Source organism: Rissa tridactyla, chromosome 11 (genome assembly GCF_028500815.1).
Source record: "Rissa tridactyla isolate bRisTri1 chromosome 11, bRisTri1.patW.cur.20221130, whole genome shotgun sequence".
Classification (NCBI taxonomy): Eukaryota; Metazoa; Chordata; class Aves; order Charadriiformes; family Laridae; genus Rissa; species Rissa tridactyla.
Window position 1 is genome coordinate 6,590,365 of NC_071476.1, and position 121,507 is coordinate 6,711,871.

A 121,507-nucleotide genomic window follows, 5' to 3' on the forward strand; every position below is an offset into this window, starting at 1 on the left:
ATCATTTCCACATTTTTCTTCCTGCAGAGAAATGTGTGTTTATTTTGTTTTGGTAACATGCAACAGTTACTATGAGTTTTGTTTAGTTTTAAAGATACAGGTGAGATGAAGCAAATAACAGCTCTGTTTTTTCATACAAGAGTTGTTCTTGCCCCCAATGAGGTAAGGACATTTTTGGTACAGTGTACAACAGTGCAAACACTTGATGATGTGCAGGGAAAAAACCCCAAGTTTTCTGTAATTCTTCAGTTAATAAGACTTTATTCAGAAGGGTTCTGTATAATATTAGAAATAGATTTCTCAGCACACTCTTTTCATGTGAAGCTGTTGCAATAGCAAAATGCAAATCTAATCAAGATGAAAAGCAACTTGTAGAAGTTCAGAACTTTGTGACAAATGCCTTTTAAGAGACCCAGGTGCAAGATTTCTTGGTTCTGTAGCTGTGGGTTTCCACTAATTCTGAAATATGCCTTACCAGAAACCTACAACGGTAATTTGAAAACTTTTGATGTGCACTGATAATAAGAGACTATAGAATTACTTAGTCCCCTTTTTCCCTCCCACTTTTTTGCTTCATGTGTGTTAATCTGTCATAATTAATTGCAATTGGGAGTACTGTCAGTATTTTATCAGTTGCAGATTTATGGAGTGGGTAAGTTGTTGATTATTAAGAAACTCTGAGTGGTAGACATTGCTGGGGCTTGAGTATTTTTTTTAGAAAAAAAGATGTGCATGAAAATGTAAGTGGTGAATATTTTCCAGTGGGGTTAGAACTGAGAAGGATCAGGAGACATAGTTGCAGCTGCACAGACACATGGAGCAGTAACTCAGTACGTTGATTCCATACCTGATTTTTTTTTCAAGATATATATATATGAGAGAAAGATTACCTATGTTTAGTCAAATCAACCACATTTTCAAACCTAAAAAGAATATTTTTCCTGTCAATACTGTCTACGAATAAAATTAATGAAAAAATGCTGGTTTTGTCTAATCTCCACTTCCCATCAGCCCAATTAAAAACCCAAGTGAATAAATTGACCTTTTGCAAGTATTCCCAAGCCTTAGAAAGGAAATGTAAATAAATACTTTTAATGCAAGGGCCTGTAAACATACTTGGTTCCTAATTAGTTTGTTATGGTGACAGGCAAGTATTGAACAGCAGAAAATAAAAACCTGAAGGGGAAAGAGCAGGGCAAATACCAAGATACTTTGAGGGTTATTTTTTTGCTTAGAGAAAAAGTTGTCCAAAAGCAAAAGGGAGGGGTTGCTCTTATCCCCAAGCTGTGTTAGCTACCTAAAGCAGAGATTTGTGTCTGTGCATTGTGTCTGTGCGGCAATATAACATTTCAAGTTTATTTCAACAGCATAAGTGAGCATGTAGCTGTGGAGTCTCTTCTCTTTTTTTTTTTTTTTCTTTCTTCTTTTCTTTCCACAGGATATCTTTCCCCACAGAATACTGTTCTCCCATGAGCCACATCCACATCTTTCTCACATGTTTACCTATCTGGGCCCTCCTGACACTTTCTCAGTGAATCCCTAAATGGGGTCAAGAACAAAGCAGTCAGCGCATTTTAGAGGGCGGGAGGTATCAGCACAGGAAGACAGCGTCAAAACAGAGTGCGGTGAATCCTGCAGGTATGTGTGCCTCCCATAACAGTTAGAGGTTAATACATTTTCTCTCTTATTCAAGGTATAAAACCTCTTCGTAGGACAGGGCTCACCCGCCTAACTATTGTGAGTACAGCTCAGGCTGGTGAAGGGAACTTAGCTGCCTGGGGATGTGGAATGAAAGCCCTGCATTAGCTGTCTTTAAAGGTTTCTGAAAGGCATGGTCAGGGATGCTCTTGTAGTGCTGCTAGAGAAGGCACACCAAGCTTTCAGTGTCCCTGATAAAATGGTCAGTGCTTGCGCCCATCATTTCCCTCAGGTGTTTCTAGCAAATAATGTTGTCAGCCAAGTTGATTTCACATATTTGAGACTGAAAGTTAGTGAAAAATCTTCTCTTAATCAATGTCCTCACTTCACCCAGTATTGTGAGGGGGTGGGACAGGAAGAACTTGGGGGCAAATCAACATCCTGCTCAGGGAGGAGCCCTGCACTGCCTCCCACCGTCACCTGTCCAAGCAGAGGGTTTCCTCCAGGCTTAAATTCCAGAGACACGCCAGGTGAGGAGGGATGGTGTTATTTGGTAATTGCAGTGGGATGCGTGATGTGGTTGGGATCTCTGCATCAAGGTGAGGAGGAATGGATGGGGAGAGGAGTTGCAGAGACAGGGAAGGTCATGGGCTTGGAGAGCACTGTGCGGCTGGAGCTGTGTGGGAGGCAGCAGGGTGGGGAGGGTGTGTGGTGTCCGAGGAAGAACAACCTGGTCTATTTGCTCGGGATAGAGTGCAGAAGGTGCACCAGCACTCCCAGGTGCAGTCTGAAGTTGGTATTTTAGTGGCTTTCCTCTGCCAAGCAAGAGAGGGGATTGATTACATTGATTGATTATTTTGCAGTTTGGTTTCATTTCCCCCTACCTCCACTCCCGCCAAACCCATATACACACCTTTCCTCGGCCACCCTCTAAGAGACAAGCTCTCCTAGGGAAGACCGAGAACGATCTCAACCTGGGCACGGCAAACGGGGTGAAGCGGCGCTAACCACTCCCAGCGGAGGGGCGGCACAGCCGGATGAGGCGTGTTGAGGGTGAGAGCCCCCGACGGAGCCCCCCGCCCCGCCGGGCAGCCTGCAGGTAGCCCTGCCCTCTCCAGGAAGGCTCTCGCGTGACTCCTGCTCTGGGGCAGCCCTTGGGAGGGCGCAGGGGCACTCGCCCATCTCCGGCCGGGAAGGGGGCGCGCCAAAAAACCCCACCAAATCCACACCTATAGGAGGACAGCGGCGTGGGAAGAAGGGGAGGGAACACGGGGAGGACAAAGCAACTCACATGCCAACCTCGCAGCAGCCTCTTCCTCCAGGAAGCGAATCCCCGGCGCTCCCGGGCAGCTCTGCCCCAGCGCCGCCGCGGAGGGGATAAGGATGAGACGCCGCCTCGACCGCGCCGGCGGCGGCTGCAGCACCGCGGACAACGCCCGTCCTGTCCGGCCGTGCTGAGCACCGCTGACAGAGACACTTCAGCACCGGGGACAGCGCCCGTGGCAGCCCCATGGCGGGCCGCGCCCGCGCCGCGCCTCTGGAGTGAAGCGGAGCCGGCCCCGACGCGCACATGTAAGCTGCTGCCCCTGCGGGGAGCGGCGGGCAGCCGCGGGGCTCTGCCTCTCCCAGAGCCGAGTCTCCTTTCAGCTCCTCTGAGAAGTGCCCCGGCTCTAATGCCGGTCCCTATTTATGCACTGGGAAGTTTTGTTGGGGTTAGAGGTGTGTCGGTGTGACTTAGTCCCCTGCAAGCCTGAGTATGCGCTGGTGTGAGTGAGGTGGGTGGCTGTGCGTGTAATTGGTTTGGCTTTCTACCCTTGGAATTTGTGTAAACATGCTTGGTCTCAGTGTGCATTGAAGGGCTTGTTGCTCATTACTGACCACATGGTTTGGAGCCACGCTGTTGTCTTCTCTTGTAGCTGGGTGAATTTTTTAAGGGTTTGTTTTTCCTGGAAACAGTGTGGTGAAGGTGAAATGAGGAAAAATAAGAGGTGTATATACGGGATTCTCTATCATGCCTGTTGCAGCTTATCGGGTCTAATGGTTGTCTGGAGTTGTTCTCTCTACGTTTTTTCTTGTCTTGAAATAACTATGAAGTGAGCAATGAAAAGGGTGCAGCACCAGGGAAAAATGAAATACAGCCAGAACCGAGATTACCAGTTCTTTTCAGAGCTTTTTCTTTCTCTTTTTAATAGAACTGTTTGTTGAAAATCAGCGTTACACTGCCCCCTGCTTGCACAATTAGAAATATTTTTCATTGTTCTCGTCAGTAGTAAAAATTTATGAATGAACAGGTATTCCTATGTTGTGTTCTTGGTATGATTTGAGCCTGAGTTTTGAAGTGCTTCAATATTGAGGATGAATTATTCCTAGTTCCCAAAGCGAGATTAAAAAAAAAAAAAAAAAAAAGTAGGACTCATTCTTGTCATGGCAATTCATTTGGTGATCAAACTTGTTAATGAATGGACAATGGGAGACAATGTAAAAATAGTCTTGATTTTGGTATATCTATCTCACATGAGTTCTATGATACCATTGTGACAACAAATCATCTTCACAACCATATATTAAGGGGAAGCAAGAAAGGAAGGAAGGGAAAAAAAAAAACAGTACACATATTCTAAACCAAGAAGAAACTGAATACAAGAACCAAGGTGATTTATAGTCTCTCCTGCTGTAAAAGTCTTGTATCAGTGCATGACATTTCTTTGGAATGGGAAAGAAAATGCTGATGCTTAGTTTATAAGAAGGGGAGGGTGAGACAGCTGAGAAGCAGTGGATGAGTTTTTGTGAAAATTACCTGGTAGAAAGCCAAATTCCGTTTCCTTTTTTTTTCAGACCACTGGGCAGAGCTGCCTCCTTTCTAACAGAGATCAGGGAGGACATGAAAATGTAGATGCTACTAAAGATTTGGTGCTCTGTCCTTAATGTTTCTAGGCTAATGGCCTCAGACCTTTTGCTTCCTGACAAGAAGATAATCAGAGTGTTAGTGCATATCATTCATCAGCATCCTTTAATGACATGCGAGGCCTGTTTTGTCTTCCTCAATGTACCTCATCCTGCCATTTCTGAAAGGGATTTGAAAAGGTGTGGTTTTGCTGACTGCACCTGTACTTCCGCAAGGAGAGAGGCCTGTTTTAAAATTTTGACGTTGAAATATGATTTTCTTTTGTCTATATGAACAGTGGGAATGGTGGGGAGGGGATATTACTTCCTGCAACTGCTTTGTAGAACTACTTTGCAAGTTAATTAATATCTGCCTGAATAGAGCTAGAAAAACCTATTAATTGTCCCTAGATACGTATGCAACTTTTCATGTAGGAGAAGGACCATGTTACTAATAGTACTGAATTACTGTGTTGGACATCCCAAGATTAAATGAAATGGTACTTAAGCATTTCAAAGGACAGAAAGCTTTGGAATAAGCTGTTGTTAATCAAAAGCAACCAACCAAAATCATACTGAATTTGTATACATAGTAAGTCAGCAATACGCGAAAAATGATACTGAAAACTTTCATCTTAAAGGATAACATCTTGACTTAAAGTAAGATTTAGAAGGCTATTTAAGATGTCAGAGCACAAGAGGGTATTAGAGAGCTCTGGTAATATATGCCTATGCAGTATTTGGAGCACTAGAGTACCCTATTGCACATAGTAAAATAAATGTGTGCAGTTTGTGTTGAGTTTGTGCTCCTGACCTGAAGTCTGGAGTCTGCTACAAAATATGTTGCAAATTTTTATTAAAAGATGCAACATCCTACTACTTTTGCTCTAAACATTTTGACTTACTCTTTTGAAAGGATTCATTTCTATATCAATTTGTGTCTGCTTGTAGAACTTAATTTATTTAATTTTAATTCATGTTTATAGCATGTGTTGAAGTTTTCTGTGGTTCAATAGAGGAAAATGGTCCATTCGATGTATAAAAGCTGTGGCAATTCCAAAGAGGCCCCAGGGAGTCTGCAGCCTTTGTGTGCCCTGATTCTTTTCAGAAATATTGGTGTAAGTAGACAGAAAAATAATAAGTAAAGTGTCAATCTGACAGTTTCTGAAGCTCTGCAGGAACCAAGGGTAACGCTTTCAAAAGGGCTTTCAGAAACTTAAATTTTCTTTTCAGCAAGACAGTCAATGTCTCATCAAAGCCTACTCTGATGGTTACTTTAGCCGATGTGGGGCATAGTAATAGTTACTTATCCGAAGTTTCTTCTGTAGTTTCTGGACAAAGGGGCCATTGAAAGGGCACAGAGAGACTCCTGCCAACCTCTCTCCACTAAGTGAAAGCAAACCCAAAGAGTAGTCAGAGACCATAAGTTCTTAAAGCTGCCTTTGTAAATGCCCTGCTCAATTTTTAGGCTTTAAGACCAGTAAAAGTTGACATCAACTGAGAATTCAAGAATTGTTGCAGTACCTTATACCCATTGATTTCAATGCCTATTCAGACTTCAGATGTTTTAAAAACTCAAGCAGATACCATTCAGCCTGTCCTACATGCTTTTAAATTTCTGGTTCAAAGCCATGTGTAAAAACTCCAATTTAGCCTCTTAAGGACTTTGAACATTTTCTCCAAGCCTTAGCTCTAGGTGGTAGCCCTGCCCCTCTGTAGGTTCTTGTGTGGAACTAGAGAGGCAGCAGAAGGTCCTGTGTGGCAGAGTCTGGAGCACTGTGGAACAGAGGATCAAGGAGAAGAGACGTTTGCTGGGGTAAGCTCAATAGGAATCAGGCCAGTTTCCTTCCTGTGTCTACTTTGTCCTACATGTCTGGCACTCAGATCAGCTAAGGGAGTTTCAGCTTCATCGATGTTTTCAGTGACACCACGTTAAGAACAGATCTCATGTTACTCCATGTTCCCTTTTCAGATGTTGAGTGTCTCAGTGCCTAGTACTGTCAGTGCAAGCTGCAAGGACCTACTCTAAGCCACTTTAATTAGAAGCCAAAAGCTCCCAGAGGATGATTTGTTAAGAGCTAAATCACCTTTCAGAAATTGCTATTCTTCTCCACTCACCCCAGGAGTCCAGACATCTTATGGCTCTCTCAGCTGTGTAAAGCTGGATGCGCTTTGCAGCAAGCAGCACTTAGGCCCTGAAATTTTTGGTTTCCTTTTCCCAGAACATTTTCTCCAACAACACTGCATACATTGGCATTCTTTCCTAGAAAAACGCAATATTTAATTGCAGTGCCTGATGAGTTTGATCACTAGCTGTCTCAATAAAATATGCAAATACAGAGTCATTTCGATGCAAAGCACCTTTAAACAAAAATGGTAAGATAAATGCAATCAAGTTTCAATTACTTTTTTTTAAGAGGGCACATTACACACACTCAGTAAATATGATTAGTTCTAAAACTGCCTGCACATAACTGAAAAGCAGAATAAAAAAAGGTGCCAAGTACAGTCGTGGCATTACAGTAAGGTTCGGACTCCAAGATCTTTAGGTACTGCATATAATACTCTTTATGCTACCACTTCTCTATCACAATTCAGTGCTCAGGTCAAACATAATTATAACTTTCTTTTCAGAACAGGAGTTCATAACTGAGTATTTCTCATGAAATTATTCCAAGTTAAAGGTATAATTTTTTATTCATCTCCTGTTCTCTATAAAGATGATAAAGTGCGATAGCTGAGATATTGATCTTCTCTGCTCACGAGCAAGACTGGGGGTCATAATTCATCTGAGGTGAAGCCCTCTCAATTATGGTGTTCTTGCCCTTACCTGCAGGCAGTGATCAACTCTGCGCTGTAGGGGCATCCCTGCAGAACATAGATTGTAAGATAAATGTTTTATAGTAATTATCTTTTCAGAGGGCTGGTATGCTTTTCTGTTTCCTCTTTTTCTGATGCAATTTCTGTTGCTAGAAACAATGTGTGAAGCCACTGCTCTCTCTGAACTGAAGAAAGTGAAATGAAGGTCGTTTTTTTGGCATGTTATTGCATATACAACAAACCGGTAGCAATTAGCTCTAGGCCAAACGCTAACCTCCTTTCTTGCACAAAAACCTTAGAACTGGGCCAATGGTAATATTTTATGTAGTATTATGTTTACTTTGGGTATAATTGTAAGGTTATCTGTCCCACCTATCTGAATTCTCATTTAGAGGTAATGATAGCATATCAGCAGAGAAAAGTTTTCTAAGAAAAAAAGAATTATACTTGGACATCAGGAAAATGTCTAATTCCTCAGTGCTGGAAACGTTCCACATTTCTGGGCTGCTGCCAGTACTGACCATTAAATATAACAACAAATATAAGGTTTCCAAATATCTTACCATACAACATTTTTAGAACGTAAAAAACCATGGTTTCTGAACATTGGAAATGCCCAGTGGAATTCCTCCTGCTTGAAGCAGCTATTGAAATTATCTGCCCTAAAATTTTTAGGCATGTGCAATCCTGCCACACTCATGGGTCATCACTGAGCAGCTACTGGAGGTGGATCAGTTTCCACTTGATCCCAGCAACAGTTGCTTAAGCCATCAGCATCCCATCCTGTCGAGTTGTTTAACATTTTAAGAGGTTTAATTTAACATCCAGGAAATCCAAATACTGCAAATGTGTAAAGTTCTTTCTGGCACTATAAGTCTCATTTAACAAAGTCACAGTTCAGAAGTGTTTATTTGTGTACAGTCCTTACTTGAACTCAGTAAGACTTCAGTGCAGGTGTAAAACGTAGATGCTGTCCCAAATAGCTAAGACATGGGCTTCAGTTTAGATAAGCACTTTTGCATATGGTTAAATACTTAATTTTAAGCACATGTCAGTCCTTTTGGCCTCACTGGGACTGCTTCTGAAATGAAAGCTAACTTCTGGGGACATCGTGTGTGTGTCTGCATGCGTGTGCGTATGTGTTTGCAAAATTTGGACTCCACTAAAATCAATGGAACTTGTACTGTTGACTTCAAAGGGGCCCCAATTTTACCCCAGGCATTTTGCTGCTTAGAGACTTGTGTCTCACTCTTAGTGTTAGACATGCGGATGGTATATTTGTTTAGCTGTTATTGTTTTCTCTTATAGAAACAGTGACTCAGTTTCAGGAATTAATTTATTTAACCATCCCTCCTTCATTATTGTTATGTCCCTCATCTCTCTGTACTTCTTCAACTTTCAACTGTACTGGAAGGGATTAGTTTTAAGATTCATATAGCACTTTACCTCTCAGGGGAGCATGGGATGATATGTTCAGTTTCTTCTGGCTTTTATTAAGTTGCTATACTGATGCACTGAAGCTGAGAGGGAGAGGCTCGCTTTCAACTTTGTATAGGCACAAAATTGCTTTTTTAGGATTTATTTGAATTTTAATGTAGCTGCTAAAAATTTGCTGTAAAATTTGTTTGAAACTCTTCAGTACTAGCTTTCTGGTTTAGACCAGTAGAAAAGTGATGAACTAAAATGATAGATACATATGTACATGTTAGTTCCCTAAGAACAGCTACCTTGAGAATTTCTGTCTCCTGATACGTTAGGTATTTTTCCCACTTTTTTGCTTGATTGCCTTACTCTTTTCTTCTCTTCAAGAACATATTATTGAAGGCAATGTATCTCCTCCACTTTGTCTCCAGCACCTTTCCGTCTTGTCATTCACAACAACTCTTTCAAACTCCAGTAATATTTTTTCAGAGCAGCACATGAACTTTTCATTGACTGAAGGTCAAAACTGACTTGGAGAACAGATGGAGCATGGAAAGATGAACCTTTGCCACCCACTGAGCATTAACACCTGCTTATTTGTTACATCTGCCCACTGCAGCTTAGAGGCTCCTGAAAATTTTACCCAAGTGATTTAGGACTTGCTATTGGACTGAGTGCAAATGCTTTTTGTGAAAGAGGTGTTGTTTTTACCTTTTTACTCAGGCTGCACATTCTGTGGGTTTAGGATGACAATTAACTCCACGTGCTTAGACTCTAAAAGACAGACTATGATTTTGTCGAGATGCTACCGCAATAAAATGAAAATAGAAGAGCAACATCAAGATGACACCGAATGCAAAGTGTGAATATTTCAGAGACAGATAGATTTAGGTTTTCAGTTAATTTCATACAGCGGGGTGTTTACTCCCCCATGAGTTGCACATAGCATAGTTTTCTTTGGGGGTTCCAGAGAAGGTAGAATAAGAACAGTTTGTCTCCATCCCACCAACTCCAAGTGAAGTCATTTCAGCCACATAATCAGTGGGGAAACTAATGACCCTTTCGGATCTGCCCTCTGTTTGTGGTCAGATACCTGTGTTTATGTCTTTCTGCAGGAGCTCTCTGAAAGATGCTTACTGGGGAGCGATGTGACACTAAATCAGGAGTTATCCCTTTGTTTTACAAAACTGGCCCCTGGATTTCAGTGCTTGTATTTAGAGTAGCTGCCAACTGCATTTCAGTGAGAAAATTATACAGTCATTTATTAAACTGCTCTAGAGGAGGAAACAAAAAAAATGGTATTATGTAGCATGAAAAAAACAGTGAATGAATAGGTGATTTGCTTGTACCAGCTGAATTTTAGCAGCATACGCAATATATTTATCCTTGTTACTGTGTGTTTAAAATTAGAAGCATGCTTTTTAACTTTATGGAACATAGTTTATTGACATGGGGAGTCCTGCTAACTTTTTTCAGCTTGCCTTGTGCCCTCAAGGATAAAGCTCAAGAAGAGCAATTGGGAGAACAATTAAGTTGTGGATATCACTCCTAAATACTGTGTAATGAAGTTCTAAACAATGAAAACGGAACACAATGTGCTAAGACTTTTTTTTTTGCTATTTCTCAAGTTAAGAATGTGCTGTGTATCCTTGCTAAAATCCAGAAGGGTGTACAAGTCAGAAGAGAATTGTCTGTTGTTCAGAAAACTAATTTTCTTTATTCCACATGTATCCCAAATAATTTTAAACAAGTGAACCAAATCATAAAAAGCTAGCAAGATCTGATCATAACAGACATTTCTAACCTTATTTCAGGTTATGTGAGATTATGAATCTCCAAGAATATAACCAACTTTCCTTTCCGGTTTTCTGCAGGTTGAGAAACAGCAATTATAAAAACATGCATCGAAGGCACACAACCCTTCGGGAGAAGGGCCGGAGGCAGGCCATCCGGGGCCCTGCCTACATGTTCAATGAGAAAGGCACCAGCCTGACTGCAGAAGAGGAACGCTTTCTCGATTCTGCAGAATATGGCAACATTCCCGTTGTGCGAAAAATGCTGGAGGAATCCAAAACTTTGAACTTTAATTGTGTTGATTATATGGGACAAAATGCCCTACAGTTAGCTGTAGGGAATGAGCATCTGGAAGTGACGGAGCTCCTCCTCAAAAAGGAGAATCTCGCTCGAGTTGGAGATGCACTTTTGTTAGCGATCAGTAAAGGATACGTGCGCATTGTTGAAGCAATATTGAACCATCCAGCCTTTGCACAAGGACAGCGTCTCACACTCAGTCCCCTTGAGCAGGAACTGAGAGATGATGACTTTTATGCCTACGATGAAGATGGTACTCGTTTCTCCCATGACATTACCCCTATCATACTTGCTGCCCACTGCCAGGAGTATGAAATTGTTCACATCTTACTTCTAAAAGGCGCGCGGATTGAAAGGCCGCATGACTATTTTTGCAAGTGCAATGAATGTATTGAGAAGCAGAGGAAAGATTCCTTTAGTCACTCTCGATCGAGAATGAATGCCTACAAAGGATTAGCCAGTGCCGCTTATTTGTCTCTTTCCAGTGAAGACCCTGTCCTTACTGCTTTAGAGCTAAGCAATGAATTGGCCAGACTAGCCAACATTGAAACTGAATTTAAGGTAATTTACCACTGTGCCTTTTTCCTTGGGCTGAATATTCAGGGTACTGTATGTTGCACATGTTTGATCAAGTCTTGGTTTGCCATTGGGGGTTGGGGGAGGAAACAGAAGCTACAGAAACTGGCAGATGCGTTAGCTACATACACGTAGATTCAGATCATTGTGCGTTCTCCAGTTAATAAATATTTGAAACTGAATATTGCATATTATAGCAGAGCCACCCTTACTCAGAGTTTTTATGTTGCACGATGTGATTGCTTAAAATCTCTAGTTTGCAGCAGGAATAAAAATTAGATTATCATCAAAATGGAGATGCATTTTTTGTAAAAAAGGTAAGTCCTTTTAATTAAGCAATCTATTTTAGAGGCAGAGCTCTAGAGGTTGGTTCAATGGATTAAGAATCCAGTACATCTAGTTCTGTTACAATGATAAAAGGTGTAAATTAAGCAATTTTGGTTCTCTGTAAAATAATTTAAAATACATTGCATCTTAATGGTTTAGTACTGCAACTGTACTGCAACATGATTAATTTCATGAAAAAGGAGGGGGAGAATGATCAAGAGATTGCTATGAAGTTTATCATCATGCCAAACATAACAGTGGAACTTGCAGAACTCTCTTACAAGTTAGTCAAGATTTTCATTATCATAATGAGTTTGTAAATGCCCAATATCATTTGCATTATTTTCCTAATTCATTTACATGACATAAATAGCATTGTCTCCATTTCTAAAATAAATTAGTCATGAAAAAACTCATTTTCAGTGGCTCAGTCATCAACATAAGACTCTTTTCTGACTTATGACTATTGTGCAGCTACAGTGACACTGGGGTAATAAAATCACAAATAAAATTTTGTGAGTAAACTGGGGTAGGATGCCTGCCAGGAATCTATTGTTTTTAATTTAGAAAACTATTCAAGTGTTAAAGCATCTATTTCAGGGTTTGTAGCTGTACTCTCTCCAATTTAAAAGTGGCAAGAAGGCACGTTCTCAAGCTGTTGCCTTTGAAACTCTGTAGTAAGTCTCTAACAGGAAAAAATACCCAAACCACTAAGCTCTTTTGGCAATAAAATTAGGGAAAAAAACTTGCAACCTCTTTTTAACTGTGCATATCAGATTTGGAAGGACACAACAGTTTAAAAGGGAGTTTTGACTTGCATGGCGTTCAGTCCTAGTAAAGCAACCTCATTGGGTTGAGTGAATCTGGCTGCTTGAGTGAGATTACTCCAGTGTGAAAGCGCTGTGGGGTCACACCCATAATTAACAACATTAATATCTCATTAATGTTCCAGCTTCTTTTCAGTAGAAAACCACACATTAGTTGGAGCATGAGCCACCTCAGGTATTGCATACCTGTCAGTTAGAAGTGTCTTGCTGCAGAAAAGTAAGCCTATTTCTACCAGAATCCCTCCTTTTGCTCATAGAGCTCCCACCACGGTCTAGACTGGCGCTGGCAAGTACATGAACCCTCCAGGAGCAAACAAGCAATCAAATGTTAAATAGTCTCATGGTGTTTATATCTCCCCAGCATTGGCAAATGGCTGTGGATGAATCAATACAGTAAATCAATACAGGAAAATCGTTAGAAACCCTTTGCCAAATTACTGTATTTTCAGGAAGGCTTTCCAATTTCATTGCCTTATTGTAAGGTTCAGTGCAACATGTATCTACGTATGTTAGTGAAGTACCTCAGAAGTACCCAACTTCAAAGTTGTCATATTCCTTTAGTATATTAATGCTTCCAGAAAAAAGAAACATCTCAATATTATGATGTATCCTCTTGGTAGAAAAAAAATCAGATATATGTATTTATGCAAAAATATTTATTCTTATTAACATAATCAGTGTGATGTGGAATAGGGTATTAATAAAACAGTAGGCTTTTTTCACAGAACAAGAAATTCTGAGAATTTATTTCTAGAAAAGAATGTGGTTATTGAATATGTATTTAAGAAGCCCACAAATGATGAAAATTTATGGAATCAGACAAGCTCCAGAGGACACTTTTTTGTGACCTAAAATAACACTTTCCTAGACTTTTTAATATTTACTGCTAGAGTTCTGTAATTACATTTGGTGCTCAACAGATTTATAAAATTATCACTTGGGATTATTTCAGAGTAGTTAGTTATTTATATGCAATTTTAGCAATACAGTTTTCAGGAGGTACAAAAAGTCCTTGAAAGGGAAGGACTCGAGTAACATTTTAATGAAGTAGGTGGACAAAGAGTAATTAAGGGTTAGATAACCTACCTCTGAAGAAACTCCTAGCATGAACTAATTAAAATATAAATGCAATACCTCTCACCTGCTGCTTGCTGCCCTAAATCTATTACGCAGCAGCGCCATTCAGCACATCAAACTGAGAAGTCAGTACATACACTATGTTTTTAGAGAACACAAAATTTTTTAGGCAAGTTGCATCTTTGTACAGATATGAAAGGTGAAACAAAACAGCCACCTGAACCACCTTAAAGGAGAAAAGTTGCATTAGCTGTGGTTGGCCACAGTTTGGGAGAGACTCCATTGAAGATTACTAGGTGAAAATAATTTTATCAAATCTTTTTTACAGCGGCAGAAGCTTGAGTAGATTGTTCTCACCCTAAATTGCTAAGATACAGTCATACACTGCAGTTCTTACAAAATGTCTTTGCACAAGCATTGCACATCACAAAGTAATACAGGAGTGCTACAAATGTGAAAATGGGAGTCTGGACATATACTAGATCACACCGCTGGCCTGAAGCAGACTTTCTGTTGACTGACCGATAGGTCTTTAATAGCAAGAGTAGATGTTCTGGCTATCAGTCTGGAGTGGATACGCTGCCCTATTGAACTCCTTTCCTGATGTGTTGATTTTGGCTCAAATGCAAGGTCAAGATGGTCAGCTACTATGTGGCTCCCTACATGCTGCAAAGAATACTAACAGTGGAGGCTGGGAGCTGGAAGAAAGAAGGAAGGTGTCAGAGCTGATCAATGCTGATATTTTTATTGGAGTAGATACTCTATTGGAGTAAATCAGTGCTTTTTCACTGAGGTTTAGATGAGACTACAGAAGATGAGGATCTGTCCCAGTATTTAGAACAAATGTATAGTTTGGATCAATGTTGCTGTGACATTATTTCAAAAAGATGTCAGCTTTTCTAATGTTTATTGAAGAGAAGGTTAAAAAAAAGTGGAATGATGTTACATTCACATGGAAGTAATTTGGGTTTTTCCCTTAAATTCTCTAGTGTCAAAGTCTTGCTAAAGTTTTCTTACTAATGGGAGAAAACAAATTGCTTTGAAAGATTTAGTCGATGAGTCTAGAAACAAATAATCTCCCTTCCCCAAAATAAGATGAAAAATATTGAACTGGTTGTTTCTACTGAAAATACTGGCAATGGGATTGCATTAAATGTCCTGGCAATTAGTCTAGAAACTGGGTGGGTAGGAAATCCCTCAGAGGTGGATTCTTGAAATTTCAGAAAAGAGAGAAGTAAATGGCAGTCACTGTGCGTGTTTTCAGGTTTTTATGCAATAATACCCTTCCACAGTGGAGGTAGTTCAAGTTAAGGTTCAACAACCTTAATTCAGTGTTTTGTCGCTTTTGTATATCCCATTTGAGAGCTCAAAATTAAGAACCAGTTCACAACTTTCTTATTCTTTCCCCTTTTTGTTTTGTGTTTAAAAAAAAGAAAAAACCAAACATCCATTGGAGCAAGGGCAATACATATCAGGGGTCTGATATAGTCCACTGGATGAGGCCCTTGGTCTGTATTGCTGTTGGAAAGAGAGAGAAAGAGAAGGGAGCCTTCCTCCCCTTGGCGACTAGAGGGATCCCAGTTCTGCTAGACTGAAGTTATTTGTTTTCTCCCTCAAAACAGCTTCATATTTTAATCAAAGGACTAATGGTTGTTTTCTACCCTACAAATCATATTAAAGTTGCCATATAATTCTGTTTAAATTTTACTTTTGATTTTTAATTGAAATAAACCCCTCAGTTTCCCACACAGTTGTGCCCACTGTCTGCAGAAGCATGGTCACTAATGAAATGCCATCTTGGAATTAAAGCAAATTATAGTTTAATACCTCCCAACCAGTTTGTCTATATTTCATACTGTGTCAAGATATTTTGCAACTTTTAAGTAAAGCTGGGTGTTAAACACAGCTGACTTCAAAAGGAGATGTTGCACATCTGAAGCTACTGGACCATGCTGTGCTTTTACTTAAATTGAAAAAAATCTGTGTACATTCCCATTTCTTTCAAAGTTGGCAGACCTCGTTCCCGAGTTGTAAGGCAAGTAATCCTTCTCTCATCTACCAGTGTATTCTGGGTTTTTTTGCTCATGCAAGAAAGGTTGGTGTCACTTCCAATGTTAATAACACAGCCAGGATTTGTCTGTATGAACTAGTCATCACCCATGAGCCAGACTGATGAGAATTGCTTGCCTCTTTGGTCCAGAGAAATCGATCTTCCCTGTGTCACCTTGGTGTGAAACCATATGCAGATGTCTTCACAGTTACCAGCTGTCCACAGCCAGCTGACTCATTTCCAAGACTGGAATATTAAAAGAACAGTCAACAGAATCATTTTTGTATGTCCAATGAATCCCTTAGGAGATTACATTTCTAGCAAACAGTCTGCAGGAAATGTCCTTGCATCTGTCTTTAACAGCAGTATTAGGCTTAATATTACTAACCCTGTCCTGGACACAGTGAGTGAAACACCGAACAATAGCACTGTTTACTTTTTTTAAAAAGCTGTGACTGTGCACTGCTGTTTCAGGTGAGATCCCACTCTACACCCAGGTCTGTTTTACAGCTTTGCACACTCTTAAATTAGACTACATGCTTGTCAGGAAATGTCCTTGTGATGGAGACAATCAGCCAATTCATTCCATTTAGCAATCCAGACAGACTAAATTATAGAATCGCAAAGGAGGCTATCAAAAAATGCCACCAACCATAAGTGGCAAATAAGATCTCATCTCCTGTTGATTAAAATGTTACTGAAGGCATGATCAAAACCAACACCTGGAAGGCATATGGTGTGTGGTCTCTGTTTATCGGTCCTACCAACATTGTCAGTTCATTTACTAAAGCATAAAATGTTTTATTTCTAAATTATATGCCTCTTGCTTTCACTTTTCTTTTAACTGCTGTTCTTTCCCTAAAACATGTTGGGAACCAAAAGCAGACTATAGCTGTGAGCCCGCTCTTCTGTGCTGGTGAGCATCATGTCCAGGCTCAGCTGGCTGATGGACTGCAAGTGGCTGCTGCGCTATTTGTGGGGAATGATGGCTTGTGTGGCAGCAAGTCAACTGTGTAGATGCCTACAGAGATATGCCTGCTAGGAACAGCTTGTTGTTTCAATGGGGCTGCAATAATGTAAAACAGCTGAAGCTCAAGTCCCTAAATTCTTGTGATGCTGAAAGAGTGGCAAAAGAGCCCTGGAGGCTCAATGACTTCTATCTGTTAAGGATGATCTGTCATTGCTCCAGCACAGCTCTTGCTCCAGTAAGTCAACCCCACTTTTTTTTCTACCTAAATATAAATTAACTTCACAGGGTGTGCTTGGCCTAAAGTTTTTAACAGAAATGATCTTGTAAATTTTCTCAGTGTTTCTGGCTTTATCTCTGCAAATGAGAAATGGGGAAATCATTCACTTTGAGGATGATACCGTACTCCTGTTCCAAAGTAATGAGCACTGGCATACCTGGCTATGTCTTGAAGAGAAGTTGCAGCTTTTTAGGGTTTGTGGCTCTGCAGCCTTGAAGGTGACCTCCTAACCTCTCATTTCTTAGGCCATCTGCAAATCATGGGCATTGCTGAGGATAAATACATCAGAGATTGTTAAACTTTCCCCATATTGGTTGCTAACCTTGGTGAAATTTTATTTAGTGAAAGAAGTCTAACCACTCAAACACAAAATAAATAATTTGTTGGGGTTTTTTTTAAAAATTGTAAGAAAAGAAGAAGGGATGATAATAAATCTGAAGAAGATAAGATATAAAAATTACGTGAAGGCCTAAGAAAACTTGGAAAGATGAGCTGACTGCAGAAGTTGAGCTCTGTGGTCTTTACCAGGAAATATTTTGGCATGAAAAATACATGCTCCATGGAGTTAAAAAATACATTATTAGACTATTGCTTTTGGAAATGAGTGATAATAAAAATAGGAAAGGGCAGAAAACATTGGGAAGCAAAATAGCAGGCAGGGGAAATATTTTGTGAGAATGGAGGACAGCAGTGAACTTGAAAAGAGAAAAATTCTTGAAAGCTATCAGGCTGTGAACCACTAAGACTGTACTAGGAAACTCTGCTTCCTACCAAACTGAACAAACTGAGGCTTGTTTGCTCTCAGGACTGACTGATTGGAGATAACCCCTGAAACTCATCTCCCATTAAAAAAAGAGATTGTCGCGGGAACCTCTCTAATTAGCCTCATGAACACTCTTGTAAATCAATCACTTAATTTTTCCACTCTGACCCATTCTTCCTTGAGTGATCCTTTTATCCTTTCATAATCTCTTGCCTCAGCATGCTCTCTGGCAGACATCTCCTGATATGTTTGGGAACAACTTTTATGAGTCATATTTATTATTTCAGCAAGGTGCTCTTTGAGGCTTTAGTGTTTTTATCTGGCCTTACTTTAGGTTGTCATTTCTTTTTCCAGAATTTCCGTTCTTTTCTATTTATTTCTTCCAGACAGGACGTGTGTTTTGTAAATAGATGTCTTTTTACTTGTGCAACTTCCCCTTTTTCTGCTGTTTCACCTTGCTGGGTTTTAGGAAGAGAAGACAGAAGGGAACTGCAGAAACCTGGCCTGGTAGGCAGAATATATTCACTCCCTTTTACTACTGTTTATATTTTCTCCTGCATGAGTATCATCAATCTTACCTAATTCCTCTTTTGAAAATTAAGCATCGCCATTATACTAGATTTGAATATACGAATGATCGCTATTCCGAAGTGATCATCTCTTGCACCAGGTCCTGTATACATCAGTGAAGAAACTGCTGTTTCTCCTCCTGTGTGTTTTCTGACAACCAGTCCAAAAAGCAGCTGCTTGGGAGTGAAAACCTCCTCTTCCCATTGCATCCCTTTCCTCTGCTACCTCTTGTGATTCTCATTGCTAAATTTCTAATTGAGAGCAGAGGCCACTGGGTTATTCAGCTTTATCCCAAATTAATGCCTGATGACACTAAGCTTTGATGTGGCTGGGCCAGAACATCCCCTTCAGACCCTTTTTGTGTTGCAATTTATGTTCTAATTAGCTTGTACTCTGCTTCTCCTCTTGGATCTACTCTACTTCAGCACCTTGGGCTTTTCTAAGGGAGATCCCTGCTGACTTTGAAGCCATCTTGGACTCAAAGTCAAGGGGATGACTCACTTTTTGATTATTTTTTTTTTTATGTAAATACGCATGATACCTGAGAAAGAACAAAAATTTATACATTGCTAAATACATTTACACTGCTAGTGCACTTCTGTAGAAATAATGAAAACTGCTGTTTCTAAAGCTACGCTAGTAATCTATAATATTTTTTTCAAGTTTTTTGGAAATTAACTTTCTCAGGTCAGTCTTTAATGAGAACATTGTGTGGTTCAGGTTTTTTTTAGCCTTAAAAAAGAACTGCTTGTTCTTTTTTTTTCCCCTCTCACCTAAAAGTTACTTTTCTCTACTGCCTCAAAAACACATGCATTTAAAAGCTACGATTCTTTTTCCAATTTTCACTCATGCAAAGCAAACGCATAAGCAGGTACAACCAATTACCGAACTCATAATACAGGAAAGAACCAATTTTAACTTTTTGTTGGAACAAATCTGGTAGTAAAATAAGAGAGGAAATTAAAAATGATCATGGAAAAACACGGGAGAAGGAGAATATATTTGAGCCTTGTAGTGAAATTTGTGTTTGGCTTACTGTACATGAAGAACCTGAAGAACTCATTCCCCATGCTGTTCTTTTGCGGAGACAAATCCACTAATAATAGATGCTACATTGGGTTTGTCTCTAGAGCTAAATTATTTACTTGCAGATATGTTTTGGATGGATGTGTAGCAGAGACTGTGAAAAACAGATGTAGAGAACCCTCCTGACCTTAAAAAAACACCCAAATTTGTGACTCTTTTATTGTTCTCTTTAAATATTTATAAATTAAGAAATATCTTCTATATTTTGAGAGCTGTTATTGCAAGTGCTCTTTCTATGTCTGTTCTGTGATTAAATCATTTTCTGCCTGGCACATCGCCCAAGCAAAATGGTTTTGAAATGTTGCATGAGAAGAAAATCTCCAAAGCTTTTCAGAGTGGTTTAGAACCGATGCCAAAGCTGTGATGCCTGGAGCTATCTTGGAAAAAATGTATTTGTATCTGTGAATGTGAAGGTATGTTAACATCTGTCTATGTCTATTCACAGTAAAACAGAGTAGTAGATGCTGTGGTTCATAGTGAAGGGTATAACTCAGCCATTTACAACCCACATCTGCACCTGGAAAAAATAAGACCATTATTCATGAAAGTTGTAACTCTAGCGACAGACTGAGTAGTCGCATAAAATTGGATCCTGGCCACTGCCTACAAGGTCATTTAACCTACTTTATGGATGATTCGGTGACATTGTTGTTAAAATCTCCCAGCTGACTTTGGTCAAAAAGGAAAAGAAGAAGAAAACCTCTTTAAAAGTTGACAAAATACTTTCTGCAGGAAAATATTCACTTCACTTCCCCAGTGAACAAGCCCATGCCTCTCTTTTGAAAGAGTTGGGGGGGAACGATTCTCTCAACATATCAAATCAGACACAACGCATCAGTGTAAGAAAATCTAGTGTTTTAATTAATGTTTAAAAGGTTTTGTTTCCTTAAGAAAATTGCTTGGAGGAAACTTTTGGCATTTGGAGATGGCAAAGCAGAAGCAACCCTGGAAATATTTGAATCTCCCAGAGAGCACAGCTGGGATGCTTTTGCTTCACTTGGTGCTACTACAAGTGAGACTTTTGGCAATGCCAGTTTGCACACCGTCAGCACAACCATTATTACCCTTTACAGCTCCTTGGGAAGTAATTTCTAGTCCTGCTTAGTTAAGTATGAACAACATTGCGACTGCAGCACCTACAGCTTACAGTTTCCAGTTTGATTTCACATAACAGCCCCAATACTAGAGCAGGATTCCAGTTTTGGTGAGCAACAGCCATGATCATAAAAATATAAAATAACATGGAATCCCCTTATAATCATTAATGGGAGACAACAGGAAGATTCATGACCTGGGTGGGAAGGGGAGAGCAATGGAAATGGTTCACATAACAAAGCAGCACAGCAGCTGTCTTCCCACTGTCATCATTTCAGAAGCATTTTCATGAAGATAAATTTTAAGCTGAACAGTGCGATATTTTAGCCAGGTAGAGAGAGATGTGCAAAATCTGGAACCAGTTGGAATTGAGCGTCTTTCAGTTGCTTTAAGGTCATTTTGCTTCTGGGATTTCAGTGTTTCCTTACAAATAAGCAGCCCACCCTCTGTCAAGAGTGTATTTCTTTCAAGCTGAAAAATTCCTATTAACGGGCACAATTTAAGGGACCTGAAGGGTAGGAGTTGGTAAGGGTGGTGAGCAGAGTTAACTCCCTTACACATAAATAATGCTGTGAGGAATCTGTAGCAAAAGGGGGGAAAACTCAGAAATATTAGTGTATTTGTTCCCCCCCTGCCAGAAACATCTGATATTAAATTTCTGAATCTGAAACTTCAAAACTCTGGTAACTGGGTTGCACTGGGGCTGTCATTGTGTTTTCTCTCTGCATAAATGGCTGGTGACTTTTGTTTGTCTTCCTCTTGTGGTCTGCTGTGGTGATTATATTGAGTCCAGATTTTCCATATAGTTCTTAAATCCTGGGTATGATGGAGGAAGTTAGAAATTATTTTTTTGCTATGTAAAGTGACTTTTATAATCCATTCTGAACTGCCAAGGCTTAGTGGCAACTAATTTTACTGAGCCATCATTTTCAGGAAATACTTTTTTATGTGTGACATCTTACATAGAGTAACATGGAGCATATAGAATATATTTAGAAGACAGGGATTTAGAGTTGAGACATCTTTTCATCCTTCTTGGATCTGAACTTTTGATAGTGAATACAAGGGGAGAGTCATTTACCTTTGATACAGACAATCTCTTGTAGTCAGTCAAGCATAATAAAGCTTGTAACATGTTAACATGGAATAGAAAATGTCTTGACTAAGCAGAAGGAAAAACAGCTGACATTTTGAGATAATTTGTTGTGTCTGAAGGAATACGTATGAGGGCAAGGTTAAATACAGGGTTATATTAAGTTAAAGTTAATGTGAAATAAAAGCAAGTGAAATAAGGTTAAATTGAATTAATATAGTGCCCATGTGTGTTGTAGAGTCATAGACGCTACACACAGCTGAGTAAAGGTCAGTAGTTATCTGGTGTGAAGATGTAAGTGGCATTTAACTGGCTTTTGGGAGCCCTTCTAGTGAAAGTGATGCTGTGATACCTGTTCCTCATCCTGTTTCTGCTTCTCAGAGATGAGGAGTTAAGAAAGTTGTTTGGTTTGAGAGATGACTTTGATTTTAGGAATGAAGATGGTTTGCCTGCATTGTATTTAGTCCTTTGCGTGCAAGCACTACTCCTCTACAGCAGCTTTTTGAGTACAGAGGCTTAGAAGGATGAACATAACAGCTATAACGACTGTCACAAACCCAGCCGACAGGCAACAAATGGTTTAGAAATACTTTCAAAATGTACTTAAACATAAAAACTTCAGCTTACCACAGTGTCATTTATTTCACCTTCTGTATTTTATAACAGCTTTAACATGGAAGAAAAACCCCAGTAGGTGGCAAAATTATGGCTCATTTGACCATCATATCATTTTAGGATTTCGTGAAACCATGTTTTCATCCTCACCCTTTGAAAGAAATACATAAAGTGAAGCTGGTGGACTAACCGGTGTGTCTGATCTGAGGCTGACCATTGCTCATAGGTTCCTCCCTTGGTACAAATGAGAAATAACAGACGGCATCTTAGATTAAGAGAGCCATCACAGGAGACTAATCAATCAGCTGTTGATTTACTAGTAAGTAGGTAGGATTTATGTTCTACCACAACCTTTCCCAATGATCTCGGCTATTCCACAGAAATTTACCTTTGTCTCTCCAGTCTCTAAGCAAAATACAAGGGAGACAAACTCCTCTGTGCTGCCTCTCTGTGCTCTGCCGGCTGCCCAGCCCAGGTGCCAGGGGACTTTCTGTTCGTGCAGGCAGATGGCGGCTGCTGTGGCAGAGCCGAACCACCCGGGACTGCGCTCAGCCATGGCCCTCGCTGCCGCTCCGGAGAGGAGCAGCTCGCGTTTCTCTGCCAGGTTTGCTGCCAGCTGTTCGTAGCACTGTGATAAATAGGGGGAATGATTTGGCCGGTTGCCTGTGTTTAGTTAAGAGTGGCAGAGTGTTTTCCTTTCTTACCCACTGAGCGTGCAAGACAAAATGAGTCCTGGTATTCAGACTGGTGCACCTACTCGATGGTCATGCAGAGAGGGCTCCTGCCACCTGCAGCTGGCTGTTTTGAAAGGAAAGACAAGTTGGCCTTGTCCATCCTAGTCACTGGGTCCTCTGCAGTGAGTACAGAGCTTGTATGACTTTGAGCTTGTCCTTACTAGCACACTTGCCATTCATCTTAGAGCATTTTCTCAGAGCACTTTTACTGGTATAAAATTACTTAGTAATACAACCACCCTTCCTCCTCCCCCTGGGACCAAGAGGGGGCATACTTTGGAGAGCCAAAGACAAAGACTTTTTTCACCAAGATGGAATCAAATTATTGGTGAGGATAACCGATGGAAAATGATGCTATCACTATTGCCATATCAGTCCAATACAATATTGGTAAGCTTTGTGTTTTATTGGTAACACCAAATGCCCAAGCATTCAGCTAATACCAGCACTGGTTTTTAGGGAATAGTTAGGAGCGGGGTGGTTTATTATGAGCAAGATGACTGGTTTCCAAAGACTGCTGCTCATTATTCATGTTAGGCAAGGATATCCACTGGAACTACAAATGAACATAATTAGGACTATTTCTCTGAATAGAATAATAATACTAGATCAGCAGATGGGAGAATGGAGTCAGGTACATTTATCCAAGGCACTGTAGGGAATTAGTATCATATTAATGAATGTAAACGAAGTAACACGTTCTGAGGATCTCAAGTCCAACATTAAAGAGGATGCAGATGGGAAGTGATTTAGTTTATCCCTCATTGTGTTGTTAATTGTTGTTATTGTAGATAATTATAATGAACCCATCCTCACTGCCTCTAGGCAGACTATCCACTGGATTGTGGATAAACAGGAATGGTATACAAACAATTTTACATTGCCACAAAATGGTGCTAGGTACTTTAGTGTCTATGCTTTTTTGGCATTTACATCATCAAAAATTGCAGTTTCCTGAATTATAATTTCTTGCAGGCAATTTTACACCGGTCCACGTGGAAATTGCTCATTGCCAAGTGTGTCATTTCATTGTCACTGTCCAAGCCTCAGGATCTGTACTCATTTCAGAACAGAAAAAAGTAATTATACACTTCTTATGTTCATATTTCTGCTTAAGAGAGTGCTGCAGCATCACTTCTAAATCTGCTCTTCTTAGAGAGAGGATGATGTCCATATGGTCAAGAGTCCTCAGTGCCAGGACTCTACACCTGGGGCCACGTTTTTCCGAAGTGCTCAGTTGCTATTCGGGTGCTGTGGGGACCAGAATTTCATCCACTCTGATGCTTGTGACTAGTTTTCCAAGGAGCTGCTGTTGCTGGATGTTGGTAACTGTGGTAGTTGGCTGTTTGAGATCTGGAAGACATATGGTTATCTGAGTTATCCATGTAGTTGCATCATGGCTCTCGGTTAAGCCAGGATTCATTGCAGGCTGGATTTAGGGGGAGTCTTTCTCCTGATATGCAGGTGCAGTCTGTAGCGAAAATTCCCATGAGAGATGGAACTCACAGTGCCTTAGAACATATAAATGTGTTCCTTAAGCAAGCTGAAAGTGCCAAATTTAGCTCAGCTTAGAGGGTAAACGTAGCTGTGTTAAGCAAACAATTGCTTTAAATTTAAATCCATTAACTTCTCCCTGTTTTTCAGGAAACATAGAGGCTTCAAGCAGCTGAGCTGAAAAGAGCTTGGGATGCAGCTAATGCATTTAGCACAAGGAAACTATTTGTTCAGTCTCAAGCTGTATAGGAAATGTGGATCTTCCCTAGTGGAGTTTGTGACAGACAAATCAGGAATGTAACAAAAATGCAAAAATGCCAGAGAGAAAAAGTATGGGTGGCACGTGAAATGAGGAGCTTGGCCCAGAGGTAATTTTTGTGCTTTGACACATCTGGCACATCAGAGCTGCAGATTTGCTGCCCCTTGTCTAGTGCGAAAGTGCTCTGTTGAAAACAGAAGAGGTGACAAACAAAAGAAGTTAACCCCAACGTGGCATTGGACTCCTGCCCTTGTGAAATGCATCTGGGGGTAAAAGAGAAATTCTTTCTGCGTGATGATAAAAGTAACGTTGAGATAAAGATTCCTCTAAAGCAATGGGCATTTTTAAAAATAAGAAAAGCCATTTTTCAGTGTCATGTTCTCACACAAGGAGCAATCAAGTATTTGAAAATAATGGAAAGTGATTGGGAATCTGGGACTGCATCATCCTGAGCTTGCTTTTGCCGCTGACGCTAACAGATCCTTAACTCTTCTTCACTAAGAGAATTAGCGGAGTATTATTTTTAATTGAGCAGTTTGCATTTAATAAAGAGAAGCAATTGACAAGACACAGGGAGACAAACCCTCTTCTTCACTGAATGTGTGTTTTCCCTGCATTTTGCATGCCAAAGCACTTAGTTAATACCTCTGTATAGCCTGTCCTGTTTATTTGACATTCAGGGACTCGATAGTTTATCTTCTGAAAACAGGTGTTTCAGCATAAACATTCAAATGAGCTGGGAAAATCTGCAAGAAGTTAAAAAAACCACCTTTTAAGTAGTGGAAGAATCAAAAACATGTGGCTTATTTTTGACGTGGGTTTGAAAACCATCTGAGACAATATGAAAGGGAAGTACATCAAGCATCAAATGCCATCTTATGCTGAAAAGCTGCTATGCCAACCTTGAGATTTTAAATACTCTAATTTTAAAAAATTATTGTCAACCAACGTAATTTCTCTTCTAAGTATATTTAAATATCTTCAGCGACTTGGAATAGAGTGTTAGTTCTACTCTGAATAGCGCTGATGTTTCTGCACACATGCGTGCTACGGAGATGCTCCCTAATGGTACTTGTCAGGAAGAAGGTGACATTGTGGGAAAGGAGTGGAGGAGATGGAGGTGTACTTTAGGCAACTTCTTAGGCACGAATTAAAAAAAAAAAGATTGTACTCTGTTCAGGGTGAGAAATTAAATAAGTCAGGTAATCACTAATTTCAGTGTAGAGAGAGTTCACATGTACAGGAAACTTATTTTAAGTTTCAAATAGAAAAAATTCAACATAATAAAAAAAGTTGAGTGGACTGATTCTGAAATTTCGTGTGCTAAGGAATCTAAAACTTTGGCTAAAGAGTCAGGAATGGTGCTCAGTCTCAGTCTTTAGCACTAACATAATTCTAGGATTATGTTAATGGATTCCTGGCTTTACTTCCCCAAGTAATCCATGCATTAATTTTAGATTAAAACGAAACAAAACAGAACTCACCATTTTAAAGAGTTTTGTTGTTTGCTTGGGTTTCTTTTAAATGTTTCAAGGGGATATCAAATTGAAGTATTTTGCATTTTCCAATGCTTTTATTGATGGAAAGGGCTTGCAAAATTTATTCATTGGTTTTGGTCCCACAGAAGCTGTGTTTGTCACAAAAATGAACAATTTCCCAGAAGCAATTATTGTTAGAGTTGGTAGATACACAGCAGCTAGAGCGCAAAAGAGTAGAAACAAAACTGGGAGGTGGAAATCTATCTTTTCTGCTGCTTTTGGCAGTTGGAGTGTTATTGCTGAAGGTTACACATATGCCTGGACCCATGAAGGATGCTGTAAAAGCACAGTAACAAATTTTAAGAGATTTGCTAGCTCCACCACCGAAATGATTAGCACCGTCTTCTTTAATGATTTGATACATCTACCAGAGAATAATTATAAAGTGAAATCCGAAGTCAGTGGTCTGGCTGATTTCTAACTGCTTTATCCCCTTGTTAAGGGGATACGCTGTCTCAGAGATCAGCTTCTGCAGTGCATATGAAGAGATGAATTGCAGTTAGAAAGCCTAACCTTTTCAAGAGAGAAGAAGCACACAAAAAATATTCTTATGGTAAATCAGTCATTGCAACTGCCGTTGAAATCCTTGTAATGAGGCAAGGGATGTTATTTTCATGGCTCATTGGAAGCCACACAATTTTTGGTTCTCAGTCAAAGCGTGCCGTTGTTTTCTGGACTTCTTTGGCCAAAAATAATGTCAACAGCGCTGTCTGCTTTGTCCTTGGGCTCTTTCATTGGACACATCTCTTGGTGTCTCCTGACACTGCTCATAGGATTTAAAAACACCCTCTGCCTGGAGGCACTGCCCCTCTGCTCCACCACGCTGGAGCCTGGCACTCTTCAGAGAGCAAACAGTTGCCGTGTTTACCTTGGCTCCATTTATAAAGGTCGAAATTGCTTGGAAAGCAATAGAGACACACTTTTGAAATATCAAACTCTTGTATTTGAACAGATTGCTTATTATATTATGCTCGATGGGGGTGAAGAAGTCAAGGCCTGGATCACTGAAAAAACGAACCAGCAGCATCTGTTGCTACCTCCAGACATACTTAGCAACATGCACCTGAGCAGGGGAATGTTTTAAATGAGTACTTGGCTTTATTTTCAGAGACTTGCCCCCTGAATATGACACAACACACCCAAAGCTCCAAAAAGTCACTGATGTGCTGCCACTTAAGGAGCAAGAGAACATAAACCAGCTGGATGTTGTGCTTCCTGGAAAATTAACTGTACAGCCTTGGCGTAGTCTGTGCATGCAGGCATTTAGTCTGGAAACAATAGAAATGCACTCAGCTGTATTCAAACGTGTCAGCAGTTACGTGAACAGTTGACAGAGCTCTTTGGAAGTGGGTGCTCAGTGCACTTGAGATGATAACGTGGTTACACGAGCAGGATCAGTGCAGAACCCTTTCTTAGTGTCTCTTCTCATCGCCTTCCCTCCCACACGCCCTGTGCTTTTTTGCATTCCTAAACATATGGCCAGTCACAGGCAGTGTAAATACCAAGAAGGAAATTTGTCCAACAACTTCTAAACTGGCTTGTGCATATTTCATGTGGTGTCTAATTGGTAAATATTTATAAGCACTTTGAATATTTGACATGATGGTTTATTTAAAAATTTCATTTCAAATCCAGCATGTAATTTTACTGGCTTTCTGCTCCCTCCTCCTTCCCCCTTTCTCTTATCTTTATTTTCTTTCTACAGCCGCTTTTATTCGGGGGAGTTTTCTTTTCATTTTTATAGAATTATGTTTTATTTCTTTTCTGCTGCTTCTCCTCAATATGATAATCTAAGCAATGAAGTATTTCTCTCCATTATATATGTATAGGTGTGATGTAGGTTAAATACAAAAAGCAAAGAGCTTCCAGGAAACAGAAAGAGAGGCTCTGTGCAGCGTACCTACAGCTTTCATTTGCACAGCATGTTTAATGCTATCCCGAAATGTCAGATTTACTGCCAAGTACTCAGCTCCTGCATTGCTCACAGACAGGAGGTGGGATTCAGCAGATTTGTGCCGTGCAGTCGATCTGTGAATGCGAGCACACAGAGGCTTTCTGGTGCTACGATAGCCCCAGTCACAGTTGCCGGACGTTCATGCCCATTGGTTCCAGAAATCTTGGATTTGTGTGGAAGCCCTCAAATTCCAGTGGAGCAGATTTATAAGACAGATAATATACCATGGGTAGAGCCCTTGAGAAATGGTGACTTTAATATGTAGCCATCATCCTCTGTCTGCGCCCCTTTTCCTCCTTTTATTTGACCAAAAAAAAAAGTGTATTGCTAAGCAGCATTACGCTCTGTTTTTTTTCTAGAAAAACTTCTGTAGATTAAATCATTCTGAGATAAATATGTGGTTAGATATTCAAAGGGAAACTCTTCTGTGATACTAGTTTTTTTGATCACAACTCTGACCCTGAAGCTTTAGTATAGGCTAATAGAACAATTAGTTGTATGCAAGACAGCAGTAAAAACGGTGAATTTTGGAATTATCTCTGGTTGGAATATCTAGTGATGGGTTGTGATTCCTGCCCTGCTGTTTATGGATGTTTTTTGGAAGCACTTATTAGAGTGGATTTAATTAGATGTCCTCAATGGTGACATATGGAGTGATTCATGAACAGTGTACTTCTGTATTTGTGTGTCATGTGCTATCCTGTGAGTTTGTGGCCCCATTTCCAGTAACAACAGAGCAGTGAATAATCTACAACGATTGCAACCAAAAAAAATGGCAGGTTGATTGACAAACTTATCCCCCTTTGAAATTACCAAAGCTGAAAAGAAGATTGCTTCAGTGCTTCACTGAAACACATCCTTGCACGTATTTTATTGGCATCAGCAGGACTTGAACATAAGCTCAAGTGTGTTTCTGAATCTGGGACTGGGAAGGCAGAAGGCTCAGAAGCAACCTTGAGCTGGAAGATATTTGTAATTGCATATAAAATGGTCTGATCCTCTTATTTTCTGAACCATTGGCCCCACTTCAGTTTCTGGTGAAAGCTCATCTGCACCGAGGGGTTCAGCAAATCTCAGTTTTGCTCACTCTATGTTGCAGCATCGAGGCCAGACTTCTCTATGTGCCATCCAAAGTGCACCTGTAATGCTGGCATTTCAGAGGTAGGCTCCCATGGATGAAGAAGTTTCTTTTGAATCCTTGACTGTGATTGCTTTTGAAATAGTTTTGGGGTTTTTTTTCATTAACTAAATAGCCAAGATAGTTTGCTGGTCTTACTTTTTCTCATTTCTTTTAACTTTTTACTCAGACTGTATCCCTCTGATATGAAACAGCTCTTTTCTGAAGAAATCTGGGTGGTTTTGAACAGATGTGGAGACATGACAGAGTTCATTTAGAACATAATCAACGGATAATAATAGGGTACTCAGAGATATCGCAGTGAATGACAAGTACCATCAGCCTTTTTAAAAGAGCAAAATTAGACATTTTTAACTCCACATGCACAACAGTGTTAGAAGAAGCAGGAAATGACTGATTTGGAATCCTTTTATTATGTTCTAGTTTTTAAAAAATGATATTGTAACATTCTCAAGCATTAACCTGATCCTTCTCTGCTCGCTGTCTCGATAGCAAATAAAATACTGTTCCGTGTGTTACTTGAAGCAGACTGGCTCTCTTGTGTACTTAGGTGTATCCTTCACCTTCCTCCCTGAGGCTTGAGAGCGCTCAGCTTGCCAGGATGAGGCCCCAGCATCCCTCATGTGTGATTTGCGGTTTTCATTACTGTAAAGATCCATCTGTTTTATGAAACTCGTATTCCTCAAACTTCTATAATGTGGTTGCTAATCGGAGCACTTGGGAAGGTTTTGGTTATTGTCGTTGCCTGTGTCTGGTTTTGCAATGCTGCCGAGAGGACTGAGCTGGATTTCATGTCTCCAGCTGTGAGTTGTTTCTTGTGATGGGAGGGAGGATCACCCGCTTGCAGCCCACTGCCTGGGTCCCCCCTGAAATCTATTTGGACGGGAAGGACCATGCAGGCCTGGCCTGGGGGTTGAACCCAGCTGGTGGAGGCAGCAGTGGAACGGGGACTGGCTCTTTGCACCCCAAGACACAGTGGCAGTCTGCTCCTCTGTCTCCTGGTAGAGTCACCAGGCGTCCTCAGGGCTCTGATCTTCAAAAATATTGGTGTAACAAAAAATAACTGGAAATGCGTTCTGGTTCTCCTGCACTTCTTCCTCCTGACTCTTCCAGCCCAGGCTATCCCTTGCCCTGGGGCTGCAGCCTCCTGTCCTATGCAAAAGCGAGCCCCGCCACTGTCCCAGCACTCTTTCGTGCAGGGTATGCAGCATCGCAGATGATGCCAAATGTGTGAAATACAGACAGTTTATACAGCACTGGCACATGCACCAATATATCTTGCATGCTGCTTGTAAATCTTCTTGGCTTCCTGGAGTTTTTACCGTGCGTCATGACTTGCAATTCATTATTTTATATGCAGGTAGGTCATCTCTGCTTGCGTCATCAAAGCTACACTATGCTAGCCAGGGTCAGGAGAAGCTTGGCTGTCAGTCTCCCGCTAATCTCAGTTTTTAGTAAAGATACCTTCGATAACTTGTTCTCACAAAGGGAAAGTCACTGACATTAGGAGAGTCACTGAATGGCTGTGTCCTCACCGTCAGACTGAACAGGATTTTCTGTGCTGACTGTGAGCATTAAGGAAGCCAGAACAAAGGTGACAAATGCTTTTGTAAAAGGGATCATCAGAAGCCACAGTAGGTTCAGTGATCATTGAGACTTGTCTTGACACGTGAGCAGTGTCTCCTGAGAGCAGTAAGCTGCTCTCCTGCCTGGCTGCAGATTAGTTGGAAAGCTATTTTATTTTATTTTATTTTATTTTATTTTATTTTATTTTATTTTATTTTATTTTATTTTATTTATACCGCCTATATTTTGGGTAGATTGTGTTGCTGCTTGTGTCTACTTAAAAATTGGAGTAAATAATTTTGAACAGAAAAATCATTCATAGTCTCTGCAAATGTAGAGAACAAGTGAAAACATTAGGCTCAGCGATGTGAATAAAGTTGTGTCTTGATGGCATTTTCCAGCTGGGAGCCCGCCATTTACTGTTGCTTTAGAAGAACTTTTCTAGTTGCTAACTAAACTGCTTTCCTTAAGGAAAAGAAAGCAAAAGAGGAAAAATAATCTCAGCTAATACATCCTAGATGTTCAGATGATGTGGAAATGGTGATCAGAATTACCTAAGGTGTGCTGGCTAAGGGATAAGCTTGTAAACTTTGCACACAGTGCATATAGAATGGTATTAAAGCTAAGCAGAGTTTTCACCCTTTTTTTTTTAGGCCTGCTGGGCCAATGGTGTGCCTCCATCACCTGTGGCAGCTGGGCGTTTCATTCTCAGACCACGGCTATTTTCAGATCTATCTCTATTTGCTGTCCTTCACAATTCCTGCAGCTATTTCAAAGCTGGTATTTGTGTTTGGGCATCTACTCTCTTAGTGAACAGAAAAGCTTTCTATTTATTGAAATTCATCTCGGTATGGTGAAGATTAAAGCACGGAATTGATTAGAGAGGAGTGCTTTGATTCCATAAAGTACAATCTGTCCTTCGTTTACATTTCAGACCTTACTTCACCCCATATTTGATAACATTCGCTCCACAAGCCCTATCTCCACAAAACACTTAGCTACTAGATTTAGATGCAAATGTACAATTATTTTCTGCCTGAACCTTGAGGACATCTTGAATCTTAGTGCACTAAATTGGCACATGTATAGAAACCTCAGTGCCCCACTTTCTGCGATGGGGCACGCGCCTGCTCTACCAGAGATAAATGCTTACTTGTTATATTATGTATCCTTTTAATGGAGAATTGAAGTTCTTGCTGAAAAATTAGAACATGCGGTCTGACTACAGCACTCGAGGAGGAAACGGGAAACCCAGATTTCAACCTTTTTGGTAGCTAAGGGGATGTAAACATACAAGCTCCACCTTGCAGAAGGTCTCGCCACTAAAATACAGACTAGTCCCCATCTCTCCTCCTCAGGCCCTTCTCCTAAACACCTATCAGAAATGGCATCTTCTTGTTTCTGCGAGGATGCTCTAATCCCAGCACTGAAGGGCTTTCTGCTCCCCTGCGACTGTTGAATTTTTCTGCATTGAGTGAAGCAGCTCTTCATAGCCTTCAGTGTACAGGAGAGCATAGTAAGCAAAGCTGGGACACAAAGACACATTAAAAGCAACCTCAGACCTCTGACAAAGTCATTAAAACAACTTATTTAAAAAATACTCATTATCAAGGGCATCTCAGTTCTGAAGGGGAAAAACTGTCTGAGGAAATGTAGCCACCTCTAGTAACACAGGGTTTTAGACAGTGCAGCTCTCCCTAACTAATGAATGTTTGCACAGTGCTTTGAGATCTTTGCCTAACAAGGAAGACTAATATGTTGCTATGTGTAAATGTTAGAATTAATAATTTAGAAAATATAGGAGTACAAAGCCAGGTTACTCTTATCATTTCATCAAAGCCAGGTTTAACTATCTTCTTTTTTTGGCTGCTGGCTTAATTAGATAAGCTGCTGAATTTAATTAACTCATCAAACCTAATTTGAAAAGATCTCTCAAGTCAGTAAGAGCTTGTCTTCTGCTTATTATTTCTATTTGTTGCATCGAGTCTTTAATATCACCATTTTGTTAGGATATTAATGGTAGCCTTAATTGTGTTCTAATTTACTGCATTTACTCAGGTGGTGTCAGTTTCCTCATTTTTTAAGTGTCAGCTTGTGAAAATCAATCACAATTTAATTCAAGGCTGTGAAATTACTCTTCTAGCCCTCTGTCAAGTCAGCTACATACTATCTCTTTTCCCGTAAGTGTAATTTGGGTTTGCAAGGTGAAATTATTTCAGAGGAAATCAAGTTGAGTTTCTGAAGTCCCATTTCCAGAAGAAGTGTTATGACAAAAATTATTCTCTGGATGCTCTTTTGGGACTATTTAACCAAATTGTTGGGTAATAAATTTGAAACTTAAATTTGTATTACAACTATATGATTCATTTGAAGACATCTGCGTGTGACGCTGCAACTTGTTGTACTGGCCTGAAACTCCTTGGAAGTTACTGAAGAAAGAATTACTAGTGAAGAATTTAAATTGTAAAATTTGTTGTAAATTCCAACCCATTAGAAGGACTTTCATTTGTCCCTCTTTTCACATTCCTAGAAGATATGCCACACAGAGAGGAGAGGTCAAGCAATTGCTTACAATCAAAATTTCTCTATAAATTATTTACTTGTTCATCTGTAAGGCATGCACTGTTGTAGTGTAAACTATGTTGTTGATAGAAACATTTCCAATTAAATTTGGAGGAGTTCACGTATATTTGTGAAAAGCTAGGTATATCCTGGGCAAAATCAAATGCTTTCTTACTACTCCAGCCAGGAGTTTTGCAGAAGTAACCTTGCCCACAATTGCGTTCTCTTGGTTTTATTTGTTTGAGGTGTACTTTCAAATGCACAATTAAATAACTTCTGTTTCTCTGTTTTCCCTTAGAACGACTATAGGAAGCTATCTATGCAATGCAAGGACTTCGTCGTGGGGGTGCTGGACCTTTGCAGAGACACTGAAGAAGTAGAGGCGATTCTCAACGGAGATGTGAACATACATCTGTGCCCCGAGCACCACCGGCCAAGTCTAAGCAGGATTAAACTTGCTATTAAATACGAGGTCAAAAAGGTAAGCTGCTTTTTGGGTCCTTGGTGGATACATCTCCACATCTAAATTATGCTTCCTTGATGTCACCTGGAAAATAATAAATGAAAGATACATTTCAGTGGGACCAGGACTATGCCTAAAAATTTAATATCTTATGGCCTGATGTGCATTTTCTCACATACTTTAATGTGGAGAAGGGTATTTGCAAAGGACACATTACAGCAGGTATGGCATTTATTTTAAAGTGATAGACATGAATGTATAGATGGCCGAAGGGACTGCCCATAGTGCACAGTGCTTCTTGTGCACATCATGACTATGAATCTCTGAAGACTTCAGCAGGGACCAAAATTTGTTACCATGCCAAACTGATTGCCTTTCTTCCTGCACTGTGATCTACATGAAGGTAGGGGATGAACCTAGCAGATGCTGTGGCATCTTTGGCCACAAATTATAAAAGCAGAGAATTTAGTCCAGATCCTCACCATTCCCAAACCATCTGTCTTTCCTTCAAACTAAATCTTCTGCTTAGACCAAGGATATATCTGGACTCTGCAGTTTGACTGAAGTCAGTAGACCGAAGTCTCCAGTCTCGCCTCTTCTCAAATGCTCCCTGACCACTCCGCTCTGATTCACATCTGCTTTTAGTCTCCAAATCCACTTGTAACCATCAAAAATGTTACCTTTTCTGTAATCTTATGGAAAAAACATATACAAAAAGTAACAATTTTGTCATAGTCAAGATCCTTTACGGCAGTGTGGTGGAAAGTGGAATTTAAATTTTAAAAAAATAAGTTTTGTATTTTTGGAATTTGTAAATTTAATGGTTGGACTCTATGATCTCAAAGGTCTTTTCCAACCTAAATGATTCTATGATCTTATTGTTTTATTCAGAATTAGATCAAAACTTCAAAAATCAATTTATTATTAACTTAGAATTTTGATTTTTTTGAAAGCTTGTGAATGTAGATAAAAAGCAATAAAAAGTGATAGATTCTCAGCTTCCACTCTCCTAGAGCTCCAGATCCATATTCTAAGAGTTCAGATTTCCACCAAGTCTACGAAATAGAAGGAAGTTGTATATTTTAAGGAAAAACATACTGATGGACCTTTAGAAGTATTTTAAACAAACATTTAGCTTTATGGAAGTATGTTGTGTGAATGGAAAATTTGATTCTGGCAAATCCTAGGTCTGGGTGGTCCCAATTAATTGCTCCTACAATATGCATTGATGGAAACTGGGCTCCTGCTACGGGACTCAGAAAGCGTTCCAAATTTTCAAGCTAACATCTGCTCTCTCTTTCCCCTCCCAAACTCGCCACCTGCTTCAGTTTGCCTCTTGACTGCGTTACTGTGCTGGCCAGAGAAGGTCTTTTCCTGTTATGAAAGCCATTAATTAAAAAGAATCTTAAAACTCTCATTTGAAATGAATGGCTTTCATGCAGAAGCACATGGTATGGAGCCAAGTGTTTCCTCCTAGGATTTTGTGTCTCTGCATCGTTCCATCACCAGAGCTGAGCATAACATCTCAGTTCATTGTTAGTTAGATGCCTCTCAACAAGCTGGGTCAAGTTTAGTTATTGAAACCGTTGCTTTGGTAACAGGAGGCCAGACTTGCTCTGGTACTTGTTCAGAAAATGAACTCATCCAAAATACACTGATAGTACGTCATCAAGAAATAGTTCCCCATGACCTATGGTCTGAGAATTATCACGAAGTTGATCAGAACCTCAAGCCTTTTCAATGCATGGAGTCTTCTGCACTATTTTACTTGTTTATTCTTCTAAATATTTCTGTCATCCTTTAGATACCAAGACCATTAGCCCGAGCTGAATTGCTGTTAGTTATTGTGCTCCTTTGAGCACATTCATGCTAGCTTAGTCGGTGTCAGGGGAACATTTCCTCTATTTCTTACATGTTATATGTGTGCACCTTTTCCTAATACATGAACACTGACCTAAAGCATCTGTGGTGGGTCATATACAGTTAGTCTTTTTACTTATAAATATTTTCCTCTGCCCAGGAAAGCTGAGCATCCTCTAGATCACAGCAACCTGTTACTACCTGATAATAACTGTTAAACTAATTACAGAACATAACCATGAACATTTGTCAACATCATGTTGACTCTCAGGTTAGCGCTTTTCAGAATATTCTTTTCAGCAGGTGGTGTATGTTTACATGTAAGATAAGCATTTAACTGCTACCTCGAAATAAGATAGTTTCATTTGTGGGAGGCAGAGACACATTCAGATAAATGGCTTTGGTTATTGGCAGTGACTTATGATAATAGACTGATATTTATCACACTTGCTGGAAAAAGTGATTGTGTTATGGTAACACAGTAACAATTTCCTTAAGAGGCAATGGATTGAGGTATGTTTTTTATCCGGCTGAGAGATATTTAGGTTTATGTATAAAAACTCTGTGCTTTGAAACACATTTAATTTTAAGAAAAATCCTATAACAGAGATGGGTGAGATGGAGGGTGAATTCTTATACGTGTTTGATAAATCAATTCTTGGGCAGATTCTGTAAATTTCAAGTCACTTTTTCAAAGCTAATGCAGTGACTCATAGGCATAAGCGACATCGCATGTGGCCCTCCAAGTGTGAAAGGCAGACGGAGGCAGGCGCACCAAGTGACTTCCCACCCCGAGCACCCAACCCCCTGAGCCCCATCACTTGGTCTGACGGTGCTGCCTGCCCAGGCCAAGTCCGGGAGCTGGGACGTGGGTGGCTCTAACTCACCCAGAAACAGTCCCAGGGTTGTGGAGACCTTTCCAGTGTTTTAACTGTACCCTAGAACTGGAATGACACAGAAATAGTTGTGTTTGTCTTCCCGCCCCCCCCCGGAAGTTTAGTTGGCAGGGTGGGACTAGTGAAGGGACTACAGCTGTGCCTGCCACCCCTGCTACCAAAACCTCCTCACCTTTATCATTAGCGTCAATATTCAGATGGTGGGTTTTGTATTATCCAGCTCAGCAAGCTCTAGGTGAGCCAAAGAAATAAATTACTTAAATGAGTATAGAGCACCTGAAACATTTTATATTCATTCTTTCCCATGAACAGCAAGAAGAGTCTTAGACAAGACAACTTCAGGGACTCCATAATGGTCAGAGAAAATAAAGTAAAAGAGGTGTTGGTTGTGTTTCTTTTTTTAAGTTAGTATGCAGACTAAGTACTTGCGTTCACATTCAAAATTTTAAGAAATATTTGATTTTAAAAAAAAAAAAATCTATTTTTTCCATTAGCTTCTTAATTCACTTTTCTGTATTAGTACTCTAAGTGCCTACAGTAGGCTTTCTTTGATGAAAATTCACAGAGAACAATTTATATTGAAAATTATTATTTCGTATCCATGATTTTACTTTTACAGCTGCTGATGTGCTCTGCATTTTATCACACTTTTATTTCCAGAGTCTAAGGAAGATGTCAAGGGCTCCCATCCTCAGGCAGGAGAGCAATTGCATCTGTAGAGCTTCATCAGGCCTTAGCACAAACTTTTAAAATCTTCCTTGTTCTTTTAATTGTCTCTGTTACTTCATCGTCCTCACACAGTGCAGTCACCACAGCTACCGTGTCTAAGAATGCTATTTTTCTTTAATAGTAGCAGCTGGTCTACCAGATTCTCCCATCCCCTGCCCAACCCACAGCCCTCATAGGGTTGTCCTCCCTCTCAAAGGCCAGGAGGAGGCAGAGATAACAGAATTTCGAAACGGAGAACCATCACACTGCATTTTATGGATTTAAATTGACTCTGACATCTTTTGTCTTTTTCTTCCTATGTGCCCATTTGAAAATTTGAGGGGTGCAATTGATGCTACACATGCAGTTTAAACTGTAGGTGCAAATTTTGGTTCCAACATAGTATCTTCTTAATCCTGATTTCAGCAATTGCGTTCCCCAATAAGCCACACTTGGAGGTAGAGGCTGCCCCTCCCTCACACGTACAGTGCATGTCATGCCTGCACAGCAGGGAACTCAGCCATCAACTTTGAAGTACCTTTTAGCCCAAAACACTGCGCTGCTCATGCCTCTGTGCTTGAAGGGCAAATTCCTGCTTGAAAATTCCCCAAGTCCACAGGTAACCTGGCCTTGAGCTGAATGGGACGTCTGTTTGCTGACCTGTTCATGGACCACACTCTCAGTGCAGGAAAACCTTGTCTGCACACCAGGGCTAAAAAGGGGACTGAAGCCTTCTTACCTTCTCTACTCAATAAACCTGCAACTGGTACCTACAACAGGTCCAGGACCTAAGTGAACTTTCTCTGCGCTTTTTCCTTTGTGCTTCCCATTAGAGTTCCCTGTTGCCTCACCCCTTTGCTACTCCAAAAAAAAGCAGTTCACATTCAACAGTTTTATTGATCGTTGTCTTTTTTCCTAATTTACAAAATTTGAGATGAATTTTGGAAAGTCAGTCAAGAAAGCATGAGAAGTTCCAGAATTCACTTGTTGGGTTTTTTTTATTTTTTCCTTTTGTTTCTGCAAAGCATGCTACTAGCATATATGAGACGCTGGCAAGAAAGCAAGTTTAAGGCTCTTATATAATTGGAGGACTTTACATAGAAGGTCATTGAAGAATTAAGAAACTCTGCTTGTACATATTTCGCAGCAAGGAGAAAGCTAAAATTACAGTGTTTTACAAAGTGGTCTTTAAAAATTCTGTATTACTTTTATTCTCTACCCTTCCTGAAAGAACTAAATAATCGATCTGTACCGCTGGATTCTTGGAAAACTGCACTGAAATGCCCTCCATTCAAGTTTTCCTGAGTCATTTCTCCCTTCAAATTAGCTGTCTTAATGATTCGTGATTCCTTGAAAATTATTACAATGGGAACAGTTTGTCAAGTGCAAAACAAACCATTTGCAAACATTTGAGCATTTACTGAGTCCTGGCTGCTTTCCAAGAAATGGACTTTTAGCCCATGTTATGGGATTGTTGCAAATTTACTATTGTCTCCCCTGATATTAGTTAGCTATGCTTCACATTTGCATAGTCCAGTCAAAAGCTGATATCTTTCTCCTTCAGATGTGCAGGGCCTCAGGCAAAGGGAGAGGAAAGGTTGGGTGCAGGAGGAGCAACAGAGGACGCTGCTGATGCTTCAGCAAGGCTGTTCAGGTGTTTTCTTTGGATGTGGTAGGAGAGGGCTGGGGAACCATCACAGCATGAGAGCAAACACCGTCACAGAGTCCAGCAGCTACTCATGGGAATGGCAAAATTAAAAGCAGCGTTAAGGTGAAACAGGAATCATTTAGGTTGGGTTTTTCTGCTGGATTATATCCAAAAGTGGCTTGAGTTGCTAAATTGGAGTTCTGGTCCCAAGGAAGGAAAATAAAACTGATCTCAGCTTCTTGAGCCAGGGATACTCTCAGCTGTTCCTGCGGGCTTACAACATCGAAGCGAGAGTTTGCTTCATGTTCTTGACTGAAAATTGCAGAATAACATTTTTTCTTTCTTGAAACAATTAAAAAATTTTGATTCCAATCAGATACTGGAAATAAGAGGGTAGCACGCGTTTTCCCTGTGTGTGAACTATTTTCTAATTAAGCCAGGGTGTGATTTCTACCCGTGAGAGGCACAGGTACAGAGGCTGGGACGACTCTGTCTTGGACTCTTCCCTTGGAGAGCCAATAGTGAGAAAATGCAGTTTTTGATGTACCACAACAAAGCAATTTTACTGATGTATATTAGTTTTACAGAGCCCTTCATATCTTCTGTTCTCATTTTTGTCTGTACTGTAATGCTCCTTTCTTGTCATCCTTTAATGTTGGCAGGGGGCTTATGTGTTGACATTTACCTTTAGGTCTAAAGCTGTTGCTTCGCTGTAGGAGGTGACATTCATTCTCCTTCTTTCCCAACGTCGGAATTGTCATTGCTGTGTTCTTTTAATTGCAAATGTTGAGTGCCCACCTCTGTTTTCTCAGCAGCTCAGTTCTTAGCCATCACAAAGCCAGAGCACCTTTCTCTTTCACAACTTTTAATTTAATTAACAGTAAGACACAAAAATTGGATTTGAAAAAAAAAAACCTAATAAGAATTAAACAGAACACCAGATGGCTGTGTAAATCCTATTTAATAGAGAGCTGGAACAGGAACTTTTCTCATAACCGTATTACTAATAATTAACATATGGAGGATGCTCCGAACAGAATACTCATGCTTGCATTAGGTTATAATTTTTCACTGCGATGGTCATGTGACTCAGATACTCAAGGGCAGGAGAAGTCCCAGTTCTCGTCAACTGCTGCAGCAACCTGTTCTCCCCATTCATTTGCTCAGAGGATGCGGTTTTAACCTGCACAATAACTTGTGCACAAAATACCTTCCAGGGACCTTCTCACCATTGAATGCAGCCCCACCTGCAGCATTTCCACCCGGCACGGGACCTAGAGAAGGTTAGTCCCTGAATGGGCAAAAAAACCCTGCTGAGGAGACAGCTCTGCCCCTCAAAATGTGCAGTAACGGACACTGCCCCAAACACAGGCTGGGGCAGAGCTCAGCTAGCACACCCTTAGGAAGGTTAACTGGAGAAGTTTGGTGTTTGCAAGAGAAGCGCAAGAGAATAAGGTGGAGAACAGAGGGCAGAAGCAGCCCAGCAGTGACAAGAAGTTGTGAAGCTCTTCTCTTTGGAAAGCGAGGAGTCTATCTGTGTCATGCGCCATGGTGGGTAGCTATGGCTCCGCGAGTTCTATGTGCTCTCAATTTGCAATTATCCCACAAATTCCTGCAATGCCGTGCCCTGGTGAGGGACCGCTGCAGGGGAAAGGTGGAGAGGGCGCACTGGGGCACACCGCCCACCGCCTCACACACAGCCTGTGCCTGAGCCTTAACACAAATGGAAAACTACGTTTCGGTAACCTAAATTAAATATTTCAGCTCCATAGCTTTCAGAGCTGTCTAGGTCACAGAAAATATCTCTTGCTGCTGTTTGTCCTTCTTTGGAGCCAAATTAAGTTTAGGAATTTCCCACAGGATGAGTGTTGGTCTTTCTGTACCCCAAGGGCTGTAACGTGCACAGATATGGCTTGAAGCAGGACAGGAATATATTTTACCATCTAAATGTGAAGCCTCGAGGAGGAGAATTCATCAAGAAAAAAAGCTTTTGGGAAGTTGGCTTTTTGCTTTTTTTTTTTCCTGTAATCCCTAGTGAATTTTTTCCCACTCTTTAGTTTCAGGAATGTTTAACTGATGCCTTGTGAGTCATTGATGGCTTGGACTGTGGTGGCAGGATGAAAAGTGTCTCTTCATCACTGGAGAGCCAGTTGATACTGTAAAAATGTAGTTTAATTTCTAAGTGAATAGTAGAAACACTGTGGTCATTCTCTTAAACATATCCATGTAATTTTCCTTTTTACATTTTTAATTGCATATTACAGACATTTTGTCAGAGATTGGAAAGGAAAGGAGTTACTTCCCTTCCTCACAGAAAGTGTTTCTATGTCTCTGAGTATTTCGTTAGCAAGGTTCCTTCCTCCCCCTAAAATCTGTGGTTCTGATGATTTCCTTTTGCCCAGATGTTTTAATTTCTTTTCTTTTCCAAGATGAATCTCATTTTGTTATTTCCTGCCCATACATCAATCCTCTCAAGGCTTGAATGAATCATTTCTCCGTCCTGAGTGGTGTTTGCAATATTCCCAATTTACTGTAATATGCAGACTTAATTATTTTCATTTGCAAAGTGCCAGAGGGCCTTAGATGTCCATCAAGACATTGACAAGAGAGCACAGGAACATATCAAATCCATTGCATAGATGCCCATCCCAGACGAAAGGATTTAAAATTACCTTTATTAATAATAAAATTCTCTTAGAAAAGAGCAATTAATATGACCTGCTATAAAGCTGACCTTAGTTGCCCCCAATTTTGGCTTCATCTATCTCCCCATAGGCAGCAGACCTGCTAAAGTGCATTTTGGATGGTAAGTCAGGTGGGGATGAGTACAGCCCCTCAAAAAATAATAAGAGTCAGTGTTTCGAGTTACTGAGGGAATTTTCCTAAGTGGTGTTCAAATTCGGGTATCCTCATGGGTACTGACCCAGTGTGCAGCTCTCCTACACGGAGTTCTTGTCATGCACCTGTAGGTGTCTACATTTCAGTACGTTGTGGGGATTCTATACCTCATGGTGAGAGGAGTCTCATCCTGTGAGTGAGTCTCTCTCTCCATCATCTCTGCTGCGAGTGAAGCTGTCTACACTGGAGGCATCTGAGTTTGAGCACCAGGCCAAACTCAGATGTCTCTCCTGGGGGAGGAAGAGGCTATAGCACCTTAAATCTCTCCTTCTGTGCCCACTGTAGTTGGTTTTTTTTATGGATACCAAAGGGAACTTGTTGATTCCTAGCTTTTTATTGTGGCTTATTTTCAGATGAATAATTAAATAATAAGGTTTTCCAAATGGTTTTGATTCTGCACAGATATGAAAACCCTGCTGTGTTAGAGGCTGGGACTTCCAATTCATTTACTTGTTTTCAGATAAATGATTCAGTGATAAGTTTTATTCATACGTGTAAAAAAAAGAAGAGAAACCAGACATTAGCAATAAATCTCTTCAGAGAACACGCAGCCCACTAGAATATGAAACAGAAGTTGGCTCAAGAGCCAACCACCTTATCCGCTCCCCTACAGAAGAGCACTTAGCACAGAGAAGAGCCTCTATCCTGTCTCATGGAAGTGAAATTGTAAATAAATTTTAGGCAGAACAAGGATTAAACTGAACCAATTAAAGAATTTTTGTAAAGTCTATATTTTCTAGTTATACACCTCAAATATATCAGACTTAATTTAATGTCATGTGAATTGAAAATGTAACAGAATAACAGAAAAAATCCCCCTCCATTCCCTCCACTACTAAGAGGATTATTAATTTTGTGTTTTCACTCAGCACTGGAGAGCATTTCCATCAACAGGCGAATTGCATTTGAAATGGTCCTGGCAGTTTCATTTACCCCATTATTTTTGTTTTCTATTAGACTAATTTGTTTTTATTGGGTTTTATTTTGTGTCTGTTCACCATTCCGGTGCCTGGTCAAATCCTGTTTCTCTCCATGTTGCTCATTCTAATGGGACCACGCCGTCTCCTTTACAGAGCTGCGCCGCACGGGTCGTTTGGGGCAATTACACAAGCGCTGGGATGACCTTCACTGCCTTGGTTCTGTCTTCTTCTCACCTTTGCAAAGTGAGATCCTGCTCCTGTTAATGTACTCACTGATTTAGCCGAGAGCAAAAGATCTATCCCAAACAACACACTTGCTTTTATAGAGCAGACTGAGGTGCAGCAAAGAGATGTGGTTGTAAACTGTAGCTATGCTAAGGTTTTAAGTGATGAAAAACAGAATTTTGGATTAGATAACTCAGGTCAACCAGCAAGTGGATCCAGATATTCGATTTCCATAAAACTGGGGAATATGTGGCTATCTCGGGATATGAGACAAATAACTATTTCCCCATGGTGAAGTGGCTCTAATAAGAAAGATTTTTTGGTTAAGAAAGGTGCATGTGAAAGGTTTTACAAAGGTGTAATTTATTACTAAAACCATAATAAATACTTCTAGTTCTGTGCCTTAGAATTAAATCAGAGACCGAGGTTGCATGATTTGTTTTTATTTTGTCCTGATAATTCCAGCTCATCGGGCCTCCGCCTACAAATACAAACCTTTTCCCTTCGCTACCGGGTTTGTAAATGCTTCAGATATCAGGTCTGAATATTCACCAAGACTGTCATAAGGATCACCTACAGGATGAGCAAGAATCTCATGAATATGTGTGTGATGCCATTAGACAGTCAGATGAACCCCAGGGACAGAGGGAAAGCTGCAGAAATCCTCAGGGCAGGGACGTTTCTTTGCTTCACGTTCTCTGTGTGTCTGCAGCGATGGCAAAATCTCAGAGGACCTTTTCTCATGTTGTGTTTCTTTTCATGCTACGGTCAGATCCCATTGAAAGTCGTCTTCATCGGTTGAGTTGTCTTTCATCCAAGTTGAACAGGGTTCCATGAAATTCTTTTTTTGCTTCTGGATGAAGGAATTTGGACCTGCTGATTTACTCTCCTTTGTAAGGTTACTTTTGTGCAAAGTGTTTTAAAAACTGGGCCTGTGGCCATGGATAGAATTTAACTATAATTAGAGCAGGTCTCTTTTGTGAAAAGGTCACAGTCTCACAGCATGGATATTTGGATTGGAACTTATTATTTTTCATTCGTAAATAATAGGGCAAGTAGTTTTCTATTTCTTTCTTAAACTTTCTACAATTTTACTTGCACCCGTTATCAGGCACAGCAGCAGTGAGCGAAGTTCCAGCCATGTTTACGCTCTGACAACCTCATTTGTCATAGTTTAATAGCACAACCTCTTGCTAAAGGCAGATTTTTTTCTGCACTCTGGATAACGAAATAAGTGTATTATATCCCATCTGCGTCTGCTAAAGTGTCTCAGAATAGTTTCTTCAAAACAAAGGTGTCTTTGTTCGCTTGGAGGCTCACAGAACAGAGTACAAGGTGAAGATAAGAAAAGGCATATGCATATATTGGCCTTTTCCTGGGCTGTGTATTTCCTAGCAAGCTTCAGTAATTTCCACTGAGCTTTTTTCCATCTCCTGCTCTGCTTCGGGTGAAATGACTCTGCAAGTAGGTGGGTTTTTTACGGGATCAAAAAACTGTTTTTCAAGGTTTGGTTTTGTTTTGTTATTCAACAACAGTAAGTTTCAGTTCAGGCAAATTATTTTTTTTTCAGTATAAATCCAGATTCTTTGTTTAAGCTTTGAGACTTAAAAATGCCTAAAATGTTGTAGGAATCTTCAAAAATGAGAAGAGGTTTAAAAGCAGAGTTGTTATGTTTTGTTTTAATATTTTCATTGCCTTTTTCTTCTGTTGTGGGCGTGTGTTTACCCTTTAATTTATCTGATCCTCTTTGGTGAAATGGCAGGACAGCTTTTACCCTTCAGGGGACAGCAGTAATATCCTGCTTCCATCTTTCCCTGAGTTTCTTCCACACCTGCCCATGTTTGCTGGTCCTCCCAGAGCATCTTCAGCATCCCAGTGAAAAGGGATGATTTCATATCTCCTTTGATGAGGGTTTCAGGGGGAGAAACGCAGCGTTGCCTACCAGCAGAGAGGGGTAAGCCCGGCTTTCCATCCCTTCCCACCTCTGGTTTTGCTCAAGCACAAGCACTGCTGCCGAGCAAAAGCCAACTCACCTTCCACATCAGGGCTGGCGTCAGTCCTGCTGGCAACACCAGCACGGAGAGCTCAGCTCAGCCTGCCTTTGTCTGCCAGGTGCCTCATTAACTCTTCTTAATACTACGTAGGCACCCCCATCTTTTCAGAGCACACAAATGTGTGTGGCTCAGATCCCACCTGGTTTTTCCTACGTGTGGATCCCCGCAGGAGCGCAGCTCCTGTGCTCCCTGGCGACGTCCCCCGCAAAATGGGAAAAGCCACGCATACAATCCGCTTGATGCCCCCCTCAATTTCCCTTGTAATTCAGCGGCACAGCGTGACGATCAACTCAAATGAGTCATCAAAACAGTTTTGGCTTTTTCGCTAGGATCTCCGGCATTTGAAGCATTACGCACCCAACCAGGGGTTCCTGTGAGCAGGTGCTGCAGCTTAAAATGTGTTAATCAGTGTAGGCTTGCAGAAACGATGAGATACATCAAAAGGCAAATGTTTAATAATGAACCCAAAAAGGTTGTTCGAAGGGCATGGACGCAGCTACATGATGGAAAGAAAAATGGCTTGTCCCTGCCCCTGCCAGTGTCTCTTGACATTACCAAAGTTCTCCTGAAAATCTATTCATACAGCTCCTTTTCTAGCTCTACTCACTGATGAAACACATCGCTGCTCATCTGAATTGCAGCTTTTGTTTGCTGAGGTTTGCCAGCGTTTGTTATAAGGCTTACAGCGAAGGGGCGAGCGGGAGAGGACACGACAGGAGTATCTCTGTGAAAGCAGGAAAGTTAAAGTCACAAGTTTGAGTTGTTACTTCTGACGTGCAGGTTTTTAAAGAGTTTTCACCGGTTCACTGATGAGTTTTTCCTTCCTACCTCAGCCCCTGGCTATTCAGTGCAGGGCACATTAGCAAAGCAAGATGATCTTGTCTGAGTGGTTCATTCTTTTGCCTCAATGGTAGATTTCTGCACTCATAATAGAATTAGAGTTATTTCAGTAATAGAAAAAGATACTGGTTTTTTTCTGCATGATTAATTCTAATCATCTGAGGCTGACGTCTGCCTTATACCTGTCTTGCCATTAGTTTCCTTATTTCTGCTGACAGCATTTTGCTGTCCAAGATAGCTATCTTTTTTTTTTTTTTTCTTTTTTTTCTCCTCCCCTCTTCTGTTTGATGTGAGAGCACGGTCTGCTACTCCCAAGAATTTCCTGGATTTTTTTTCACCTGGCTGTAGCTTATCTGTTATGTGCCACAGGATAAGAGAGGTGCTCTTCGGGTAGGGACCATGGGATGTTTTGTACAGGGGGTTTAAGCAGTGCTTAAGTGCTGAGAGCTCAGGCAACCCCAGTGCTAACACTGAACAGCACCAGTAACCAGAGTCCTCATCACAGACCTCTTCTCTGTCCAATCTAATAGAAAATAAAAAAATAAATTCTCTCTGTTACAGTGTTTTCTATCAGAAGTAACTTCCTATACAGTTATAGAGCTATAAAGGTACTTTATTGTCTGCGTAGTGAAACTCATGCATTTTTGAACAAGTATACTGAGGAAAAAATCTCAGTCTGTCATGAGAGTCGTAAAGTGCTTTCCCACAATGCATCTACATGATAAGCTACGAGAAAGAGCTGTCATACATCAAATTAGACAGCAATGTAGAAAAGTTATCGTTCAATGTGGTATCCACAGTGGTCTCTAAAACATTCTCTTTATTTCTATGTGTAAAACAGTTCCTTTGGGCCCTTTGAATTCCCACTGAAGGCTTTGAGAGATTCTTTCCTTATTCTAGACAATATTCATTTCACTCATTTAATCCCTTGTAGCACAGAACAGCAGCTTTCGGAGCTGTCAATACTTTCCTGTGTCTTTCAGTGGCTCTCAAAACCACCACTTTGGCAGCTTCATTATTTGAGCTGGTACTTCAGATTGATGTGTGACTTTATTTTAATTTTTTTTTTTTTTGACTTTTTTTAACTTAAAAAAATGTGCAACTGATAGGCTGGAGGGAAGCACAGTTTTCTTCCTAAATCGTAGAGGTATGCACGCTATAAGGAAAAACCACCGCCATCTATTGGGGTCCCCATGCCATGGGGCCAGAAAGCTGCCACTGCGGTTTCCGAATGCAGAAGCATTGGAAAGCATTTTGCTTGAGCTCCCAGATCCTGATGCATTACCTTTATCAGCTTGGAGGGTACTCGCTTTGCCCATGAGATAAAGCACTTAGTGCTTTTAAATGGCTCTTTTTGGACTCACGCAATCCCCTCCGCTGCCAGTGCTTCCATTTCAATCAGCGATATCTTGCCCTTCTGCACAGTCCCGGCCACATCGGTCTTGTTGCAATGCTTTCTGCCCTTCTCTCCGTCTGTGCAGCCACAGTTTCCCCCTAAAAGCCCCCTAGCCTCATTTTCCAGTACTGAAGAAAGGGAAATAGCATTCACTGGGAACTTTGAAAAAGCAATGCACCATTTAGGCCTCTGAAATTCAATATACCGCATCACCGTTTTTCATTACACTTTGAAATATTCTGCCTTGAAGCTTTGGTCTCAAACTCTTTTTTTTTTTTTTTTTTCCTGTGCCTATGACACTAAGCAAAGCATTAGTGTAATCTTTAACTTGGTGTCAGTGCCCATTCCCAGAGAAGAGAGAATGTTAAATGGCTCTGTAACTTCTCCGATGAGATCTAAGATCAATTTCTGAAATTTTGGTAGAGAGGGGGTTGGCATTGTCTAAGGGTCACTGCATATTTCATTAATATCTGATGCAGCCAACCTAATGAAAAACTCTACTGCTTTCTGTAAGCAAATGACAGATCAAAACTCATTCATGCTCTTGTCTTTCTTATCCTGATCTTACTTTTTCCCTCATTTTTGTAATAATCGAACTAAGATGAGCACCATCAAGGCTCTATGGCGTGCTGCCAATCTTCATTGCCTTGTAAAAAATAAATTGTTCCAATGAACTGGGCTTTATGGCAATTCCTTCTCCATTTTCCTATATTTGTATTTTTGTTGTAACTGTTCCCAGACAGAGTGAAACAACGAACAGATTAAAATGTCTGATGGATTCTCTGAAATGCCAACCAGCAAAAGTCTTTGACTGTCTCATTGCCAAGGACAACTGAATTTCTTTGTCTGAATCAATTCTCATAATGCGGTGAGCAATTACAAGAGCAGGAGGAAGCCTGGCTGTTGCTTTGGCCCTTCATCTCAGAAGTCTGCACATCTACCAATGTAATTTTCCTTTCCACAAGTTGCTACAATTGCTGTTGAATTCATCATATCTGAAAATAAAATTTACAAAGGGAATCAATTCTCCGTCTAGCTTCCTTCCACTTCCTCTTTCTGTCCACTTGCCAGAAAGATAATAACCCCTAGCAGCATTAGCACAAACACTGGGCGTTAGGAAATGCCTCCTTGCAATGCTGCTGTCATCACCTCAAACTTAAACTTCAAATGCTCAGAAAGGCTGGGACTGATGGCTTATAGTTTATCTTTTCTGAAAGCTTTGGCTTTTTTGAAAGCAGCTTAAAATAAAACATATTAAAAAAGTTAATATTTCCAGGAAAAATTCTAAAGACAAAGGCGGTTAAAAGTACCTATCAAATTTCTTCACTCTGATTGATTTATTCAGTGGAAGGGGTAAAGTCTTATTTTCTATTTTTTAATTTTTGAGAAAAGCAGGCCCCAAAGCCTGATTCATCTGAAGTGCTTTTTAAATAGCTGCTAATGTGCTGTTAAAGAAGAAAATGCGTTATTCCACGGCAATCCTAATTACTGTGCAACTGTATTTCATTCTGCACTAGCAATGAACTGATCATTTAAACTCCCAGTAACGGGTTTTTTTATTATGCAAACGTCTAGAAAAGAGTCCATTAAATTCCTGATTTGATCATCATTTCACAGATAGTGAAGATGAAAGCGCAGTCAGAATTTTCTCTACTTTTCAGTCCCAATGAAACTACAGACTGAAATCCCTGCAGGTGGTTGCAGCTGGAAGGGCTGAAGCAGGGCAATGGGGCAGGTGCCAGACATGGTCCACGGCCACCCAGCCAAGTAGGGGCAACAGCAGCAACAAACCCCCCAGTAGCCTCTGCTTTCCTTCTCTCTTTCTCTCTCTACCTGCTTCACCCTCCCCCTCGCCTCCAGAAATTTCTGCTTTTTGAAGTCGTGGAAGGTTTTACACTGCCCTCCTAAGAACATCTATTCACCCACAAAAGTCATAAACGAACCACTCAGTTCTGCTAATGCAATCAGCTGCATTAGCAACATGTTTATTTTTCCTCTTTCCTTTCAATTATTTTTCCTTTTAATTATCTTTCTTTGTGATTAAAGATAGTCACATTCTAAATTCAATCACCCTGAAGAACAATATAAAATAAAGAAGTTTAATCTTTGATTATAAAACTCTTCTGTGGGATCCAGTGGTGCTGTAATTTTACCATTAAGAAATTGCCCTTTTCAGTTGTCTGCTGCTCCCCTTTTCTTTTTCCTCTGAACAATAAACCGAAGAAGAGTCTCGGTTACAGGATACAAAACATGTACTTTCTGTACCAGAGCACCATAGCTTTTCCTTCTGCTTTTAAATTTGTCTTTTTGTCCAATCAGTAAAGAATAAGCTGTCATTTTTTCGAAAGGTAATCAGAGATAAAGCATTTAAAGCAGCAAAATACCAGCCAGACCTCTTCTAGTTTACAGGAGAAGGAGAACCGTGCAGAATGGTTCGCTTTGGGTCCATGTGCAGTGAACAGAGCAATGTCATATTAGTGCTGTGTTAAGCTGCTATTTCAACGTCTTTAGCAAGTTATCAGAGGTGTTTTTCAGCTTGATATCAAACTGCTTCTCTATCTTTTCTGAATCTCGATGTAGACTGTCTCAGATGTAAACGCTGACCCCACAGAGGCACTTTGTCAGTGCTGGCCACTGACGGATGTTGAGTTTTGGCCTAGACGGTCTGCTGTCTAAGAAAACTTTTATCTAGAGAAGACAAGAAGCAGAAGTGAAACGCGTTCTGCCAGTACCTGGGGATTTTGGGTGCCTGGTTTGCGGTTTCCTGTCTGTGACACCGTAAACTTTGTTGGACCACAAAGACATGCCCTCTCTCATTCCACTGGCAAGTTCAGCAGGTTATTCACTGAAAACTCCTCCTCTTCAGACAATGCTGCTGATACTTCTATTTCTGTTTCTTTCACAGTTTGTTGCTCACCCCAACTGCCAGCAGCAATTGCTCACCATGTGGTATGAAAACCTCTCAGGCTTACGGCAGCAATCTATAGCTGTGAAGTTCTTGGCTGTCTTTGGGGTCTCCATTGGCCTGCCGTTCCTCGCCATAGCCTACTGGATCGCTCCCTGCAGCAAGGTACAAACTTATTAAGGTGCATGTTTTTTATGGTCATTTTTATCCAGGGCCTGGAATGAAGTCCCGTATTTTTCTGTAACGCCATTGGAAAGTGATTCATGCTGTCCTCTACGATTGCCCCAGATTTGCCCTCTCCCAGAGGAGAGCAAACCTGAAGTGTTGCTCGGTAGACACAAATGGAGATATTAGGCAGGGTTTGAGGTTCCTCTTTGTAGGTAATGAAGGTGGAGTGGGGGGAAAAGAGGGTGAGTCAGTGGATGATGAGAAAAGAATAGGAAAAACAAGGAATGGATAGGAGATAACATTGTGGGAGTGGGGTGAAGAAAGAATAGAAGAACCACCAAACTGGTGAACAAGTAAAGGAGAAGAGCTTTGCTGCCCTAAAAAGCACCTCTGATGTTTAAACTCTTATTCCTGTTAAGTACTTTCTGTTGCAGGTTTCTTCCTTCTTCAGGGCTCCTTTCTTCCCTTTCCTTTTTCTTTTTCATCTTAAATTTTTTTGTTAATGGAGCATTTTTATGGCACATGTGCCTGAAACTCTGGCAAGCCCCAGGGGACTGCTTAGTGCTGCAGGGAAGACTAGACTCAATCATACAATCTTTATGGTTTTGAGGGAAAAGCTGATGAAACTTGGAAAGCTGCTGTACCTAAATATGGCTGTGGTGTGTCTCACAGCATCAGATGGAGCAGGAGAGTTTTGGTCAAAGAACCAGAGCCAACCATTAGCTTGGGTAAAAGCTTAAGCTGTTGCCGATATGAAATCTGTAGTGAGATTTCCATCCTGAAAGAGTCTGCTCAAGCAAGTGGAGATAAATAGGTGTGTGGCTGAGTGATAAATAGCTTTTTCACTACTCTTGCCACAGAATAAAGGGGTGTCAGGGAAGAAGATCATTTCACATTCAGGAATAGCCAGCAATATCATCCATTACAAGGTAGAGGTTTTCAGCAAGAGGCTTATCAGAGGTACTTAAATTTGATCAAAATTACCCCTGGTGCTGGTAATTTATTCCGTCTTGAAAGCATCTTTTCTCATTTCCTTTAAAAGCCAGTGACGAATCCTTTCTAAATTTGTCAAGCCCAAAAAAATTATAGATCCACGGATGGGTATTAAGGACAAACTACAATTTGAAAAGATTTATGTTAGTGCAATCAGACAAACCTTTTGAAAACAGTCTTCCAGAACATCTGAGATAATAAAACATGTTTAAGCCTTGGTGTCCTCCAAAACGTTTCCAAGAAAAGTACTTTCTCTTAGAGTAATTGGGAGTGTAACTTCATTTTCTCAAGGTTTGTATCAACACAAAACCTCACAGCTTTTATGAATACTGGACCGGACTCTGGAGTTGCACACAGCAAAGTGAAAGATGGGCTGTGTTGTGGGTGATTTTGGTAAGGTCATAGAGGGACTTCAGGTGTGGAATTACCACGTCGATTCGGTTCTGTCAGAGCTCAGTCTAGCGGGGATTTATGAAGCTGTCTCGTTTCCTTCACCTCTGTTGAATGTGCCAGGGGTTGGCACACCAGCCAACAGCAACATTTGCGGTGCATTCTCAGAATCGCAGAGGCTGTATTGGAATATAGCAATAGGTGGGGAGGACAGTTGGACTAGAAATAAGTGGAGAATTTAAATGAAAAGCATAAAAACTAAGGAAAAAAGTGAGGCAACAGATTCAAAATAAATCAGTCTTACGGCAGAAATAAAAAAATATTGAGAAAGTTACTTGGTTTTAATTTCTTGAGGTAGGTGTATTAAAATAAAAAAAAAATGGAGGGAGGGGGACTTAACTTTTCATTGACTGTGATTTCATTACACTAAAACTTTTGTGCATTCTTATTTTTCAGTGTCCCTTTCTATTCACTCCACTTTAGACTGTGAAAAACCATACTTAGCCTTCTGTCATAAAGTCAAATTGAAAGTTCTTTCAGGCAGGAATTGTCTTTTAATGCATGGGTTTGCATTGATCAGAACAATGTAGTCTTGATTTTTGATTGGGGCCTGTGATAGAAATAACTGAATAATGAATGCGTTTTTCCCCCATGAACTGGTACCTCACCCAAAATCGTCATTATTTGGTTCAAGAGCGGAGGGTTGATGCATGAGCCTCGTATCCTCTCACCGTGTTATTGCAGACAATTTTACACAGGCAGCATATCCGCTGAAAGGACAGTGATGTTAACAGAAGATTTGCGTGTGATGCTCTGAGCAGCCCCATTTTGTTTCGGTTAATTTTACAAGCATTTTGTTTGCTTTTAAGTCATGGAAACAATCTTGATGTTATACAACCGGGTAATTAAATAATTTTTCCGTATTAACAATCAGCTAAGATATTTAACATAAATCAAATCAGGTCTGACTTAAAAGACACACACATGGCCAGGCATGAGTCAGGGGCTCATTTCTGGGCTAAGACAGTGAGAAAAATGAAGGAAATTTCTGTAGTTTGGAATACTGGTTATAGGAACTGTCCTGGCCAATACTATTGTGTGTCACTTTCTTAAGATGTATTGGTCAAATTCTGCATTTTCACATAGGGTAGTAGAGTAATTCATGTCTCAAAATAATTCCTTCATTGATTTATCTTAGCAAGAAATATGTTTTCAATCCTTTACTCTCAAACAGAAATTTTTCTTTAATAAAGCTCTGTGGAGTTAGAATATACCGCAACAAATACCACCTTTGAAAATTTAGTACATGGTATTAACCGGAGTTTGCAACTAAACTCTTAAGTGTTCTTTTGTGTTCAGTTGCACAGAGCTGTCTTTACTAAAACCAATTTTAGTGTAGGTTGGTCATTCATTTCTGGATGCACAAGCTGTTGACAGGACCCACAGAGCATAAGCCCATCCTGTCCTGGAATATCTGTGTTGACTCATCCATGTCACAGAGGCCATGACCCTGAAATGCACCGTTGCTTTACATGTTGGTGTCCAAAACTTGTTTCACTGTTGATCAAAAGAGAAGATAAGAGATAGAATGGAAAAATTGCACAGTCTGCTGCCCAAAAAGACAATGACAAGAGCAAGCAGGGCTGTTTGGACTGTCTGCAGAACTTCAAGAAGTATTTTCATTCTGCTCTGGGTGGTCGAAGTGCTCATTCAGATATTACAACAACAGAGACCATTTATACACAGCCTTCATTGCCTGGGCTGTTCGCTGGCTTTCACGTAGCCATGCTGGGGATTTATGGACTGTAGGTCCCGCTGGGATGGAGCCAGCATCATCTAAGCACTGGAACTTTAATGGTTCACTCCACCTAAAGCTGTACCCGTACCTTTTTACTCTGGGTATTTTCCTCCCCCGCTAAGCTGCATACAATTTCTACAACAATATTTTTCATGCTTCTACTATGAACATAGTACTGAAAACAGTCATGGCTTTTTTCTTTATGATGTTTCTATCTGTATTTGTTCTGGTCTCTTGGACCTGAAATATATTTCCATTTGGAAACTTTTTTTCACTATCACATTTTATATATTTTCTTTTTGACATGTCTGTATGCTTCATTATTTTCTTATAATACAGACAGGGTCCTAAGTCATGAAATGAGCTGTTCTCTTAAAAACGAACCTTTGTATCCACACGCTGTCAGTGTTTCTGTCTTAACAGTGACAGTCAGGCACTTCCCCACAAGCCTGGTTTGATGAAGGACGATATTTTGATTTTAAAAAAGTAATTGAAAAATTGATACATCCAAGTAGTTACACACCTTGAGTTTAACTGTATCGTGTTGCTTGAAAAATATATCTTATTGTCATGAAGCATTAGGCTGACTGGAGGAATTGATGCTTCATTATTTTTTGTTACAGAATATTCTAGTCAACACTTTCGCCTCCTGTAGATTTTAACTAAAAATCAGATTTCTGAGAAGATGTGAAAAACATCAGCTCAAGAAAAAAAATTGTAAGGTTTGCACAGTAATAAAAGGGATAAAATGCTGAAGTAATGCTGACTAAAAGTAGACTTCTGTTAAATCAGTAGAGAACTAAGTGAAATTACCCAGAGAATTCATTTGGTTCTGTAATACATGGGATTATTTCTCTGATAACCAAGGCTATGTTGTTTTAATCTCAGGTCTCCAGTATTTTTTAAGTTTCTATAGAGACCAGAAAAAGTCTGGAGTGGAAAAAAAATGTTTGGAGAGGATTCATGGTTCAACCAAAATTGCTTTTTTTCTCTTTTAGTGAAGTCAGGGTAGAAATGAGTCCTGCACAGACTGGAAATGCACCTTCTTAAAACTTTGTTGGTAAGGCCCCATGTGCCCATAGTTGTTATGCTTTACTCATGCTTTTTGAGATAGATTATATGAGGAAAACATCTGGGATTATTTCTGTATGGGATGTTGTTTAAACATATCCCATCACCACATCAGCTCTGTACTAGAAATACAAGTTCTGCTACAAAATGTAAATCCAACCCAATGCCAGCCGTAAAAAGCTATTGAGAACATTACACCAAGGTTTACAGCAGAGGAGTGAACTAGCAGCACAAGGGTTGTGATTGGGTTTAACACACTTCATTTACTCCTACTTCTGCCATAATCCTAGACAAGATTGAGGAAACTTGGGCTTTGATCCAGTGCAACATCTACCCACTTAAAGACATCCTTATTGACCTCAGAAAAAAGCAAGCATGTTAATAAGGGCTCGGGGATAGAGCAGATTTCTTTCATTTTCTTTATTGGAAAGTCTTTCCGGTATTTAGAAACATGCAAATTTTCCAATAGGATTTACTATTCTGTCCACTTCATGAAAGATTTAGCTGGCATTTTAACAATTCAGAGAAGAAAAAGAAATTAGAACTAGAATCATAAGACTTCCCTTAAATTTCTGCTAGACCTAAAGAGCCCAGCTTTCAAAATATTTCCTGCCCTGCAATAACCAGAGACCTGGGCTCCTTTGAACAAAGCTGCTATTGGAGATAAGAAAACAGAGAATTTCCATTTTCAGTTCTTTTTCATAATTCTCATGAAATTTTATGATCAAGTCAGTAGATATTAAGAAAAATTTGAGGATACCTTGTAATCAAGGGAAGTTAATCAGCAAGTAATATACTGCCAAAAAAATCCCCTTTGCTTTGAGGTTGTTTTGTAAAGGGCACATAGAGGATGACACTTCCATTGCTGCCTATTGAGTCAACACCACAGGCATCGGTCCTTGCACTCCTAAAAATGCTTCTACTCTAACATCTTCCTGGTTTTCTTACATCACAGAAAATGTAAGATGAAAAGCGTGTTATTTAAATGAATTAGCAAACAAAGCTTTTCAAGAAGAACGGAAAAAATATTAGCTATAGTGAAGAGACCTGCTGCTCTGAGTCTAGGCTTAATGTATTGCAATAAATCCTTGTGTTCTGGGGGGTGAATCTCCAGCTTTTGTAGTAATTATGAGAGAAGACTATCATATCAAAGCATATTAAAAGCATTACTAAAGTATCTTTAAACGGAAGGCTATTTCCTACACATCGTTAATGAACCAAGAATTCAGCATTAATAAAAGATATTAACATGTAATGATGATGTAAGGATGAGAAGTGGGCCCATCATTAGGATTTATGTTGGCTCACATGATTACATTCATATAACACGTATACGCACAAACTTGTCTCATATAAATGTCCTGTCTGTTCATTTTCCACTTGCCATATGGCCAGGACAATTAAGTATTATATGTGACTATAAAGGAGAAATATAAGATACTTCCATGCATAGAAAAATTATCCAAAGGGCATAATTTGAACTGCAATGCATAACGTCTAGAATTAGCAAAGAAAAACGTGAATAAATCTAAACTCCATTTAGTTCATGATTTAGAATTCATTTCTGAATCTTTTTCACTTTGGACAAATGGTTCAAAATTTTACAGGAAAAAAACTTCCAGAAGGTTGATGAGCGAAAAAAGTCTTATGTCTTGTGTATGTTTCTTTGCAGTTGGGACGGACCCTCCGAAGTCCTTTCATGAAGTTTGTGGCACATGCAGTTTCTTTCACAATCTTCCTTGGACTGTTAGTAGTGAATGCTTCAGATCGGTTTGAAGGAGTGAAAAATCTACCCAACGAGACCATCACGGATCATCCAAAACAAATATTTAGAGTCAAAACAACTCAGTTCTCATGGACAGAATTGCTGATCATGAAGTGGGTATTGGGTAAGCAAAACCAAAATGTCTACAAGTCCTCCAGGGAAATTCAACGTGACTAGAAATAATTTGATAGACAGTGACAAGACAAAAGAAAAAAAAAAAAAAACCAAACAAAAAAACCCAAAAAACCCCCACAAACCCAAAAACAAAACTAAAAACAAACAACCATGAGGTTAAATTAGAAGCTGATGGAAGTGTTTTGATTAAAACAGGATCAAAGAAGACTTTGATCTTGGTCACTGCTTTTGAAAATATTGAATGGTGCTTAGCAAATTCTCACTCTCCTGATTTTCCACTTTCCGTGGTGAATGCTACAGAGGTTGTCTGTTGGGCTCTGTTGGTTTAATCATTGCATCTAAGGAAGGTAATATAGTCATAGGACCTTATAACTTCACTATAGGACATTGCTCTATTTAAAGTGAGCAGTAAGAATTGTGTCTATTGGGATGTGGGTTATCACCAGCCTTTTTTATTACCCTGCCATGAGATCCTACTACAATTCACTGAACCTCAGTTTCTTCATCTGCAAAATAGGAATATTGTTATTTATTTTTTTTTAATGCACTCTGAGATCTAGTGATGAAAACTGCTAGGTAAATAAGAGTTGGTTATTATGAAATTCACAGTATGAAATTGTTACTGGTGAGAGGACAGCACAGCACTCCTATATTTTAAAAGGAAATTAAGTTATCCCACAACTGTAAAGTAGGGACTCAAGTGGATGAAGCCTTCAAGTGCAGAAGTATGCCACATGCAAAAGTAAAACTTCCAGGGAGTTTTAGGCAAATTCAGATGTATTGCTTTTCCTATAGGTCTAATTAATTCCTGGCAGGTCAGCTACCTTGAACCACTAATCTAAACAGGCTCAGAAGGATTTATTGGGAAATTGAGCTCATCATCTCTGCAGAATCTTTGTCTACCTTTTCTGTATCTATTTTTACTCATCACCATGATTTTGATTCTTTTCTCGCAGCAAATTATTTCAAGGTTCCATAAATACTGATGGCGTTAAACCTCCCTGAAAAATAGGATAGGGCTGCTCTATCTGCTGACTTCCTGGCCACCATTTCTTTGTTCCCTGTCCCTGCAATAATCACAACCCCATACAGGATATTAGGCCAGAAAAAACTGAATAGATGCCAGACTGGATAGAGTAAGTCTGTAAGATATATTTTTAAAATGATATTAAAGCAGTTGGACAAGATGATTAGATTTTAGACTAGGTATTCTTTTCTCACAGGCAGTAGGTTTCTGTCTGCCTGGTGAGTTCCTGAGAGATGAAGAAGAAAACATTTCATTTAAAGAGAAGGTTTTCACTTTTCTGGGAGAAGAAAGGTGATTCATTGTACAGAGTTCTGAATATAATGAGATTTTCTAATGACTGCCTACATCAGCACTGACAGTCTTCTCTGGCCATTTTACCTGTCTGCCTACATGAAACTTCAAATAATATTTCAGCAATACTAAGGTGAAAGTTTGGTGCACGTGGCCTGCAGACAGCTGGCACGGGGACTTGGCACTTGCTGAGCCCTGTATGTGACCCTAAAAGCACTAACGGTGGCTGACAGCCCAGCCATTTGGCGCAAAAATCTTATAGGTATTATAAGTATGTATATGTAAGTATAAATATAATTAAATAAAGCAAATGTTATAGATAAATATCACTGTTAAAGTTGCCAAGACATGCTTTTCTACAGTGGCAAATGTAAGGAGACAGTAAGTATATGTTGAAGTGTAATAAATCCAACTCTTGTATACTAAATATACGGCCATATTTAATCCTGCTTGGCAACACCTGCAATTGCTGTCTTCAGACTCAACAGCGTAGGAGTGTTACCTACATTTCGATTCATGGTACAATCAAAAAGTGTAATTTTATTTATTCTCAGCTTGAAAATCCCTTCCTTCTGTTTCTGTTCCTTCTTTTTTCTCCTTCGTACTGTGGCAGCAATGATGAATGCTGATGACACATTACTTGTTCCAACCATAGCAGACTATTTTTGAGAAATCAGTTTACAGGTCCCTGATCTTGGTTCTTTTTTGGGGAGAAAATTGGCTGTCTGAGTTATCTGGCTGCCAACCGTAAAATTATGACGCATGTTCAGAATAGTCTTATTCAAGGATAATCTGGTACATTAGCATAGCATAGTGTGGCCACGAGTGAGCACAACCTGTAATAGCACTCCCTGCAATTAATCTTGCTGGAGATATGAAAATTGACCCACGTGTGCATATTTTAAGAGAAAACTACCAGTAGGAGATTTTCAGACTGGAGTTATGCAAAAATATACCATTGCCATCTCCTGCTCCCAACTATTTGTAACGCAAGCGAGCAATGGACTAAACCACGCAAAAGCAGTGACTTGCTGCCAAGCAAGCACTTCATCCTGCTCCAAAAATCCATATCAGAGGCTTTAATCTCCATTAGACTGCATCTCTGAAATGGCTGTTGGCCGTCACTGGATCAGCCGGGTAGTGTTAGTAGCCCATTTAACATCCCCATAAACATTCAGATAAACAACAGCGTTTTAGGTGGGAGAATGACTTTTTGGTCTCACTCCTCTTTGTTATGAACAAGCATTCAAGGGCTGCAGATGATAAACCAGTTTGCGCAGAGAAATCCCACGATGCTCTGAGAGGAGAACTTGCCACTTCGTACATGGGGCACGGCAATTTTGGCTCATGCATCCGTGACTCATTGTAAGCCTTGGCCACCTCTCCCCCTACGGCCAGGTCCTCCCATCTCTTGCCTTCAAGTGAGGAAGGTTGGGATGAGCAATACGGACAAAAGGGTGCGCTGAAAGCAGGGAGGTTTCATTTAGAGAGACAATCCCCACTGCGAAAGCAGCCAAGGTAACAGTTAAGCTCTGAGTAGACTCAGTCTGAGCACAACTCTATTTCTTAATCCAACAGCCTTTGGCAGATCCAGGAAGGCTCAAAAGCGGCTCTCCAACAACAGCTGCTCGTGATTTATGTACCAGGCCAGTGGATATAAAAATCTGACAAACTGTTCCTTTTTGTGCACAGGTGGTGAACAGCACTTCTTGTACACTTCCATTTTTCTTCCAGATGGGTTGTGCCTGTAGCTTGACTCTCCTTCCCCTGCTGAAACCAGAAATGCCCACCAAGGTGATATTTCTGATTATCCCCGCTGTGGGAGAACAGGCACAAGAGACCTGCAGAAGCTGGAGACCAGAAGCTGCTCATATCCCACCTCTCTGTGCATCAAACTCAGGGAAACGACCTCTGCCAGAGCCACAAGGGGCCTCAGAAACACCGTATTAAAATGCAATCACGTCCTGGCAAATTTGCTTTGCCTAGTTGCTTTCCCTTATTTCTCTTCTTACATCCCATCTTACGTCCCATCCCCTAAATTTTAGCTGCTTTTCCTCTTTTCAGTATTTTTGCTTAAGGAGAAGCTTTGAATTACTCCCTCACAATGTATATATACAATTACCCAGCAGCACTGACTGAATAATTACTGCAACTTTTCTACTTGTCCTGGATAGACATTTTTCCATATGTATAGATAAAAAATGATTGCCACACAGCTGGCAAGAAGAATGATGTAAATTATAGGCCAATAGTGTGATACTTTCACAGAATGATTCTAATTTTAGTCAGTCTACTCAGTTTTAGACGTTCCTTACTTCATTAATCTGTGACTTAGGTATATTAAGTAACCAAGATTAGAAATCAATTTGGATGGGAGAGTTAATATTTAAACCAGAAAAGACATTTCTGGGTGTCGGTGGACAAGTACTGTGGTCGGCAGCGTTACTATGCCTGTGATATTTCCTGAAGTGCTTTAGTACTTTTGTACAGCATGCACGTGTAATGCGTAGGTCTAATGTCTCCTGTCTATCACTTCTGGGATACCTTTTTTTGTTTTTAGCTAGAAATATTTCTTTAATATTTCATCCTCACTCTGGGACCGTTCCTGAGGAACCAATTCTTCCACCTTCTCCATTAGACAATTTATTATTAAGAATATTATTAAGAATATTATTATTCATGGTGAATGACGGCTTGGGATGAAGCTCCTGCCAAGCACCTGTGGACTCAAAGAGAAGAGCTGGTAGTCTCCTCTCCTGCCCTCCTCTGGCTCTGCTCAGCACTCAGCAGACCTCAGGCTCCCTCCCAAAACAGATCTATATGAGGCATGACCTATATCAGGGTACAGCTTCAAGGACCTGCCTGGAGATTCCAGGGCTATGGAGGTCACAGGCTAGCTGTGCCTTGGCCACCGATGAGATTGATAGCTTAGCTTCCCTTTTTGTCTCAAATCCTTCCCTGTGCACAAGGACTGACAGTGGCAGTTCTTCATTCTCCCTCCAGCTAGATTCACGCCGATTTGTTTCCTTCCCTATAACCCAGCTTTTGCCTCTTGGGACACCATGTGCTTCCAGGAGTCTCTGAAGTAGCTGAGCAAACGCATTGACATGCCACACCACGAGAGCTTCCAGCAAAGAGAATGAAGAAGAGTTCACAAAAAGGACAGGGTTGCAGGAGGCCATATACAAACTGGCAGGCACTGCTCCTGCTTGATTGCACGTGAATTTTGCTGCTGCTGTAGAAACAGAATTTGGTAGAGTGCAGGAAATATTTACCAGTGGGTTAAATATTCCAATATTTTAACTATTCAGAAGCATGATTTTGGGCCTGGACCCTTGCTGTGATTGAAAGTTGGTGAATTTGACCTGAGCTCTTGGCTTCAGTTTGCCCTTTGAACTCACTTGTCCTCCCCAGCACTTCCAGTAGAACATGGATGTCAAAACGTTTGAATTTTCTGGGTTTGGCATTTAGGTTTGTCTGTAAGTCTACTGTCAGAAGGATCCTAAATTCAGGCTAAACTCAGCGTTTTCAAAGTGGTAGATCAGACTTTAATGTATGGAAATTCATTATTATTTTATATATAAAACTTTATGAAAAGTACTGGAAGGGCAGAACTTCTGTCTTACCTTTGATCATATTATACTTACTTCTGGATCAGATTTTCTCTCACGAAGATCTGTTTCTGTTCTCAAAATGGACCCATCCACTGTTTTTGGGAAAACCAGCAGAGCAAGCCATACCATCTGCAGTCGCTCTGTTTAGCAAGGAGATTTTGGGCACAAGAGAGGAAATCTACATTTTTTACAAATAGTTCAGCAGTAGAATTTTCTAATGCCTTCAGTATTTCTGAACTGTGCTTTCTCTGACATCACCAGAAATCTACTTTACCATTGAATTATATAGTGAAATTTTGAAATTTCTACCTCATCTGCACAAAATGACATATAAGCTTAAAGTTTTTAATAATCTTTAAGAAAAGATGATATGAACTCTTCTCAAGAAATTCAGCTCAATTGAAGAGTTATTTGCTTTGGTCTTAGAAGCCACTGTTAGCCAGGAAAAAGGGTCTGTCAATACAAAAAGCACCTTCTGTGTTTGCCAATTAAACATGCTCTGGCCTTTCCACAGGCATGATATGGTCAGAGTGCAAGGAGATCTGGGAAGAGGGTCCACGCGAATATGTGGTGCATCTCTGGAACCTGCTGGATTTTGGGATGCTGTCCATCTTCGTGGCATCATTCACCGCCAGGTTCATGGCTTTTCTCAAAGCAACTGAAGCACAACAGTACGTAGATCAGTACGTTCAAGATGATGACCTCAATAATGTCACCCTTCCCCCTGAAGTTGCTTACTTTACTTATGGTAAGATGCTTTTTGCTATCTAATGCTTCCTCTTCTTTTAGGCTAACGTGTGACAATGCTGAAAGCAGCTTTCTGTTTGTGATATTTATGTAGGTTTTTTTCTAATTAAACCAAATTATTCTTCTCAGATCTACCCATTCCAGCCATCTTCCTAAATAGTCAGAAAGGAATTGAGACATGAGCCTTATTCAGTCTCTGATCTTGTGCTAAGGTTACATTCAGGTCAATCACATCCCGACAAAATGGCTCGAGCAACAGATAATCAGGAACTGGGAATGCGCAGAATATAATTTAAATTACAGGTGAATGAACCTGCTTAGTTTTCCAGATGTGAGAGGGGGGAGATGTATGAACAAACGTATGATCTGGAGCTGCGCTTCTAATGGTTGTTGCACTCTGCACCTGTTACATCCAACACCTGTATACATATATATATATATATGTATATATACAAACACTAATTACACCCATAAGCTGCTGCTCCTACAGCAGAAAAACTTTATTTTTTGGAGAGCCTGTATCATCTATAAGCGCTAACATTTGGAAATGCAAGCAGTCAACATTATTGACAACATTATTTTTGATGGCTGAAATGGTTTTTCTTTGATATCCACAAATGACTAGAACTTTGCACCCCAGCGTGGGGACTGGATTCATTGCATGCCTCTGCAACACTTAAATGCAATCCATGGAGATTTTTGCTCGCAGAGGTTCTGCAGGAGCTAGAGGGCTGGGCACGAAGGAGCGCCATTTGCTCCCTAGGGTTGTAAAGTAGTTATTCTAGTGATGTGCTTGGGCTGGAGAGGAAGATCTGGGACAGCAGGCTTCATCCGCTGTAGACGTGCACCATGTGGCACCAGAGACACGTGCCCTGACCCCACAGGCTCGCTGGCGGGTCCGTGAGCTGGTCCCACCAGCTCAGCCTCTTGCTTGGTGTGTCCCCTCTGAAGATGAGCTTCTCTCTCCCTGCCCAGACAAGCAAGAGGCCTCCGAGGTGATGTTGAGGTTTTCCTCTCTCTGGTTTGACTCATTTAAAGTGAGTTCATGATACAAAGGTGCAAAAGGTCCAGAACAGTATGTCACAACAAGGTTCTGTGAATTCCTCCATCTGCTACTTTTCCTTTGGGTCAGATTACTGAAAATAATGCCTCGGTTTACTGCTGTGTCCTTAAAAATGTGACATGTTTTATCTCTGAGTCACAATCTTTTCATCAGGAAGCTCACTTGATGCAAGGACACTTATAAGCTATATTAATATAAATGTTCGAATTTTCAGTAGATTAAATAAAGAATGCATTTCTGGTATCAACATGAAGTTTTTTAAAGTAAAACTGTTAGAGTGACTAGACTGCAAGGATTGGTTTTAATTTAAATATAACATGAAAATGACACACTTGATGGATATATCTGCATAATCCAAACAAATCCTAACTTTCTTATCTAATGGTAGGGACAGAGATCTCAGTCTCCCTAATGCTTCCTTTCCAAATATTGGCACCGTGCCACATATCCAAATCTACAGCCAAACTCCATTGTGTTGTGGTTTTGGTTCTCATCTCAAGAGCTTCAGATAGAAAAATCACAGCACAGTTGATGTTCAACTAGAAAACGGAAAATATCAAATTCGTTAAAAGCCAAGCTATTTATTTGCTGTGTGACTTTGGTAAATCCCAGCGACTTGCTCCTTTCTCATTTTAACCATGTGAAAAATACAACTGATTCTTCTCACCCATATGTGTACAGCATACTGAGGACTTCAGTGACCAGTTGCTCCAAACCTTTTTTTACTTTAACTCCAGGCCAAAACCAAGATTCAGTCTTGAAAAGGGGTCATTTATCATCATAACTTCCATCTAACACTTTTTGTTACTAATACCTAATGTACGTGTATTGTTTTAGCCAGGAACAAGTGGCTTCCCTCGGATCCTCAGATCATTTCAGAAGGACTGTATGCAATAGCTGTGGTACTCAGCTTCTCCCGCATTGCTTACATTCTTCCAGCCAACGAAAGCTTCGGCCCCCTGCAGATCTCTCTGGGGAGGACTGTGAAGGATATCTTCAAGTTCATGGTCATCTTCATCATGGTGTTCCTGGCCTTCATGATTGGAATGTTCAACCTTTACTCTTACTACCTTGGTGCAAAATACAACCCCGCGTTTACAACGTGAGTACCTATGGAAAAGCAGTTTCTCTTGCAGGGATCAATCCGTTCTGGTCCATTGCTGCTGCAAGGTCCACTCAGGCAGTTTCTATTCCAGCTATGTGGGGAAGGCACATCCAGATTTTGCCAAGGAATCTTGTACCACAGCCTCCAGCCCTGGCAGCCAGCTCAGAGCCTGAGTGTAGGGAGATGTGTAGTTCAGAAATGGTTATTTTTGGAAATCAAAATAACAGATCTGGAAAATGTTATGTGAGATGTTCAGTTTAATGAGTCAAGAGAAGCAGTGGAGAAGAGCTTAGAACTAGGATTATTGTTTTCAGAACTGCAAGCCGAATGTATGTAAAATAAGGGAGAATTTTGCTTATGTGAGGTCTGTTTTAGGATACCACCTGAGCACAGCAGTGATTATTAGGCGCACATCTGCGAACCCAGCTGCTAGTTGTGATGCTCAAAATAGCAAAACGAACCAGGACGCCTAGGCTGTGTTTCTTAAATCTTGGCTGGGTACTTTTCAGCAAAGGCCATGTGAAAGCTGCACAGAGCATCATGCCATGGTAGACAGTGGGTCTGCCTGGGTCACACCAGCTCGCTGGGTGGCCGCACAGCCCCGTGGAGGTGGCTGTGCCAGAGGCCCTATCTCCACCTTGTCAGGGATGTCAGGAGCAGAAAGAGGTTGGCAAATGGTTCTGGAATGACGTTCAGACTGAAGCTGCTTTTGAAAAGGGAAAGCCTACAACTTGCAACCTTGAGGTTTGCAACCAAGGTTGCAAAAATGCAACCTTGATTCTCTGGGACCCCGGAAACCCAAGTCCCAACCCTGGAGGGGGCTGCTGAGGTCTTGAAGGAGCTTTCAGAGGAGGGGACATCCTGGTGCCGTGCTGTGTCTGAGGGACGTGTCCCATGCATCCATGGGAAAGTCTCCTTCCTTGCACTGCGATGTGGTATGAGCATAGCACTGTGGCAGTGAGCTTTGTGTCTCTCAAAACCACCACGACTTGCCTTAGGGACACTGTGGGGACTTTTCCTTCCCACACACCCATCTCTGAGGGAAAAGGAAAGCTTGGCATAATGTTTTCCCCTTACTGTGATCTGACTTTCAGGCAACCACACCACGCTTCTAGTGCCTAAGCCCATGGTGTTTACCAGATGCAGAGCAGACAGCAACTGACATTTGATGTGCCATTTCTCTGACATGCCACGCGGCGAGCTGGGGGCTTAGCTTGTAGCTTCTCTAAGAAAAATGACCTTTTCAGCATTGCTTCTGTCCAGTGAGTGGCTGTTGTCTTCTAAAAGCGCAGGAGACAGATTTACCACACCACCCCCTTGTGCGACCTGTATCTTGTAACATAATGTTTACTTTCTCTAATAGAGCCAAATATGCCTTCTGCACCTCTCCTTTAACCTCAGGATACATTTTAATGGAAGAATTCATGAAGCCAGATGCAATTACATTTATCTGTACTTGGTAGAAAGGTAGAAGAAAATTAAGTGTGTGGGATGTGCCTTGCTTCTTATTTGAAGAGGAGATGCCCTTGAAGCACAAGACTTAATGAGAAGTTGAGTCGATACCATCCTTGATTGCTTGGTGGCACAGTGACCCTCAGTTATGGTGTCCCCCAGGCACGTCACTAGAGCACAAATTCGTCTCTTATGCAATGCCATGCAGTAACTCTCTCATTAGCACTCATTACCTAAGTGGATCTTCCAATATTTGCTACCTTTTGATGGAAATAATGAGCAAACATTGACTAAAATGATGACTATTCACTGGAGTCAAGATTGTTTAAATGCCTGAGGGATGTCTGGATTGGGGAGAGTCTTGTCAAAAGGCAGTGCTCTTCCTCCCTAACTTCAGCCTGCTGGCTACTCATCCCGGAGGGACTTCATGTTGTTGGGAAGCAAATTTTCCATGAGCATAAATTTTCCTTCTGTTTAGAAGAGAATTAAAATAGACTTACTTTATTCTCATTATTTAAACACACAGGAGTGTCAAATCATGATCAATGAAAATGAACCCTTTCATCATATGAAACAAAGAGAATAGATTAACGTTGATCCTGCAAATCCTTCTCAGACATCTCATTCAACAAGCTAGAAACCCTGAGGTATACTGTCTCAAACAATTTTAATAAGCTAATGATAAGGTTATATTGGCAGATGGGCAGCTACCAATTCTAGCAATGTTTCCTTCTCCCTTTTTCGTGAGGTGCCTGTGGGCCTCGCTGAAGGTGACAGGCACCTGCTGCCATTAACTTATTCGGGAAAAGAAGGAAAATTTCAGTATTAGAGCTGAATAAGGAACTCAAATGTTCATTCACTGGAAATTCACAGGGGCAAAGAAGAATAACGCTTATTTTTGTGTCCTCATAACTGTTCTGTGACTTCAGAGATGTCACTGAATGCATTTCCTGGTAGGCATGCTTGTGAATTCTAATGAGAATGCGTGAAATTTTATAGAAAGCAGGTGTTATGCTCAGAAATGTGACTATCCAACTATGGGACCAGATTCTCAGAGTTTACTTGGCTAGTCATGACAGAAAAAGACCCATTAGATTTGTGTGCTAATTGATTGTGGCCAGTTTCAAAGAGCATTGAGTTGTCATCTCACTGGATAGCCTCAGTGAGAAACCTTAGACAAACAGCTACTCACTGAAATAACTTCGAATTACACATTTAAGAAAACCACAGCTTCCCAGGAAGTACATAGGCAGAAGAAAGAGTGTCCAGATAACACCTAGAGGGAACTGCTTGCTTACTTCTAATGATAATAATCAGTGAATGTTTGGTGTAACTTAGCTTTCACCTTCCCTTCCTATTGCACTTTCGAAACCAGGTGCTCCGTTTCGCTCGTGTTGCCATCTAACAGAGCAAGCACATAGCATTCCAGTGGCCCCTGAAGAGAGTTGTTATGCAAAGTTTCTGTCATTTTTTCCATTTTAATGTTCTGGTTGCAAAGGAAATAAAGATGCAGTGGATTTTTCTTCACAAAGTTAAATACACAGATTATTTAGCTAACTATGGTATACTTTCAAATTTTCTTTGAACTTCTTTGGTGCTGAAAAGTAGACCATTTCCACGGCAGTTGCAGCCAACCCCAGCTATGTTTATCTGTTTATTGTATGCTGTGTACAGAACACAGCTCTTGAAACAGCCTGTAATTAAGAACATGCTATGCAAACAAAGTCGAAATGGAGGCAAGACTGATTGCGTTCATCTTGCTTCCCGCATCACAAATCAGGCTGAAGGCTACAACGCGAGGTTTTCTGTCTCCCTCTCCCCAAAGGGAAATATGACTCACTGTTCAGTGCCAATGTTACTGCGAGGCTTGACGGCCTTTTTCTTCTCATTTTGCTTTGTCAAAACGTGATATTTTTCTAGATTATATTGACTGCATTGCTTTTTTGGCAGTGTTAAACCTCAACCAATCAATTTAAGGAAATAACTCAGTCTGAAAGGATTCCTTAAGCTTTCTTAAAGAGGACACAAGACTGACATGAAATCATAGCCTTGCCGTGATGTTTTTTGATGAACAACACAGTGCTGTTTACAAAAGCAAGGAACATCTACAAGTAGACGATTGCCTGTGGTCTGTTTTCTTCCTTGATGCAAAATCCTTGTTTAACTTTTACAGGATTATGTGTATTGAAACAAAAAAAAAAATATCTCTGTTCTCTCCCCACTACAACAGTTGGCTCTACCACAGTAGAGGGAGAGGTTACAATGTACCCGTCTCCACAAGGAGCATCAGTCAATCTGCCACTGCCAGATCCTCCTGCTGCCAGGAGCTGTCAGTCTGGGCAGGACTCCTGACTCCCTCCGTTCCTTCATTGAGAAGGAGAAAACACCTGCTGACCTTGCAGGAAGGGGGTAAATTGCTTAGCTGGCAATGATGAGACACATCAGCATCTTGGTATCTTTGAGAACTTGGCTCCAAACATCCTCATCTCATGTTTTAGTGAGATGTTCTCACAAAAAAGAAACCCAACTATTGTTCCCTGTGACCTGTGCCAAATCTTGTGCAATATGGCCGTAATCTAAAAGGGAGAAGGAAAGAGCCATCCAGACTTTCGGGGATGGACTAGTACAAGATCTCCTTCGAAATTATTCCTCTACAAGCGGGAGACCTGCATCTTCTTGGGGGCATTGCTAAATGCTGTTCTGGGGTGTTACGGGACAGTTCCAGCTTCCCAGTCCCACCACCATGGGCACTGGTCCCTTACCTGACACTGGGAATAAGGACTATGGATATTTGGACCAGAGCCCAGCACCTTGGCCCTTGCCCACCTCCTCTGCCGTGCTTGGGGGTGTCAGGGCCACTCGCAGTCCTCAATTAAGTTTTCAAGAAGAACCTGTCACAGCTCCAGAACAAAGGTTAATGCTCAAGTTCTGGAAAAGGAGCAGAGTTGGCATGTAGTATTAAAATCTGCCGGTAGGATGGAAAACTAAGGGAACCTTTCCAAATTAAAAAAGGAAGGTTAATAGCAGGGAGCAGCTGGGATCAAGGCTGTGGGTTATGTTTTTTATTAGTTTGATAAGTGACTTAGGTGGTGGATTTGCAAGCCAGAGATTTTTGGTGTTATATGTGTTCTTTGACTGGAAAGTACAGCATTTCTAGACTAAGCACTGGCCAGATCACTACTATAAAAGTGAAGGGTATGTGACACATTAATGCCAGCCACCCTTTGCTGCAGATGAAGGCAGGAGGCAAGAGCAGAGTGTTACAGAAGAGGAAATGTCCGGCAAGTGGAAAAGTGATGGCACTTGTTTGCAGCAGGATCACAGCTCATCCCACAAGCGTGTCTTTGCATGGTGTCCCAGCCTCATGCAAAGCAGCAAAGGGGGAGGGAACGTGGTATCAGAGTCTCTGGGTATCACGGAGACTGAAGACAAAGCCACATTTTAAATGAAGTTTTGCAACAACTATTTGGAACACCACTCAAGTTTACTCCCCACAAGTCAATGCAGTTATATTAGCTGAGAATGATAAATATTTACTGCAGTCTTACTACTACTTGTAAATGGAATATGGAATACCGTAAATTATGATGGGCGATAAATACCAATTTGCTTTGGCAGAAAGGAACTGCCCAATGCTCTGCACTAGCCTGTCAAAGGGTGAAATTAATTTCTCTTGCTTTTATGTGTGGTATAATTGATACTGGAGTTGATGTAAAGCTTATCGTTCCCTTAGGATATGCTGTAGTTTGTGTCTATAATCTGTTTTTATAAACAGATTTAGCAGGATTAGGCTGCCACCATAGTAAAAAACATTTCATCAAAATAATTTGTCAATGGCATTATTTTCTTAGAAGGCATTTACCTCCTGGCAGTTAGGGGGAGAGAGGACATAATTAACTGTTAACATGCCAAGGATTGTTCAGTGAAGGCAAAATTGCTTCTAAATTAAAAATTGAGCAAAGTGCTTCCAAAATGTACCAGCATCCCTCCTCCTCCTTCCTTCCTTCCTTCCTTCCTTTTCAGACATGACTGCTCCCCTTCTGCCTGTTGCGTCTTTGACTCCTCTGTATCAGACTCTCCTTTTGACCTCTCCATCCAGCCACATCCTTTCCAGCCCCACTTCTCTTTATCATTGGCTTAGGCCCCTCTTTTTTTCCTGTCTTTCAACCTTTTTGTTTTCCTCTGGTTCCTTTCTACTTTCAAGCAAGGGTAATAATCAAATCAAAATGCCTCTCTGCAACATCTCCTACCTCTCCTTAATTTCAAATTTTTGCTACGAATGCTTGGGCATCTGACTTGTTTGCAGTTCCGAAGCAGGATGGGAAGAAAACCAGACTGTGGTCTGGGTATATTTGCACTCGATGTTCTTTATATTAATGCCGCAAATCAGAACTTGTCAGTCACTTCTCCTGGGTTAAAAGTAATGTTTCTCTTCTGCCCTAAAAACCATATAGAAGGAGGTCAAACTAGGTTCCTCCTTCCTGTTCCCGGATAATCTCTGCCTATCTTCTCTGGATGAAAAAGGGTGAGTGGAGGGAAAATGCAAGTTGCCCATGGAGAAGTCGTCCTTAATAGGGACACAAAATCCAAGTGACAAAAAATACACCTGAGAAGAACAGATGGAGCAAATAAGGGAACACTGTAACTCTATAGTGTTAATCAGAAATCATATTTCTTTATCAAATCAGGAAATAGGATTTGGCACATCCCTGGGTGATGGATAATGGCTTATAATCAGTGTGCCAAGGCATCTTATTTATATTGGTGGGTTGCCACTTTTATTATCAGCGTGTGGCTTGGCTAACTTGGTGTCAACTCTACAAAGTGATTGTTTGCTTTATTTTTAGGGTAGAAGAAAGTTTTAAAACCTTATTCTGGTCAATATTTGGCTTATCCGAAGTGATATCTGTGGTGCTGAAGTACGATCATAAATTCATTGAGAATATTGGATACGTACTCTATGGAGTATATAACGTGACTATGGTGGTGGTGCTGCTCAATATGCTAATAGCCATGATCAACAACTCCTATCAGGAAATTGAGGTAAGATAAGAAATTAGATTACAATATCATTGATCGTGAAGATGTTAAAAAAACAAGGAAGCTGTAGCTTGTTCCACATGCAAGATTAGAGTGCTGTTGAAACGCAGATCTTACACCGTGTAAGAGTTAAGGCTGCGTCTGTCTGCAAATTACAATTGAATTAATAATTAACAATAAATCATGTCTAGAACAACTTCAACTTCCTTGTTTGTAATGACCGTCTGTGAGTAAACCCAATTTCCTTTACATGTATTTAATGAAAGTGGTTATTGATACTTTTTACTCCCTGTGTTGGTTAGGATAATTTATCCGTATGTGTTACCTTAGATGCATTGTTTGCTTATGATAGAATAATATTTCATCTGGCTTTTTGCCCTGTTTTCTACTGCTTAAACACTCACCCCAAGTAGGTCTGAAGCTCGTGTATGCATGTCGCGGCCGGAGTGAATAACTTCACTTGTAAGAGAGTAGTGAAATGTTTAGTAACATAAAACAGTGATTTAACAAAGTTAGTAGTGAATGCGACAGATTCACTACTAATCTCTCATTACGAGATTCAATGCCAGGGTACACTTGATTATTTACTGCATAGAGGCCAGGGTCAGACAAGTTCTCAGGGAGACCCTCCCATTGGGTCACGAGGTTCAGAAAGGACCCCCTTGCTTTCTAAACTCCTTCTCAGAGAGGAGTCTAGGTGCGGCTGGATCCAGTCCTAGTCCCAGACCTGGTCAACAGTTTATGTCTAAAGGATTATATATGCGCAATCAATCCTTAGATCACTTAGCTAAGATTTCAAAGTTTAGCATGCTATTAGTCACTTATCGAGAATCTGTTGCGGCAAGGAATCTCTCAACCTTGAGGAGAAGAACCTTAAGCGAGAGACCCCACTCAAGGGGAGATCTTGTCGTGCAGCCCGCTGCCGTGCAGGAGAGCTCAAAGGGCTCTTGGGCTGTCCACTATTTATGGAGTAAGATAATTGACCTATAGTCATATTCTCGCGGGGAACAAGATACCTAGGTTCCCACTCCAGACAGTGTTTTGGTTATGTTGCCAGCCATCTCCCACAGTTCAAGTGCAACTCATAACAACTCCCGCTGATGGCCATGGCTTGAGCAGGAGCCGGGGGGGGAAAAGGGGGAGAGCACACCGCCGCAACGCATATTTAAAAATTTCATATTTTCCAAATACCAGGCAATACAACCTTGAGACAGATTTTTTTTGAGGTGTCCAGGTCTTCAAAACATTACTGCAGGAACATTCATAAAAAGCAACTTTTAAAGGAATGTGGATAGGTTTCTGCAGAAAGACAGTTGCAGGGTTTACCCGCCCTTGTTCAGTAGCATGGCTGTTAGCAGACTGAATTTGCTAAATGCTTTGGATATAAACAACTCCCTGCTCATGTAAATAAAGACAGAAGAAAACTATTATTTGGATAATGTTAATGCTGAGTCACTTCTTTCTTCTGATTTGTTAAATGTCAAGCTTCTGTAGTTAGGTTTGTATTAATTATTTGTCCTAATCCCCCTCAGAACCTGACACTGCAAAAGGCCAGAGCTGAAAATATTTTCTCACTGTAATAACTGATTCATCCACGTACTGTAGTGCGAATATAACTCTATCTTGTGCATGCTGTAACTACGTCTAAATGTCAGAGGGACCTTACATATGTTCTCTGCCCTAGAAGCTTTCCTGCATGCAGAAAGCAGAGTCATTTCCCCAAAGGCTTCTAATCACTTAAGATCAAGTGTCTTCCTGAATCCTCTTCTACTGAAACAAGATTTACTTCTGAAGGGGTCTCAGCCTCTTACCTCATTTTCTAGTTTACTGTAGTAGGTAGAGATGTTCTTGAAAGAAAAATATCTAAAACCACCTGAATAGGTGGCCTATATTAACTTTCTAGTCTAAATTTTGTGATGACCATTTTCCTGGAAAAATGCTTTATCATCCTTCTTGATTGTGTGGAAATATTCAAAACTTTGTTAAAGATTACTTGTAACTATCAGTAAGCAAAACAGGTGTGAGCTATTTGGCGCAGATCCTCATACTTGAAGACTGGCAAAAACTAATAAATCTCATTAATTTCAGTCCTCAGTAGCAGGGAGATTAAAGACAGAGTCACAGAATCATAAAATTGTTTAGGTTGGAAAAGACCTTTAAGATCGAGTCCAACCATTAACCCAGCACTGCCAAGTCCACCACTAAACCATGTCCCTAAGTGTCACATCTACACGCCTTTTCAATACCTCCAGGGATGGTGACTCAGTCCTACTGACTGCAGAGAAAGTCCCTTTTGCCAATGCATTTATCTGATGACAGCAATGTCAATAAGGACAGAGGATGGTCATTACTCAGGAATTAAATTCCATTACGGTCAGTGGGGACATGCTTTACTGTTAGCTGGAGTGAGAAGACCATATCCTCATGCTTTCCATCGAACATCTCTCTTCAGCTACTTCTGTTTTTCTTCTGTTTATGCCTCAAGTATTAGTGCTTCCTGCCAACTTTGCAGGAAGTCTTTCTAACTCTATGGAAAGAAAAAATCCTTTGGCCAGGCAGAAACCAGAACTACTTCCATCAGTAGATTCTTAACTGCTTAACAGAAAAGCGTTAGAACTGTTCACAAGTGATTTCTGCTGTACTTCAGCTTAAGTCTTCTGTGAGGTGCAACCCCAAACAATGAGAAGACCAAATGGCAGAAGTGAACGCTTGCTCCGTTGGTGAAGACATATCGCTGTAACTGGGACAGAATTGATCTCGGTTGTGTTGTGCCATTTTTTCATGGAGTTTCAGAGGTACAGGGTAATCAGAGGTTATTAATTTCAGCAGAACACAGATGTACGTGCGTACGGGGTGCTGGCAGAGCCATGCTTCTATTGATGCTGTTGGCTTCCATGTAAACCACAATGAAAACAGCCATAGAGCAGCTGTATCTCGTCCTTTCTTTCACCTGATAAATGGCCCTGATACATGACCCTGACCATTCTCCTACACAAATGCCAAACAGATCCATAAAGCATGTGCTACCCTTGACCTTGTACTTGGAAGTTATCCTGGCCCACCTTGATAGTTCATAAAGGAGATTCACAGGCACTGAGTGATGGATTTTTTTCTCCACCTTCACGACTGGCAGGAGGTGAATAGGAAGAGAATGAAGATGCATTGGTCTAGGGATACATGATGGTGAATACAAACAGGATCTATAAGGAAATCAGCTAATGATAGAAGAAATAAGGGATCTAACCTCTTCTATGAGGGATTCCTGGCCCATGCAGTGATAACAGTTAGCTGGCAGCTAGACAGTGTCACAGTTAATCAGATACAGTCTTTGTTGTTGTTGTGCACTAACAGTTTCTTCTGCTTTCCGTGAATCTGTATATGCTCTGACGCATTCATTTATCAGCATAGCACAAGCATCAGATTATTACTGAAAGGCAACCCCTTTGATATCCAAGGAAATAGTCTAGTATTTGAAGGACTTATACTCTGTTTATCCAACACTTTGTTCAAATTTTCCTTGTTTTGAGTTCACCACAGAGGAGCCTACAAAGACACATTGTGTGCAAGGGTCTTGGCTTGTCAAAGAGAAATCTGATTCTCGTTAAATCCTACCTGTTTGTTTGTCCTTGTCATAGCTAACTTCCTTGCTATTTACTAATTATGTATTTGGGTGTTGTTTTTTTTCTCTTCCCTTCCCAAGGAGGATGCAGATGTGGAGTGGAAGTTCGCACGTGCCAAGCTCTGGCTATCCTACTTTGATGAAGGAAGGACTTTACCTGCTCCTTTTAATCTAGTGCCAAGCCCTAAATCATTTTATTATCTCATACTGAGAATAAAAATGTGCCTCATAAAACTCTGCAAATCTAAGGCCAAAAACTGTGAAAATGATCTTGAGATGGGGATGCTGAACTCCAAACAACGGGTATGTTGTATCTTTACTTTTCTCTTTCTTTGTAGAAAGGGTTCATGCCAGGGACCTTCGGGAGGGCGTTGCATGGTACGCAGGTAGATCAGGGACAGCACAGCCTCTTATTCAGCCTCATCACCGTGAGATATTTGTATTACGTTGCATCTGGAGGGTCCTCCCAGACTTGTGGCCTTATTGTACTAGGCACTGTCTGGACACCAGGAAAAGAGCAACTTTCATAAAAGCAGGCACTTTTATAAGGGGGTTTCCAAAGACCAAATAAGCAAGGTCAAAGACGAAGGGCAGAAGCAGAGGAACTATTAGGTTCCCAGCTTGTCTGACTCCTCATCTACCCAGCAGGCCTTTATGCCTCTTCAAAACACCCACCTTCCTTTAAGTGATTTCCAAATTAATTTTACTGTCATTACAACATTTACTGCCTTTCCAGGTTTGGGAACAAGTTTCCAAGCAGAGATTAGTAACACCTGCTAAATAACTAAAGCTGTAATTAACAGCCTCTCTGCTTACATCTGCCTAGTGATGTGCAGCCACTAATGGGTAGATCCTGCCTCAGCCACTGCCCCTTTGGTCATTTGAAATAGAAATTTGCTTTGGAAATTCTGGCTCCACAGCAGCACGCTTTCCTCAGCACTAGTGAGTGTCCACATGGCAAAGCCAGAGAGATGCAGGAGTCTGCTTAGCATCCAGCCCCTTCCCAACAGCATCACCTTTGTGCCTCCATGAGGAAATGTCAGAGAAATTACAGAAAATTATGTTGCCCGTGGAAATTATTACCTGCAACACTGTGCAGAGCATCACTGGGAGGAAAGGTTATATATATATATATTTATAACAAACACAGTCGCACTCACGGGGCAAGTCCCCTTGCTTTACATTGGAGAAGAAAACATCCAAAACATTCACAGGAACTCAGCTACAGCTGCTCGGCTGTTGTCATTCAATTCAGTGGATTCAAAGATGTGAAGAGGCAGCTTTGCTTAAAAGTATCCTGGCCTTTATTTAATTTTCTTAGCTCAAACTGGGTTTGAAACAAGAGAACAACACCGGGAATCCCTTCCTGGGGGAAAAGCAAAGCCCTCCAAAACGGGTTGTCTCCTATTTCTTCCAGTCAGTTCATGCAGGAGGTCAGTGTGGCTCCTTGACAGGCTGGCCAGCCTTTCTAGGACATGTTGCTATTCCCTCAGCCCGCTCTCAGACCCATCCATCCAGGCTTTAAAACCCTGGCTGTGCGTGGCACTGCACAGGAGGGGGAAGAAGTAGGTGACATTGGGACTCTCCAACTGGGATATAGGCAGCCTACCCTCAGTTTTAACCTTGCAAAAGGTGTAATAAGAGAGACCGAGAAGAAAGAAAGGAAGGTTGCAGGAGGCTTTGCAGAGTTTGCCTCTGTAACATGCAATCTGCTTTTGGGCTTTGTCTGGATCTCTTGCCTGTCCTTGAAGGTGCGAAGAGCTGAGCAATACAACTCATGGTGAGCCATCCGGCTCCAGGCAAAGCCCATGGCCTTGGAGGAGATCATGCTCCCATAAATTTAAGGTGTCAGGTCTGGTGTTCATTCAGTCTCTGCCAGAGCCTAAATTGAAGGGAAAAGTATATCCATGGGGTCTACCCCATGTTATCAGATAATTTAACTACCCAACATGGTGAGCACTGCCAAGACAGACAAGCATTTGGGGGAATTTTATTCTATAAATTCATTTAACACTACTATTTATTACTGAAAGACCCACTAGAACAGTGGAGTCTTGAAATGAAGGAAATTGTTGTCTTTTATCTCAAATAATGATTTAAGAAGATAATAATTTTAAAGAGTTATTTGAATCTAACCACACAGAGCTCGCTTTGTTTGAAATTTAATTTCTGCTTCAAAGCATAAAACAAAGTAATAAAATTTTCTCTAAGCTCTTCCTTCCCCAAACGACATAAATGATAGTGTCTGGCTTGCCCTTTTTCATGGAACGCATGCAAAATTCATAGTTTCCATAGCTTTAACATAAACAATTAAGAGTACCAGTCATTTCTTGCTTGCCTGTTGATTGTGTTCACAGATCATCTTCAAAACAGTCTCTGTAAGACCATGGCACACCTGATGAGGAAGAAATCAAAAATAAATTATATAATTACTTCAGACTTTTAGTCTAATCATTATCAGCATCCTGATTTTAAAAAAAATAACAATAAAAAAAAAAAGTCACCTGTTTCTCAGATCTTTAGTCCAGTTATAGAGGAAAAACCCTACACTTGCATATAGGTGCAGAAGTCTATATTTATTGGCTCCTCTGGGTCTACGATATGAATTAATTCCTTTGAATATGTGATTTTTTTGTTGTTACCATTTGGACCAAAAAGTTCAGAGGTGAATAACAGAGTCAAAGAAACCTCTTACAAATATTGTGTGTAGTCTCCAGAAAAGTCTCCTTGGAAGCTTCTTAAGTACAAAGCTAGTAGCTGTAATGTCCTCTGATAAAAAAATACTACTAGTATATAAAAGTACATATTTTTATTGAACCAAAAAATGTAGCAAATGGTACTGCTGTTTTAAAAGGACCAGAGAAAATCAATTCTGTTTCAGAATTTGTTTTCATACCACATTGACTTATTCTCTCTAAACATAAGTATTTTTCTTCCTTTCTTATGTTCTAAATTGATAATCAACAATCACCAATAATTCAGAATCCATTTTTTTTCCAGTAATTTGTGTTTTTCAACCCTTTTCTGTGTTTCAAAAGTTTACTTCTTAGGCCTAAATGTGCTGGCTTTTCTTCTACTCATACATTGAACCATTTCCTACTGGTTTTATAAAGCTCTGTTTAGTTTGAGGCTGTCTGGGTATGGGAAGCTGTCATTGATTTAATTATATCATGATGTTTTATAATTTCAGAAAGTTCGTTTTCACTCTAGCACTCGAAATACAGAAAATTTTTCTGGGAAGAACGCTTATAACAAGCCCACAAGATATCAGGTAATCACAGTATGAAAACAAGAGCCAGGGAAGAGATCTGTCAGTGAACCTGCAAGGGTCACGTTTGCCTCCTCCAGTCGATGCCATCCTGTGACGTGCCAGCCTCTGGCTTAGCACGGGCATGGGGCTGGGCTGGGGCACTTCACCTTCACGGTACACTGAGAGTACACTGAGACAAACGCAGCCTATCACCCATGGAAATACACATGGTGTTAGCGTTTGTCATGATAATTAATTCCACTCAAAGGTATTTCATTTGCTCCAAGAAATATCGTTCCAGCTTTAACCCTCCAGTCTTGCATTGACAGCATTTCATTTGTCATGACACAGCGACATCTCTCCAGCCTTTGCATTAACATTTGCATGTGCTTTCTCTGGCAATCACCTGTCCTACTGAACTAAACCTGCAATGTGGTACAGTTCAAAAATACCTGTGGCTGTAGCAACGGCAGGGGGTACCCCAGCCATCGCAGGAACTAACACAACCGTCTGTCGAGGCTGGAGTGTCCGTGCCAGCAGATGTATTATTTCTTGTGCAAATACGTGTAGTAGGGTAACACAATAAGCAAAATGTGCCCCACAGGATTTTTTCCTTATTTTTCAACATAAAGTGAAAAGGAATCTGACAGCAAGTGATGTGTCTGAAGGAACCGACATTAAAGAGAGTTGAGGAAAGTAAAAGTTAAGTTGGATGAAATGTGCAATGGCAATTCTAGAAGTGGTTTGTCTTGTGTTGGTAAAGCATCCAGCACAATGAGATCCTGAGCTGTACAGAAGACCGGTAATAAATTTCTACTGGTTTCAAAAGTTGTTCAGGCTATTTTGCCAGGATAGGAGGAGTATCTAAACATCTAAGTTAGAAATGGGGTTAATTCACACCGGCATCTGGAGTCAGTAGGCTTGATACCACCAAGGGCAAAGAGAGGAGATGATCACGTCCCACTCAAAATGGCATTTCAGCATTTCTGACATTTTCTCGTCCGTTCAAACCCACAGGTAACAGAAAGATGTGACAGCATCTGCTGGACTTGTTCTCTCCCTGTAGCTATTATTTCTAAATGAGGCCGCCTAATGTTTGTGGTAAATTAGGCCCTTATTTCCAGTGCTGAAAAAGCCAAAGGCAGCTGTTAAAAATAGACAGAAAAAGATAACTACGTGTTATTTTGCTTTAATAATGCTCCTACTAGGTTTGCCTTCAAACAATCTTAGAAAGTTTCAGTTGCTGCAGGAAGAATTTGCCCAAATAATATAAGAAGAGTTTAATAGACTTGATTATCTAAACATAAAGAAGAACAATCAGTTTGATAATCTGGCCAGCAAGCTTTCTTCTACACCTGGGAAAACCTTTGAAGCAGTGGCTTCTTGCTGAACTGATTTCTTTAGTAGTATTTATCAAGTGACACATCTGCAGTCAGTGTACTTGGGAGTGTATGTACATAAAGACAGCACTCTTGAGGGATAATAAAAACATGCAGAACCTAAACATGCAATCATTTGAAAAGTAGAAAGAAGTCAACACACAGCTGCCATGATCCAGGAATAAACTAGTCTAGGCAAAATGATGCCTTTATCAAGCCCTTTTGAGCTGAGACTTTAAGATGGAGCAATGCTAAAAGGCTATGTTAATCTCACAAGTTTTTCCCACTTTCAGCACTGCAGTCCGTCATGCTGTCAACAACGTCTTCACCTACAAAACTCAGAAAAAGATTTGTCAGGAAAAAAAATAGAAGGAATAGTTTGTACTTTTAAAGGCTCAGAACTATATTTCTTTGCTCTTTGGAGAGATAAAATAGCAAAGAGGTGAGAAATGGGCAAATTCCTTTGCTTGCATCACCCTTGAGCTCTTCTATTGCCTAACTGATAACATGTGCATTTGAGATCACTAGGTTTGAGATCCGATTGCCCCAGTGAGTAGCTGACCCCTCTGACCACTGCTGACTTGCATCTGATTTTGACCAGGGATATGAAGTTGCAAAGTATTTTCTCCCATTAGTGCCGCCCTGGGACCACCCACACTCATGCCAAATGACACCTGCACCGTCCACAAACACAGCATCAAGAAGAAACTTGTGAATTAAATAGCAGTATTAAGAGCTGTAACAACGTGAGCTTCAACGGCACATATGAGTGAAGTCCAGAATAAAACACTATAAATTGTGAAGGTGGAAGACATCACGGCCTCCCAATTAAGACAAGGAACTGAGGTCCAGCAGGACTTACCAGACCCAAAAAGTCAATGGCTGAACCAGAAAGTGAGCCCCAAATCTCATGAGTCCTATTTCAGTGCCTTGGCCACAAACCTATCCTTTTCTTCTCATATCCCTCTGTGCTAGAAGGTATAGAAGGTGTTCAGATAGATGATGGCAAATGCAAAGCTTGAAGGTTGTGCCAATAAATATGTAAAAAACATTGAATTCAGTGCAGAGGTATAATTTACAAATGCCTGATCTGTTCCTAGAACCTATTCTTGTAAGACCATTTTAATACCGATGCTCAGTATTTGAGTGTTGCATAGTATAAATGATCTCTAAGACCTGAAGAATTTCAATTAACTTTTACAGAATGGGGGAACAGTACTTCATAGAAATCAGACTTATTTGAATTGTTTCAAGTTTAGCATTCATTACTAAGAGGCTGTCTGTAAGTTTTGTTCAGCATTTCCCTGAAGTAATCAGGATTATTTTGCCAAGAGGCTATTTCGCTCATCGTAGCTAAAAGGTGCAGTACTGGGGAGAAGGGGAGAAGCAAGGCTTAGAAGCCACAGTGCAACATTGAGGCAAAAAATTAAGTATTTTGCTAAAGCTATTGGCAGAAATATCAACTAAGTGGCTAAGTAGACTCTTGTTAAAAAGTGGTCACTTTTTTAATATTTAGTTTCTATACACCAATCTGACTACAACATGTGTTTGATAGACTAGGCAGCCTTAAGCTTGTGACTTCTATCACACATGGTGCTCAATATAGCTAATAGTTGAGTAGTGTCCATCAAAAATACAAGCTGCACGGGAACTGGAGTAGATAGATGTTATGTTATAATATTTTTCCAGGTAATAATAGCATTCACTGTGTTCCGATTCCTTGTTTTCATCTAAATTTCCTCTGTCGTCTGTTCTGAAAAAAATCATTTCTTTTTGGATCCAGGATTTCCCTACTTTCCCCAAACATTACTTCATTTATGTTTTCTCAGGTGTCAACCCTACCTCCCTCTGGATTCTACTACCTTGGCCATCTTCAACACACCGTACGTGCGCTGTGCCTCATCTCTATTGCCCTAATGACTCACCCGGTTAGCCAGATGCCTCCTTGATACAAGGACAGTCTTAGACATCCCATATTCCATGACTGCATGACCTATATACAAATGACTGGAGCCTTCTTTGATGTTCATATGCCTTTGCCCTGCTACAATCCATATTTGGCTACTAAGAAAAAAGAGCAGGTGTACTGACCTCTTAATTCATAGTTCACACTCTGTGCGGCATTTTGCAGCGATGTTCAAAGCAGAGACATGCGATTGCTCTGTGAATAAGTGAGCCCGTGCCGGGAGAGGCTTTTCCCTGAACAGTGGCCATCTGGTCAATGGAAGACATTCGTGTATCTTTTCTTGGATGCTCACTGAGCTCTCCTCTGTTTGTAGAGGAGGCACCTAAATCACTGTCTCTGATAGAGCAATCCTTTTTGTGTTTATCATAGTAGAGGTTTTTTTCCCCATTGATGAGTGTCTTTTCTGTTGCGAAGAACTGGCAATGACGCAGGCCTTCAGCTGTAACCCAGTGCATAGTCCAAGACACTGAATATTATTTTCCTTCTGGATAAATATAACTTATGCATTTTTGGAACAATATCACATTGCAAGTTCATATCCATAACCATCTTCTACTGTTTCCATATACGCTGTTCCTTGCTAACCATCATCTCCCATTTATAGTCTACATGGCTCTATTTTTTCCCCTGTTCATATCCTCTAAAATCTGCAATTTCCGTAAGAAACTTCTTTCACTTAAGCCAAGTTCTTCACTTCCATTCAAACTCTTTTCTCTGTCTTCACTAATTTATTTTCTCTCCTAAAAACCTACTTGCAAGGCAAATGGAGTCATTTCGTTAACCTCTGGTCAGTTGTTTAGTTCATCATCATGAGTGAGTTTGCTAACATCATTAGTTAACCATTTATTTCTTCCTATAAAGTATTTTTTATTGATACATTAAACAACAACATGCTAAAGGAAAGCTCTGGATCACATCTCTTAGCTTACTATTGGATCATCTGTGTTTTCTTTCTGTCTGTGGGACATACTCTATGTTCATGCGCATCTCACAAAATGCCCCAAAGTGGCTCATATGTGGGCTCATTATGCAATGGCTGTCAATCAACTATTGTAGTACAAAGTTCATAATATAAAGTACAAAATAAATGGGAAATCAATACAAAAAAATCTGTTTGCATCCTCTGAAGCCAGGTTTTATCCATAGCGAAATCAAGTGTTTGGATTGCTCAAAATGAGTCTAGAATTAAGGCAATGTGGATAAGCTCATGTTAAGTGTTCTGTTCTCTTTTCAGAAAATAATGAAGCGACTGATTAAGCGATATGTGCTGAAGGCTCAGGTTGACCGAGAAAATGATGAGGTCAATGAAGGCAAGTGGATTTTTATAATAGACACAGATTAAAGCAAGTAATGTTATTGCTATTGATATGCCCAGTAAGAGGGTTGACCTTAAGTAACATCCTCTGTAGAGAGAGAGCATGCTCGTGCTCACACTAAGGTGAGCAGTGGTGACTCTGAGCCACTTTTATGCTCTTGAAACTCTGGGTCCCTAATTTTCCTTAGTAGAACACACGTATCATAGGATCTGTCTTTATATAATCCTGCTCTGCCCTGTAGTTTTACCTCTCCTTGCTTTACAACATCCACATATTGCCAACACCTAAGCGTGTCTTGGGGTCTAAGTAAAGCAAGGACTTATTTTGACCTGGGTAAGGATTTGTATGGCCACGGTGTGATGTAGGATTTATATGCAGATGGAAAAGAACCCCCTTCTAACACCTCTGAACTGCTACCCTCCTGCAAGTGCCCCGTGTAGGTGGAGATCATTATGTGGAGAGAGAACAGACTTGAGAAAAAAGATGAACTTTCCGTATGTACTTGCTATTGCTGTGAGTACCACTACTGCAAGCACAGGTTATTTCTTGCAAGTCAAATATTAAGAGCATAAATGCAAGAACATCATATGGAGCTCCACACACATTCGTGTCCAGGGACACCGAAATTAATGTTTTCTCAGGACTTAAAACCATAGAGATTAATTATTTGGTTCAATATTGCTAACAAGAACATTTTCCTCCTTTTAGGAGAACTTAAAGAGATTAAGCAAGATATTTCTAGTCTCCGCTATGAACTCTTAGAGGAAAAGTCACAAGCTACTGGCGAGCTGGCAAGACTAATACAGCAGCTGAGCGACAAATTTGGGAAGAACTTAAATAAGGACATTTGATGGTGGACACAGAGAAAGGCAACTGGTTTTCTAAACATTATTCAGTCTCAACCAGCATCTTAGGAGGGCAAAAACCATGCAAAAGATGGGTACCGCACACTCAACTTTTGCTAACTAGCAAGTATTGGTAGGAGCACTTTGCATTACTCCTGTGCTTGGTCAGTTACCAGTTAAATCTTTTAAGATACAAAAGTGACTTACTGGTAAAAATATATGCTATGTGACATCAGAAATAGATGCACCATATGGAAGGCACCTCTAGTTAAAGGCAAAAAAGCCAGCTCTTCACCCATCTGACTCTAGTGAAGACAAAGCAACTGTGCTCATCTATACCAACTGAGACTGTATTGATCAGAACTGGGGGAAGTCTGAAGAAAAAAATGTGCCAAGCATAATGCTTGAAAAATTTTAAAAATTCCTATCCTTGGTTGTGTACTGTCCTTTTATGTTTACACGGGCGTCCGTGAAAATAACTTTGAACAGCACTGTGGTTAATGAGTTAATAAGCAAATGAGAAATCATCTGCTGAAATGACCAAGGCAAAGTACAGCAGGTAGAGGTCATCTCCCTTTTAGACTGGATGACAGTGTTGGAAAAAATGGACCAAGCTTGTGGGGCAAAACATCCTTCCACCCCTCTGCCAGAACCTGATAAAGGGATTCCCAGCCAAAAACTCTTCTCCGCCTTTTCCAGCTGTATTAGTTGGTCCACTAATGGATATCATCTCTTTGTACACACCTGGCCCCTCTTTTATCCTTAGATGATCCCAGCTTCAACAACGGTGTACTGAAATAATTGTAATGGTGTGAAACTCACTTCCCAGGAATACCCAGACATAACATACATTGTGCTAATGTGTTCAGTTCAAGGAACAGCATTAATCCAGCGACAGTGGTGCAACTGAGCTCAGCTTTCAGATTCCAGAGGTCAAACAGCAAGCCATAGGGTGAGATTAATCACGAAGAACATAGCCCAGTAGTTTCAAACCTTTCAATCAATACGAAAAAGCTTCATTTCCACTGAGACCATTCTGATCAAAAAAAAAAAGGAAATAAAGGAAAAATCATTGTAGAAATTATAGTCTTATGTGTTTGGCTCTTACAAGGAAGGGATTAAAACTGTTTTAAAGGCTGCAGTAATACAAGTATTTGGATTGCACTTTTACGACTGGAAAGTGATGAGTTGGCGCAACACAACTGCAAGCTTGGATTGCTCGGGTTTTTACGTTTAGCAACATGATTTTAACTACTTAAAGCACACCTTACTACTTGGGAACCACTGAACTGTACTGTTTGTTTACAGAAGACACCTAGAAGATGAACATTACATTTAGGTATCAGCTGAGAAAAACAAGCAGAACCAGAAGGTTACCTGTGATCAGTTCTTAAGTGCCAGATGAGAACACAGATAGCCTAATAGAATAATAGTTATATTTGTACAAAAAAAAAAAAGGAAAACAAAAAAAAAGTGTACTGTACGTAGATCTGTTTAGAGAAAAAGCAAAATACTGTATTTTTACCTTTAATAAGATTATCTTGTATACTGTAATATTTTTACCTAAAAGTGGGGAAAAAAAATAAAATTACCTCATAATATTTTGTTGTACACTGAGTGAAATATTTGCCTGATCTTTTGACTATCCAATACATGGACGTGGTTTTGCTTTTCTGCGATGTGTGAACCATGAAGTCATTACAGGAAGCAATTTTGCCATAGGAATTCTGAAGCCCGAAAAAGCCAAAAAGCAAAACTTAAACTACAATACATTTAAACGGAATAACACTGAGAAATTAAAGGTTCTGTGACCAACTGTAGCCTGCAAAAATGACTCCTTATTTGTGGTGCTTAATTTGCAACTACTGTATCCTTATGAACGTGTTTGTGAAATGACGTTGGAAGAACAGAAATTCAGCTCAGCTGGCTTCAGAGAAGCATAGCGCTGGTGCTGAGCGTGCAAGCAGAAGTTAAAAGAGTAACGCTGAAGTTTACAGGCTTTAGCTGGTAAAACAACTGAAATAGCATTTGCCCCTGGATTTCCCCATCTCGGTAAATGGTACTTTACAGCTCAGGGTGGCATTTCCCGGAGCTGCTGTTCGCAAATGTAGGAAATCTGTTGCTTTTGCGTAATAGCTCTTGCCGATGTAGTGTCATGATGAAACACTTAAATGTCAGCGTTCAGCAAAGGGTATCAAATGCCAGTGTAAAACAGACACTGCAAGTAATAATCTTTGCAAGAATAACCAATCGTTTCGGGTTGTCTTCCACTACTCAAACCAGAAAATGTTGCTGATTTCAAATATTCAGTTTTTCCCATAAGAAGAAGGAATATCTTTCATGGTAATACTGCCTTCCCCCCTCTCCCTGCCCCCTTCCTTTCTAGGCACTGTGTAAAAATTCTTTCAGTTTCGGAAAATCAGCCCTGTTGCCACAGCACTGTCTTGAAAATTGATATCATTACAGCTCTACTCCTGATAAAAGCTTGCTTTACCCTTCCCATTCAGTGCTTTAGCATCCCCTAAGAACTGAAGCAGAATTTTTCTAGGTAGAACATATAGTAACCGCCATAATTTCCATTTCCTATGGTACTGCATTTTAAGTTGCATGAGAAAGTTAAAAGTGGAAACTCCATGGTACACTTTCATTTTTGCGTATTTAGATGCAACTCAACAAAAGGCTTGTCCTAAAGTCCAGCAGCATCAACAGGAATGTTCTCCTACTGCTGAATACTGCAGTCAATGCGTGTTCTGGTCAGCACAAATACCACTGTACTGTGAATAGCTTTGCTGAACTACGTGGGCCCAGGGGGAGGTGTAGCCGTGCCCCATCAGCTACCGCCGGCTGCATTTATGGCATCTGCGTAAGCGAAAGAGCACAATCCTGCCACTAGAACAGCTAGCTACCATGCTGCTCGGCATGCAGGAATTTGCTACCAAAGAGCATAATAAATTCTAGGACTTCAAAAGGAGACTAAAAGATATATAAAAATATACTGTTAAAAAAAAAAACTGTGTCCTCCCCTTTTGCATTTACATTTCAGGAACCAACAAGGCACTGAGGCTTCGTATATAAATATTCATGATAGGCAAAAATCCCACCTCATCAGAGTTCTTTTCTCATCTAGTCCCAGGAACACGCACAAGGAAGCTGCACACTATGTATTAATGTGCTACCAGCAGAAACGATGTTAAATTCATGGCTTATTCTCCAAGTTCTGTTTATAAGAAATTAAAATTAAGAAGACTTACCAAAAGATTTCTGAGATAACTTAGAGAGTTTGAAGAAGAAAAATCAAAGTAGGTGGGTCCCAGATCAGATTAGACCTGAGATGTGCAGGTCCCCTGTCTTATGTCCCATCACTGGTGGGACTCCCTAGCAGGCCAGTGTCACATCGATCCACTTGCTGGGTTAGACTTGATCCAGTACGTAACAGCTCTTATTTTTTGGCTTTGAAATAGAGGATTTAATATTCCTTAGGCAAAATCATATTGCAAAAGAACGCAACTTTGCCCAAACTCTTTGTAGATACAGGATTGTGACTTTTTGTGGGAAATACGTTAGAGAAAGATTAAACTAACCTGAAGTCATCCACGCAAGGGTGAACATTCTCCAAGACATCATCCTAATTCTGCAAACCCCGCCGGCCAATCAAACTAGGAGTAAATAGACACCCTGAGGAAAATCAGAACAAAGCCATTAACTCGCCAATATTGATTTGTTGACCAAACCAGTCAGCTGCTGCTAACAGAAAGGGAGCAAACAACAGAAATCATTACCATGCCTTTCAGTAGCTGAACTGCAAGGTTTTAAGCCAGGAACCCCTGCTGACCAGAGGTGCAAATCCTGAAACAAAGGAGCTGCCTGAGGGCATCTGGCATCGTGCCCCTGCTTTCAGCAGCATGGGATGGGCTTTGCAGCCCACAGGGTGGAGGTGATGTTTCATACACAGCTTTGCCCTCACAGCTGGACTAATTCTGCCCTTAATTTACAGAGAATGACTGTTGTCCTCAGTTCCCACAAAACAGGGTTTAAAAGGAAATAAGAAGCAAGAACAGTGTCATGAATAATGGCTCCAAAGGCTGCCTGCGTCCTGACCAGAGCTCACAGCACATTAAATTGTCAGAGCTAGGCTTTATTTTTAATTAATCTACATGAGAAAAGCATTGCCAGCAGGCCAAAAGAAATTGCCCCAATTAAAAAATGTAGGAGATTAAGGATCACTCAGCAAGGACAAGCCGGGACACAGTCCATCACCACAAACGCAGGAGACTCTCGAGCAGCGTGGACAAGGTTTCAAACACATCTCCAGCTGAGAGCAGATCTCTGCCCGCACTGTGGCCAGGTCTGGGCTGCAGGTGGGGACGGAGGGGGCAGCATCAGTCCTGCATCTTGGGCAGCACCGTGCCTCAGAGCACCTCTGCTGCCTCTCGTGCTCCAAGCAGGAACCTGGCAAACAGGTCTTTCATTCCTAATTTGGTCTGCATTTGCCTCCCAGCGTAACCAACAGGCAGGGAAATGAAAGCCATGACTTCATAGCCAAGGCAACCAGGACTGTCCTGCAAGATGGCATTCAGACGGAGAGGACAGGCGTTTCCTCTACCCAGACGTTACAAATACTTTCCTTGTGAGCCAGCCTGACCCTTAAAAGCAGTTCTGCCCTTACTTTAGCCACAAATCTTTCACCACAATGGAGTTAGATGCTATGGTCAGCAGGTCTCATTGCTCCCTTCTTCACCCACTTAGTTCATGCCCATCGTTTTACCTTGCCCAGTCACTGGGCTGTAAACCTGCAGGTGGGAGACCTCATGCTGGACACCAGCCAGCACAAACTATGGCCTTAAAGAACTTACTTAAGTTTTTAGTAAAAATGGAGAGAGTGGGCGCAGGAGAAATAGCCCTAGCTTCCAGTGAAGGAAGGGAGATGTAGATAAATTCAGAGACTTGCCTTAATGATCTGGAAAGCAGGGGCCAAAAATGGATCTGGGACTCTCTGAATCTTATTTGGGGCTACATATACCCATTAGCTTCTCTCTTTCATGGTCCCTGTCCTGCATCTTTGTAGGGCATGTACTCCGGTGTGAGGGATAAGATCTGCCAATGCCGGGTGCAAGCAGCACAAGAGCAAAAATAGGAAAAATGAATCATTGCCTCTGTTATCATATATCATTTTGGGAAGTGATTCCCTCAATCTCTGGGAGGCTTTAATGGCTTCATATCGATAATGAGCCAAGTCTTCAATACAGTTGAATTTAAATAAAGCCAAATAGAAAGGGAGATAATAACCAAAGGGGCAAAATGATTAAACTGGTTCTGGAATTTGTAATGCCTTTAATAGCAAGCAATAGGGCACTCGCTTAAGGTCATTTGAGACAGATACTTAACACAAACCTGCAGTGTGATAAAGGGGATTTGGAATGGCTTAAAAGGTTAATTAACAGCTAACGAGCTTCTTAATATATAACTAATGTTTACTATAATACAGACTAATAGTTAATTCCTTTACTAATGATTAATTATTCTGCTGCAAGGTTTTAATTAGGGCTTGCACAGCAGGAGTGCAGGGGGATCTGGTGCTGAGATGAATTTCCACACCGCAGTCGCTGGCCCCGACTCCGGGCTCTCCTCCAGCAGCTGCCCCTGTGGTGGGCACAGCTTCAGGTGTCACAGCCTGCATGGGTGTGGAGGAGGCTGGAGACTGACGGCTGAGATCTTCCTTAGCATCATAGAATCATAGAATCACAGAATGGTTTGGATTGGAAGGGACCATAAAGACCATCCAGTGCCACCCCCTGCCCTGGGCAGGGACACCTCCCACCACACCAGGTTGCTCCAAGCCCGGTCCAACCTGGCCTTGAACCCCTCCAGGGATGGGGCAGCCACAGCTTCTCTGGGCAACCTGGGCCAGAGGCTCACCACCCTCACAGGAAAGAATTTCTTCCTAGTATCTAACCTAAATCTCCCCTCTTTCAGTTTAAAACCGTTCCCCCTCGTCCTATGGCTCCCCTCCCTGATCCAGAGTCCCTCCCCAGCTCTCCTGGAGCCCCTTGAGGGACTGGAAGGGGCTCTAAGGTTTACCCAGTCCAAGTGGGTGGCACACAGACTCCATAGCAAGTTGCTTTTTAAAACAAGCAAACAAATCCCAAAAGGAAAACTTTACCTGTACCCCGGCAGCTGACAGCACCATGTACTGCAGCCGTGCTTTCCCCTTGGAGCCGGTCTCCCAGTCCTGTTATACTGGTACCCAGTATCACTTCTGATTGCAAGGATTGTGGGACAGGGATTGTGATAACTCACTCCAAGGTTTTAATTTGAAAATGAGAGCTTCTACCAAATTAAAAAGTTGATTTTATGCAAAAGTGTTTTCTGTATAAGATTTTGCTTTGGGCCAAATTTGCATGATTCCCAAATGCAAATAAGAGAAGTGCGTTCATTCTATAAAGAAGGTCACTGGGCACATTAAGAGGCAACACTGAGTGATTTTACCAGTCATACCTGCAGCCAGCCAGGACAGACAGACAATCCTTCAGCAAGCTACTCAGAAGACCACACTCATCTTCCCAACTCTGCATTTGCAGCCAGCCAAGCAAGCTCACAGCTTAGTGACTTTTATTTTTGTCTCTTTCTCCCCCAAAGTCCACAGTGACACCATAACCATGTCGCAGCTCCTAGGGCCGTCCAACCTGAAGCCTGTTGAAGTAACACTTAGGCAAACCTTTAGATAAAGAGTGGCCACCAGTTTCATTCAAGGAGCAGCCGCTACGCACATCTAAGAGCAGTACTCCGGCTCATGGCTTTCTGTCAGTGTCTGATTTCCTAATAACAAAGCAATGTTATTGAGACTGAAGCACAACAGTGAACAAACAACAGATACCTCATCAGAAGCAATACCACTGCAAAGTAAAAAGACACAACTTGAGGGAGATTTTTGTACTTATTAAACACTCTTAACCATGTGTTGTGTACCTAATAATGCCTAACTCGCTTCCTTCTACCATGACACCAGAATGCATTTTTCATGATACTCCACAGTCACCTTTGCTGCTGCCAGAGCTATCGTTGTGGTAAATCAGACGCTTGATGACAGAGACAGCCCATCGCAGGAACACGAGCTGCAGGGAGGAATGGGGTCCTGGAACAAACCAGCCACCGCTCACCTAAAGAGGAGGAGGGAGGAGATGATGTTATGGACCTGAACCACAAACCTTCAGCAGGTTTTGCTTTCAGAGCAGGACAGGGTGGGAGCAGGAGTCTGCAGGCAGGAAAACCAGGGGAATAAGGGCAGGAGATTCGCACCCACGGCAGCTAAGCTGCAGCGTGGAGACTGCGGCGTACATCACCTGGCTGTGCCTGATCACCCTTTTGTATAAATTACAGTGCTTACACTCTAGATCTTACTTTTTCTTTTTTTTTTAACTTTTAAAAAAATATTTGTGGGGTTCGTGTTCTGCAGGGGAAAATGAGGAGGAGGGAAAGGTGCAACTTGAAGTACAATCAAATGAAAGGAGAAAGTGTTACAGATGGATGTCAGCAGGCGTAAATTAAAATAATAGCCCTTCATCCACTGGAGTTACAGCCACGCAGCACGAACTGCTGTCCCTGAACACCATTCCCCCACGCTGTGCAGACACACTAGCTCACTCAGAGATAACCCAGGGATTTAAACGTGGCATAGACATACCTATAGAGTCTGCTAAAAGCCAGTCCTTTGGGTAAATTCTGGGTATAGCCCAGAGAGAGCATCATAAGGTAATAGGAATTAATGTCCCTGGTAATGTCAATTGATGCCACAGCCTGCAATAACCCCACAATCCCTAAGACCCCCAAGTAGCCTGGAGGTCTGAGAGGAGAGAAGCTAGTTATTTTCCATTGTTTCAGGAGGTTTTTTTCTGGCTTTTAACTGTAGAACTTCAAACCTTTTGTCCCTGCAGAGAGCTGAAAGGTGTTTCCCTCTATATTCTCCATGTTTCAGAGTAAAGGCTGTGGGTGTCCCATAGGGATTTCAGTGGGCACGATCATTCCCAAGAGGAAAACACAAACTGAAGCGTTCCCAAACTCCCACCCAGACTCGTGTGGGTGATGGAGGAGGGGGGAGGATTCGTGGCATCGCTGCTGGTTGCGGTCGGAGCCGGCAGGCTGTGCTCATGAACAAGTAATCCACAGCTCTGCCTCTCTGATGCGCTAAAGTAAAACCAAAGCTTCAAGAGAAAAAAAAAAAAAATCCTCTTTCTGCAGGGTTTTTCTTCAGCTCATTATAGCAACCTGCCTACATGCAGTCTCTTATTAAACTGTGTTATTACACCGAAGAAATGTTGAGTTGCTGCTTTCTTGTTAGAAGGAAGGACAGTATTTCTTCAGCTGACTTTGATGTACTCAGGTTTTCTTCTGTGTACTGTCTTACTCCTTTTTTTTGTAAATGTCTACCTTGCTCCCAGGGGACCACATCTTTTAGGATCTCACACTCATTCACACCTGCACAAAATAAAGATAAAAAGCTCCATCAGCAAAATTTTCCTTTCAGCTGAATTTTGTGTTTAGTACCTCCTGCAGCCAGAAGACCGCCTGCTGCTTCCCCAAAGTGGACATTCAGCTATTTATACTTATTTAAAAAATATAAAGATTAGGGTCTCCTCCAAGCCATACCTTCCTAAGCCAAAACCAAACTGCTTTAAACTTGAAAACAAAATCATGTTTCTGCTGTCGTCTCACATAATATGTAGGGTTCTCTTCATCCATCCTTCAAATTTTAGTAGTATTTCTAATCAAACATGGAAAATCCCTACATCTGAGCTACCAAGACACTCGTGACAGCAAAGCGAGTGACAGCTCTTTTCAAATTCTAATAGGGAATCCCTTCTGCCTGCATCCTTCTTGGAGCTGGGATTTAGCCTTTACTCTTTCTAGGCACAAAGTCTGTCCTTGATTAAAGACAACACTTCAGCCATAACCTACACTTCCATAAGTACAGTAGTTTATTTCTTGCTATTCTTCTCGCAGTGGCGAGTCAGAAATCTTTGTGACATGACAGCTTAAACCGATGAACTTGATGCTCCCAGATGCAATTAGGAGACAGGCAAAAGCTCAAGGCTGAAGCGCAGCTCTCCTGGGCCGAAGCGGGTGTAACCTCCTTCCTGACATTGAGGTCTCCCGTGGTACCAAGATGCACTGTCAGCAACAAGAGGCTCCGCTGAGGGCTGGATGAAAGACGGGGGAGTGACGCAGAATTGTTGGGATGACACATCCACCACACTCTTCGATTTTAATCGGGATTTCACAGCGAAAAAGATGAGTTGTGCCAGATAAGGAAGTTCGACTGCTCCTTGGAAAAAAAAAAGAATAAAGCAAAGACACATAAAAATCATGCCGTAACCGAGTTAGTGAATATCAGAAAAAGCAAAACTAGGTTATCAACAGCTCTGTGTCAGTCCCACTGCTTCACACGCGCCCCGCAGTCCCTCTGCTCTCCAGCACTGGAACTGCAGGGATCTGGAGCCACCCCCACGCCACAGGCACAACCCTGTATCAGCGACATTCACAGCACAAACCACAGCCAGCACCTTGTTCAGGCAGAGGACTGAGGTTCAGAAACATATCGTTACCATCTAAACCAACCTTCCAATCCAACCAACTCCAGCAACTCGCTTTGAAAATACCACCCACGTTCTATAAAAATTCAGATTTGAGACGCAGCCCACAGAGATTAACGAGGGTTTGAATTTATTCTTCAAGAGCTTCTGATAGTTTTATTTTTCTGCTGTATCACTACAATCTTCCTGTACAAGAAGGTTGCTCACATACTTCCAGCTAGGGAAAGGACTTGATTTCACAGCTAATAAAAAACTGCATTCAGGAAAAGAAATAAAAAAATAAAGCAATGCTATTACTCAGACTGTATTTTAGCACAAAGTTTAACTGTGTAAATTGGCGTGTAGCGGACAAACTGAGTTTCAGGTGATATTTTTCTCAGCTGAAGCTTCTGCGTTGCGCAGGTGGGCCCCGTGCAAGGCACCCAGCGGGGATGCCCAGCCCGCCCCTCTGTCCAGGTACCGGGGGGGCACTTTGCAGCAGCCTCCGTAACGCTATGGAGGGGGGGGGGTTCCCTGCGGAAAGCTTTTTGCTCGAGGTTTGAGGCGTGAAGGCAGGAAACATAAAGGAGTGGCGGTAGCCAACAAGACCGTTCCAGTCTTCCTCCGCTGGACAGACCTTGAGACGATGCCTCCCCACTCAGGCAGCAAAAGCTGCTGAAAGCCATCCCACTGAGCGTGCCCATTAAAAGCAATCAAGCACTTTGATTGCTTACCTGCGCTCACCAGGCACTTCAGTATGACTACTAAAGAAATGTGTTAGTTTGGGCAGAGGAGGCTGGAAAACATCTCTGTGAATTTATATTTTACTCTGTTGCACTGTGGACGTAGGCAGCCCTAGCACAGCACTCGGGTTTTGCCTTCCTCCCATAGCGTTGCTTTACAAATTTCATTTTTTCCAAGCTTAAATTGGACATCCTGGAGGAAAGGAGGGGAAAGAACCCCAGTATTGCCCGAAAAGCCAAATAACCTTGCTCTCCCAGATTATAAGAAAATCTCTCTGTCCTCTCCACCTCCTGTCAAAAAGAAAAGAGAGAACATTTATCTTCCCTTAGCACTGAGTATCTCCTGTTACGTATTTCTGAGTGATTCCAGTACCTGTAAAGCTGTAGGAGAGAAAAGGCATTCTTCCTCTCTATGCATTATATGTTAGACACTCTTAAATATCTCTCAGGACTGTCCCCTAGACCAGGACCAGAATGGCAGGATGAACCACTGCCGTCTGACACTCGTGATATTCCTGCTTCTGCGTGTGCATCTGTTTGAGTTGCATTGTGCATAATTCAGCACAATTGTACACATTTCTTGGTTAAAGTACTCAAAATAAGCATTACTCAGCTTGATGACTAGGTCTTTGCTTAAAGCCATCTGGATGGTTTATTTTAGAAAGTGATTTGGAAGAACAGTGCTTTATTCATAATTGTTACGAGGGCTCCGTGAGAACACGAGGGCTGCAGGGATCTTGCCTTTCTCTCACTAGAGAAAAAAACCTTCAGGTTTCCCTTAGCAGTTCCCACATTTTTTGAAGGGGGAAGATAACATTTATCATTGACCACAACACTCTCTTATCATCAAACTTTGAACAGCAACACCACAAAGGCCACCTGGCTCCAGAGATGAACCACCATAAACCCCATCGACTGAGAGCCGCTGCTCACACACCACCAGCGCACGTCAACCTGCTCTGGGCTGCAGCCAGATAACAGAACTACGCTTAACATTAATGCCAATTAAGGTTCAAATGACTCAGACCTTTTCTGGAAGCACCACCGTTTCCGTGTACCACTTGCTGCGGCTGGAGCCCTGCCTGGCGACGGCAGGAGGAGAAAGGGAATGGTGTTTGTTGCATTTGAAGGCAGCCTCTGAGACCTTGCACTAGCAGCTCAGGGCCTGAGGTGGCTGGAAGACATCACTTGACGTTGAAAATGTTGCCGCTGGTGGATGCACCTCTTTTCAGCAAAACCTGGCCCTGATCCAGCTGAGCTCAAAGCCTGTCAGGTGGAGCGCTGAGAAGGGTTGTGCTGGTCTTGTGTGGCTGCCTTACACTGGTCAGGAAAGGTGATCATGTGGGGGACAGGATCAGGATACCACCAACATCGGTCTGAGAGGCTGCAGACCTCCTGCAAGGCAAAAAGGGAGAGGCACTGTGAAAGTAGGAGGGATTCTTATGTATTTCAGCCAAGCCTCACAGTACCTAAATTATTTACTGCATTTTCTGCATTATTTATTGTATCCCTTTTGCCTGCACATGCAAGGTACATGCCACAGCTTTCATACACCATCTGAGATCCAATGGTTTCTTCCAATTTTCCTCCAAAGGACAGATTACCATGCTATTTTCAAGGTAAATATGTTGTCCCTTGTGTGAAGAAGTGCCCTTGGGTGAAAAGGTCCCAATCAACCTCTGGAGAAGCAGGAACGTGCCCAACAGCCATGTCAGAATGAGCTGAAATGACCATGAAAGGTCACTGAAAGAGTTTTAATTATAAACATGGTTCTGGTCACTGAGGATAAGCAGCCAACCTGCTAACCACAGGGTATTTACATGTCCCGGAGGGAAGTGCTGGGCTCTCCTGCAGTGGCTTTCTCCTTGGAAGAGGCCATCGTGACTGTGGAACATTCCCCATCTCCGAACCGCTGAAGTCTTTGGGGACTGGCTTTCTTTTCCCGCGCTGGCTCCTGCCATGTGGGGCAAAGCCTCTGCGCTGCTTCCCCTGAGCCAGCGCCGCCTGTTTAGAAAACGTTTCCATCTGTAATTACTGCACAATGGGACGAAGTGAGGGTGCTTTGATCACGTATTCATTATATCTCCCCTGCTTTGAAGATAACTCTGCAGAGTGACAGCATCTGTTTTAATCCCCAGGTGGTGCCAATAAATACAGGAACCGGTAGTTTAATACAACGCTATCCATGGTCTCATATTCCTTTAATAGCTAATAATAGAAGAAAACTACAAAATATAGCAATGATCCCACAGCTGCAAACCACCCATTAAACCAACACATGACGTGTAAAGGATGGCTGTTAGCACCCTCAAAGCCAGTGAATCATCTAATGCCCTCCCATCTGCACAAAGGATTTATTTCTCCAATACCTGCCAGAGCAGAAAAAGAAGCGCATTTCAAAAGGGTATCAAAAATCATCACTGTCAGGACCAGGATGGAACCTCTCAAATTGTCAGATTTCACAGCAAAGACTGCATGACACTTCTGCAGGTCTTTCATAATCCTGCCATGTCAGAAAGTTATAGGGCTGCTTGCAATTTGATCCGTAAAGGAATTGCCAGTTGGGAAAAATAAGCAAGGCCACCCATTACAGCTCACAAAGAACAAAACAAAACAAAAAAATAAGAAGACAGAGGATAGATTTGGCTTGGTGAAACAGACAGATATTCCCTCAACTGCACCGCAAGCGTCAGGAAGGCGCACCGGTTTCTTTCCCACTGTGGATTTTTAATAAAAGAAACAGAAGCAAATACGGAGGGTTGATACCATGAGTCTACAAAGGCGTCCGTAATCTCAAGCGAGGCAATTTTGCCTATAATTCTGGCTGTGTGGCCTCCAGGGATGTATTCTTAGCTGGCATTAATTGGCATGGAAAATCAATGCAGCCATGTGTATAAGCCGAGGTTGTTGCCCAGGTCTTTCTTTTCCTTCCCTTTTGCTTGCACAGAGGTGTTGGATACTGACAAATTGCTTCTTGGGATGATATGTGCTAACTCCCCACTTCCTCCAGTAAACCAATTTTTCTTTAATCCCCTCTGGTGCAGAGGCTTATGAAGGCAGTTGTGATTCCTGGATCTCTGCCTTTGCCTACACCTGTGATTAATGCCATTCCCTCAGTCTTGCAGACTAAGGATTTTTAGAACACGGTGGGAGAAAACTTGAATTTGTCAGGCCCCAGGAGCCTAAAGTATTATGAGTGCCACATCTTTCCTGTGTGGCATTGGATTGTCCTCACTGATACATTATTTTATCCAGAATTTGCATTTCAAATAAAAATCCTTTAGTGGTCCCTTGTATCCATTTTTTTGTTAAACATGGAGAAACTCATGCTTTTTCGCTGCTCTTTCCCTTGACACTCCATCCTTTTTTGGCTGTACCCTCCTGCTTACTCTTCTCTTATTTAAACCTGAATAGTTTGCTTTTTTATTTCTACTTTCTTTTTCACTTATTTCTTTCTGGTCTTGGTGATTGTCAGGTGCTGGTGTGAGCATCCCAGGATAGAAGTCGTGCAGTCCCAGTAGAGTGGTCCCCTCTTGCAGGACCTGTGGGGTTGAGTACCGTTCCTTGCTCTCTACTGGGCATCTATTAAAGGCAGAAATACCAAATGTGACCCTCAAACATGCTGATCTGTAACACACACATTCAAAAACCAGCTGGAGGAGTGAAGCTGGGTAGGAGACATGGGCAGAGGAACGCCAAGTCAGCAGGTCCCAGCGCAGCTCAGCCAAGGGCCAGATACCCATCAGGTGACCCTGTCCCAGCCTTGTGCCCTAGAGCAGAGAGGATCACACTTTTCTCTGGAAACAAAAGGAGTGCAATGAGCACAGTGTTAGAATATTCCTTGCAGAAATCATTTTGTTCTCTGTATTCTGCAGGACTTTATGTGCTGAGAACTGACTATTACCACCGCAGGATGAAAGCGAAGAAAGACAACTTCCAAGAACAGACGGACATTCAGGAGCAGACATATTGGAGAAATCTCATAGGAGGCATGTTATACGGATGTCAGCAAATCTGCAGCATAAATCAGAATTGTGACCACCCCATATGTGGTTGAGAGGGAGCTAAGCTTACTTCTGTCTTCCCTCCCGGTGGCTTTTTCTCCAGTCCAGCATCAGAGGGATTTGCTTGACAGTAGCAGAAGCAGATAGGAATCTACAGTTCAGAGAAACAATATAAACAGGGAAACAAAATCATTACATGGATTGCATTTGCAGGGGAATGAGAGCAGTAACAGTGGTGTAGCCAGGATGGTGCAACTCCAAAGGTCCTAAGGAAGGGACTTTCTACTCAAAACCTCGTGTTTTCCCAGTATTATCATCTGGTCTGGAGAAAGGCTTGGCCGTTCCCTATAGATCTGTTGTCAACTGTGGACGACACTTTATGCTGGCTTAAGGGAGTGTTAATCCTCAAGTCTCACCATGTGAAGAGGTGTCCTTGTGGGACGCCACTGCAGGGCATAGGGCAGAAGAGGAACACGTCCAGCCTCGGCTCTCTGACACTACAAAACAAGGACAAAATTAATCTGACTTAATGAGATTATCCAAAAAGAAAGTGCTCAGATCTCTGAGGATTTAAATTATTCTATCAGACATTGCTCCTGGCATGAAGTGTTGGCATGGAGACTGGTGTGAAATGTAATACAACACAAATAAAATATTAATGACATAGGAGAAACCAGTAGTGATTTAAAGAAACACCGAGCTGCCAACCAAGCTACAGTTTGGAGTTCATCATCCAAACAACAGGGAAAATTATGATTAAAGTTATAAAGAACAATGAGGAACAGTCCCATTCTGCTAAAGTCTTTCTGGCCATCAAAAACACTCAGAAAAGTCTGATTTGGCAGAGGGAAAGAACTTCCTAAAAATGTTTTTCCTTTTTCCCAAACAGAAATGAAAGGGAGGGCCCTGTGTGATGAGCAGCGGGGCCAGGCCAGCAGGCTGTGCGACATGGCTTAGAACTGCACCAGATACACCATAGCACTCACCGAGACCAGGAAAATGCTGTCACACACGGCTCTTGCCTCGTGGTCTTTGGTTGCCTTTGCAAGAAAACCAATACCGGAGTGGTGGAGAAAGGACATTGGTGAGGTGGGGTTCCCAGAGCCAGGAGTGGGGAAGAACTGCTGATTTTATTAGCATGGAAGTAGACTGAGAGATTCAGGCTCAAATCCCTGTTTCAGTAAGAAAATAGTTTCAATAGGTTCAACTGAGCAAGAAACTAACCCCCAATAGCAAAAACAGTGTTTGGGTGTTCACTGGAGAGAGGAAAAGGCAGCATGAAAAGTGTGCCCGTCTCCCACACTCTGAGCAATCATCTTTTCCAGTAGAAATCTTGCTTTTAGTGGTTCATTCCCAGTTTGAGAAAATTTTTCTTCTGCAAAGCTATTTTGTTGAAGAATTCCCAACAATCCCTAATTCTGAATTCTCACACTAAATTATATTTGAAGTCACACACTTCCAAAATGTGCAAAGATAATGAGCATTTAGGATAACCTAGAGCATGATGGAAAATACGAAGTGAAATCTGATTCTTACATGAGCTTTTCACAGGCTCAGATAACTGCAAAGCTGTTGATAAGTCAGCAGAGGGGCAGAACCGACCAGCACAGCTCCTGAGCTGGTGCAACCAACAGAGAGCTCGGAGTCAGACCAACTTTATTGAAATAGCTGGCCTCAGCGGATTTGCATCATTGGACATGGAGGCAGAATTTCATCCCAAAACTGCAGGTTTCTTACTTATTAATGTCTAAAGAATGGGACTTAAATGCTCTCTACTCACATCCCTTTTCTCTTTGCAAGGCTTTGTGATCCACACCCCTTGCTCCAGCTCTTCTTACTGGTTGCATGTAAACAATATTAAAAAAATAAAAACACTTTCTGAAGCCTGATAATTTTCCATTTCTCTTGCATGAATTGGAAGAGAAAGACTGAGTGGTTTGGGAATAATGTAAGCCTATCTGGACTAAATATCAGAGACAGCTGGAGATGAAAGAAGCCTAGATACAATGCAAAGTATTAGTCATAATTTAAAAGCCCTGTCTCCAGGAGATAAAATTGTCCCAAATAACTACAATAAATGCTGCATTTCTGATACAGAAACTTACAGCAGTTCTTATTGAATGCTCCGTGCATCCCAGAGCAACATCACAAAGTGCTGCTGGAGGAGGACATTATGTTGGGTGACAATGGAAACTGAACCGTAATCACTGGCGATTTGCATACCGTCATTAACTTGCTATTCAAAATGAACCGGAGACAACTGAGAGATACACATTCTCCAGAGCCACAGGGCAACAAATTCCAGGGCCTTTTTCTGTTTGCAGGTGCAGATAAATCAACTGTGTATTTGTACATGTGCAAAACTTGTCACGGTGCCTTTTTCACAAGCTTATGTAACTGTATCTAATTTTAAGCATAATCTCATTGTAGAAGTCTTACACAGGTAAAGAAATTATTAGCAATATTATATTGAGACAATATACACGTAAAAAAATAAGATGACATTTCTGTCAGTTATTCAGAGAATGAGAGCTAATGTTTGGGCTAGTCCCCAGCTGTATCAGTTTATTACGCACTATCTAGAAAGCTGCATGAGGTGCTTATTGACTCACGGGGATGTGGGGAAATCCAGGAGAATGGTGTGGAAGTGCTCATTAAAGTGTTTAGCACATGCACCTATTGTGCTTGTTTTCCTTCTATTGTCTCTTGGGCAAGCCAGGAGGCTGGGCCGTTCTCGCCGAGAGGATGTCTGAAGTCAACATCAAAAATATTTTCCTGGGAAGTGGATGCCGAGTTTATAAACAAAAGTACTCTCAGCCAGAGGCCAAGTGTCCTCATGGCCTGGTTAACGTCACCTCTGCGCCTTCCACCGTCCCTCTGGATTCATCCGGCAGAGGAGAAGCCTCCTGCCTGACCTGCGGTGGATGGGCATCTGCAAAGGGCTTTGCTTTGCAGGAGTGAAGCTGGATAGCTATTCCTCTCTGCCTTATCCATAGAACTCCCCTTTAAGAACTCTGTATTCTAGACTGAAATTGTCTTTATTCAAAAATGACTACTTGGCAATTCTCACGTCATCGTAGAAGAAAAAGACAAAGAAAACCAGGATGTCTTATTCAGAGCACCTGTCACTGTAAAAACAAAAAAAAAAACCCACACAAAAAACCCCACATAAAAATAAAGAAAACAAATCACACACAAAAAAAACCCCAAAAAGTAAGAAAGAAAACCTGTCCAATGAAAACAAATACCCATTTGTGTTTTCTTTCTGACCGTGCCCATGACCCCTAGCCTGACCATGCTTCCAAAAAAGGGTCCTCATCTCCCGGTGCCCTGCATTCTCCTCTTTTCTACAGCGTCCCTGCGACTTTCCTTCTCCCTGTGCCCCTTGCCTGCCTGCTCACGCTCGTCAGAGCAGTTCCTGCACTGTAAGCTCCTTTCTATCCTAACTACCCACCTGCGGCTGGGATCTGGAGACACGAATCCCACTCAGATCAGTCTTTGTGGTGTTGTTATCGTGCTGCATTATATTTCCATTACTATAGCTTCAGGTGTTACATTAGTCCCATTAAGTGCTAGCAAAATCATTTGTGAAGACACTCGCAATTAGGTAAATAATTATAAACACATTTATAACAATTTGCCTAGCATGCTGAGCATTAGGCTGCTCAGGCAAAACTTCATTTCCAGGCAGGTGGGTCTCAACAGCAGTAGTGCCTTCTCACTGCAGAAGGCGAGGGTGATTAGAGATGGATACCTGGGAGGAATGATCCCAGCTGTACTCCCAGTCTTACCCGGTTTCCTCCAACCTCATTGAGGCTGAAGCCAGCCAGCCCAGAGGGCAGCCCCTCACTGCTCACCCTGGGGACCCGTACAGCCCTGCTGATGTCTATCATCCTAGAGCAGGGCCCCACAGGAATGTGTTTTCCTAGTTACCATCTGCCGCACCGGGCAGACCATCAACAGCATTCATTGGAGGAGTTGTTGATAAAAATAACGTACATGGCAGCACTAAGATATAATATTAGCACTGGAAGTGAAAACCAGCGAATATTCTGTTTCGAACAACAAAAGCAAGTCAAGAGTGTGCGGGAAGCGCAATGAGCAGTCTCGGCAGCATTTCCTATTTTTCTCAACTGCTTTGTAACATCATGCAGGAGCAAGATCCTTCAGCAACAGTACCAGGAACTGTTCCCTAAGCTGCCTGCTGAGCAAACCTGAGACACCCTCTGGCACCAGGAAAGCCGCCGGGAGTCAACTTCCCAAACAGCAGCATGTACCACTCTCTTCAGGAACTGCAGTAATGTGCCATTTTTAAACGATGGCTCAAACACCTTAAAAGCACCCACGTTTCATCAGACTTCTCCATACGAGACTTGCCTGGAGGAACTGAAGAAGTTATTTGCATCCCCTCCTTCCACCCCGGCCCTAGGGCTGTTTGCTGTCACCTGGAGGTGCAGACACCGCCATCACGCCTCTCCTGCCCTCTGCGCCACCTCAGCTCACCGGGTATCCGTCACTAATTGTACCAATGAAGGTTGTTAAAGTAAGCCAGCATTTTGTACAGGTATAGTAGCCCTTACGTAGTTTTTCTCAACTTTGGCTATGACAGTGGTTATCATCAGCTGAGGGGTTGTAACAAGCATCAAGTAGAGATGGTTTCTGCAGCTGTTTGAGCAAGATCACAGCAAACCTCCTGGCTATGCCCTTTAAATGTTTCTCTCACTGAAAATCCAAAAGCTGAAGGGCTCAGACACATTCTTTGCTCCTCATTTCATCTCAGCTGACCCAATAACGTACAAAGGGAACTGGTTTGCCTTTGGAATGCCAGGTTTTGCAACCATGGCAATACACAAATGTGTTTCCTTTCCCTCTTCGCAGGGAAACAAAGCGAAATACAAAACCACAGAAGCAAAGAAAAGTTTGCATGCTCAGTGAATCTGGCAGCGAGCAAGCAATATCAGCTGGGAAGGACTAGCCAGAAGCACCCAAAAGTGCCTAATACAAATTCTCTGCAAGGGATTGACAGCTTCGAAGATTCATACACGTTAATCTACTTAGCTGAATTGCTATAAGCTTGGCTCAGCTTTTAAGGCTTGCTATAAGCTACCAAACAACCCAGCCTGATTAGTTTTAGTCATTCCAGCATAACCTTTGGAGTCAGAAGAAATCAGTTTCCCTATTGGAGAAAATGATAGTTCCCGTTTTGTAGGAGTGACGCTTGTATGCAAGGAAAAACCAGAACCTGAGATGAACCTCAATGTGTTTTCACCTCATGCACCCTCTGAGCTACATGGGTTTGTTTTCTTTAATGACAAAATACTGATACTTTACGGATACAAGCTTTATCGCAGCAGAACAGAATGTTCACATCTTTAATTAAACATGCTCATGTAGTCGGTGCCTCACTTCGGGTGTTCATCTCACTGGTGATTCCCACCCTAGTCTTTTCACACACCATTTCTCTGGGTGATTGTAGCCTATTTTCCAAAGGAAATGTAAAAGTCCCCTTGAGACATGCAACAAAATTCCTCCAGGTAAATAGGAAAAAACTTTCCCAACTGCTTTGTGGCTGCTCTCGAGTGAAAGCCAAGCCTTTCCTTTCTGCTGGTCTGTTTGCATTGCGAACAAGAGCACGGGAGCTGCTCTTCACTGAAAACTCCTCTTGCTTTGCAGCCTTTCGCCCTCCCACATCCAGCTCTCCTCAGCACGCCTTTCCCCGCTGCAGATGCCCGGCGGCAGACATGCGGATACCCAGGAATGCGGAGCAGACGCTGTGCTCCATCCCCCAGCTCACCGGAGCGAATGAGCCGCTTGGCTCCGGTCCCACTCCAACTCGCCTGCAGACGTCGAGCCCGGCACTTTTGACAGCGAAAGGTAAGGATGACGGCTCGTCATGCACTGCTTTAGTCATCACGGCAGAAATCATTTCCGTCTCCGTGTACCTACCGGGAATAGCTACAGGAACATACTGGCAGCATCCTGTTGTTTCTGAAAGAGAACTGCCCCACAAGAGCTTTCCCATGTTACCTCACTCCTCTGCTATCCAAAGCGTCCGTCCGTCCTTGCTGGCTGGGAGAAGCTTTCTGGACATAGAGAAGGGCCCTGGGCTTTCTTGGCACAGCTGAGCACAGCACTCAGCCACGCTAACTTCTGCTCCTCGCACATCGCCAGGCACGTCTCTGGCTTTCAAACCACTGTGTTTCACAGGAGGTGTGTGTGCAGGTTCGGGAGGATGCCCGGCTCTTACAGGGGAGAACACAGGAATCGTGTTCTCCCCTCTCCTGCCTCCCCCACCGTCTGTCCCACTGATGGTAACCTGCTCTCCTGTGACAACCCCATTCTCACCGCCCAGCCCCCAAACTTGCAAAACCCATAAACAAACAGAATTCAATGATAAGGAGCTTAAGTGCACTAATACACACTTAAATGCAGAAGCTGCCGTTGCTAATAGAAACAGATGCTCCATTTCTATAGAGGCAGTTTCCTCGGTAACTGATGCCAAAACACGGCCTCATCCTGCACGGTGCTGCCTTCTCAGTGGGAGCAGAGAACCACGTAGGAGGTGCTGAGCATCTTTCCATAAACGCCCTATTAAAAATAGGCCATGTCTATAGCTGTTTTGAAAGCGGATTTTGATTTCCCTATAGTGTGAAATAGTTGCAAGAGGGAGGAAAACGTTCCCCCATCAACAGGATATTCGAGCAAATGCTCCGATAGGAGAATAGTCGCTAGTTTGCAGCACTCAAGCGATGTCACACCTTTAGTCTCACATTTGAATGTATCGTGGTGACTCTTTGCTACTGTTGGCCATTAGCTTCAACATCAAGAGTAGAAACCCCATGGGAGGTAAATAATATTAAGGAATTTATCTAAGCATTGATCAAAAGCTACGTAGGCCACAAGTACTATACCTGCTGCTTTTCCTCTCATCATAGTCTAAGGGACACTCATCCAGTTAAGCTCTTAACAACTGTTCTCAACTCTTATTTAGTTTTGAAGGCTGCTCTTCCTATTCACAAGCACTCGGATGCTGAAAAGCTCTCCTAATTTTCCAGTAATACCAGATCATCTGAAAAAAAAGATTTTTTTTCTCTGCCTACAGACCTTGCACTGCCTCAATATGGTCTAGTCTTGGTGACACCTGACAGGTTATTGGACAATATAAAATCCAAAATGAGGATATCAGCACTTAATTGGTTTGAATGGTAGATTCCCCTCTGATTTCTACAGATGTAGCACCAAGCAATAAGAAAATCTGTGATTTTACTAAGTTGTTCTTTTTTTTTTCCCCTCTCTACAGAGGTGGTGTGAAGAGCTATTACATTTTCCTCTCTCTGCCCTCAGATCTGCCTGACACCTCCCATGAAAGAGCAGCCACTCTTTATTCTGCTGGGAACCAAACAGAGAGCAGAAGCTATGGCTAAATGCAGGCTTGCCTCTCCTACAGCCATTGGAGAAGACCTGTAGGACAAGAAGCCACCATGGAAGCTCATCTGCTCTGCAGGGGAAGCCCCTGAGGGCTGTGGGTTTGGGGTTAGAACACTCCCCTGACACCCCCTGCACACGCAGATGTTTTATGGACAGATGTTTTACTGTTTACTGTGGAGGTACTGGGCAGTTTGCCCTGGTTCCCAGAGGAAAGATGTGTTTACTTGATATCTGCTGCCAGACAACCACAGTGGAAGAAGAGCAGCACATACCGCAGCTGGCCCTGGGCCCTGCATGTGTGTTCACTATGTACGTGACCTGGGCTAGTTTGCTGGCCAGGCAGGAGTCTCCAAGCCTGTACCTCAGCTGGCTACCTCCTGTGCTGACTGGCAAGAGACCCGGGAGAAGATCTTACCTGTACAGTCTCCACCTGCCGTCCCTCTGGGGTGAAGGCTGCTGTGGGACCTCAACCAGAGCAGGAGGAGCCCTCCATGGGTCATCTCCCCTGTCTCCACCCCAAAGAGTGACAGCCACACCACCACCACTCCCGGCAAATGCTTCTCCAGCCCCACCCCCGCTTAGAGATCCCAGCGACAATGTCTCCAGACCCCCAGGTTCATACCTCTGCCGTTACCCCCACCAGTCACTCAGCTGTCTTTTGCCACCCTCCCTCCCAATCAATCACGTTTTGTCTGTCGTCTTTGGTTTTGTTCTGCTCCTTTTTCTGTTCTCTCCCTGCCTGCTCTTTCTCTAATTCCTGACATTGATTTGTTTCTGTTCCAGCTTTGAGACTCATCTGAGCTTTTCAACACCTTTTGTTCCTCCTCATCCTTCTCTTCCTTTCCCCCCTCCCATACCCTCCTCATGTCGGTCTCAAGCACGGACCAGGCTGTGGAAGGCAATCAGCTCTGAAAGCCTTTCCAAACTGTATTTTCCTTCTTGGAAAGAATCCCAAAAATAAATAATAAATGTTTATTTTAATTAGTGAGAGACCGCTGGCCTAGTATTAAAATCACCTTCTGCTGACTGGATGCACTTAACTGACTGCTGATGTGCTCAGTCAACGGGGCTGTTAGTTCTTTCATTAATTCCAGACGAGAAAAACAGTCCCACAACAGAGTTGGCTCTGCTCATAAACAGCACCCGTAATTATGGCAGCACATCTGTAGTTAAGGTTAAGCCAGTCTGCTCTTGCAACCTGTGATTTCCCAGGCTTCTACCTGGCAATAATGGGATCTGCTGAACCAAAACTTCTGCACTTTGCTCCTTGTCCAGTCTCTTTCATCTGCAGCAGCACTCCAGAGCGGCAGGAATGCACATTTAAGCCAAATGAATTGGCAATTAAGGTAGTCTTGTGTTATCTTCCCATTAGATAACTGCAGTGAAGCAGGGAGCTTGACCCCCCCAGCCCTGCGTGCAGGTACCTCACTGGGACTGATGGAAGTCCTTCTCCCATCTCTGGGTGTCATGTCTATGGCAGGGTCTGTCTCAGGCTTCCCCAATGGACAAAAATCAACCATGACCCAACCTGAGGTTTCTTCAACTCCCTGGAGCAGGACAACTCACTTGTTTAACCTTTGCAAGCATCTTCGTGCCAGTAATTCCCTGCTTTCCCTACGCAGGTTTTTAGATTGTTTCGAATGGGATGGTTTTTTTGGCTGAAGACGAAAGTAACCTCTTACAGTGAGAATCCAGTTAATGCCTGTAAATATCAGCACACTGCATTTCCCCACTGCCTGGACTAAGATAATCTCCCAGTAGTTGGGGTATCTCACTTTTACCATCGCCCTGTAGTATATTCATTGGTGATTCTTATCATGTACCTGAGTCTTTGTGTCCTCCGAACAGTGGGTAGGCTACCAGGAGAGGCGCTGAGCAATTAATAATGCAAGTTCCTGGTGTTCATCAGGAGTTATCCATCCAGCCCTTCAATTCTTCTCTCTCTGAGGGGATGGGGGAAACAGCATTCATTGACTGACTCCGATCCAAGAGGAGACGCAGCCCTGAGCTTGGGAAAGCAGATAGACTTGCTTCGCTGCAAGGTACCATGTGTTGCAGCTGCCAAAATCCCCAAGGGGAGATGACCCCTGCAGACTTACCTTCAAGCCTGGCACAGCCCAGACCTGGGGAGGTGCTGGGGTGAGGCTGGTAACGGGGCCAAGCCCCCCCCCTGTCAGCGGGGGCTCGTCCCTTCCTTGCAGCCACCTCTGGGGTGAATCCAGCAAACGAGCTGGGTTGCTTTGGGATTCGTCGCTAAACCTGCACCGCGTTACCCCAGGTAGTCACCCTGGCCAAAATGCATCCAAATAATACCCCTCGGAACAGTTCTTCCAGACGGTGTTCGCAACATGCCCACTCGTAAAACAGGTGATGCTGCTTTTGGTGCAACTGCTGCAAGCTCACATCATGCTCCAGCAAGTCTGCTCAAAGGTAGAGAAGATTTTAACTTGTCTACTACTTTGTTGAAGGTAGACTTAAACCAATATCTTTCTTTTTTTTTTTTTTCCAAGTCTCTTTTAAATGACAGACTCCTTATCTCCTGATTCAAAGTTAGTGTTTCTCCTTGTTTAAGAAAAGAAGCCTGGATCTGAGACATCAGTCAGCCTTTTGCTGGCTGACACATACATCCCCGTGGACTGAGACAGGCTCCCTTGCTAAAGCCCTACTGCCACATGACAGCAGAAATGTTTTCTTTGCAGTTCAGAAATTACATCTGAGTAACAAGGCTACAGAAGGAGAGAAAGAGTTTTCAGTAGAATAATTATTTAAAATATATGCAGGTTTGCCACAATGGGCTGTTCTCAAAATCAATACGATGGCATCAAGTGCCAAATTTCTATTAAATGTGAAACCTTTAAAAGAAACCCCAGTAATGTCCCATCCGTTCGCTGGGGAAACCTAACAGCCAGCCAGCCAGTGCCTCAGTAATTGCACATTCAAAACAAACAGCCACCGTTTGTCACTCTCAAGTATCAACACAAAAAAGTTTGTGGCCGCTCCGCTGCATGCCCCCAGAGTAGGGAGGAGGGTTTCCAAGGGCTGCCTTTGCAGTTCGCCTTTCTCCCAGGTAACCTTTTGGAGCCAGCAACCGTCAGGCTGAAACCTCTGCTTCTGACAAGCTGCTCGGTAAAGGTCAGCCACTTAGTAATGAAGCCATATACATCACCGGCAAAAAAGGAATACAAATGACGGGCAGTTCTGGGAAATAGCGGTCCCTGCGCTGCACATGCCACACTATCTGTCAGCGATGGCCCCTACGTTTAATTTGCTCCATGCCCCCAGTGAAAAGAATCAGAATAAATCAGGGAGTCAGGATGGGACGTCATCAGTCCATGTTTCTTCTGCTTCGTATCAGACCGAAGTCGTATTTGAAGCCTTCTAGGAAGAGGTTCAGACTGGGATTCACTGGCTTCACGTGCCACACCGGACACGGAGCCCGCAGCCTCACGTGCTGCTAGTGCCACGCTGGCACGGCACGGGACGAGCTGCCACCTCCTCCTGGAAACAGGGACACACCTGGGGGGCTGCCCCCTTCCCTCTCCACCCTGGCATCTCTGATGTCTGATTTTGGTCACTTTTTGTCTCCATCGCCTGTCGGGAAGAGAGCATCTCTCCATTTCTCACGAGCCAGAGGAAACCCTCTTTGAAACAAGTGCCATGATGACACATTGGCAGAGAGGCCACACACTGTCCCACAGGGATGGTGCTATGTGTCACCTTGCAGCTGTGATGGCTGTCCTTGGCTCTGATGGACCTGTGAAGATCTTAGCTGGATCAGGCATGACCCATGAATTAGCTTTCTCCTGATAAACATATATATATTATATATATATACACACATATGTTGTGTGTATACACACACACATACATATACATACATACATTATACAAAAACACAGATATATCATATAAAATAAATGACAGTATTGGACCTGAGGATGTGTTACTGATTACCTGAAATAATGAAAGGCAGTGGCAATTTGTTTTTTCCCCTACAGGAGAAGGGCATTTAACAAAATTACAATTGAAACATTATTTATAGGGTAACCTTGCCTCCAAAATCTCTTACAGCGGAAATAAATTAGGGCTCATCCGTCATGAGCAAATGCTGCTGTTGCCGTCTCCTCTGGTGCAGTTTCATACCAGAGTAGGCAATTTCCCACGATTTTGCCAAGCACCTGGAGCCGATCCGATCTCGGCTGCCTTGGGCCACGCTCGGCTGCGTGGTTAATGCACCCTGCCCGCACGAGGGGTCCAGGCGAAGTCAGCACAAACGTTAAGGTAATCTGGAGCTTCCTGGTTCAGACAATTAAAGCTGGATCCCCAGGGCTTGTCCCCGTTGAGAAATCAGTGCAAAACCTCCAGGATGTGAATTGTCAGTGCCACAAGCATTCGCATTAAATCCTCCTGCTCCCCACTAAATTTAATTTCTCCCGGTTCAGCCTAACCCAGTTCCCAACCTGAACTGAGCTCAGCGACACAAAGGTAATTTCGGAGAGGAGTGAAGGTGTTGTGGTGGAAATTAGTGCAAAAAGCCGCAACTCAGCAGTAGTGGCTTTGCCTGCTCTTTCAGACATTCCAGATGGGTCTTTGGACATATTTCCTTTTGAAGGCAGGAGAGTCATCTTCCCTCACTTCCTACCCGCTGTCTTATTTTAAGTAATGAATCACAGTTTACTTTTTCCTCTTTTTCCCTTATGAAGCTGAAAATGCGGATCAAGCTTTTCTAGTCCTTCGAGGCTCCAGACTTCTGCAACATCAGCAGCAAGTAACCTCTGCTGCTATTAAACATTATTTTATCATTGCTGTGTGCCATTTGTCATAGGGAGACGACACTTTTCTGATTTCTTAAAATATTCCCCATGGTGATAGATCTTGGTTTTTCCCAAACCAGCAAACTTACTTCTGATATTCAGAAATAAGGGAAATATTCCACTCTGAAATGTCAGGATTAACTGGAGGTCACATCCAGGATGTCTGTGAACCTCCTGAACCATGCAGGAGGTGAGAAGACCGTACACGGTGTTGGGTCTTTTTTTTTTTGTTTTTTTTGTTTTTTTTTGTCAGCAAAAGATGATTTTATACACTTTTATAACAGAACATGAGATCTTGGAAATTATTTCTGGGTGAAAAATGACGGGGGAAAGCAAAGCAGCAAACAAACCTACCCCGGAGCTGATGACATGTCACCAGTGCAGCGTGCACCATGTCCTTCAGCTGACAGCAGTTTCATTAGCGGCCGAGCACGCTACATTTGCTCCAAGGTGCCTAAAACGCACCAGACTGACAGCTCTTCGGTTGCTTTATTGGACCTGTTGGAGATAGGAGCAGGGAATCAATTAGCAGTCAGAATATTTAGGTTGTGCGGAATCCGGTGGACAAACACCCCAAAGCGACTCTCAGCCCACTGCAGAGGCTGGACCAGCATTTATCACCCCGAGGCTGCCGGCGTTGTAAGTGAGGGGGCAGAGACAACGATAAACAAGGATAATTTGGGCAAATTGTGTGAGGACACGCTCCATCATGCGGAAGGAGCCATTAAATCCCATCTACCCTGCAGGGGAGGGATTTGCTGTGGGGCAGCGCAACCCTCACCCAGCTGCCAGGAGCCACGTTACCCCCCAAGCCTCACAGTTTTCCAAGTTCTTCCCTGGTGGGAAAAACCTTTCTGGACTTGGAGGGAGAGAGTTTTCTGGGTCAATCCTGTCAGTCAAGTGCCTTTTACAAGCAGCAAATTAATTTCCAACGTAAAAGCAGAAAAATATGAAAACTCAGGAGGAAACAGAAGGTAGGAAATCTAGGAAAATAATTGCCCGCTTGGCCAGACTGAAAGCGGCAGATTGCTTTGCAAGCTTATTCAGACCGTACGCGAGTACCCAAGGCTTTTCTCTTGCAAGCGGTAAAATAATCAATACCTACCCCACTTGTGAGGTTTAGTGAAAATAATGAACTGGCGAATATTCATAGCAAAAGCCACGGCACATTAGGTATTCCAAAGGACTTATGTAAGCACCACTTTCTTTAATACAGCTTGAGAGGAAACGCTTTAAGAAGCTTTATCAGCATAAAACATATTTTGAAATTCATGAAAATTAATAATTGGCATAGCAAAGTCAAAGCCATCTAAGTGGAATGACTTAACCCTGCTGGACAGTATTTTTCACTAACTATAATGGTTAATGTGTCAGTTGAGAGAGGAAAATTCTCTTCTATTGTCAAATGCAATGAAACAAAGGGAGAAACTTCTTCAGCTGATGGGGACTTTATGGAAATAAATGGAGTATGGCAAGTTCTATAGAATAAAGCTTACTCTTCAAAATCAAACCAACTAACCCCAGCTAAGTCGAGGAAACTGAGGCAGAGCAATTTCCTGTGACTGAACGAAGTGCGGGGTTTTAGTCTGGCCTCAGCCTCTATCTCCTGAGTGGGTATTTTTTTTGCACCAGGCCCTATAGGGCTGGCATGAATTTTGTATCGAAGTCCTTTGCTCTGAAATATTTGCAGTGTTCAGTGGCCGACTCCAACATATATTTTAGCATACAAATGTCAGAGGCTAAAGCTTGGATTTTCCTCCAGGAGGCTGTAGCCAGGAGTCCCTGCAGGAGCCAGGGCAGCATAGTCCTGCACTGCTACACATTCCTGAATTTGCTCAGTTGAATGTACGAATTAAACATACATTTACATATGGAGAAGCGTGACAAGGCTTTGTGCAGTTTAAGTTATAGCCTGAAACTTGTTGAACTTCCTATCTTACCCTGCCATTCTTGCAAAGAGCACCCAAACCCCACTTACCACAGTAGATGAATTTAGAAGCAGCTTCCTCTCTCTTGGGTCTCAGGATAATTTTGTGCTTTACAGAGTTGTTTGGGGCAGTTATGGGCACCTCAGGCTTGGGATGCATCCTCCTGCAGCTACAAGCCGGCTCCTGGTGGCAAGCATTCCTTCGTGGACAAATCACTTTCCTGCCATCATCAAATACATCCCCATTAACAACCAGCAAATGATTCTCCCTGCCAGCCAAACCAATCAATCTCTGCCTAAAACCAACTACCTGTCTTCAAGCTTCCTCCTACCAAGGGCTGCAAACAAAAGTCTCTTATTTATCCTAGACTCAGTTTACCTCTCTGTGGCTACTTGCTTGCACATTCTCTATTCTTTGATGAGACCAGGAACATTGGCTCTTTACCCTATTATATTAAAGGCGTCCTTCCCAGTTCCCTGTTTAGAGGAATCCACAAGTGCCAGAGGTGGACACTCCTGGGCCAGGCTGGGCTGACCACAGCCTCCTCCCGGGCATCGCTTCTGTTCCTCCCTTAACCTCAGGCTGCCGTTGTGTTATACGGACCTCCTGGAGCTGTTTAAAATGAGATCATTTTGGATCACAAGACTTCGCTTGCATCCTTCTCTTTTCTGGCATTTATCACCTGTTGATTTTTGGGTTCTTCATTGGAAGAAGCCAACATGTCAAAGCAGAAGTGATTACCCGGGTTCGTCGAGTTTCAAATGAAAGCCACAAATACCACCAAACCGCACAGGATTTGTCTCTGAGTTAGAAGGGGTGAGGATTTGTAGCCTACAAAATCTAAGATCAAATGAAACCTCCAGCATCTCCATACCAATAAAATGAATCATTCCCCCTCAACAAATTCAAAATGCTGTACCTCCGAAGGTTCTCTTTGCCATCTCAGCCAACAGTCATTTCTACTTTATATATCTAATTTCCTTTTGTTACAAAACTCTGAACTCCGAGAAACATGCTGCCCACCTGTCACCATCTTCCACAGCCTCCAACACAGAACCGATGATGCAATTTTTCATAGAAACGCTCCTTACTCTCCATCATGAACTCCTTGAGGCAAGGAATGATTTCTTTCTCTTTTTATATGTTGTGCCTGACACAGCAGGGGCCAGATTTGTATGAAGCAGCATATAATAGGATCTACAGCATAATGCAGCATAATGAGCGATCACAAGCACAGTAGTAAATGATGTCATTTAGTGCACGCTCTCCCTGTTGTTCCCTATCATCAGCTTTTTATTGAGCAGGCTTGTCCTCACAGTTTCTTACCGATCTAAAAGTTTGTCTCTCTCATTATACCTGTCCAGGTGTCTATTCAATGCTTTTCTGCTGCAGCTCCTCTTTTCCTGCCCCTCTTTCTTTCTTAGCCTGCCCCAGGGAGTTGGGGACTACATTCCTGTTTATCCCTTTTTTCCCTTTATTTATTTATTCATTTATTTCCTTTGCTGCTTAGCTTCCCAACTTTGTAAGCAACGTGGACAGTCGAGTGCTCCGGAAGGCCAACACGTGATATGGAACCGCAGAGAAGCAGATTGGCCCCAAACCCAGAGATGATCCTCGCAACACCCCTTCTGCTTCCTCTGCTGTGGAGGGGCCGAGGACTTTCACACCCCAAGATTGTCATCTCGGGTTTTAGCTTGCAAGGCCCTCAGTCCTCGTCCCACCTGCACCACCTCCTGCTACTTCCATCTTCACTCCGCACCTTTCAAAACACGCAGCAGGAACTAATACAAAGCTGCTTGCTTATATTTCCATGAATTGTCTTTCCCTCGTCCCATCTGCCACCTCTCTTCTTCAATCTGGCCCACCCAGCTCCCAGATTTCGAGCACTCACAATACAGAAGAGTTAATCGAATCCAATCTCTCAGCAAAATCTCTGGCATCTGCTGTTCCATATTTGGTTCCCAGCAAGGGCTGCTCAGTCCCAGCCTCATCTCCCTTGTTTGTACCGCGGTTCCCATTAGACCAAATGAAGAGCGCAATTAATTAACCGGTACCCAAACTTGAGAGTTCCGCATGCATCATTAGAAATAATCAAAATAGCTCTGCTGTACATGTAAATATTTTTTGACTATGTCTTATCATTTACTATTTGCACGGTAGCAGTAGCTAGAAGCCGCAGCTCGCCCTAGGATCTCATCACTGCGGGTCAGAAGTGGGCGAGACGCAGACAAATCAAGGGAGGGAAGGGGGAGCAAAACAAGGAAAGAGGCAAAATTTCTCCACGGTCCACATCATGCATCCACTTGAATAACACGCATACGAGCATGGTTTTTTTAACACAAGCTATGAAAATAAAAAAAAAATAAAAAATCAGAAGTAGTATGCTCACCTCTACCAGGTTTACCTACTTTTTTTAAACAGAATTTCTCAACAAGATTTCAAAGAAGGGATTTTTAAAACCATAACCACAGTGTCTGATTTATCCCAGATACCAGGGTGTTTTCTGGCACAACAACCACCAGTGCTGGAGGGGGGGTGAGGGCAGGGCCGGGGGAGGCAGCCCTGAGCGTTGTCGGATGCAGCGGGCAAAGTCCCAACAGCCCCAAGTGGCCCTTTTATACCAGACCTGGCTGTGTTTCCCGAGTTTCTTCCGTGTGTCCCCCTTGGGGAATACCTTGTCCTGCATGGTGTCTGTTGGCATTTACCACTCCTGGATTTCAGCTGATAGTGGCACATGGCACATCTCTCAAGGAGACATGTTAACCCTTTTGGTACCAGCATCGTTGGTCTGCCGACATCAGCCCAGTGAAGCGCTGGGCCTGGGGACACTAATGGAAAACCTATTATCCACCAGCCCAGTCCCACTTTTGCTTTCTTTGAAGGATGGCACCTCAGGCATTCACTTATTTGACATGCATTATTTTTTTCTGGGACCCAGCTGCTTTAGCTCTACCCCTCATTTCTTTTCTTCGCAGAGCTAATCATTTAGATGCATGCGTAGCTCTGAAACAAAGCAGCCATTTCTTCCTGCACAGCAAAGCCTGTTGCCTTCTGCTGAAGATAATTCATGCGCCTGCTGTTCTCAGCAGTGGGGATGTAAAGGGAAAGGGTTGGGGTATGTTTAATAAAAATATATCTTATACTGTTTACTGACTGAAGAGTTCTTCGACAGATGCTCCGTCCTTAGCTATGTTTAAATTATTCCCTAAGCAAACAATACAAACTGCACACTTCATCTTACCCAATACAAAAATAAACAGAACATGCAAAATATATGGTCCTGGTATAAGATCCCATACAAAGAACACCGATTTCTCCTTTGCTTAAATATTTTCTGCACAATGTTTGTTCAGTAATTTATTCTTCCACTCGCTACAAAAAAATTAAATGTCCAAATCTGTTTATCTTATGAATTTTCAAGAGTAATAGTGAGTCTTCTATTTCAGCTTAAATAATGTTGTTGTGAGATACCTCTTGATGGATTGCATAAATAAAGCCAGACACAGAGACAGAAAAAAAACTCCAAGAGCTGGGATTTTTTTCCCCATTTTTCTTAGTTTAGCAGAGAGGCATGTGAATACTCTGATCAGCAATATTTTCCCTAAAACTTCTGAGGTGTTAGGGTCCTTTATAGAGGAAAAAAAATAAATCGCTACCTGAAATGGATTGCAGAAGAGATGTTTTGCTGCTTTCAGGTCCTTCTTAACACATCCCCTCTGTGTCCTGCCTTGGATGCGGGTGAGAGGCAGGAGGGGATCGGGTGAGGCGGGGAGCCAGGGGGGTCCCGGGGAGCTGGGGGGGGGGGGTCCCAGGGAGCCAGGCGCCCGCCGCCCCCCAGCAGCTCAGCACAACCCAAGCTGCCGTGGTGCTGGGTGAGTCGTGAGCAAGTGGCCCCTGTGAACCCAGACCGGCTGGAGCCAAGGAGACCAGCCCAAACCGCAGAGCCCCCTCCCCTCCAGCCAGGGCCACCCCTCGACCGACTCCGTTCACCCTTGGACAAGCCAAAACACGCAATTTGGCCATCAGCCCAGCCTTGCAGGTCATCCCTGTAGGGCGGTGCGGATGCTGCTGTAAAGACTGATAAAAATCAGTTCTCACCTTGAACTTTGAAATCCAGAGCTGTGTCAGACGTACCAGACACCAGATTAGGGAGCAGGAATCTCCCTGATGTATCTGAGGGAGGATCTGACACATCGCCCACCACAGCCCTTCATCCCATATTCCCCCAAACTGGGCTCTCCAGGGCTGCCGCAGAGCCTGGAATATGATCCTAGCTAATAGTCTTTGCATGCACTTAGTAGAAGGTTTCCCACTAATTAAATTACTTTCTCACAAGTTGTAAATGGGCTAAGCCTGGCAAAGACCTTTCATAGCTCTATAGCCATCTTATGTTAACTCACAAACAAATTACACCAATTCATTTCTCACGAGACCCAAAAGGCAGAGGGAGGAAGAGACAATTTAGAAACATCCTGGCACTGCTGCCAGGAGCTTCCTATCATTTTCACTGCAAAAGCAGAAGTTGGGTTATGCTCCGGCTTTCTTGAAGCTCAAAAACAAAGCAACATGTAATGTAGCTCTCCAGAGCTCAAGAGCGCGCCGCCATCCACCTGCTGCCAGCAGTTCCTGCGGATGCCACGTGCTTGGAGCCCTCCCAAGACAAAAACATGAATTTTGGTATTGACATGTTTGTAACAGGGCCAGGGACAAGCTCCTGCCTTGCTTTCACTCCTGGCAGACTTAAAATTGTCAGCAGCAAGGAGCCGATGGGGCAGACAGGAGCCTGTTTCCTGGTGTGTACGTTAACCCACATGTTGCACCAGGGCTTTAGCTGGGGGAATTTCGATATCGACTTTTTTGGATCTGCCTCACCATGTCACTTCCCACCAAATATATTTAAAGACAGGAATAAAAGAATAAAACATCAGGGAGCTAATGGGTCTGATTCATGGTGGTGTTTCTCCAGATTTAGGTAATTCCTCTCAACACTCTGCTTCAGAAACACAGAAAAACTGAACGCAGAGACCAGCGGTGGGAGCGGAGCAATTGCGGTGAGCAGCGATGCAGGAACCGTGACGCAGCCCTTGAGGGAGAGGCAGGGTGCAGGTGGGAAGGGAAGAAAGGAGATGGCCTCAATTTATCAATTACTCATTCAATGAAGAGATTAGCAAAATGAGGAGGGCCCAGGGGTAAATGAATAATGCTTTGGTTTCTGCTTAGCTCTGCTGCTCCGGCTGGAGGAGCCGAGGCGCAGGCACTGCGGGGCTTTCAGCAAGGGCCACGGGTGCGTACGTGGGGTGAAATGAGATGAGATCCCCTCGAGGAGGGATCAGAAGTGCAGCTATTCAGATAACTGGGATGTTTCTCTGCTCTTGGTGTACACAAACTAGCGCGGTGAGGCTGGACCAGTGACAGAGACTGCAGTATATGGACCTTTATGTGGACAAGCTTTCCGGCTGGGGATAAAAATGCGTCTTTGAACAGTAAAGGGGCAGGAGGGATGGCACTGGCCCCTTCCCCGTGAAGAAAAGCAGAATAAAAGCAACTTTCTTATCACATCAGGAGAGGGAGAGGTTTATCATACTCAAGGGTCCCACCATACCTGTGGGTATTTCCAAAGGAGCTGAAGAAATATGGCCTAATTTCTCTCCATAGCCAGGGGATCACTTGTCCTGACTTCGCCACAGGGATAAAACAGCTGTGCACAGAGGGCTTTTTCTGTTTGTCCAAGTGTCCTTGATAAATCACATCCCTGCCATACCTGGAGGGCTGCGTACTGACACTTCCAGGTACAACTTGCCACTCTCCAAATGAGCCGTAGGTCAGAGGGGTGTTAGAGATGGTAACAAAGCCGGCAGGATCCAGTCTAGCATCTCACGAGCCTTATGATAAATGTTTCTAAAAAGGGTTAGACAGAGACATGTAGTTTACCTGCAGCAGGAGCTGGGATGGGACAGGAGCGATGGGAGATCTTGGAGGGTCCATGTCTGACGCTGATCAGGGAGAGCTCACACGGACTCTTGTGATAATATTGAGGGGGAAATATTTGCCTGTGAAAACAACAAACCAAAGCAAAAAAACATTACCTGAACTGACTCCTCAGGAGTGCCTTTGATAAGAGCTTTGCAGTAAGGAAGCCCCCAGTTTCTCAAGAAGTTGAAGATAAGGAGTTTAGCTAGAATACATGGTAAATAGAAAACAGTAACCTGCTTAGAGTTAAGTACATTAACCACAGTCCAAATAACACTGAAATTAAGGTAAGCAAAGCACGACAGCTCCCACAGGACCCCTGGGAACTGCACACATAAAATGGTTCCTTCATTTAAATAACAGTTTTTCCAAAGTTTATTTCTTACTCAGCAGCAGTGCTAAGAGGGAGGGAGCATCTCTTGCAGCTTCTTCTCACTAAGAAAATTCCAAACTCAAGAGAAAATACCCGTAACTGAGAGAAAGAGGATATACTACTTCAGTTTTCTTTGCATCCATGTGCGCTGCTGAGTCTCATCCCCGTGAATTATGATAGCTCACTCAGCCTGGGACCTCTTTACAGTCTTCTGGAATTAGCCCCATTAACAAGTCATGGAAATATTCCATTCAGGCGAAGGATTAGGAAAAGATACGCACTCTTGGCAGGAAAATTAGCAGCACATCTGAACGAATTTATGAGCTCCCCTCCCTCCGCCCTGACACCAAAGGCTGCAGCCGGCACGGGCTCAGCCTGGCCGTCCCAGCCGGAGCAAGGCCTGTTTGGGGTTTTATGGATGCTGAAGGAGACACCTGCTCTGCCTCTCATCTGCTGGGAGTCAGAGCAGCTGCAGGGGAGACCTGAAGGCACGCGTAGGAGCTGGGATACCGCCAGAGAAGCAGGTACAGCCCTCGGGAAGGAGCTGGGCAGACCTGGGGTCCAACCTCCTCCATCGGAGCGGCCGGTTCTGCCGCAACTGCCCCGACACCATGCACAGTCAACGGTCTAAGAAAATAGCGCGTGCTCGCAGTAATGATCTCTTAAACCTCCCAGCTGCTGCAAGGGGAGAGTCAAATACAAATACTGGTCACTCGACGCACTTTCCTGTTCCTGTGAATTGGTCACATCACAAGGAATTGCTGTGAATCTGCTTTCCACTGATGTGCAGCAGCTACACGATTTCGACTGCCAAACGCTGCTTGGGAGTTAGGAGAGTTTATTGCTGAGGAAACACGATCCTTGCGGTCCCTTTCCTTGTTCCTTGATGTCCCTTCCAGCCTGGTATTCAATCTATGATTGATTCTATGAAACAAGCACATACAGGGCTGGTTCGTTAGGACTCACGAGCTGGAAAACGCTTTCAAAACGCACTGAACAGAAAGATAGACGAGGAGAAGAAACACATCGTAAAATGCCTCTTTGAACATTACTGTCGATGAACCCAGTAGTACAAATACTTTTATGGCATGTTTGACTGTGAAAGAGACTGGGAGAGTCACTATTCTGTGAATTTTGGTATATTTTCTTCTGCAAGATGGTACTGCACAGAGGTATCAATACAGGCCCAAAAGTAGGAGCAACCCAGATTATCTTGAATATCAAAATGTACAGTCGTGCATTTTCTGCAAAGGAAATAAGGATAACTCGGTATTGCATAACTATATCCTCATTATCATCATGACTCACTTATTATTTTTACTGCATAGCTTTTTTCCAGTGTCAGACCCACAGTTATCTCTAAATGAGAGGTTTATATTCCCCTTCTTGTAAATCTAACTCAGTACAAAGGAAATTTTGCAAAATACATTTTGCTGACCTTTTGCTGTTGCCTCCGTGTTAGTCTGTCCCAGCCAAATCCCTGCGTGTCCTGTTGGCCAAACAGTTAAACTCCTTCCACCAAAATTACACGCTGATTTTGCAGACCCCTTGTTTTTCACTATTCCATTAGAGGGTAGAAAGAACAGCATAAGGCTTATCTAAACGGTGACCCCAAAACATGAGAAACTTGCAACCTCTGCACTGGTAGTCTATGAACTGAAAAAGGGCTCAGTTACTTGGCTAACAGAAATATTTACCCAGCTCTAGGGAAAATACTCAGCCACAGATTTTTATCTAACAGCCTCTCTGGTGACAGTTTAATAAGGAATTTGGACTCAAAAGGGTAATTGAACTTCAACAAGCTTTTCCTACAAAGAACACTGAAAGTTGCACTTTCTTCCGGCTGATGGATAATTTCATTGTTTACGGTATAGTATTCTCTCAGCATATAGGAGACCACTTATATTTTATGCATTTACAGACGTAGGTCCAAGCACATACACAGGTATTTTGTGTACCACAGAGATGTTGCAACAAAAAAAAATGCTGAGATTTTCACATCTTGGGAGAGGTTTTAACCAGCTCCCAAATGTCAGATGGCAGTTAAAAGGGAACTATACTCGTGTTTTTATTCAAATAACTACTCTAAAATTACAAAAGATAAGTACCACCTTTCAGCATGAATAAACTTGAATACATGCTAAAAATAATTCTGCATTAACTCCTGAAGTTACTGCCTTCTGGAAGGTGTAAATGGATAGAGTTTGCTATTAGATGCTTTATATAACCATATGTCAAAAAATTCAATAGAATGAAAATTGCATATCCGAAAAGTGAAACTGCAGCATTTTGAGAAGTAGTTTTACAATTTTTTTTTTTTTTTTAAAGAGCAACTCAAGCCTTTTCGCTAAGCCCGAGATCTTTGACATAATTCACTTTTTCACTCTGGGTAGAGAGCATCAAAATTTTTGGGGACGGACAAAGAGGACTGAAACATAAATTAGGGATTAGGGTACAATTCTCTCACCCTCGCTTACAACGGTTTGCATTTAGGAGCGTGAGTAGCCCTGGTGAAATCAATGAACTCGACTGCAGAGTAAGGAACAGCTCGAAACGAGGAAGGGAAGCAGCGCCTGACCCACTATTGATAAATGAACTCCAGATTGTGGTTTGAGCTATAACCCAGTGTCCTCCTGGGATTTTTTTCTGCGTACCACACCAGATTTTTTAACCCAGCCAACTGGGTGTTCGATGAACTATTTTCTTGAGCATCTCTGGGCCAAGATGGCCCTGGATGGTGCTAGGAACAAGTTCCTTGTCTACCCCCCACCCTCCTCCTCTTGCAGCCTCTCTCACGCCTCACAGCTGACTCTGGGAAGCCCAGAGCAGTGGGACCAAGAGGGATCTGGTTATCGTCCCTCCACCACAGTGCCGCAGAGTTACCTCCTGAGTTGAGGAGCTCCGTATTAGTGCTTGGTGAGAACAGCACAGGATGTCACCATTTGGCTCGGCTGCCATGGAAGACGCTGAGGCTCCTGCAAGCTCGGAGAAGACTTATTTATTACATGTCGCTTATTTCTTAAAAATAAAGTTCTCTCAATACAATGTGTGGCAATGGGTAGAAGTACACCGCAGTGAGAGAAAAAATACAGCAACGCTTCAGCAATTGTTTGGGGGTTTCTTGAGGAAGGGCAGTGCTGGGATGTGTTTGTTTCTCATAACCTGGAGGACAATTTTCATCCTTCAATCAGGCATTATTTTCAGAAAGCACAGCTGCTGAGATTCACCAGGAGAATATTTGAAACTGTGAATAATAAAATATTTATTAACCCAAGTACAGCAGATTACAGCCTTTTATTCCTAGAAGATAGAGTGCAGGCAGCTTCTTTCTGTATGCAAGGATGAGTTCTGTAAATCCAAGTAAAGCGATATCAGAAGCAGGCAAAGCATAATACAAAATGAATTCATA

General features: G+C 42.1%; 1 protein-coding gene across 1 annotated transcript; it reads left to right on the forward strand.

Moving 5' to 3' along the window:
* Nucleotides 1-1,543: 1,543 nt before the first annotated feature.
* TRPC7 (transient receptor potential cation channel subfamily C member 7) lies at nt 1,544-83,278 on the forward strand. The gene is made up of 13 exons (XM_054217604.1): nt 1,544-1,638; nt 10,638-11,415; nt 33,724-33,906; nt 50,239-50,403; nt 56,331-56,547; nt 62,005-62,238; nt 64,138-64,402; nt 70,705-70,900; nt 74,598-74,819; nt 77,707-77,787; nt 80,975-81,028; nt 82,346-82,421; nt 83,136-83,278. Exons 1-13 carry the CDS (start codon nt 1,544-1,546, stop codon nt 83,276-83,278), a joined length of 2,709 nt encoding a protein of 902 aa, XP_054073579.1.
* The last annotated feature ends 38,229 nt before the right edge of the window (nt 83,279-121,507 follow it).

Excerpts from the sequence above, each read along its gene's own strand:
- TRPC7 (XM_054217604.1), top strand. The coding sequence starts at position 1,544 with ATGGGGTCAAGAACAAAGCAGTCAGCGCATTTTAGAGGGCGGGAGGTA. Across the intron at positions 50,404-56,330 it reads GGATCGCTCCCTGCAGCAAG|TTGGGACGGACCCTCCGAAG; the intron begins GTACAAACTTAT and ends GTTTCTTTGCAG. Across the intron at positions 64,403-70,704 it reads TACAACCCCGCGTTTACAAC|GGTAGAAGAAAGTTTTAAAA; the intron begins GTGAGTACCTAT and ends CTTTATTTTTAG.